The sequence below is a fragment of the Nelusetta ayraudi genome, unplaced genomic scaffold (assembly GCF_046127955.1).
Source record: "Nelusetta ayraudi isolate G7.1 ecotype Tasmania unplaced genomic scaffold, CSIRO-AGI_Nayr_v1 ptg000111l, whole genome shotgun sequence".
In the NCBI taxonomy this organism is placed as follows: Eukaryota; Metazoa; Chordata; class Actinopteri; order Tetraodontiformes; family Monacanthidae; genus Nelusetta; species Nelusetta ayraudi.
In genome coordinates this window covers 276,927-415,161 of record NW_027466161.1, presented here as the reverse complement: position 1 = coordinate 415,161, position 138,235 = coordinate 276,927, and the positions used below count along the sequence as shown (strand labels likewise).

General features: G+C 45.8%; 13 protein-coding genes and 2 long non-coding RNA genes across 23 annotated transcripts in view; 9 read left to right on the top strand and 6 right to left on the bottom strand.

The window, feature by feature from the left end:
• Positions 1-30,111, bottom strand: part of shank3a (SH3 and multiple ankyrin repeat domains 3a) — a 176,202-nt gene extending 146,091 nt beyond the window's left edge. For both annotated transcript variants that reach the window (XM_076049282.1, XM_076049283.1), the window contains exon 1: positions 29,775-30,111. The gene's annotated coding sequence lies outside the window, so the exon portion shown is untranslated. The remainder of the gene's footprint in view (positions 1-29,774) is intronic.
• Positions 30,112-37,871: 7,760 nt separating this feature from the next.
• arsa (arylsulfatase A) lies at positions 37,872-41,569 on the top strand. The gene is made up of 8 exons (XM_076049285.1): positions 37,872-38,164; positions 38,787-39,027; positions 39,165-39,383; positions 39,475-39,644; positions 39,753-39,877; positions 40,331-40,458; positions 40,548-40,650; positions 40,736-41,569. The coding sequence occupies exons 1-8, from the start codon at positions 37,944-37,946 to the stop codon at positions 41,029-41,031; spliced, it is 1,503 nt and encodes a 500-aa protein (XP_075905400.1). The 5' UTR covers positions 37,872-37,943; the 3' UTR covers positions 41,032-41,569.
• A 500-nt stretch (positions 41,570-42,069) lies between these two features.
• Positions 42,070-65,465, bottom strand: mapk8ip2 (mitogen-activated protein kinase 8 interacting protein 2). Its single transcript, XM_076049284.1, has 14 exons — positions 65,290-65,465; positions 57,883-57,988; positions 52,983-53,219; positions 52,595-52,673; positions 52,046-52,249; positions 49,638-51,849; positions 48,657-48,880; positions 47,790-47,865; positions 46,666-46,838; positions 46,473-46,582; positions 45,920-46,042; positions 45,562-45,632; positions 45,379-45,477; positions 42,070-44,440 (listed from the first exon to the last, which is right to left on the bottom strand). Exons 1-14 carry the CDS (start codon positions 65,352-65,354, stop codon positions 44,368-44,370), a joined length of 3,852 nt encoding a protein of 1,283 aa, XP_075905399.1. The 5' UTR covers positions 65,355-65,465; the 3' UTR covers positions 42,070-44,367.
• A 2,962-nt stretch (positions 65,466-68,427) lies between these two features.
• LOC142903552 (uncharacterized) lies at positions 68,428-68,745 on the bottom strand. Its single transcript, XR_012929264.1, has 2 exons — positions 68,713-68,745; positions 68,428-68,548 (listed from the first exon to the last, which is right to left on the bottom strand). It is a non-coding gene; the product is annotated as an uncharacterized LOC142903552 (long non-coding RNA).
• A 132-nt stretch (positions 68,746-68,877) lies between these two features.
• On the bottom strand, positions 68,878-71,352 carry LOC142903539 (zona pellucida sperm-binding protein 3-like). The gene is made up of 8 exons (XM_076049229.1): positions 70,895-71,352; positions 70,694-70,812; positions 70,412-70,515; positions 69,589-69,763; positions 69,395-69,515; positions 69,217-69,302; positions 69,004-69,128; positions 68,878-68,921 (listed from the first exon to the last, which is right to left on the bottom strand). The coding sequence occupies exons 1-8, from the start codon at positions 71,294-71,296 to the stop codon at positions 68,878-68,880; spliced, it is 1,176 nt and encodes a 391-aa protein (XP_075905344.1). The 5' UTR covers positions 71,297-71,352.
• Positions 71,353-73,471: 2,119 nt separating this feature from the next.
• Positions 73,472-76,037, top strand: LOC142903509 (zona pellucida sperm-binding protein 1-like). Its single transcript, XM_076049189.1, has 8 exons — positions 73,472-73,763; positions 73,854-74,035; positions 74,122-74,219; positions 74,327-74,484; positions 74,568-74,760; positions 75,261-75,453; positions 75,558-75,633; positions 75,817-76,037. The coding sequence occupies exons 1-8, from the start codon at positions 73,472-73,474 to the stop codon at positions 75,897-75,899; spliced, it is 1,275 nt and encodes a 424-aa protein (XP_075905304.1). The 3' UTR covers positions 75,900-76,037.
• Positions 76,038-77,826: 1,789 nt separating this feature from the next.
• LOC142903520 (choline/ethanolamine kinase-like) lies at positions 77,827-81,301 on the top strand. Its single transcript, XM_076049203.1, has 8 exons — positions 77,827-78,050; positions 78,435-78,543; positions 78,771-78,884; positions 79,755-79,888; positions 79,976-80,080; positions 80,419-80,477; positions 80,817-80,904; positions 81,005-81,301. Exons 1-8 carry the CDS (start codon positions 77,875-77,877, stop codon positions 81,129-81,131), a joined length of 912 nt encoding a protein of 303 aa, XP_075905318.1. The 5' UTR covers positions 77,827-77,874; the 3' UTR covers positions 81,132-81,301.
• Positions 81,302-81,311: 10 nt separating this feature from the next.
• On the top strand, positions 81,312-83,061 carry LOC142903521 (uncharacterized). Its single transcript, XR_012929260.1, has 3 exons — positions 81,312-81,912; positions 82,003-82,084; positions 82,646-83,061. It is a non-coding gene; the product is annotated as an uncharacterized LOC142903521 (long non-coding RNA).
• Positions 83,062-83,948: 887 nt separating this feature from the next.
• On the top strand, positions 83,949-94,611 carry chkb (choline kinase beta). Of its 4 annotated transcripts, none has more exons than XM_076049201.1 (12): positions 83,949-84,083; positions 85,793-86,172; positions 86,639-86,747; positions 86,917-87,030; positions 88,099-88,232; positions 88,338-88,442; positions 89,591-89,649; positions 90,579-90,666; positions 91,243-91,351; positions 92,307-92,401; positions 92,483-92,564; positions 93,024-94,611. In XM_076049201.1, the coding sequence occupies exons 1-12, from the start codon at positions 83,949-83,951 to the stop codon at positions 93,078-93,080; spliced, it is 1,467 nt and encodes a 488-aa protein (XP_075905316.1). In that variant the 3' UTR covers positions 93,081-94,611. The 4 variants fall into 4 exon arrangements, 3 of the variants coding, with proteins under 3 accessions (XP_075905316.1, XP_075905317.1, XP_075905315.1); XM_076049202.1 differs by lacking the exon at positions 83,949-84,083 and adding an exon at positions 85,452-85,678; XM_076049200.1 differs by lacking the exon at positions 83,949-84,083 and having other exon boundaries at positions 85,454-86,172.
• Positions 94,612-95,713: 1,102 nt separating this feature from the next.
• LOC142903516 (kelch repeat and BTB domain-containing protein 11) lies at positions 95,714-98,839 on the top strand. Its single transcript, XM_076049198.1, has 7 exons — positions 95,714-95,969; positions 96,055-96,239; positions 96,461-96,815; positions 97,439-97,584; positions 97,678-97,832; positions 97,916-98,073; positions 98,189-98,839. The coding sequence occupies exons 1-7, from the start codon at positions 95,793-95,795 to the stop codon at positions 98,372-98,374; spliced, it is 1,362 nt and encodes a 453-aa protein (XP_075905313.1). The 5' UTR covers positions 95,714-95,792; the 3' UTR covers positions 98,375-98,839.
• A 177-nt stretch (positions 98,840-99,016) lies between these two features.
• On the top strand, positions 99,017-106,519 carry cpt1b (carnitine palmitoyltransferase 1B (muscle)). Of its 3 annotated transcripts, XM_076049195.1 has the most exons (19): positions 99,017-99,217; positions 100,083-100,256; positions 100,332-100,471; positions 100,986-101,157; positions 101,274-101,375; positions 101,587-101,724; positions 101,825-101,902; positions 102,049-102,156; positions 102,273-102,357; positions 102,534-102,729; positions 102,824-103,009; positions 103,091-103,196; positions 103,276-103,392; positions 103,754-103,918; positions 104,014-104,148; positions 105,248-105,400; positions 105,496-105,609; positions 105,913-106,005; positions 106,124-106,519. In XM_076049195.1, exons 2-19 carry the CDS (start codon positions 100,116-100,118, stop codon positions 106,262-106,264), a joined length of 2,370 nt encoding a protein of 789 aa, XP_075905310.1. In that variant the 5' UTR covers positions 99,017-99,217; positions 100,083-100,115; the 3' UTR covers positions 106,265-106,519. The 3 variants fall into 3 exon arrangements, with proteins under 3 accessions (XP_075905310.1, XP_075905309.1, XP_075905311.1); XM_076049194.1 differs by lacking the exon at positions 99,017-99,217 and having other exon boundaries at positions 99,986-100,256; XM_076049196.1 differs by lacking the exons at positions 99,017-99,217; positions 100,083-100,256; positions 100,332-100,471 and having other exon boundaries at positions 101,041-101,165.
• Positions 106,520-107,221: 702 nt separating this feature from the next.
• Positions 107,222-112,611, bottom strand: sephs1 (selenophosphate synthetase 1). The gene is made up of 10 exons (XM_076049199.1): positions 112,457-112,611; positions 111,165-111,305; positions 110,969-111,065; positions 110,609-110,712; positions 110,385-110,492; positions 109,876-110,030; positions 109,670-109,760; positions 109,491-109,590; positions 108,380-108,592; positions 107,222-108,016 (listed from the first exon to the last, which is right to left on the bottom strand). Exons 2-10 carry the CDS (start codon positions 111,258-111,260, stop codon positions 107,802-107,804), a joined length of 1,179 nt encoding a protein of 392 aa, XP_075905314.1. The 5' UTR covers positions 111,261-111,305; positions 112,457-112,611; the 3' UTR covers positions 107,222-107,801.
• Positions 112,612-113,600: 989 nt separating this feature from the next.
• bend7 (BEN domain containing 7) lies at positions 113,601-117,512 on the bottom strand. The gene is made up of 10 exons (XM_076049197.1): positions 117,005-117,512; positions 116,482-116,559; positions 116,045-116,401; positions 115,731-115,850; positions 115,319-115,641; positions 114,964-115,071; positions 114,732-114,849; positions 114,547-114,660; positions 114,322-114,360; positions 113,601-113,857 (listed from the first exon to the last, which is right to left on the bottom strand). The coding sequence occupies exons 1-10, from the start codon at positions 117,066-117,068 to the stop codon at positions 113,805-113,807; spliced, it is 1,374 nt and encodes a 457-aa protein (XP_075905312.1). The 5' UTR covers positions 117,069-117,512; the 3' UTR covers positions 113,601-113,804.
• A 671-nt stretch (positions 117,513-118,183) lies between these two features.
• prpf18 (PRP18 pre-mRNA processing factor 18 homolog (yeast)) lies at positions 118,184-124,522 on the top strand. 3 transcript variants are annotated; one of them, XM_076049216.1, is made up of 11 exons: positions 118,184-118,375; positions 118,808-118,885; positions 119,079-119,105; positions 120,489-120,590; positions 120,697-120,810; positions 121,064-121,210; positions 121,300-121,368; positions 121,967-122,107; positions 122,199-122,270; positions 123,036-123,191; positions 123,888-124,522. In XM_076049216.1, exons 1-11 carry the CDS (start codon positions 118,310-118,312, stop codon positions 123,966-123,968), a joined length of 1,053 nt encoding a protein of 350 aa, XP_075905331.1. In that variant the 5' UTR covers positions 118,184-118,309; the 3' UTR covers positions 123,969-124,522. The 3 variants fall into 3 exon arrangements, with proteins under 3 accessions (XP_075905331.1, XP_075905332.1, XP_075905333.1); XM_076049217.1 differs by lacking the exon at positions 119,079-119,105 and having other exon boundaries at positions 118,186-118,375; XM_076049218.1 differs by lacking the exons at positions 118,184-118,375; positions 118,808-118,885; positions 119,079-119,105 and adding an exon at positions 119,375-120,256.
• Positions 124,523-128,295: 3,773 nt separating this feature from the next.
• Positions 128,296-136,738, top strand: LOC142903522 (uncharacterized). The gene is made up of 5 exons (XM_076049205.1): positions 128,296-128,872; positions 130,934-131,110; positions 133,829-134,038; positions 135,217-135,430; positions 135,857-136,738. Exons 1-5 carry the CDS (start codon positions 128,393-128,395, stop codon positions 136,033-136,035), a joined length of 1,260 nt encoding a protein of 419 aa, XP_075905320.1. The 5' UTR covers positions 128,296-128,392; the 3' UTR covers positions 136,036-136,738.
• Positions 136,739-138,235: the final 1,497 nt, after the last annotated feature.

The following is a 138,235-nucleotide window of genomic DNA, read 5'->3' as shown; positions in this document are numbered from 1 at the left end:
TTAATTCTAATTGTTGTCTGCACCACCACATATTTTTCATGCAGCACCAACATCACCGTAGCACTGTTCATTATGTGTAGCTGCACAGAGACGTTCCGCCACTTCAATTCTTCTCCATCTTCAAGGACGCGTTCCACACACGAGCAGAAGTGATCCCAGCGTTGCCGCAAAAATTAAAAAGAGAAGAAACCAAAGCGAGGTGGATGTCTGTGCACCCACGCACTGTTAAATCTGAAGAATTATTGCGAAATAGTCATCCATGAAATACAGGGAATGAATCAAGCGAGTTCAGCTGGTTCACGTCTGAATGGCTGGACACACGTTTGACACAGCGGCAGTGCAATCAGCCAGTGCAGACACACAAAGGCTGTGTCTCAATTCAGGGTCTGCATCCTTCCAAACGAGCATCCTCCGTCTGAAGGACGCGTTCTCCAGGGACCCGGCCGAGGAGGACCAACCAAACCCGCCTCCCCAGTAACCACACGGGACGGTCTAACCTTCGGGGTATTTCCTGGTTGCGTCACTGCCGTTCCCTCCTGTTGGCCAACCCCGGAAGTGACGTTTTCATAGCATCAAGCTAACCATTGGTTCGCCATCTAACGATGTCGTTGGATGTTCAAATAAGTAAAAACCCCAGGGTAAAAACTAAATATTTGATGTGAAACTTCAATACTTAAATTTATACGCCGCTAATTTCAGTTGACTTCCCAGGATCCCATGATACAGAAGGACGCTAAGGATAGTAGCGGTGTAGCCTTGGAATCGGCTAAAAGTAGGGCGCATTCCGAGTACGCATTTGGAGCGTCCTTCGGATTTTCGGGAATTGGGACGAACCTTCGCGCAGTGCTATGACGCAACTTCCTTTCAAATGCAGCCTTCTAAGGATGCAGACCCTGAATTGAGACACAGCCAAAGGTGCTTTCACAGCAGTTGACGGTGCTGCGCAGGTGTGACTTCGGTTTGCTAAATGCTCTTGAACATGCCAATCACCAACGACTGCAACACCTTCTTTTTTTATAGTCTGCAAACACAAACACTGTCCGCTGAAACTCAAGCACAAAAACAAAAAACATGCAGTCGACGGTCAAACAGCCATTGAGCCAAAGTCATTCACAATGAACTGAGACGCTGCTCCCGAAGGGAAAGAAGAGTCATTTCTAGGAGCAATTCAACAGAGTCTCTTCCACACTCTGTGTTGCTGGTATAACTAAACTAAGCCAACTAATGGTTGCATTTCTTATCTGATTTGTGATCACGTTCAATCAAACTCCTTCTTGAAGTCATCGGCCCCAAAAGCTGCTGTGCTGTGTGTGGAAGCATTACATGGACATGAAATACTTCACACATCTTCATTGTGAACCGTCGTCACATGAATATTAGAACCGTCCACGTGCCTAAAAACACGACAAACGAAAAAACGTCCAAACATGTTTGAATGAAAAGGAATGAGAACAAGAACAGAATAATAGAGAGAAATGAATGAAATGAAAGAAAAAGAGGACGAATGAAGTTTTTAACCACAAGCAGTTATCCATGTCTGTGTACCAGGCCAGTCAGTTCAAAGTAGGCAGCAGGCGCATGTAGATGTTTATTCCCGTCATTTCATTGCACAACACTCCGAGTGTTTTTCAGACGCTTGTAATTTCGTAGAATTAGTCTCGACTGTTCTGAGAACTAATGCACCTCGTAAATCGTACGCAGGTGTAATCCTCACGGCCCCTGCGGGACAAACACAGGGCTCCTCCGACACTCATGGACACTGACTAAGTGTTGAGCCATTTGCTGATCTTGTAAACATCCTTTCACTAAATCTCACATTAATTCAGGCCAGGGGACGGCAGGCGTGCAGGCGGGCAGCGAGCTACCGCCAGTCAAGGAAGCCAGTGTGAAGGCCGCTCCTCCGTCTCTCTCTGCGCGCTTTTACTCAAGACATGCAAACAATCTGCAGTGAATCCGTCCGGAACGCCTTTTAGTAATTAAAAACCTGTGGCGCGCTGACATCCGTCTGCACGGTGAAAAGACGTACGGCTTTATCTGCGCCGACGTGAACGCATTCGGTATGTTCACTCAGGGAAGGGGGGGAGGGGCTTCCTGTCGGCGGCGATGCAGAGAAGACAAGGGCTCAGTTCCTCAGTGTGTGACTTTGATTGAGTGATTGATTGATTTTGATTTGGGTTGTCGTAGTTGGCTGTCAGTCACCATGGCAACAAGGTTTCTGGAGTCCAAACGAACCAACGAGGGAAACCACCGCCCTGCAATCAAATCAACTGCACGGCCTGAACACTTCTGACGAGGAAACACAATCAAAGGTCCAGTGTGTCCTATTTGGCCTGATTTATGATTTTTATACTGGTAAAAGCTTAATATATTGCCCAAAAATACATTAATATATAATGACTTTATCCCCGCCGCACAAGGAAAACACCGGGAAGATGAACGTGGGCAGGAAAGAATTATGAATTCACATATCATCCGATCAGATGCATTGAGTGTCTAAACACGAGTTGCCCTTGTGGTAATAGCAGCATTAGCATGAGATGAGGAGCCACTTACAAACATACATATATACCTGACAAAACAAAACTGTAACTATGCATCAAGTCCATTAGGAAAACACTGACACTCTTTCACACCTGCAGTCCATTAAGAGACGTCACTCAAAATAAGTCTTCGTGCGGCGACATAAAGCTGCTCGCACAGGTGCACAGACAGCGTGCACGCTCCCCTCACAGAGCGGTGCAGCAGCAGAGACGAAGCTGCCACCTTACTGCCGAGAGGCAGAACATTTGCAGCCGCCACAGCCGTGAATATGAACTCCATAAAACTAATCTGCCCAATCAAATCAAGCAGCGTTTCTTCTGTTTAACCGACAACACTAAACAGTGAGAATTTTGTGTTTATAGTCATAAAAACGGTAGATTTCAGCAATAATTTCATCGTCAAAACATCAGTAATTGTTCCTTTTTTTGGTTTTTGTATTTCACAAGGGATTAAAATAAACCAGACGGCGCTAAAGAGTCCGGAGTGATGATTTAACACAAAAGGGATACAAGCCAGTGTGCAGGTGTCTGGTGTGTGCGCTGCAGAGCGGTGGCGTCCTCCAAGGAAAGGACACTCAAGACAGCGGCGACACTGAGACAGCTGGAGATTTCACAGCGGCGCTGGATAAGAACCGGCTCCTTAAAATCAAACCTCAGTTGGCTGGCCAGGAACAGGAAGCCATCAGGACTCTGGGGAAGTAGAGTGAAGACCCCAGGCTGGAGCAGAGTGCAGGACAAAAAGAGTGGGAGTGATTTGGGGGGGGGGGCGTGCTTTAAAAAGGCGAGCGGCTGAGGCCCACGTGGTGGAACACAGTGGAGGAGATGTGGACAAAGGACATTTAATCCGCGATTCTAAATTGGCCTTAATCCGTTTTTCTAGTGCTTAAGCAGCATTCATGCCCGTTAATTTGGCTGCACGTCTATTAAGACAACTGCGAGCGCTGCTCTCTTGGTATTCTTCTCCGTCCTTCGTTTTTCCTTTCCTTGTAGCTAATCTAATAGTCGCCCCCCCCCCCCCTTTTCATCCAGCACTTGAAGTGAGAGCGGAATTAAATATAAATGTCAGCAACTGGTTGGAGGCTGAGCAACGGCAGCGCAGTGACAGCGAGCGGGGGTCCGGCTGGAAGCCTTGGGGGCTTGCTGTCAGAGCGCCAGCTGACACCTCTCGCCCTCAGGTGCAGCCTCATCCTCATTCTGGCCTTTTGGAACCAAAATGTTTCCAGACTTGAACACGACGGCAGAGGAGGATAATCTTTCATGAGGCAGAGATAGTGTTCTGATTGAATCTGACTGCTAACACTAGGACTGCGGTTACAGTGTATGCACGTCCATTTATAAATCCTTTATCTCACGGTTTTGTCAAATAGGCAACACCTCACCTCACTAAAATGATGGCAGGTTTGGTTTAGTGGGAACAAAGGGATACAATACTGTCCAAATATAAAAATAACATCAGTTTTGTCACATTACTGGGATTAGTATTGCAATACATTGTATGTATGTGTGGCACTTTTCTAAGAATATTCACATGAAATTGGTGCCCTGAAAGGAAAACTTTGGGTCGTCAAGATTTCAGTTTAAACGCCGACTAAAAGTGCATTGATTTTATTTTCTGCAGAGTTTGCATAGCAGTAGTAATCATGTCATTTAAATATTTATCTATATGTTCATACTTTGTATACTTGAATGGCTACAATACAATCACACAAAGCAAAGGTTGTTTTACTCCTTGTGTGGTGGTTAAATTCAGTTATTGCAACTGGTAGAGTGTCTTAAACACAATTACGCTTTGTGTTTTCATGTCGTCTTTCGTCTCGACAATATGCCACTTCCTTTATGAAAAGCAATAAAATGCAAACCAAAAACGATTGCAGCAGCATGTAAATAAATGTATTTGGCTATTTAAAAAATTATAGGTTTTTTTCATTTGGAAGATTTTACATAGTGAAACTAATTACAAGCAAACTTCCATCACTGAGGAAAACTGCTTAAGATGATTTAAAGTTATCTGTGGGGCTACGTAGCCATTTGTGTTATTTAAAAAGAAAAGTTAACTTTGGGAAACTGACTCTTACTGCTTCCATGAATCATGAAATTAAAAGCAGTGCAAATTAACGCACTGCCATTAAAAAGAGTCACCAGTGCTGAGGTCTGAGTGATGTTCAGCTGTGTTAATGACGCTTCATATACTGTTTTCTCCATTCCAGCCCATGCGAGTGGATGGAAGTGGTGTTGCCTCAGGCAAAGCACTTACAAAGTGCTTTACCTGAGGAGAGAAAGTGTGTCTGATCTCTGTGCAGGCAAAACACAGCTGTCGGTCAACCACTGATGCAACTGTTGCCAAATGCTTTCATAGCAGCTTTCATAATGCACATATTTCTCCAGCTGGCCTAATTTCATTTCCCTTTTTTCATTTCTGATATTTTATCATTCAGTCCAATGGTCTGGCTCTCTCCATTATCTAAAACAGACACTCCATTGATGGAAGGTTTGCTTTTAGCTTCCCGCTAACACTGGGATCGCTCCGACGGCAGAAAAGCAACATGTAACAGACTTGTGGCAGAGCAAAGTGAGGCACTGTGCCTTTTTAATGGGGAAAAAGAGAAAAGGGTGGTGAAATAGTGAATGACGGCAATCACATTTTCATTTCTCTGTGACTTTTCCCTCCTCCAAATTCGCCTGCATTTATCAGCAGCAGCGAAACGGGCTTAACTTTGCTCCAAAATCAATTTTTGCGTTACTCAACGAATCAAGGCCGTGTTTCTGAAGAGAGATTCGATTTCTTGAGTTCAGCGGCCCACTCCACCTCACTAGCCCGGCCCTAATAAAGCAGACAGCCAGAGAACAGCTGCTTGTTTACAAGCAGCAGAGCCACTTCATCAGCGAGCGCGACCCCGAGTCCAAAAAACATGAATGAGCCGCGTGACTCATCCATCCAGAGCCACAGCCAATCAGCGTTCAGCGCTGCCCCCTTGACCGTCTCTTAAGGTAATCCCCTCTCAGCAGCAACCTCACCAGATGTGCACGGTGGACTCCAGACACTCACATGCGTTTTCGCTTCGCCGACGCGCCGACTGGGGCTTTTGTTAGAATGCTACTCGAAAAGCAGCGCTCACATTCAACAGTCATGATTCAAGAACTTTGTTTGTCGCAAGCTCACAGGATGGGCGGTGAAACGTAAACGAGGCAATGCTAGAGATGGTACAAACAGCAACAAACATCAGTCACATTATAGAAAGAGCAGCAGGAACAATCTGAAACCGTCACTGACAAACTGGGGCCTGGTAAGCTTTTGAATCCAGCCCACCGAGCTAGAAGACATAATTGTAGTGATAAGTAAGTAATGAAATAGCTTTCATCCATTTTCTTTTTTTGATACTTTTTATTTAGTTTTTTCCATTTTAACAAGAACACACAGGAAGAACAGATATAAAAAAAAAAGTGGGGGGTTCTTTAGAAATGCAACTGTATTAGATGTCTGATTTCTTCAGTCATTAATGAGCAGCGTCCTCCAGCGCCCCAATAAAAGCAGTCCATTTCTCCCACCTCTTGGAAAAGAGCTCTCATCCATTTGCAATAAAGAGCTCAACACAGCGGGGCTTCAAAGACACTGACTGGGTTGTGACTTTGCTTTTGGTCATTTTGAATGGATATTAAAACAACATGTTTTCTAAATGCAATACATTGTTTCCTCCCTCCTATGAGGTGGCTCACCAACACTCCATCCATCTGCTGCTGCTCCGCTACCCCCCCACTCCCTCTGGCACATTTTACAACCCATTGTGACACCACCAGTTGGGTAGTCTGCCCACTTCTGGTCTAGAATAACACTATACACATTCTTTTTTTTTTTAAATATATATAAATATCAAAGAAGTGCACCATAAACAAATGCACTTATTTATAAAAATATGTGGAGTGTTGAACCATTGCAAAAAATGACTAAAGTGACTAAAAGCATGTACCGTGTGTAAGAAATGTAAGAATACGCCGCGATCAAATCCCCAAAAGTCCCCTTGGAAAGACACGTACCATGAAGTGGTGCTCAGCTCAGCCGTGCTGCCTGAGTGGACGGCTGGGGAACGTCGGCGCTCCGCTCCTCAAGCTAATGGACGTGGACATAACAAGCGCGCCCATGTTCACGGTCTGCTTTGGGAGAGCAGAGTGTGCAGGCAGACACACAAACGGCGAGAGGTGAGCGAGGTAATAGGATCATTGACGTCCATCTGGCCCCGAGGACACGAGCAGCACGTCACACTCTATAAATACCATCCAGGTAATACCACTCTTTCACTCCAGGGTTCTTATGCAACTGAAAAAGATCTGATTTTTTTGGGCTAAATTTGGACTTTTCCATCAAAGAGGCACTTTTATGCTCAGCGTTGCCCCAGATTAGCATTGACACAGACGAAGAGCAAAAGGCAAAGTTCTCTTCATCAATGTTTTCTAACAACAATGTCTCAGTCCCGACTCAAAGCCCCTGGAACTGAGAAACATCCAGCCTTTAGTGTGACAGAAGGTCCTTCTCCACTGACACCACTCCCTGGGTAGCGACAACACGTCTAGCCAGGCGTTTGTCCATTTTAGGCAGAAGGTAAAAGTGAGTGTCTTCCCAGATGGCTGTAAACAGAGGGCTAAATCAGCAGCTTTCTGTTCACAAGAATGACATCTCACTGATGACACATCTCCCTCTCTGCGCTACTGCTTGGGTTTCATTACTTTTCCGAGGGCTTTTTTGCACATTTTTATTGTATCGTCTTTTTTTTTTCCTTTTTCAGTTCCTGCGCCTACATTTTAACAAAAACAATATAAAAATCTGAACGTCTGAATACAAACAGAGGGCTGACGTCTTTTTTACAAGTCTTTCAGAGAGCAGTGAAGGGTGTAGCGTCGTTATAATTGCAGGGGACGTGACAACATCCACACCAGTGTCTGCATGTCAAGCTGAGGCACACACACACAGACACACACACACACACACACACACACACACACACTCACACACACACACACACACACACACACGGGCCTTTGCCTCAGACTAAAAGAGATCTCATTTAAACCCTGTTTAGAGTTAAGCTTTCCGACGGTGAGCTCGACTTCCTGAGGTGTTGAGGCCTATCACCTGTTTGAAGTTTACGACGCAAGACAAGGCAGCTGAGGGAGGAGGAGGAGGAGGAGGTGGAAAAGGAGGAGGAGACGGCAGCTCTGCTCCCAAATGCAGTTGATCTGCAATGCTGCCAGAATCTTTGGCGACTGCATGTCAAATGTCAGCGCACTCCATAGGAATACGATAACGAGGGCTGCGAACACAGACGGAATGCAAAATGAGCTACAACTCTGACGGAGAAGAGCGGCGGGAAAAAAAAGCCCAGAGCTCAGCAGCAGGCCGTTTAATGAGACGTGGAGGGAGAGGCTGCCTGCAAACACTGCGCTTTCTTTCTGGGTTCGTGGCTCGTTAGAGTCGTAACAGCAGGGCGGCACTGGGCATCTACTGGGCATCTTCGTCCCATCCATGGACATCTCAAGGTGTTTGATTGCGCAATAGCCCCACATTGTTGAGCCCTGGGCAAAAAGCAATTGATGCCACTGGCTGTGTTTCCATGACAGTTTTTCCACAAAATAAAAGCCATATTTCCCAAATTTCAACAAAGTGCAATTGTGATTTGCAGGCGTTTCCACTGAGTGGTGTGAAGATCATGAGGCGGAATTCTGCTCAAGTCTCATCCCGCGAGATTTACTAGAATTACACTTGCTTTTGTTTGCTTACATTGGTTTGCTGTCTAGAATGGTTGTTATATTTTTCTCTTTGATTAACTGTAAAAAAAAAAATATTCCGTCTCCTCCTCCGTCCAATCATAACGCGCCATTTTCACTGGTCAGTGAACTGGTCACAAACGCTGACGTGTCAATGCAATAAAAGTGTTTCCATGATACTTTCGCGATATATTCCTCTATATGGATACGCCTGAAAAACCACCTGATGAGAGCGTCAAAACCTTTGAGACATGTATGAGAGGTTTTTCCAAGTGGATCTGTTTCCATCACCAGGTGTTATTATGGCCATATTTAGGTTTGGAGCAGTTCTAGGGCTCATGGAAACACAGCCAGTCAATGGGTTTCCTTCCCATTTACATGTTATCACCCTCTAACACAACCTCCACATCTACCCACCCATTTGTGAATGTTAACATAAGCCGCTGACTGTGTGGTGACGTTGCACAGCTCGGAGTGCAGGTCAGTAGACACTCAGCGATGACACACACGAGGCAAGCGGCCGTGTTCTTTGTGAGCCTGGAGAGAACAGAGCATCGCACTCACTCTTCCTTTTATTAATTAATCAGCCGGGTAGACTCGCAAGTGGAGAGCATCCCGCAGGTTTCACATCCGCAGCTGATTGTCGCATGATTGGCTTCGCATCCTCTTGAGTTGGCGAGAGGGAACGACGGTCCTGCGACAGTCTGGAATCAGCCGAGCGTGTGTGGCAATGTGCCTTCTAGCATCGTATTGCATCAATATTGCAGTTTAACAGACATATGACATATTATATACACAGAAATATTATCAGGATTTTAATTTTTTTTTTAAATATATGGCTTAGCTTTAAATTTACCTTTGAAGCATCAGTTAATTAATGGTGAACATGACAACATTAGTGTGTGTGGGGCCATACAACCAACACCGGATCACCAATCACTCAGAAGAGTGAGTCTGTATAATCTTCCTCTGTGTTCTTATGGCATTAAAAGATGGTATCTTCACCTTAGAGAAGCAGATGCTTTTCTAACTTCTGGAATTTTATTGGATTTTTCTGTCATTATTTCTCGGCAGTTTCCCACAGATGAATTGAGTTCCTTCAACATACTTTCATTATGATGAAGGTCAAAAGGTGAAAGCATAAACTTGTTACATGTAGGTAAAGGGAAAGTATTCTTCCTGGTAGTTTATGGCTGTTTTGGCAGAGGCCCACGGTGCGTTTAGCGCAGACAGATCTAACAAAGGTGCGAGAGGACCTGATTCAGTGTTGCCTCAGCAGCTTGAAGGTAGTTTTGCTCTTATGGTTATGTAACTTAAAGTGTCAGGTAGCAGAACAGCCATCAGCCTACAGCTCCACTTTCTTATCCCTTATCTTTCAACCTTCTGTTGGATGGAAAAGACAGACTTAGGAAAACACAATTGCATGAGGCCCCATAGAACAGAGCACTGCACACTGTGCTGTGACGAGCCGAGTGCTGGGAGGGAAAAATGAAAAAAAACACAGTGTTTACAGCAAGGGAGGTTCTTTGACTGGTTCGACTCCCGAAACCTGGCAGGAAGAATTTATCGGTTTTTGATGTGATCACAGAGTTCGGACCACAGTGTTCCGCGGTGACGGAGGTTACTGCTGGGCTCAAGTCGGATTTATGCATTTTAAGTTCGCCCAAAGTTGACAAGTGGGCATCGTTATCTTCCCAAGAAATAAAAACTCCCCAAAACACTGAAAACCAGCCAAGTTCTGTTGTTTTACAAACTCTCGGCACCAGAGTTGGACAATTTCAGACCTCCATCCATCCACCCACCCACCCACCCATGTGGAAATGTAGTCACCATTCAGTCAGTCATCCCAAGATGCTCCTCATCCATCCATCCATCCATCCATTGTCCAAACCCTCTTCTTCCTGTACGCAAGGTCATGGGGGTCGGATGGAGCCTATTGCAGGGTGAAGGCAGGGTGACTCCCTGGACTAGTGGCCACTGGGCCACATAGAGACAAAGAACCATTCATACTCACATACACACCAACGGACAATTTAGTTTCAAATTCAACTCACATGCATGTTTTTGGACTGTGGCAGGAAGCTGGATAGCCTGGAGAGAACCCAGCAGACACAGAGAGAACATGGAGAACCCAGCAGACCCAAGGAGAACATGGAGAACACAGAGAACCCAGCAGACACAGAGAGAACATGGAGAACCCAGCAGACACAAGGAGAACATGGGAAACAAAGAGAACCAAGCAGACACAGAGAGAACATGGAGAACCCAGCAGACACAGAGAGAACATGGAGAACCCAGCAGACCCAAGGAGAACATGGAGAACACAGCAGACACAGAGAGAACATGGAGAACCCAGCAGACACAAGGAGAACATGGGAAACAAAGAGAACCAAGCAGACACAGAGAGAACATGGAGAACCCAGCAGACCCAAAGAGAACATGGAGAACACAGAGAACCCAGCAGGCACATGGACGTGGTCCAGGGCCGGCGCCCTGCGACCTTCTTGCTGTGAGGTGACAGCAACCCCTGCACCACCGTGTGGCCTTGTGATGCTCCTCATTTCACTCGTTTCTGCTGTTTTGTTCTTCTTGAAATCAACGGCACCTCAGTCACAACGATCCACTGATGCTGCACATCTAGAAGGAAGCGCTGCTGCCGTTTCTTCACTTCCACAACGTAACTGACCTTGACCGAATCGGTTTCAGCAGCGGGTGATGGAAGGGCCACGCTTAAATGATGGCCTGCATTCTGTTTATTATTACCGCTCCCTTTGGCTCGGGGGGGCCGCCTGTAACGAGGAGGGCCGAAGGGAGAATATGCTGCACTTTAATAGCGCTTCACTGCCGCCGAGATGCACTGGGCCCCACGCAGGTCACACATTAGCGTATGTGCCTTCAGCACTTCCGTCAGCTGCTTAAGGCTGCTGGGGGGGGGTAGTTGGCGCTGCGGGGCCGAGCGAGCGAGCCCGGCGAAGCGGTCACAGCAGAGCAGACAGATGGCCGTGTGGGCCGACCGTCCGTGGTTCGCCTTGGCAGGAGGACGGCGACGGCGGATCTCTGATGTGGCAAAAGCAGTCGAGGTGCCTCGTCAGGCTGAGGGCAACACGGGGAGCACAAACACAGACAAACAACACAGCATTCCTCTGTGCTGCCTTGGCAGCAGCAACAAGGCTCCCGCAGCCCGGCCTCTCCCTCCGCTCTCTTCATGTCCATCGCTCTAAATCTCTGCTGGACCGCTGCCCAGCAAGCTGGGGAAAAGCCCTTTCTGCAGCCGAAGTCATAGCAAAAGGCAGGGACGCATCTGTGGAGGCGACTGGGGTTGGGGGTGAGGAGGGTGCAGCAGCAGGAAAACCCAAAGAGGGAAGAAGATCATAGTGGACATTAGCGCTGCAAAGAGGCGCAAACCAAGTGTGAAAAGAAAAGCCTCCATCCAGCGTGTAATGAGTTTCTATGGTGTAAAGAGCAAAATGAATAAATAGGTAAATTAATATTTTCTAAATGCATTGGACCTAAATTAGCTGAAGGTGAGCTTTACTGACCTCCAGCTGTTTTCAAGAAAAATAATTTCCTTTTTTGTCTTGCAACACAAGAAGCATCTGAGGACAGCCAGTAGTACAGACAGACAGACTGATAGACAGACTGATAGATAGATAGATAGATAGATAGATAGATAGATAGATAGATGATAGATAGATACTGTAGTTGATTAGCACTATTCTTATGTGTAAAAAATACATTTCTGTATTGATCCTCACTATGAAATAATCAGTTACTTGCGGTGGGTCACCTTATTTCTCTCAAGTCTCTCAAGTCAACATGCACTGACTTGCTCCACACCTAATCTAAAGTTGCAAGTGATTCCTCTTCATTTCTGAGGAACACCACCACCGACTCTTCCTGATGTCACATCACATGGTCATTGTTATCGAGCCGGGGACGAGCCGACGAGGAAGTGGTTAGAGATGAGAGTCTCCGCCGAGTCTATCGATCAGCTGCGGTAACAAGACACATTGATCTGGTTGAACGAAGGGGGAGGGGCAGACGCAGCATCACACGACGTCCTGCTCCTTGGCAAAGTTTTACATTCCGCGCACAAGCCAGCCGGCGAAGGAGGAGGATTGATGAAACAGAAGGCGACGGCAAGCGCGGGAGTGGAGATGGAGATAATTCACACCTGCCCTGCAGGAGGATGATTAATTGTCTGGGAAGGAGGACAAATCGAGCTGATTATGGAAAGGAAGTGGGAGAATAAATATGTCCAGGCCCGGCTGATAGGGCGGCGGATCCATGTGGAAAGGTGGTCGCGAGCGTCGGGAAGAGCTTCCAGCGATGCATCAAGAGCGAGTGCGAGGCCGTCGTCTGCCGTGAAACCACTACTACTGCTTTCAAACATCATCAATCAGAGATGGACTGTGTGTGTGTTCCTCCGACAAATATACAAATGTGGTCAGTAATCGGACAGAACTGTGTCCGGTCTGCTGACTGGTTCTGAATGGCTGCTCCCAGGCAGTGGAGAGCTTCAGGCAGATGTTCAACCAACCACTTTTAGTCCGATCTCATGATCCTGCAACATGTTTTAAAATAATCTCTGCCCGCAACAAAGAAATGTTGGCAAAAATAAAAACAAACATGACGCTCCCTAAAATGAGCCCGCAATAACCATGCCAGGCCAGTAGGTGGCAATAAGTGAGATGTCAAATGTACCCCTGAGAATGTGAAGTCAGTTGGCCGCACAGAGTCAAAAAAAAACAATCACTCATTGCAACTAATATGGAACTGAACACACACACACACACACACACACACACACACACACACACACACACACACACACACACACACACACACACACAGAGTTAACTGCCATCTTGCAACACCATTTTTTTAAGGAAGCCCAAAATACCAAACATCAGGCGAGGCTTCCTTAAAAATTCACACTCTTTAAAACATGGAGGAAGAATGAACTGGGAGTGTTTCAGGAAGAACATTCTAGCAGAAAAGAGGCTAATAAAGTTGGGAAAGTGTTTACTCATTTCAAGGAGTCGGTAAACAAGTCAATACTATCGACCGAGCCGCCGCTGTTGTTGTGCTTTAGACGTTGTCGTTCCCTCGCTCGCTCCAGCGACGGGGTTTCACTGGATCAGAGATCTGTGGAAATCCTCCTCCCTCTCTTTGCAAAAACACATCCATGTGCACCTCGCTCACCCTGGTTACGGCTGTGAACAGCCGGCGGTGCTAATATAAAACAGAGAGAGTCAGACAGATAACCGGGGCTGCAGTGTGGCTCAGTGTTCAGCCATGCAGGACACAAACAGCAATCAAACCAAAAGGCGACAAACATAAAAAGAAGAAGGAAAAAAAAGAAAATACAAAAACAAAGCAGCGTGACTGCATCCTGGAACACCGACAACAAATCCGACCGGGCAGCGCGGCTCTCGTCCGACATCAACGATTCGCTACGCCAACAACAGCAGCGGCAGCCTGGGAGCGTGGAGGAAGGTGATTGGACGGCTGGTGTACTCCGCCCACCTCACTCTCGACAACAAACGCAATCAAATTCTGGGGCCTTTACTCGTGTTTGTTTATTTGTTTTTCTTGTTGACACCTGGTCAGTCCCCCATTACTGGATCTCAAAGTACAAACATGATTGCAATCGCCAATTAATTATCATGCACGTCTTTCTTTCAAACATACGGCGTCTGCTCAGTGTGGGAAACACCCGTCAATATTCAGGGGTAGTTTTTGGAAAAGAAAAAAGAGACCCCCTTAAAACTGTGCTTTGAAGCTCAGGGGGTGTCACGGGTGAATCGGGGGTCCGACCCTCCCCAGACCTCCCTGTATTCCGCACACTGCGTCTGCTTAATAAGAGTGAAGAGTTGGGCAAATTGATTATTTCCCTCTATCTTGAATTCAGCCGTTGTATCTCAGCTCTGTCTTGTTTTTCTTCTCTTTCTTTGTTTTCTTTCAAGCGCGGCCCTCTCACTTAATGAGGTTATTCTTTATGCATTACTTAGAAGCAAAGCGTTGGCTGCCGCAAAGGGCAGAATGGAAATTCCGTGTTCTCCCCGACTGCAGGAGCACCGACCCCTCTGGGTTCCACCTGCATGGAATGTTGATTCGGACGGACAACAGATTATTATTATGCAATTTTTTCCAACGCGCCACCGCCTATTTGATAGCGGCAGAGGCGCTATTTCACGTCCAGGCCTTTAGCGACATGGTACTTGGTCTCACCGAAATCAATACTCCTCATAATACCATCAATATTGTCAAAACTAAAAGATAAATGGGGATTTTAAGACGCTAGTCAGCAAAGTTTTCACAAGTCCAGCAAAAGTCAAGCTGTGTGAACTTAAACATTAAAGTTAAGTCTGACTGACTCTCAGCAGCGCTTATCCAATCACAGTACAGCTTAAGGCCAGCGAGGTGGCCTCGGCATCACAGACTCCAGATCCGATTGGCTGTTGCTACTGACGGTGGTGCGTTCACTTACAGCAAACAGGAGCCTGCAGTGTTGACTCTGAAGGCATCAGGCAGATTATCAGAAGCTGACCATTCAAGACAGCTGGAATACGATTGGATAAAAACTCTACCGTGAAATACATGAATGGAAGCGGCGCAACCAAGTGCACAGTATGACATGAAGAAAACAGACAATGGAGAAGAAGTTTATTATTATATTTACGGAAAAAAGGAACCTTTCTGTGTTTGTTTAGAGCAGCAGAGAAGAGCCTTGCTGGCTTGACGGCCCCCTACTGGACACTCGGTGCAGGACAAAATGGCCTCGCCGTCGCCCACGAGATGATGAAAATGAACGCGGCGGATGCACTGCTAACACTCCAAAAACAAGCAAAATACCCTTGTTTTTGTCCCCCAAACAACAGATGCTGTCCGCTGGCCGTCTCTCCTCTGACCTCGGCAATAAAGGCTGATGAGTCGCGTCGGTGTCACCCGACTCCGGCGCATCACGATGGGGTAGATTACACGGACAAGCGTGCCGGTGATGATAATGGAAACGGAGCGCGCTCATCAGCAGCCACGGAACGCACTCTGATTACAGTCATTATTAGTTAGGGTGATTAATGGGAAATTCAAAGGATCGCGGCTGCTAATATCTGCCACTGTCTCGCTGCTCCCTGTTGATTTTCCACCACTCGCGTCGTCACCGTTCTGCTGGCGACGGTCCAAATTACCGAATGATTTGGGATTCTCTCCGTTGCGATTATTCCGTGGGCGCTAATGATGTGTGCGTGGCTAACGAGCGCGCGTATTTTCTTCTTTGGCACATGCGCAGCTCGTGCACACGCGTGTGGGCGGGCGCGTTTTGTTTCTCCGCTGACAGACTGTTAAAGCAGCAGAGCCAAATGAGGCGCCTCCTCGTTAGCCTCATTAAGCTCAACCTTTGTTTTTCCTAATTGGCATGAAAAAAAAGGCAAACAATTGGTGGGGAAAGTGAAGCTGCAGCTTGTTTCTGCCTGCACTCCCCCAACACCAACACCAGCAGCCCTAGTTTTTCTTTTTCCCCCCTCTGTGTTCATGGCAATTTAAACGGATGGAAAATATATGTAGCTTCTTCCAGATATAAAAAGAATGTCCTATATCAGCGTATTTTTCAAAGGCGTGCTATTGATGAAAAAACAATGGACCTGATGAGCAGCGGGATGTAAAGGTTATCTTATGGTATTCCCAGCAAAGCAAAAAAGAGGTAGTGAGTAAATAAAAGAGCATTTTTCTATAAAGGTCAAAATATCAGTCAGTGTTTATCACTCGCGCGCACACTTGGGAATCGACTGAACTGTTTGTGAAAATGTCACAGAAATAAAATAATGGCTGAGATTATTTCAAACGGTGTGAAAACAACAAGCAGCTTGCAGTGCGACGGCAATAATGAAGTGCTAATGGAGGTGACGGAGGTGGAGGAGCACCCAGAGGAGGAGGAGGAGGTTGCAGGGGAAGCAAAAGGGATGCAAGACTACAGGGGCACGCGCACACACACACACACACACACACACACACACACACACACACACACACACACACACACACACACACACACACACACACACACACACACACACACACACACACACACACACACTTTATTGGACTTCTCCCAGCCGTGTTTGAGTTGTTGGGATGGTGACAAATGAATATGAAACAAGCAGCAGGGAGAAATGAGATTGTCGTAGAAAACACTTAATCTCTTTCGCACATTGTGCCAGATGACACCGCACAAACACACGCACGCGCACACACACACACCGGCGCTAAACTCAGAGATGGGTGCAAACAGCGAGTGTCTCTGTAAATGGGACGGAGCAGCATGTTGTGATTGAACAGGGGGGAGATTTACGACCCTGCCAGAACCTCCTCAGATAATAAGACGACTGACTCCATGTAAAGTGGTTTGCGTCGAGCCGATTGCCGTGATTGTCACATTGTTGTCGCCGCAGTTTGACTGACGCTTCCTTCCCGCAGCTCGTGGAACAAAGCAGCCCTGCGGTGACGGAGCCAAGGACACGCGGGGGACACACGTGCATGTGCACGGGCACACTGACGCACGGCCGAGTCCTAGGAGTTGGGAAGGCGCAGGAGAGCGGCCAAGGAATGTCTCCGCTTGATATTTGTGGAGGATTGAAATGGAGGGAGCGAGGAGGAGAGGCTGTCTGGACAACCAGGATGGAATAGACTCCACTGTTTGCCCGTTTGTCTCCAGTCGCCAAATAGCAGGAGGTTCTCACTCTGGCATGGTGGAATTAAAGAGAGGAAACTGCATCACTGGGCCCACAAGCATAATTAAAAGCACTTGATTTTTATTACAAAATGGACTTCAGCATTTTTGTGTCGTTCAAACAAACTTCATTCAAATTCCATTCTAGTTTCATTCAACTGGAGTGGATTTTAAAGGCAGCGCAACAACTTCAACCAAGTGCGGCAGGGATTGGACACGGTTAACAAGTTTAGAAGTTGCAAAAAAAAAAATACCGGATAACTAACAAACAATGCTAATGCTACTAATAACTTTGGGAGTACACCAAGAAACTTACAGTGTTGTGTGCCAGAACAGATGGACAAAAATGACAGGCTCAGAACAGGAAGTCTGCCGTGTAGCAGCTGCCACTGGCCGCCGACAGAAGACAAAGACGAGCACGGTTTAGTTGAAACACCACCAGAAGTGACTAGAGGTGAGTGCACAGACTGGATCATGGGAGTAAAACAGAGTTTTCGGGAAGGAATGGTGATTTTTCAGTGATACTAACCCAGAGGTGGGCAAAAAATGTCACTGGTGGGGCCACAATGGGTTGTAGAAAATGTGCCAGAGGGGCCGGAGCAGCAGCAGATGGATGAGCACCGTATCTGGAATGGAAGTCGGCTGTCCAGAGCAGATCCCATGGTACACCACCAACCAAAATATTAATAAATTACACTTATAAAGACTAATAGTGACAGTATAGTCACAATTTATTGATACTGATTCAGTGGGAAATCTGGGGAACCTGTTTAGATGCACACAAACTGATATCCTGGGAGGAACTGAGGAAAATAAGCTCACATTCCTTTTAAAGTCACTCGACAATAGAACGTTATTATTATTTTTTTAGACCAATTAAGCAATATTGAATCATTTTTGAGGACACACCTGGCATTATCTCACGATACTCTCTCACTGAGCCAGAGTATCACAGCCAGCTCCTCACCGTCCACGCTACTGGCTCGTGCAGCTCGTGCAGCTCGTTCTTTACCTCCCTCCGGGCTGAGGATTGTCAGACCGCACGCTTCAATGATTGAATGAGAGGAAACGGTGGCCAAATTGTCTCTGGTTCGTTAGGATAAATGAAAACAAAATGATCTGCCGTCCGAGCAGAGCGTCTCTCTCGCTGCTCCAACGGCTGCTCTGAGTCGGCCGCCGCCAGCTAAACAACCTCGCTGCTCTTTGAAGGGCCGAGTCAACGCCGTCGCTGCCTCCTTCCCTCTCTGCTGCTGCTGCGGAGCTTTCACCGGGTCGCCATGGCAACGCCACTTTCCTGCCAAGATCACTTTCTAATGCAGCAGCTTTGACATTTCTCCGCTCTCCATTTCCTCCTCGCGCTCCTCCGTCCATCCGTCCTCCGCCTGCCATCCAACCATCCATCCGTCCGTCCGTCCAGCCATCCCGTGTCTCGTCTCGGCGGCTTTTTCCAGGAGTGGGAGACGCGGACCAGTGAGCTGCCTCGCGACTCAGCCTCCATCTCCAGGCTCCAGTCTGCTTTCTTCTTACCATGTTTACTCGCTTTAGGTAGAAGAAGGGAGGTGGCGCTCGGGGGTTGTTCTTCATTTTAAAGAAAACACTTTTTTTTTTTACTTTTTTAAAACTATATAGAACTTTTTAAAACGCTAAACTCATACCTTAAAAAAAAAAAAAACAATTGCCGACTTTAATTTCATGATTAAATTAAGTCTGGAGAAATTACTGAAGCAAAAGGGGGATTTTCAAAGTGTTTGTGTGGCTTTAATTAGGCTATTTGTGAGTATCGGATTAATGATGTCAGATGTTTGGGGATATCAGCCTGAGTCAAAAGTGAGACTTTCTCCAGCAAAGATTTTTCCAGAAATCAAACAGTCAGACCTGATGCAACTGACAGTCTGGGGACAAAGTCTGATGATCTCTCTGTGTTTGCTGCAGGAGAGTGAAAGGACACAGTGTTGGAAACTGGGCCTCTTCTTTCTGCATCTGCTTCTCCAGAGTGAAGCTTTATTCTGTATTTGTCCTGGAGTGAATCTGAGAAGAAACGAGGTGGGGTCACTTCCTGTCTCACCTTAAAGGTTTCCAGTTTCAGTCCAGGTCTCTTGTGGTGACTCGTATCTGTTTGAGCGTCTCCTGGCAACCAACCTCTGTCACCCCACTTTGTTGTCCGCAGCCTCTCCAAAAACCTCAGCTTTAGCTGATGCGTCTTCAATGTGACGCTTCACCGAGTCTTCCTCAGGGTCGGAAGGAGATGAATACAAATGGCAGCCAAAGTCTGTGAGAAGGAATTGCCCTTTGTGGCATCACTAAGGAATGACATTTTGGCACATTTTCTGAAAAATTGGACAAGCCCCACTCGTGAGCTGGTGATAATATTTTAGAGGAAACTGGTGATGGAATCTGTGTGAATCTTTATGATATTGTGGCCTGAATGTAAAATTTGGCCTGATTCATGATTTTTATATTGGTAAAAGCTTAACATACTGCCCATAAATACATTAATAAAAGTGTATACTCACAGAACACTAAAAGTAATTTGTTCTCATGCCATACATGAGAATATACATGGATAAAGGGCCCCAGTGCTTCCAGTTAGCTGCCATTTTGCACCACCGTATTTCTAAGGAAGCCTGGTGTGGACAATCCAGTTGCCTGACGGCACGTTTTGTATTTAGGGTGAACGCTGGCACTCTCAAATAAACCAACAAAGAATAAAATGAACGAGGCGTCCGGGTTTCGTGTGCAGGCCACCGTAGTGCACTGGCAAGCTCAGGGTAGTGAATGAGTGCTGCAAACTAAGCCACTTGATGTCGCAGTTTCTTCTCAAAATCTCCAAATATTACACTCTCAACCTTTAACTTTGCAGCATGACTCTTTGAAGAGGCAACAAAGTGCAAAACCACAACAGTTCTCCTTCAGTGATCGGGTGAAGTGTGAAAAAAATTGTGCAGTGAAACAGTCAGCCGACACTCTCCATCCACTCCCTTCACATTAGCAACTATAACCATTTCACCGACGGGGCTATTTCATGCAGCAGTAAATTTAAACTCCTCTGACCTCACTGGCCAGAGCTGTCACACAGAAATAACAGCAGTGCAGGAAGCTGCAGAGGAGAAAACCAACTGAAGGACACACTTGTTGAAAGACGCAGTGAGCAGTGACCTGAACACACGGCCCAAGTTTCTGCACAGCATCTGTTCTGAGAGCTGAGAGCACAAGCTTAGGTCACCTCGGACACTGGCTGACTGAGCATACGCAAGTAGCACAAAGCTAATAAGATGACGTTTATGATCCAGAATAGCTGCAGATTTTGAAGCCATTAAAAGTCCTGCAGGTCTGACCTCTTACCTGCTGACCTTCCAGTCACCTAGTTTAGCCGATGGGGAAGGAGGCCCCTTCAAAATCAATCAATGTTTGGCAGAAACGTCTGGTCTGACTGATTAGATCCATCAACGTCACTTGCGATTTGACTGGCGGATGATGACTCGTCACAGAATGATTACCATAAAACATTCTGAATAGTAAAACAAACAAACCACTTGCCCTGAGAAACCTTTATCTTTCCACAATCCCTGGTTTCATGTCTATTTATACTCTTTCAGCAAGATCTTTTTGTGAGTTATCCAGTGCATCATTCACATGTCAAACCAAAAAAAATATGTGTATGACAGATACATAACATAAAAGAGAGATCCAACAGAGCTGTTCGTGAGCTGCGAGCTGCAGGCTGCTGCTCACCGATGACGGAAATGTGTTTGCTACGCAGGTGATGGAGGGAAAACACCACTTCTGTGTGCTGACGACTGTCTTTGGAAGACCTTCTGTGTCAAGAGACGCACACGGCACTCATTTTGGCATGTCAGCAGCCCCCTAAAGTCGATTCTCAGCCACAGTGAGATCAAAAAGAGCTCCTCCCTCCTCCACTTGACACTTCAGAGAACTGGAGCCATTTCCTCTCGCCTGAACTGGTTTTCATTAGATGTAAGCAAAGTAAACATGAGGGCAATTCAAAGAACCTCTGAAGCAACAAATGTCCATGTACATACAGAACAACCCCTTTCAAAGACTTCCTCATGGTAGCAAGCCAACCAGGCCACGGCAAACACATGGGGGGAAAGAAAAACTCCAACCATCAAAGCGACTATGTAGTTGTCATAAGATTGCCAACTGTTTACTGATTGGCTCTTGGCTGCGCAAGGAACAAGTGTTTATATTTGAAAACTGCTAAATGCATTTCTTTAACTTGCTTGAAAAAGTTTCTTTTTTTTTTGTGGAGTGAGAGCAAAACTGCCCGTAAATGCTACTATTTCTGCTAATAACTGCTAGATGGGAAGTGAAATGACAGGCCGACCCACTAGATGGAGTCGAGATGAATTACTCTTGGATCAGGGAACTGTTTTAATGAAGAGCTTTGTTGTGTTAAGTTATTACAATCTACTCATCCATCAATGCAACTCTGACTGTGGCGTTTTGGAGAGCAGATCCGAGTTTGGAAGGTGTTTCGCCACTAAAGCCAAACCAAACTGGATCGTGTCGATCACACCCAACGCAATGCAGAACGTGGCAGTTGCTCCTCAGACATTGCTTTATCCTGCGCTCGCCAGCACCAGTGTCCTCTCAGTGAGCAGCAGCCACTGTCCCAGCCGTCACTTCCGTCTCGTTCTGAATTCTCTTTCCATTCACCCTCTTCTCGCTGTTCGGCTTAAAGGGAGATTTTCCCATCCATCTGTCCATCTCCGTTGTCTCTCTTTCACATCCCACTTTGGCTCATCTCAGTGCGCACACACACACACACACACACACACACACACACACACACACACACACACACACACACACACACACACACATTGTGCAGAAGTAGCTGTGTTTAAAGACTGTGCTCGTCCTGCTCCCCTGGCACAGGCCTGCAACCTCAGAGCTGCTGGCTGATGAGCTGTTGGTGACGAGCCGCTGAGAATTACACAGTCATCTGCTGTCTCAAAGGCTGGAGATGTGTTGCTACTGCCATGCAGCAGCTAAACTGGGACTCCACCTCAAAAAGACCAGTACAAACAAGAGCCACGAGACAGAAGAAGAACCACAGTGGTTGAAAAACATGCATATAAACAGCTATTCTTCAAAAAGAAAAGTCAGTGCAAAGGCAAAACTTTCTCCTGTAAATTTACTCTTTTTTTACCTGACGAGTCAGTTAGAAGGACATGCAAAAAAAAAAAAACAGGGTCCTTTTTCCCCCCTGAGAATGGTTTGACTCCTGGTGGAAAACAACATCCAGCTGGAGCAGCAGAGGAGCAGTAATGAGCCTCCTCTCTGTTTTCACTGCTTAGGCCAAGAGCCGAGTCGGATCACAGTGAGTTGCTGCACATTTCTCACAAAGTGAATCCTTTAACTTTTAAAGCTCCTCAGCTAATCTGACGAGACCTTTTTGGAGAAAAAAGAAGAAAAAAAAAAACCCAACGTGACAGCCCTTCCAGCCCTGGTGGCAGTGGCTGAGTCCTGCTGGCGAATGACGGAGCAGCAGGCATGTTGCTTTACACACGTTGCTCTGCTGTGGTTGGCTGGATTGCGTGTGTGCAGGGTGTGCATGATTTCTCGGCCTCTCCATCACACCGATCACATGTTGCCCGTTGACTAGTGTGCGCGCCTGCGTCGCGGCTGGGCAGACAAACGCTGCTGCGGCTGGCTGAATAAATAGACAAATGAATAAATAAATGAGCGAATAAATAAACGAGGGCCACAGGGGCAAAAGATTTATATGGACCTCGTTGGGCAGCATGTAAATCTGGGCTCTTCCATCACCGTCCGACTGTGCTTTCTGCCATCTGAGCCCAGTCACACGGAGAACGCCGTGCTCTTCTTCTTCTCCTTCCCCATGCAAACAGAAAAACAGTAGATCTTGAAGCGGGGCACGCTTGACCGGCTCCACGATGGCGCTTCTCCTCTTTCAGAATTGACTTCCCTCACCATGTTAAATGGCTGAGAAGCGACGTGTTGCAGACAGCAAAGGATGGATCAAAACATTGAGCTAAAGTTGAGAAGCTTTGTCCTAAATTTTTCCAAAGCGGGGAAGAAAAAAAAATAATAAACACTGTAAACAACAAATGTGAATCACTGCAGATCAGCGTGTGGAAGTTTCAAAATCAAAGAGAAGCGAGCGGCCTCAGCAGTCACAGGAACCTCTTCAGACTGGTGAGGCTGTGAGTGGTCATCAGACTCTTCACCCAGGAGGGGGCAGCATGTCAAAGTGAGGCTGAGGAGTTTGTCTGCCCCGTTCAACAAGCCGGTCTGAGTGGGCGCTCGCACACTGTGTCTCGGCTCGTTCTGATTGGCTGATGCATCCTGAGCTACGACGGGGGTTACAGAGGCATGATGGGAAGTGCTACATGCTCTATGAGCCCGATAGTGCGGAAATCAAATACTTCCTCGGCGTCTGTGCCAGTTGAGCAACTACACTGAAAAGAATGTGGGCTGCTATATTGGATCCAGGGGCTGTGATGGAACAGGGGAAGGCGTGGTTTCCAAGCACTGACCCTGTACAGACGCTTCCAGTGGAAAGCAGGGCTAAGCAGGGACACTCCCTCGCAGGAACAGGCAACAAAAGGAAAAACAAGAAGTGCTCCCTCCATCCAAAATATCCCAAAGCAGTGAGAGGAGGAGGAGGACCGGTGAGGAGAGAACCGGTTATCCGACGAAGCAGCAAACTGTGGCGAAGCAGCAGTCTGCATATTTACACAGCCGGAGGTGGAATCTAGTGTGCCGCTGGCATGACGGCAGGCAGGGCAGGCATCAGACCGCACGCTCCCCGCAGAACCGCCGAGCCTTTCAGGTGGCACCACGCGAGATAGCGAGGGGCTGTTTGACTTTTTGCTTGAGCGTGAGCAGCACGGAGTCATGGCCATTCCATTTTCAACATCTTCCTCCTTCTTCTTCATCTTCCTCCTCTTCCTTCCCGCCTCGCTGTCGACCTCTAAGACCGTCATGGGTAAACTATGGCCCTGGGGCCACATGCAGCCTGTGAGGCTTTTTTTTCACAGGAGTCAGTCAGTCACTCATAAAATGGCTGTATTGCACCCATGTTTCCAGTGTTTTCAGACTCATTTCAATAAAGAGCTAAACAACCTGGTGGACCTGGTGGTTCTAGATGGCTCTAGATGGTTCTAGTTGGTTCTAGGAGGTTCTAGTTGGTCCTGGGAGGTTCTAAGAGCTAAACACCCTGGTGGTTCTAGATGGTTCTGGATGGTTCTAAACACCCTGGTGGGGCTTTAAAGACACTGACTTGGTTGTAACTTTGCTTTGCTTCAATTCCAATTGACATTGAAGAAACATGTTTTCTACATATGCCATGACATATTTTTACAGCCCTGTTGTAAGAGATTGTGATTGAAAGGTTGGTCGGTTGGGTCCAACATGAATGTTACAACCATTTAAAGGAACCTGTTACACATTCACTATTCATACATCCAAACATAAACACACGAGGTCCAGGTTGGAAGGTAGTTTTCTCATCGTTACTTCAACAGCCCAGAATCAGGAAGGTCCTCTCTTCTGCTTAACATGTGTGTTTAAAGGCTCAACCTTTCCTCTGCATTAAACCCCCCAGGATGATCCACAGAATGCTGCAGCATGTGTATGTATGTATGTATGAATGAGTAGCGCAACAACATGTTTCATATTATGGTTCTCTGATTAAAAACTGTGTATTTCATTAGTTTGCCATGTCCAAAGCCCAGCGTGACCTGACACATCATCTCTATGTGCATTTTTTCCTGGCATCCTGCTGTAAATTACAATTAATCACATGGTGTTGGTATGTCAGCGCATTAAAAATTAATCTCTGGCTTTATTAAACCTCAGGTCTTATTGATCCCCATACACGGCAATTGTGCAGTAAGCAAATTTGTACATAACTTGCACGCTGGGCCCTTTAGGTGTTTATTGTTCTACAGCACAAACTGCAAGAACTATAAAAAAAAAAATAAAATTAAAACAAAGAAATTTTGTGTTGCCTTAGCATTGCCAATGTCGCACTTGCAGAGTTCTACAGGTAGTGAACAGCGGGTTTCATGCAACCAGGATAATGACTTGATGGAGTTTCTGATGTCAGGATTCACACACACAAGCATACACACACAGACACCATACAGACCTTGTATACCCAAAGACTGTTATGACTCACACTTTGCACTTATGACCACAGAGAAGTGGCCTCACATAAAGCTGAAGTATAAAAAGACAAAAGTCACCTCAAGTCAAATTGCAGTGAGATGACAAAACGTGCACGAAGCAGCGAGCGTTTAGCCGGCGCATTACTGAGGTCAGGCGGGTGTTAAGAGCTGAGTGAGTGCGTGAAGAGGGAGGTTAGAGGGCGCCGAGCCAGAGGAAGGCACAGAGAGACTGAAGGGCGCAGCGGAGAAGCCCACGGCAAAGTCGACACTGTCATTAAAGTGATGATTAGATCATCGGGGTGAAGCGGAGAGCAGACACCTCATCGCACCGCTGAGAGGCTCCCACACTCACCTGCAGCAGCTCCAGCACTAATGTGACCCTGCGACCAAGGCACATGGTCCAACAACACAACCATCAGTGCAACTCAATTAAAGGGCAGCTGTGCCCTGTTACCTCACACACACACCCAGACCAGCGAGGAGGAGGATGCAGCACATTTATTTAAAAAAAAATGTGTGTACACATACACACCCATATATATTTATTATTAGTCATTGCTAAGACATTTGCCCTCCCACAGGATGTCAGTCTTGTTTTTTCTTTGTTTTCTTCAGTTGTTGTTGTTGTTAAGACGACGGTTTGTATGAACCACACAGTCGCACAACCTCAGAGGAGAAGATTACAAGTCGGATGAGCGAGTCGACGTCGCTCAATAACGGCTTCAAAACAAGCAGCCGCTCTTCAAGAGGTTCCTGTGGTTCTCACTTTGACACCGTGCGTGCGTGCGCGCGTGCGTGCGTGCGCGCGTGCATGCGCGCGATGTCACCTCATAATTTCCTTAATTATAGAAGGATTCTCAGAGGAAGCGACTGTAATACATCCAATTACCGATGGCAGATAACGGCTTGGGAGATAGCAAAGAATCTAATGACATCCTCCTTCAGCGGTGCAGATTACAAAACACGTTATCTGCATCGTATAATATTGCACAACATCCAACATCAAATCAAACACCCAGCCGCAGACGCTCAAGGAGATTCCTGCTGCTGGAGGAGGAAGCAGGCGGAGCAAGCAGGCGGAGGAGGCCTCCATCCTGACGCATCGCAACTTTTAGCACTTGTTGCGAGCAAATGTGCCTTCAATTTGCGAGCTGCAGAAGTTACTGCACTTTCAAAAAGGAGGGTTAATTGTTTTTTTGATGACGGTGATACACATTGAGGCAGGCTGGCAACAGTTCTGCAGCTGCAAGTGGGATTTGAACCATTGGAAAAACGAAGAAGAAACAAATAGCAACAGGTGTTGGAGAATCCAATGGCGGTAAAGGAAGTCAGCATACGCTGATAGTGAAGCAAAGTTTGTAATAACTTCAAGCTGCAGGTTTGGTATGACAGATGAACACAGGCCCACTGCTATGTGCCATGCAAGGAGAATCAACAAGTGACTGGAGCTGCATTGTCTACAAAAAAAAAAATCAAAAATACTTTAGCTTTTGTGTGCGATTCCAGTGCAGCCAGTTGCAGTACCAGGTTCACCCTCAAGAGGGACTGGACTAGATCAGAGGGCGGTTCCGTGGCCAACCTAAGATACAAATCGCTGCCATTGTGCTGCAGTGAATGTGTGCGAGCCACAGTAAACAGGCTGTAACCATGGAAACAGCATGCACAGTGTGTTGCATTGATTCAGTTTGGTACACAGACGACACAGAATGACTGCTGGACTCAGACCAGGTTCAGTTTGTGCTCAGACTCAGTTGAACTCAGACTGAAATTTGATGAGTCATGAGTGAGACTAGAGTCCAGTCAGTCTCACCCAACTGGTCTGTAGGTCTGACTGGTCACGTGGTTTGTGAGCAGCAATTAAATGCAGTCAGTAGAGATCCTGAAATCACTCTTTGGAAACTCTACATGAAGTGAAGAGACAGTGAGGGTTTGGGCTGTGTGGTCAGTGGCTTTGGTGAAGGCCATACTAGAACAAACCGGGTGTTTCGGGAACTTTAGCTGAAGAAGTCGTTTGGAGAAGCTACAAGGGCAAAACGAACAACGCAAATGGAAAAAAAAAATAAACGTGCAGACAAAGGAGTTAACGGACTCAAATCCTAACAATCCCGCAAAAAACGAGGATGAAAAAAATTGCGGGATTACAATTAAATTTCAAATACGGTTTTAAACTGAAAACACTGCAAACAACATCCTGTTATTCCACTGTGATTTAATGAGGAGTCTTCAGGGCAAGCGAGTGACCAGAGAACGTCATTAGTGCCATTAGTGTTCCTCTCGATGTTCCTCCTGCTCGCTTGAGGCGGAACATCATTAACATCTCTGCTGCGTCGGGGACGGGGAGTCAGCAGCAGCGTCTGCATTCTCCATCACTCAGCCCTGGAGGAGCCCAGCCACCCCTTAACCCCCGCTGCCGTTTGTGAAGAGTCAAAGATTTGTATTTATTTGTCACATGTCACGTTACATGGCAGTGAAATTCTGGAGTGGCAGAACCCAACATGATAAAAAAAAAAGTGTTAAAAAAGTGACAAATGGGAAGTCAAATATAAGTTTTCCAAAAAGGCAAAGTTAAAAAGATTAAAAAGTGGCAAGTAGAGATAAGGGTCTTTGAAGTGTTGTGCAATACTATCCATCCATCCATCTTCAATACCCACTTCCTCTTCCACTTAGGCTGTCATAGGTTGAAGGCAGAGTAACATCCTGGACGAGTGGCCACTTCATCTCAGGGCCACATAGAGACAAACCACCATTGAACAATTCCCCTCACATGCATGTTTCTGGACTGTGGGAGGAAGCTGGAGAACCTGGAGAACCTGGAGAGAACCCAGCAGACACAAAGAGAAGCTGGAGAACCTGGAGAGAACCCAGCAGACACAGGGAGAAGCTGGAGAACCTGGAGAGGCAATAGTGCATTGCTACAACGCTGGGACAGGAAGCAAATCCTCAATCAATTCTCAATCTGACTGGAAACGCTTGACAATGACACAAGTGATGTTTTGTCCATTGTGTCTATATTTCAGAATCCAGCACCACTCTGCTCGTCCTCATCGCTGCGGCTGGAAACACCTTCACCTGGGCTCGAGTCGGTAACAGATGCTGCACGGGCGCCCAGAATGCAGCTTGTTCAAGCTGGGCTTTAACAATTCCACCGGCCCCGTCTCTGCTAATGAACAACACTCTCAATTTGTCCTGTGACAGGAGCAGACCTCCATCCCAGATGTTTCCCTTGATCCTGGAGGAGCCACTGACTCACAGAAATCACACGGCGCTTTGTATTTGTCTTTCATAAATTTCCGTGGAGACAATGAGCTCTCGCACGGCCGCTCTGCTGCCACGCCGTGCACTTCACTTGGCCGAGGCTCTTATCAGCATGCGGCGCGCTCTGCAGCACAGGAGCTGCTGCCGCCGCTGCTGCTGCTGCTGCTGTAACCCCCTCAACCCCAGCTAATCCAAGGTGAACACTAACGCAAACACACTCTTCATGCAACAGCGCACAAACTAACAACAGACACAAGTTTGTATAAGTGGGAGTCGGCGAGGAGAGGTGAGAGTGTGTCCATGGTCTCTCACACACACACACACACACACACACACACACACACACACACACACACACACACACACACACACACACACACACACACACACACACACACACGTGGTGCGTGTGAGGTCCCATAGGTGAGCCGGCAGCTCGCCGCACGTTTGATGGACCCTGGTGCTCCACCCAGCACTCCAGCTAATTGAAACAGACAGATGGAGGAGTTGGAGGGTGTGTGTGTGTATGTGTGTGTGTGGGATGGGGTTGGGGGGGGTGGCTCAGAGCATGTTAGTGCTATCACAACTGGAGTAAAAAAATTTTTTTTTTTAAAACACAACACATCAGCCAGGAAATCTATCAATGCTGGCGCAGGCAGGCAAGGATGGAGTCTTGCCAACAGTGAAGGAAATGAATGACAGCTTTGTTCAGGTCACAGTTACAACTACTACTGACTACTGACATCTACATAGTGACTCTTGGATTAAAACAACAAACAAACATTTGGTTCTCATTATTTGAGCGACTCATTTGTTATTCCACTACCATGACTGTTTCCCGCTGCCCTGATGTCACTGCAAGGGCATTTGTCTTGAAAATGAAGGGTCTTCATTGAGGTTGCAAGATAAGAAACGATAAGATTAAGATTTGCTCCTCTCAAACATCATTTTCAGAAAAAAAACATGCCGATAAAAGTCCCATCACAGTGCAGAATTGACTTTAACAATGTTTTCCAACAGGTTTCTCTAGTCTTCCGTTAACTCCCCAGAAGTATTTTTTCCCTTTCTTCAGAAATTAAACACACAAACACACAATTCTAAAAATGAACCTTTGTGACGTGACAAGGATCAGATGCAGGCATTTCTTTTTCCCCTTCCCTCTCCAATCATGTGGAAGTCAGCCTGACTGCAGGAGGTTAAAACCAGGCACCGAACCAAAGGCTATAAACAAGATTGTTTTTTAAGATCTGCAAAGGTCCCACATTATGAAAGTCTTTAGAACCAGCCCATAAACACCATCCATCCATCCATCCATCCTCAGCTGTGTCCTACCTGGAGAGAAGGACCTCGTCGTGCAGGAGAAACCACTGAGTCCCAGCTTGTTTCCAGCTATTCAAAAACAGAGAAGAAGAAAAGGGCTTCTGTTAAGCAAAAAAAACGATATTAAACTTCCAAGAGACATTCCCGAAGCACTCAGAGAGTCGGGAATAACTCCCTCATCAGATGCCAGCAGAAAAAAAATGTGCCTGCTGCACTCAGAACGTTGGACCCTGCAACTCTGACGGTGTGTGTGTGTGTGTGTGTGTGTGTGTGTGTGTGTGTGTGTGTGTGTGTGTGTGTGTGTGTGTGTGTGTGTGTGTGAGTGAGTGAGTGAGTGAGTGAGTGTGTGTTGGTGGAGGGGAGGGTGACTCGTCTTTGTTGCTGATGGTAAGAGGACACTGGCAGGTGAAACAATACCTGGCCATTCAGACAGAGATGAACAGACTTAACTGAGTCACGCTGCACCGATCTCTGCCAGGCTAGACGGTGCGTGCGCGCGCGTGTGTGTGTGTGTGTGTGTGTGTGTGTGTGTGGGTGTGTGTGTGTGTTGGGGGGTACTGAATACCTCCTCTGTGAGAAAAAGGAGGATAAAGAGAAGTCTGTCAGCAGTCATCCAATCATCAACTGTAAGCTGAGGTGGGAAGTAACAAAGTACACATACTTTGGTTAATGTACTTGAGTAGATTTTTCAGTTATCTGTACTTGCAGTTTCTTTTTCTTTGACTCCCTACATTTGTACACAATTGTACTTGCCACTTCTGGCTGAATTAAGTGTGTGCTTGAGTTTGAGCGATGAGACAGGTGCACAGGTTGTTCAGGAGACTTTGGTTTTCTTTCTATTTTTCACCTGGAGGAGTGAGGATGAGAGGAGTGAGGGGTTGGTGAGGAAATGGGGCAGATAGCGAGCAGCAGATCACACTTGGCCAGTGTTTAAACTCTCCCTCTCGGCCGAGGTAACCCAAACCTGCATTAATAATTGAGGAATGCTGTGTGGGACTATTGTGCGCCAGGGATGCAGCCCTGTGCACTCTGTTTTTCTCTCTTCTGTCCAACCCGCGACTGAAAGGTGGTCGACGACTGACAGGATCAGACCACCTTTGATATCTTCTTCATCCGTACGCACTGAATCACACGTTTCACGTACGCCGGCTCAAGTGTCGTGGCCGTGGTCTCACTCTGCCACCAGAGGAGAGCAGACATTCATGGCAATGAGATTTCTGGGTATTTTACAGTCCACAAGCTAATCCTCCTCCTCCTCCTCCTCCTCCTCGGCCACAAAATTGATCGAATGGCAAATGGAGCCAAGTTGGGGAGTAGGTGTGGGGGAGGGGACGGTGCTGAATTTACATATTCATAGCAAAAACGGAACAATGCTGACTAAATCTGACGCGGGTCACCTTCAGCGGAAGCCGCCGCTGATTTGTGCTGATCAGTGTTCATAAGTTCTGCCGGACAGACAACAGAGGGCAGAGGAGGGACGTCTGGCGAGATTTTTCAAACACAGCCAGCATTAAAGTGGATGTTGTCACACTGTTTGAGCTCTGGGCTGACGACCCCTTTAAAACCTTTCAAGCGTTCATTAAATTTTCAATGTAATGTGCCGGGCAGCTTTCAGTCGTTATTGAGTCACTGGAGTGGACGGGCACTGAAGGTTGGCCATTTGTTAAGTTGTGATGGTCCATTTGTTAAGTTGTGATGGTCAAAGGTCTTCCAGATATTTGGTTCAATGCCGCAGCTTTAACACACTGTGGATGAAAAACATCAGAACGCTCCGAGACTGTCAAACAGAAGAAACACGACACACTGGGACGTTCAGAGCTCTGACCCAAACCCACATACATCAAACCGTTTAGGCAAAGATGCCAACAGGTCAGTGAGTTGGTTAAAACGTCTCTGTGGGCCACAGATCTTTCCTCGGGTATAAATATGAAGTCTAATGACGGGACTTCAAAAGTGGTATGTTTTATTTGAATATAAAACCAGATTGAATGATTGAAACAAGCGTGCCTACTGATGGGAGATGGGGGGCGGGGTTAGAGCAGGGTGCCTGATTAAAAATCTAAACCACAACCAATTGTTTTAACCCTATAAATATCAGTGGGTTAAAACAATTGGATGAAAAAAAAAATAAATGACTAACTTAATATCATTGCACCACTTTTAAAGTCCATTGTTTTTGTCCAATTTATTTTGAAAGCTGGGAGGATGGACGGGAATGGCTGATAAGAACCTCACCGATGACGTCAGTGACATGTCGCTGTTAGCTGATTGGTGGTAATAATGTTGACACTGATCCATTGGCGACAACACTTCGTGATGCCATAGGCCCGGGTTCCGTAGGCGGTTCGCGGTCCAAGAAACCCTGGAAGTCGTTTGTCTGTGTTTCAGGTTCACCAAAATGCAAGTTAACAAATGCGTGCGCGCGTGTCGTGTCGTGTCAAATCGGCCGTGTGCCACTTGAGCACGAGCAGACACAAAAAAAAAAAAAATCGGCGCCACGAATAAATTCAATCTTAGACAGCTGCTGCTGCTATTATCCGTTAACTGTTCGTGTAGTTCAGCCGGGCTGCTGCTCACTCACTTCTTCTTCCGTCTCTTCCTCACTTAGCAGCTGCTTCCCATCACTTTGATTAGCCTCTTTCTTTTCTTTTTTTCCTTTTTTTTTGACATCCTGGTTTGATCCCGTTTCTTGGTCTGAGACGTGACTGGTCATCGCAGTTCTCGTATTTGTCCTTGTCTTCGTCTTTCTCTTCCACTGTCGGTTCCGTCTCAACGTACCGTGACTGACTCGAACCCACCGGGTCCAGGTGCATTGTGGACGAAACCATTTCGCGCCTTTTGGGGGGAGCGGGCAGGGTGATTAATCGGGGAGGACCTTCGTGATGCAAAAATCAGTCTCACAACCACATCCACTCAATGACATATACAACTGTAACTGGAATATCCTGTGGGTTTTATTTATTTATTCATTTATTTATTTATTTATTTTTGTATTGTATTTGTGGCTGCTGATGATTCCCTTTGTCACGTTTGGTTTTGGTTTGGGTTTTTTTTACATTTTGTTCCACGGTTTTACTTTGTTTCACTTGCTGCACAACATCCATCTGTTTCACCAGGGACCACGTTCACACATAGACAGATGCAGCAGCGCCATGGACGAAAACGAGGTACTAGATTCTTTATACACAGCAGAAAGACAAGAAGGTGTGTGTGTGTGTGTGTGTGTTACAGTAGTCCAGGCACAGCTGGCACACACATACAGCAGTTGACAGCTATTGATCAGACTTGAAACATCAGTATATGTAAACAGACAAGAAGTTCTTTGTTCATTTTTAAAAGACACCTTGTTTCAAGTGGGAAAAGGTGGTGAAAGGGCCACTAACGACTGTGAAGACAACTTGAAAGTGGTTGAGTGGATACAGTGACTGGAGCTTGATTATGACAGGAAGTACTAAAGGGTGGCATCAGATATTTCTTTTTGTTTTTTACTACACCAAAAAATATTAAGATACAAACGTACAACATGGAAACAGACACGGTACTCCGACCTCAGCATCTTTAAATTTACATTTAGCCAGACATTCAGAATCAGAAAATGTCAGGATCCATCCAAATAGGGTCTCCTCGAACACAGCTGGATCAGAAATGATATTCAGCAGTAGCTCACATCCCCGTTGGAGGGACTGAGCGGGTTTTAGCTCTTCAGAGCAATGTAAAGTAAAGGCAACATTTTAATTACACACTCTGCATTGCTACACTTCCCCTTTAATCAATATCAATTCATAGGGTGATGACCGTTAGGCCTCATATTGTGAGAGAGACACACAGCCTCGTTCAAAAGGTGAGGGGAAAAACACTAATGACACTGTACTTAATCCACCATGATTATCAGGTTGTAGCCGTGAAATCCACTGATGAATAGTTTTTAAATGGTATAGTATGAATAGTATTTTAAAAGAAAAAAATCCAGTAATGAATCAGGGTTTTTCCCGTCAGCGCACTTAAATATTGTAAGTGTGCAGCAAATTGACTCGATAAATTAACAAACAGTATATTTTTAGTTGTGTGCTACTATGAATATTATTGAATGTGAGGAAAGCTGAGCTGCACTGTATGCATCATTTATAACAATTTACATCCATTAGGCAACTTCGATCACTCTAATCATTGGATTATCTCTTCCATTAGTGGAGGGGGGCCAAGATGAAGTGGTCCTGATGAAAGCTTTACGAACAAACAGTTGCAAATTATAAATAATAAGGCGCCACAATTTACTTCCACAAAGTGGCCTGCACTCAAAGTCATTCATTTATTTGCATCCACTGACCTTTTTGCAGGCCATTGTGATACCGAGGTGCAATAGAAATCACATCTGACCAAGATTCTCTCAGGGAAAAAGAGTTGAAAATAAAATCATTAAGTCAACTCATGCAGTTTGCATCCATTACCGTTTGTGGCTCTGATGCCATTAGGAGTGATCGGGTTGCAAACTGTAACCAAGCAGAGCACTGAAGCTGTTATGAAGGACCTAACAATCGCGTTCATATTATCCACTGTGAAATATATTTTGCTTGAGTGTCTGGAGACAATTTGTTGTCTGTGACGAAGATGCATATCTTGCAAGGACAACAGTTGAAGTATCATTTACAAGAGATTGTATCAGTGGTTTGTGGTGGTGTTGGAGGGAGAGCTGGTTTCTGTAGCGATGCTCAGCTTGCTGCATACTCTCAGTAACGATACTTATAAAAACAAAAGCAGTCCTCTCAGTCTGTGTTTTTAATCAGACAGCAAGAAGACTTACAAAGTGTCCTGAAGGGACGGTCACGTCTCTTCCAATTAAAAACAATGACAATGCAAACTTCATATTGGAGAATGAAAGAAATTTCCATTTACTCCCAAAGAACAGCGCTTGCATGAATATGGAAAAGCTGACATGACGAGCTGCTCTATGGCAGATGCTAATAAAGTCCGACAGCATTGTTTCCAATCAAAGAGAGATGGTTTCCCTGTCCCTGAGGACAAGCTGGGCCAAGGTGCATCTCTAGGTGAGCTAAAGCGTTAAGGACGGATGAGTGGTACATAGGACTATTTTCATGGCATTCATTTCACAACCCAGGAAAGGAAACTCCAGCTGGAGGACAACTCATCTTGCCACGTGCAGGCCCGGCCTCCTTCTCTTCCTTGTTCTTCTTTGGTGTAGCCATGCATCTCGGGCCCGTCGTCTACACGATGAGAGCAGATGTGATGCAGGATTTGGCCTGAGAAGAAGAATAAATCAGCTCTGAGAAGCAGATTTACAGTGTGGCAGCGTAGCAGTCGACCACCAAGGGGGACGGCAGCGGGCACGAAGGGGCAACCCAGGCTGCTTTTCTTTGTAACATCACCAGACAGTTGAGTAGACGGTTGTGGACACGCGGTGATAAGAGGGGGATCAGACGGGGACACGCCGGCTGAATCACTGTTGATGCCTCACGTCTGACAGCCACAGTGAGTGCACGCAGAGCATTGAAGGAGCAGGTGCAAAATCACCGACGGCTCTCATTTTTCCCACCTCTACATCTCCTCGGCGTTTGGTGCTCAGGTGACGTGCTGTTCAGGAGAACACTTGCTCTGGGGTTTTTTTTTGGAACGAGAGACCCACTAGATGAGACGAGAGCGCAGACCAAAAGAAACGCATACTACCCCAGCAGGTCCTCAAACATTTATGAGTTCTTCAGCTCGTGTGGCTCCGCGGAGGCCTGTTAGATTTCATTGCATAATTCTGAGCTCTGTTACAGCCTCTACTGTGCCAATGAAGCTCTGTTTAATTGGCAGGATCTTGTCTATCATCTACCAATCTGTCCATTGGTTTGTCTACTGCTGTAAAAATGCTTACATTTCCCCCAAAAAGACAGTTGCAAGGTCTGCATGACTCGCCTAATTTGGCTGTGTGCTCCAGAGATAACGAGCTCTTTTTTTTTGTTGGGGGGGCGAGGGGGCGACGCAAATCATCTGGCTGTGTGGGACTGGAAGTCCGGCAGGAGATGCAATCCTATGGCTCCCACTAGTGTTCAAATACTTCCATTACACGTTGTGGGACTTATTTCTTTAACACAGCCCTGCAGTGCAGAAGCGTTGCAACCCCATCCTACAGCCTACAGCAGATTAACTCTCACGTTTCAGGCTATTAATGATGCGAGGACTGAGAGCGTGTGAATCTGAGATTAGTGTGTTTCTTTCCTTTCTCTCTAACCGAGACCTATTAACGTTGGTTAAGCAATTGCCTATGTGTCACTTTTTGTTTTGTTTATAATTGTGAACAAACTAGAAAAACTAGTTGATGTGTAACTACAGAGATGAAATAAAAAGCCGTTGGGAAAAGAACAATGAAGGGTAGAACCTCACCGACAAGCCATGCCTTCATCCATGCTTGCGTCGATGTACAAAGAATGAAAATAATGCTGTAAATGAGGGGTGAGGAATTTATTTCCTCAACTCTCTCAGCTGTGTTGGAAAATGCCTACAGCAGATATCTGTCGACCGAGCACAACTAATGTGCTGCTGCTTCAAGCTACTTGAAGCAGCTACACTTTTTGTTTTGTTTATAATTGTGAACAAACTAGAAAAACTAGTTGATGTGTAACTACAGAGATGAAATAAAAAGCCGTTGGGAAAAGAACAATGAAGGGTAGAACCTCACCGACATGCCATGCCTTCATCCATGCTTGCGTCGATGTACAAAGAATGAAAATAATGCTGTAAATGAGGGGTGAGGAATTTATTTCCTCAACTCTCTCAGCTGTGTTGGAAAATGCCTTCAGCAGATATCTGTCAACCGAGCACAACTAATGTGCTGCTGCTTCAAGCTACTTGCTTGTCTCTGAGTTTGTCACCGACTACACTTTTCATTCACTGGCAGTGAAAGGTCACCACAGTCATCTTTAAGTGAATGAACAGTGCAGGCCAGTCATGTAACACACACCTCACTGCCATTTACTCACTGAGGCTCTGAACATTCCTCCCTTCACTCCTGCAAACGTTATCTGCAGTGGTAAAACCTGAACAGGTATTACTGTGAATTATTTGCTCCTAATGACAGCAGATTTTTAGCAATTCTGATGCAAACTCCTGGACTGATGACTAATTTATGAGTATTATAAATGGAGAACTGCTCCTCGTCAGAGTTCTGGCAGCATGTTCTTCCCTAGAGAGTGTTACAGAAGATTATTCAGACACCTCCAACCGTGAGGAGGCTTTCAAAAGTTCCAATTGATCATCTCCTACTGCAGTTGCTACATTCTTGGAAGAAAAAAATGTATGCGCAATCCCAATAAGAAGGCTCAGGTGTTTTGGACTGCATGTGCTTTTCAAATTGGTGCTGAACTATAATATTGTTATAATGTTGTTTCCATGGACGTGAAAATGGAAGAATCTAAAGGAATTATTGCAGTGCCCGTAGCGAATGTATATATACTGTATACATATGTGTGTATGTCAAGTAATAAATCAGTGAGCTTCTATTCGTACTGTGCTAAATGACAACCAAAAGTGTCTTGAAGTGCCTTGCACAAACAGGAGAAAACCTAGAGCCTCCCTCTTTCTCTCCCTCTCTCTGTGAGAGAAGACAGAGAGAGAGAGAGAGAGAGTGTGTGTGTGTGTGTGTGTGTGTGTGTGTGTGTGTGTGTGTGTGTGTGTGTGTGTGTGTGTGTGTGTGTGAGATAGGTCATGAAAGATTAGCACAACAGGTTTCCACTGTCAGACGAGTTCTAGCTATTTGTGGTATTTCATTTTTGCATAAAATCACAGCAGATCCACCTCAACACAGTCTTTAGGTGATTACAACAAAGCTGGCTGTCTGCCGTTTTAAACAGGTTGGTGCAGTGGCGCTCCGAACAGCTTTAGACATTCCGAAAAGAAATACACTGTGTGAAACAGTGTACAACAGTGTGAAAATGGAGAACAAAATCGTAATAAACTAACGTTTAAGAAACATGGATCACGACAGGAAGTGTAAAAAATATTGATTAATGAGTTTTAAAGGGGGGAAACCCCTGTTTACCGCCAATACTCCCAATACACAGCCGAGGACTACATTTCCTCGTCGCACATGACGTCATCTTCAGGCGACGGGTAGGTTCCTGTCGTTTCCACCGTCCACAGTTTCCTCGCCAGAAGAAGGTCGGGCGGGCTGGCGAAGGCAGCATGAAGCGCATCGTTCCGTTGCTCTTGTTCTGCTCTCTTCTCTCTGCCGCCTCGGCAGCACCGCCGAACTTTGTCCTCCTGTTCGCCGACGACTTGGGGTTCGGAGACTTGGGCTGCTATGGACACCCCACCTCACTCACCCCGAACCTGGACCGACTGGCGGCGGAGGGGCTCCGCTTCACAGACTTCTACGTCACCAGCGCCGTCTGCAGCCCGTCCAGGTAACCCACCTGCAGTAAAGATGATGGATGTTCACACCAGGGGTTCGCTGTCAGGGTGCTCCGAGTGCCCTCCGTGCCTGGCTGCCTGGTGACGTCAACCTCTAATGTTCGGTCCAAAGTCCGTGTGAAGTAGACTGATCAGCATTTTGGCAATCTAATGTTCTAAGATTCTAATGTATGTAATGTATTTTCTGTCTTGTCTGTTATTTTAAATACATGCATAGTTTTTTTTTTTTTTTTTTTTTTAAATCATTTTTTTAAAGCGCAAAAGAACCAACAGCAGTTCTTAGTTGTCAGGTTACGGATGCTTGGAGCAATTTTATAACATATTTTGGTATGAAAATATTTGAGGGAAATACAGAGGAACACTGCAGATGTTGCCAAATATTTCCAGAGAATGAAAATTAAATGACTGAAGCCAAAATAAAACAACATAAATGTCTACATTTTGGCTGGCCCTCCTCTCTATACACAGTGAATCAGTTTGAGTAAGAATGAGCATTGAAGACTGACTTTATGTCATCACAAACACATAAATACACTTTCCTATCCTTCAATTTTTAAAATATTAGTATTAAACTTGTAGCCACCCAGTAGCTAATAAATACATTTGTCTTTCCAGAGCGTCGCTGTTAACGGGCCGCTATCAGACGCGCTCAGGGGTCTACCCAGGAGTCTTCTACCCCTCCTCTATAGGTGGTCTTCCTCTGAATGAGACCACCATTGCCGAGGTGCTGAAGCCTCTGGGCTACGCCACTGCTGCGGTTGGGAAATGGCACCTGGGCATTGGGAAGAACGGGATGTTTCTTCCCACCAACCAGGGCTTTGACCACTACCTGGGCATCCCCTACTCCCACGACATGGTCAGACAAAGTAGTCAAACAGCAAAACTAAATTTTTTTAAAAATCATATACATATATATATATTTATTTATTTTTTATTTTTTATTTTTAACCAAATTTTTTTTTCTTGTATATTTCCCGATGTCATTTCTTTCAGGGGCCGTGTCAGAACCTGACTTGCTTCCCTCCGGATGTCAAGTGCTTTGGAACGTGTGACCTTGGCACCGTAACCGTCCCGCTTATCCACGACAAGCACATCAAGCAACAGCCGGCCAACTTCCTGGAGCTGGAGCAGGCCTACAGTGACTTTGCGACCGATTTCATCAGCACGCATGCCAAGAAGGGGCAGCCTTTCTTCCTCTACTACCCTTCACACGTGAGCAGTAGAAAGCCACAGGCTTCTTCAAGCTGCTTTACTGCAACACTGGACACGAATGCCATTTGACTTTTGTCTCTTGCCCGTACAGCACACTCACTACCCCCAGTACGCCGGTCCCACAGCAGCTGGACGCTCTCTCAGGGGGCCGTTTGGAGACGCTCTGTTTGAGCTGGACAGCACGGTGGGCAACATACTGGCAGTGCTGGAGGAGACCGGCGCCATCAACAACACGCTCATCTTCTTCACCTCAGACAATGGGTGAGTGTCTGTCCGTTTGGCGTCAGCCACTTCCTTGTTTCACTTTCAGTTTTACTTCCTGTCCTGGTTTTCTCTGGTGATGGTCACGGTTCCCTTCTCTTTGCGTAGGCCAGAACTGATGCGCAAGTCCCGTTCAGGCAACGCTGGTCCTCTGAGATGTGGGAAAGGCACCACGTATGAAGGAGGCATGAGAGAACCGGCCATCGCATTCTGGCCCGGGAAGATCAAACCTGGTCAGTAGACAAATATTAGAAGAAAAGTTTTCTACCCTTGACGTTACTGATCACAACTAAATACAACCAATATCAACTTTTTCTTTTTTATTCCTGACCTTTTGAGAAAACACCTTCAAAGACTTTGGATTTTGTATTACTGTGTGTTTGAAATGTGAATGGCATAATTAACCAAATTATAGACTTAAACAGCTTTCAGTTCTTGAATGACCTCAGTGCTGATTGAGCCGCGTCATCCTTTGTGAGGTGGATTTCTGTGGCTAGCATTAAGGCACTGAAATCGCCAGTGTGAGATTATATCCGCGCTATATATTTAGTGATATATACATGAAATCCTCTTAGTTACATAAGCAAGAGTACTGCTGTGCCCTCATCACCCTATTATCAGCTGCTACTCTGGGATGATCAGGCTGAACCCTGGACCTTCTCCCTCTGTCCTTTGGATCTCTGGAGGTTTGACTCATGAGATCGCCAGCATCCTGGACGTCCTCCCCACTGTTGCCAGCCTGGCAGGAGCCCAGTTGCCCAAGGTGATCCTGGACGGCGTGGACATGACGGAGCTCCTCATCAACCAGGGACAGGTGGGAGGAGCATCACGCGCTCAGGACGAGCTCTCATCCACTATCTGTGTTTCTGTGTTTCAAGTTTTGTCTTTTTCTCCTTTTTGAAGAGCAAAAGGGAGACGATGATGTTCTACCCCATCGATCCCACTGAGAAGTACAGCCTCTTTGCCATCCGCTTAAGGAAATACAAGGCCCACTTCTACACCAGAGGTGCAGCAGGTTTCCTCGCCAAAGTGTTTAATCTGTCTGCCAGTCAAATTCAAGTCTTTCTGACTCCGATCTCCCGGTGTGTCAGGCGCCTCCCACAGCTCCACTACGCCGGACAAAGAGTGCTCCCTGTTCACACCTCTCCAGGCCCACGACCCCCCCCTGCTCTTCGACCTGGACGCAGACCCTCCAGAGCACTACCCGCTCTCGCTGGAGGGCAGAGCCGACCTGCACGCCGTGCTGGAGGAGATCGAGAAGATCAAGCAGCAGTTTGAAGCCAGCATGGTGTTTGGAGAGAGCCAGATCTCCAGAGGAAAAGATCCCAACCTGCGGCCCTGCTGCAACCGTGACTGCAGCCCCAAGCCCGAGTGCTGCCGCTGCTGAGTAAAGTGGGACAGGTTCTGCTTTAATTCTTTCTCAGGTTTCTGTGCAGTGATTTAAGATGCGATGCACTGCTTCTCCCTTTCTCCATTTGTAATCTGGAAATGGACTCCTGTTGAAACTATTCACTAAACTTGGTGACAAAATGTTTTCTAATGCAATTACTACCAGCGTGTTTTGCCTACTGTATGAAGCTTGCTTCCACTCGGGCCTCCGACTTGCACTAGTTTGTAAACTCAATGTGACTTTTACTCATTGGGAAAGACTTGTTTTGGGAAGAACTGACACAGCCGTAAAAGTTTTGGACATCAAGCATATATTTTATTCATAAGATCAAACCCATGACAAGGCAGTGTGACTTTTTTTTTATTGTAGCATTTTATTATTTTTTTTGTTGTCTTTTCTTTCCCCCTGGAATTTTACAAGTCCTTGTTGTTAAAGATACAAGATAGGATACGTTTGTTCTGTCACATACTGTTCTGCTGTCTAAGTATAGAGTGAAGAACCTTGTTGCTGTAATAAAGCCAAAAGTCTGGTTTAACTGAGCGGCTATATTGGACTGGATCATCCTCGGAGGTTGTGTTTGTGTAGCTGTGCGGGAGGAGGGAACTTTTCAGCGAGGCTGGAATAAGATAGAAAAAGAAAGACGTGATCGGAAGCAAATAGATACGGATCAGAGAAGTGTGGCGCTGTTGGAGCTCAAAGGCAATTACTAGGATTGGTGAGACGCAATAATAGCTTTCCAGTGGCGGGCGTTGGCCCACTCACTCACTCACTCACTCACTGCGCAGCTCTAACGGCAGACCGATGGTTAGTCTGGTGGCTGCGCGTCACATTGTACATGTGGCCTAAATGTGCTGCTGAAGGCGGTTGGTGGAGTCAGCTGACAGGAACCCGAGTGCCTCCTGTGAGACGAAGTGATGGAGACACCTGGTGTCCACACGCTGGAAATAAATTATTGCACATTACAGGTTTTCATGTGTTGCTCTTGTTGCTGTTTTATTTCCTTCAAAGGTTGTTTTTTTTTTTTGTTTTTTTTCCTGTTGAACCTGGTTATGATCGTGTTCTCTCTTTTTGTTTAAATTTCTTTTTAACTAATAGACATTTTTATTTCATAACATACTCAACATAAAGGACACGTCACTGTTTTTTTTTCTCTCGATTTGCTATAATATATACATAATCTAACTGACAGCGATACATATGTAGAGAAGAGCTTGTCTGGATCCTGCAGATCTGAGGTGTGGTTCTGGTGGTTCTGGTGGACCGTGGCTGGAAGCGAGAAAACAAGAAGCCAAACAGTGTGTGAAAGAAGAGCGGGTTGGCTGAGCCGGGAGGTTCTGATCACCCACCGCTGAGCCCGACTCTCTATATAAGGTGCTGGACTGTAAGCTGTGGCAGGCGGCAACAACCAGGCTGTCGTGTGTGAACGATGCTTGAACCTTTGAGCGCGTTATGAAGCCAGAAATGAAGAAATCAAGGTGGGATTGTTCGACCGCCCTTTTAAACATCACACCTGACACACACACACACACAAAACAAAAAACATATCTATGCATGGACGCAACTATAAAATCTCCCTTTTGAAGCCTCGGTTGGTGTTGCCAGGTTTGAGTGTCAGCGAGGAAAACTCGTACAGCATGCACACACAGCATCAGTGGCTGCCAGTCATTCTAGTCCAGGCAGGGGGCAAACTACGGCCAGGGGGCCACATGCGGCCCGTGAGGCTTTAAAATCCGGCCCACCGAAAGAGAAGAAATCATATTAATGGTCAACAAGTCATCAAACAGCTGCATATCGTCAGTGTTTCCAGAGTCATTTCAATAAAGAGCTCAACACCCTGGTGGTTGTGGATGGTTCTGGATGGTTCTAAGAGCTCAACACCCTGGTGGTTGTGGATGGTTCTGGATGATTCTCAGAGCTAAACACCCTGGTGGGGCTTCAAAAACACTGATTTGGTTGCAACTTTGCTTTGCTTCATTTTCCATTGACATTAAAGCAACATGTTTTCTCCATATCAACATGATTGTTTCCTCCTATGAGGTGGCTCACCAGAACACTCCATCCATCTGCTGCTGCTCTGCTACCCCCCTCTGGCACATTTTACAACCCATTGTGGCCCCACCAGTCAAACAGTTCACCACCCCTGGTCTCGTCGAACCGTCTCCCTGACTGAAACTATGCCAGATCATAAAAAAATTAACGGAAAGAAAAAGAGAAAAATCCAACGAGGACGTCACTATAAATCCGAGGTCAACAGTCAGAAGTGGCAGAATATGGCTTTTCAGAGAACCTTTGCTTTCTTTGACCCGAGAGTCACAGTCACAACAGCGCCTACTAGTGATGATACAGTGAGTTTATTGTAAGTTAAATGAACCTGCCGTGATGGCTTCTTAACAGCGAAGCAAGCGGCCGACGGTAAGAATGAGCTGGACCTTGGAGCCAAAGGCGCTGCCGGTGCGGCCATCACGGCACCAAGCTTGATAAAGTATCTGCGGCCACGTTTGACTCTCGTTGGCTGACGTGTCTTATGTGTCAAAACGAAAGCTCCTCCCTCGGACCGCCAGTGAAGGTTCCTAAACCAGTGGGGATGAGGCGCCTGGACGTCTACGCTCTATACATGTATTTACAACACACACTAGGTCTGGTACGCGACACAGGGGTAAGCTTGGACCAAGACACTTCACTGTACTCTCTCTACTGTTGCTCCAATGTCACTATCTGTAGAAATCAAAGTAGCAGTCGCTCCATATTCAACAAATACATATTTACATTAAATTCCATTCATGGTTCCAAACCAACGCCGCCACCCAACTCTCCCCCCCGCACCCCCCCTACAGGAGGGTTGAGCTGCTTTGCCATTCACTTGGATATGTGTGTTGCTGTGTGTGTCTGTGTGCAGTCACCCTACTAGCCATGCATTGAAAAGTGAGACCGCAGTAGTAGTAGTAGGTATATTACTGTTGTTGTTGTTGTTGTTGTTGTTGATGCTGCTTAAAAGAGGAACCCTTAAATAAACCAGTGCTCAGCGTCTTTGCCTCATATCATAGAAAAAGATAAAGGAAACAGGCAATCACTACATCGCAGTGATGGAAATTAAGAGAGAGAGAGTGAGAGAGAGAGAGAGAGAGAGAGAGATGAATGGAATCAGTCAAAATGCCTAGCATGTTGAAGAAACTAAAGACTCCACTGTCAGAAGGGCCTCAGAGGGGATTCGTTTGTTGTTGTTGGTGGTGTTTTTTTTTTACAATGAAGAGAAGATCCCCGACTGGCATCGCCCTCTGGTGGTAGACTGATGAATATCATAAGCTGCTGCGGCTCCAGGAGGTACCCGAGGCCTTACTCCAGGTAGATGTCCTCTGTGGGGCAGGCGTACTCCAGGTGCTCCTGGTAGTACTCCTGGAAGGCTCGCCTGCACACACAGCAAACATCCTGTCAAAACCAAAGACAGCCACTCCAGTAGCACCACAGAGTCCTGACTGTGTAGTCCTGCACAACCGTGCCCAGCCAGTGAGTGACTGACTGGGAGGGAGGGAGGAAGGAAGGCAGGAAGGAAGGGAGGGAGGAAGGTAGGAAGAAAGGATGAAAGGAAGGCAGGAAGAAAGGAAGGAAGGAAGGCAAGAAGGAAGGAAGGAAGGAAGGAAGGAAGGAAGGAAGGGAGGGAGGGAGGAAGGTAGGAAGAAAGGAAGCAAGGCAGGCAGGAAGGATGAAAGGATTGAAGGAAGGAAGGGAGGGAGGGAGGAAGAAAGGAACAATGGAAGGAAGGCAGGAAGGAAGGAAAGAAAGAAGAAAGGCAGGAAGGAAGGGGAGGAAGGAAAGAAGGGAGGGAGGAAGGAAGGATTTTATCCATTTGTGTATACAGTTGGGAGATTTTTCAGACTAGCTGTTCGGTTAAGATAAATATAAATATATAGAACTAATAGTTGTAAGCTGGAATACATTTGCAGAGAATAAGTGACATTTACCAGGATCAGGAAATGAAGTTATTGAATTGTATTGCAGTTGAAACATATATGACACTGGAATAAAACTATTTAATTTGGCTGTATAAAAATACGTTGTATAAATGTTATCTAGTGAAAAATTAAGAATCAAGCAAAAAATTACTTACAATGGCAAATATTTAAGTATGTATACCAAGTATATTTTGAACAAAAATTGGGATGCAATAACATTCATGGCTCGTATGACACGCAGACAAAAACATTATTCCCTCACCAGGTGGCGCCACTGCTCACACCTGCATTTAGTACTGTCTTGCCACACGTCATAATCTGAAGGCTTTAATCCAACATTTGAAAAGGAGCACGAGGAGCTGAAGGTGTTTTTGATCAAGTCTTCTGCACGTACCCAACACTCTCTGCTACAGGCCGCATGGACTCCTGGGATACAAACACGTGACAGGCAAACCTGTTCAGCATGGGATGCTTGGTGATAAAGCCAAAGTAGCTGCAGAGACACAGGAACAAGGTCGGTGAGACGCGGAGAAAAGTGCAGTGGTGAGAGAGGGAACTGTGGCGTGTGCATCTTTACCAGTTGTTTCTGGGATGGCATCCACAAAATGAGATGTTCTTCATCTGGAAGAAGTGACTGCACCTGTCATACTGAAAGTGGGAACAGTTTAGCAAGTGAAGAAATTTACTTTGGAAAATGAATAGAATCAAGAATCAAAATAATCTTTCGAAGAAACATAAAAAAATCAAATCAGTAAAGACAAGAAAGATTCCTATGTACAATTTAAAGTGCTCCGGCTTTGTGTGTGTGTGTGTGTGTGTGTATGTGCTCCGTTAATCTAACTGGGCACTACTGAACAGTGTGATGGCTGTGGGGAGAAAGGAGGCCTGAACCGCACACCTCCTGTCCAATCACTGGAGGAGAATTCTGCTCTTACCTCATCAAAGATGTCGTACTCGTCCTCCAGGCTCATAATCAGCTTGACTCCCTGCAAACTGATCTCCAGCTCACACAGAGAGGGAGGTCGCACGTGTACCGTCCGCTTCCTCGACACTGCGATCTAGCAGGGGGAAGAAAACAGGGGAGGGGCTCAGTCTCTTGAAGTGCGTGGGATTGACTGTGCTCCTTGTTCAGTTTGGGAAGCATCAGGCCATCAGCGACGTCAGGGCTTCTCATCCAATCACAGGACGCCTACGTGTGCAGTTCAGCGTAAAGCAGCAAGCTGGACTCCAGATCTGATTGGCTGTCGCTACTGACGGCGGTGCGTTCACTGACAGCAGACAGCCGCTTGCTATGTCAACCCTGAAGGCCTCAGGCAGATTTCATAGAAGCTGACAACACAAGGTAGCTTAAACATGATTGGATTAAAACTCTACCGTAATATACAACAATGGAAGCAGCGCCACCAAGTGGATGTTATACAATGTGAAAGAGCTGACTATGGAGAATAACTTCTGCTGGAAACCGCAGAGTCTTACTGACTCTCTCACCTTCTGCATGGCGGCGCAGAGGATCCCATTGCCTTGGTGGTAAGGAACCTCCACAGAGCCCAAGAACTGCACACTGAACGTTTCCATCCACGCCGGGTTCCTCTTCAGGCCTGCAGCGTGACACAGGTGGAGGGTGAGAAGCAGCAGGGGGTGGAGGTGTGAGCGTGGTGGTGGGCAGCTTCTCCCAGCTCACCAGTCAGCTCTTTGGACTGGCCCATGACCTCGTGGGCGTAGAAGGCCGGGAAGATGCCCCTCTCGCCCGTTCGCATGTTGTAGCCCCGGTACCAGTAGTCGTCCTCCTCTTCCTCCACAAACAGCGGGTCGTCCACGTCCAGCTCCAGCTCGTCGGCGTGCCTGGGGATGAACCTGCACACCATCACACCAGGGGGAGTCAGCTGGACCTGCTGGGAGCTTCAGTGCCTTCGCATGAACACTAACAATCTACCATCATCACTATTTGGGGTTTTGAAAAGGCAAAGATGATGTTGAGTGTACGAGAGAGGATTACGATTAGGATTAGGGCCACAAGAAGAGAAAGAAAATATGACAGGAAGATTTTTTATTGAAGTTTTCATTTCAAGTTTTTAGTTGAAATTTCGTGAATAAAGCCAAAATTTGGAGGACGTGGGGATAGAAACTCATGGATGGAAGGAGCTGCACTGTGGGCAGTCAGTGGGTAAATGTAGGGGAACTGGCATAGACTGCATCACACTGTGAACATGACCTGAAGATTATCACCGCTGGCTGTTCATGGGTGTAACAGTGAAGTCTGTACAGCCATGGACACAGTTCAATATTCACTTGTTCAGAATAAAACCATAACTCAGAATATTAGTGTGCAGGCCAAGTAGTGATTGTGTTGCCATAGAAGATAATGAATTAATCATGTGTCCAAGCAGGGCAAGTGCAAAGCAAGGACACAAATTACACATGCACAGTGTTCTTGTACACCAGCCAGGTGAAGGTCAGTGCTGCTCAAACAGGTTGTTAGCAAAACTAAGTGGTGGTTGCAATGATCACAGGCCAAGCTGCAGCCCTGCAGCCCAGCTGGGCTCAGGACATTTGACTTTGCTCACACAGACCCCAAAACAAGGAGCAGCGAAAGACACAGTGGTTCTGGTGTCTTCCCAAGCAGGAAGAAGCCATTAGAACCAGAACAGTGGATTCCTTCACAGTCTTCCCACAGGGACAGAACGACGACGGCGACGACGACGGCGACGACGACGACGACGGCGACGACGACGGCGACAACGACAACGACAACGACGACGACGACGACTCCCAGATGTTGCACAGTAAACAAGCGAGGCGTCTGACCTGTACACTGCCCTGTGCGTCTGGTCCCTCTCCTCTCCATCGATGGTGCAGGAGAAAAGGCCGAAGGACTCTGTGCCTGCCAGGGCAAAGACACCACTTCATCAGAAAACACGGGCAAAAATTGAAGAACAAAAGTCTAAAAAAAACTAAAAAAAAAAAAAAAAAAAGAGGGAAAGAAAGAAAGAAAGAAAGAAAAACAACAACAATCTCTACCATTCTCAAAAAGTCTAGAGTAAAAATTAAAGTTTATTTGATGAATCCTTTGTTATGAGCATTTTATTATGCAAATGAGCCCTCACTGGGGACATGAATCCTGAAGCCACACGTCTGATTTATGATACACCCGCCCACCACTCCGCCCCTCCGCCCCACCGAGGATGACATGTTCATGCTTGATGCTGACGGTGATGAATTGAAGCCTAATGGCCCCTCAGCAGACAAATTTAGCAGCCGTGCTGTAGCAGTGCAACCTGTGGAGTCCAATAATTACATTGGCATCATTTTATCTGGGGGTCGGGGGCGCTGTTCTCCGCCTTGCAGTGAGCAGAGTGTGGTGCGCTGCAATAAGCATTAAGGCAGAATGCAGTTTGGAGCTGAGGGGAGGAAATGGGTGACGATGCTAAAGCAAAGATACGTAAGCTCATTATTAGAGTCTCTGTTCTGATTGGCAGTTCCGTAGCTTGAGTTTGACGTCATATTTATCCATTAAGCCATGCTACAGTCTACGCCAGGCATGGGCAAACTATGGCCCGGGGGCCATATGCGGCCCGTTAAGCTTTTTAATCTGGACTTGAAGAAATTATATTCATAGCAAGCAAGTCATAAAATAGCTGAATTTTATCTATAGTGTGAACGATGTGGACTTACTGGAGGAGCGGGACGTGCCGTTGACAAAGACGTTGAGGAACTTCTTGGAGAAGGGGAGGTCGGCCTCGGGGGACGAGTCCTCGGAAGAGCAGAGAAGTTCCGGTCTCGTCTCGACCTCCTCGTCGTCGTCAGGGCCGTAGCCCACCATGCCCCCCGCGCTGCCCAGCAGCTCCTCGTCACACAGAGTGGAGAGCTCGCTGTCGTCACTCAGCACCGAGGTGCACCTTGGGTAGGAAGGAGAGGGGTGGGGCGGGGGGCGGGGGTGGGGGAAATCTTGTCAGCTTAGATGAACAGCAAGTGGAGGACATGTATCAACTTCCTGTTAGAACAGCGTTTCTCAACTGGTGGCTTTTTTTCTTTTCTTTTCATGACTACTGACACTGTAGATTGTCACTCAAGGAATCAACACCATGAATGAACACATATGGGCTGTGTCTCAATTCAGGGTCAGCATCCTTGGAAGGAAGCGTCCTCCGTCTGAAGGAAGCGTTCTCCAAGGAACCGGCCAAGGAGGACGAACCAAAACCTGCCTCCCCAGTAACCACACGGGACGGTCTCGCCGTCGGGGTATTTCCTGGTCGCGTCAACGCCGTTCCCTCCTGCTGGTCAACCCCAGAAGTGACGTTTTCTTAGCATCAAGCTAACCATTGGTTCGCCGTCGTTGGATGTTCAAATAAGTAAAAACCCTACGTTCAAAACACAATATTTGATGTGACATTTCAATACTTAAATTTATACGTTGTGTCTTTGCCAGTAGATGGCGCTAATTTCAGCTGACTTCCCAGGATCCCACGATGCTTTGCAGACCCTCAAATGAGACACAGCCTCGGAATATGTATTAAACAAAAAAATAACTCAAACAAGTTTCATATTTTAGATGATCTAGAATAGCCACCCATCAAATGAAATACACAGAGACTCCCGAGACTCCACCAGATGAGAACCACTGCACGGGAACATCAAGCATGGACGTGAGGATACCGTCTGAGGCTGACGAGCTCCAGCGTGGTGTTCTCGTCCACCACAAGCGTGTACTTCATGGAGTCGTAGGCCAGTCCGTCATCTGCGCTGGCTTGCCTCAGCGCCAGCTCTTTCTCGCACATGGGGGGGTCGTGGTGGTCGACGGGAAGCTCCCGCACGCTGCAGTCGATGGGTGGCGAGCTGTCCAGCTCCAGGTCATTGCCTCTGTACGACCGCTGCTGCAGGAAGGGGTAGCAGCCGCCCTCCTCGTCCTCCTCTTCCTCATCGTTGTCGGTGGAGTAGGTGAGACTGAAACAGCGGTTGGTCTGCACGCTGGGGATGTCCAGCGTCAGGCTGTTCTTCACCACGGCGATGCGCTCCAGAGAGGCGGAGGAGCGGCTGGTGGGCCTAGGCTCGGTCTCCCGTCCCTCGTCCTTGTCGCTCACCACACTCTCGCTCAAGCTGGGCGAGTCCAGATCTTTCCCCGCCTCCAGCATCATCAGGTCGTTGTTGGGCTCTTCTTCATCCCCCTCTTGTCTCCTGGCGTTCTTGGACAGCTGCTCTGTGACGTTCTTCTCCGAGTCTCTAGCGTTGTATGGGCTGAGGAGAGTCGCTGCTTCCCTCCCACTGTTGGCACATGGTTCCACGGTCAGAGGACTGATGGTGTCCCTGGTGGGGTTGCTCACATACAGACAAGGATTCACCGTTGCCTCCCTTGAAGACTCCACATCCCTCCTGCTCTCTGCCGCCACCTTCCTGCCCTCTTTCAAGCCTTCACCTTCCTTATCGAGCTCCTCCGAATCCTCCGCCACACTTTTCTTCTCCTGGTCCTCATCATTAAAACTGTCCCCCTCTCCGATGTCTGAGGACGGTGAGATGGTGTCGGATACGGACACCTTCCTCTTGAAGCACTCCTCGGGGCAGCTGATTGGATAGGAGCCTTCAGAGATCATTCTGTTGACCAGGTTGCTGAGCAGCCACGGCGAGTCTGAGTTTTCACTCAGGTCGTCTTCGCTCTCCGACTCCGAGTCTCCCTCGCTGGTTCCGTCATATTCGTCCGTGCTGGGGATGATCCTGGGTCCCACCGGCAGGTAAAAGGAACGCTTGAAGCTCTCCAAGCTGTGGTCGGGTTCTATCTTCAGCACCATCTGTCGGGAGAAGCTGTCCTCGCACCGCTGGGCCGGCAAGGTCTCGTCTGGGTCGGCCTGGTGCTCACAGGGCAGCTCGTCATCTCCATCACACAGCTCATCTTCATAATCCTCAAGAGGTAAGAAGGGGGAGTCGACGGGGGAGGGCGTAGCAAGAGTGGGTGAGGGCAGAGGGGACGGAGATGGCAGAGGAGAGCCTTCTTTGATGGGGTCAGGCTGGCCCAGGAGCAAAGATGCCTTCAGCCCCACGATGCCGCTGTCCTGCTCCAGCTCTGTGTCCGGGTCCAGCTCCTGGTCTGACGTGGGCGAGCTGGCCTCCTCGATGGAGTTGGTGAGATGAGAGGAGCGTCCGCTGCTGCTGTCGTCGCTGGTCAGGTCCAGCTCCGTCTCTGAAATGGAGGAGATCATGTTGGACACCACTGCGCCGCCACAGGCAAACGCCGCCTCCAACTCCCCTTCCACGTCAGAGTCGGAACCGGGGGAGCTGAGGTCCTTGTCCTGGTCCGACGTCACATAGCCCTGCTGGTTCATGTCGGCGATGCCGGGGTCCGAGGACGGAGACGTGGAGTCGTTGGCTGCCGCCGCCGCATCCGCAGCCGGGGCTCGCGAACGGTTGAGAGCGTCGGAGCGACTGGAGGACACATAGCTGGAGAAGGAGGCCGGCTCGGATCGCTCGATGGACGGGAACTCCACGTAGGCCAAGTGGTTCTCCTTGCACACCATGTCGTAGGTCTCCTTGCACATGAACTCCACCTCAAAGTCTTTCTCCAGCTCCTCCTCAGACAGAGGCGTGTCGGAGCCGTCGGTGGCTCCCAGCGGGGCGGTGGACGACAGGCACCGGCTGGTCCCGTCCGGGTCCAGCTCGTTCTCCGGCTCCATGCCCGACTCACTGGTGATGGTGTAGGTGTCGGTGGCACAGCGGTTCAAGTGTTTGTGGTTGTGGCCGCTGTTTAGGTCGTGGTCCACCTCAGTGTCCGAACACTGGGAGTGCTCGTCCACGGAGGGCACCCTCACTGTCTGGATGGACGGGTCCATCTTTGGCTGGTTGCCAGAGGAAGGTTGAGACTTGTGTTGACCGAAGGAACCTGCAAAGATAAAACAAAGAAACACAGGAAAGGATGAGAAGCAGTTTGAAGACAAAGATCGGCAGAATCAAATGAAGGTCATCTTATTTCAATGACCCAGTAATGCAAACGGTTCAAGCAAATCAGTGTTTCACAACACGCCACGACACCGCCAACAGAGCAAGTGCTACTGTGCCTGGGTCGGCCGCTTGGTTACCGTATTCGGGCCTCTCCCGCCTGTTGCCCTCCATGTCGCAGAGCAGGGGTCTGTGGGGCGACTGGGGGTTCCCGCCCTCTCCCGCCTGCTGGGATGGAGGACCTTTGCACTGGGAAGCAGGAGGCTGCGAGAGCGGAGACGCTGGGCAGTGGCCCGTCACGTGGCTGCCATCCTCCAGACACGAGTGGGTTGGAGACAGACGGCCTGAGGGAGGAATGGCAACGAGGCCCAGTCAGCCTCCACATTGACAAAGCCCCTTTCATGGAGGCCACGTATTTACATTGTGGGGGTTTCAAATGTGTCAAAACGATAGATTTTGCACAGTATGAACTTCTACAGGCCTGACAAGCATTCTCTCTGACTGCAGTGTTCCAGTTCATTTCATTCATTTAATTGAACTTATTGTGTGTTTTTTACTGTGTGTGGTGTTTATCCGTTGTGTTATTGCATTTGTCTTATGTTGTGTTGACAATGATGCTTCTAAAATGTTGTTGTTGTTACTATTAATGTTTAGCCAACAGTATGAATGCAGACTAATAAAGTTCCCACCTTGTGAACCTGGGTTGCGTAGTGAGTCCTGCCAGCTTCCTTTCTTTGGGGACAGACTGCTGTTGTTGTTGAGGGAATCCTGGTGAGCAGCAGCAGAAATCAAGTCAGCAAAGCTGTGCAGCAAAAATACAACCTGTAGGCGGTGTCCGTCCTTCCATCCATCCATCCATCCATCCAGACAGCCATCCTTCCATCCATCCAGACAGCCATCTGTCCATCCACCCATCCATTCATCCATCCATCCATCCATCCATCCATCCATCCATCCATCCAGCCATTCATCCATCTGTCCACCCAGCCAGACAGCCATCCATCCTTCCATCCATCCAGCCAGACAGCCATCCATCCTTCCATCCACCCAGCCAGACAGCCATCCATCCCTCCCTACCTGTGACACAGCAGTTGTGAGGTTCAGTGTGGTGGGTCGACTCTTCAGTGTGCCAGTGGTGGGGGAGGAGAGGGGAGAGGCCGAGGGAGACGGCGGAGCATCCGGGTCAACCTCATCCTCATCCTCATCCTCCTCTTCATCTTCATCTTCGTCGTCAATCATCTCAAACTCCTGGAAGTCGTCCTGGAAGGAGCAGACTGGGTGGTGCATGTCACTCTTCTCAAGTATCAGGGAGTCCTGTGGTGGAAGGAGGATTGAGAGAGATGTTCTTTAACGTCAAAGTGAAAATGAAAATCACGCTCCAGCAGGAAAACAGTCTCGCTGGAAAAATAAAAACAGCTTCCTCCAAGCAAAATGAAAGGGAGGAAAAGACTTGGAGCAAAAACAGACAACTAGGATCGAAGTGTCTACATAAATCTAGGCCACACAAAGCAATAAAGTAACTGCAAAACCTGTCTTGATGAAGAAACTTCACTTCAGTTGAGTCTGGTTCTCAGACGTGGAAGACAAGATGCATGAGACCAGCAGGGAAATGCAGAAACACACACACGTTAACGGGGAACAGCTGGAAACAATCAGGGTGTGGAAACACAATCAGACCAATGAGAAACACACAAGAGGAAGTGGCAGATAATCTGACCTAAGAAAGTCATAAGATGGTCTCTAGACAAAAACCAAACTGGCTTCTGACACAAGGACAAACAAATCTTCAGCACCATATTGGTGCACAACCCAGAGAACCGTGGAACAAAAGGTGCTTCTTTATGACCACTGTACCACTTGCAACTCACTGAAGAGCTGAGCAAGCCTCGCTGCGAGATGAGCCACATGAGGGGCGCACAGATGGACAGTTTGCAACAAAATGTTCTCTGACAACACGGAGGGCTTTCATGAAACGACAGACGCGCTCTTGCACCACAACAACTGTGTTCAGCATGTTCACTTGCATTTGCATTGATTTAGCAGCCTGGTGTGTTTCCCTGCAAGTCATTAGGTGAGCAGGTCTGGAGGATGGAGACCAGAAGATGGAGGTGGGAGAGGGTGGGGGAGACTGAGATTAGAGTGGTTCCATGGACATTTTTGGGGTTACAGCTGGTTTACTGAATGTGTTGCCACCATTGTGGCTCTTGCACAATATACTGGTCAAAGACAACACATTGCCCACTTAACCAGGGTTATGTGAGCATCAGAACAGGGGTCTGACTGGTCGAGTCTGACCAGTTCACAAACTACAGGGATTTTCCCCACACAACCACATGCACAAAAATACCTGACAGCAACAACAAGAAGCAAACACCAGTGCTTGTGTGGAGGAGGAAGCCTTGTTGATGGCCAGACTGGAAACCACAGAGAGGAAACAGGAAATCAAATAAACAGTTGTGACAACCACATCGTGTGTAGCTGACTCACACATGCACACACACACACACACACACACACACACACACACACACACACAATCACTTTTAGGTAGCAAGGTGTACCTAATATAGAGGCCAGGTCAGCAGGTATCCTACATGCAGAGTGAGTGAAGCATCAAATGCAAAATGCATTGAACGAGCACTATTAGTTTCAGCAATACAAAACACTTTTGCAAAACTTCGGAAAAAAGATAGCTGCAGAAAAAAATAAAACACAACTCCTGTCAACACATTTTCTCTGTCTGGTGAGCGGAGCCACTCCACCACAGCTTCCTTGTGCTCGTGACTCCAGAAAAATGCTACATCACAACTGAGCCGAGGAGAGCGCAGAGACACAAAGGCCCTGGTTTTGCTCCGAGCGGCTCCTCTCCTCTATTGTGTCAAAGACAAAAGGCTGATTTATCCAGATTGCCGTTTAAACAGCGCTGCACTTTCTCTGCCTCTCAGAGCTCTTTAACGGGGAAATCAAACCCAGCTCCTCGTCCATCCCGGTCACCAGTTCTGCTGACGCGCAGTGTACTTGTGTAAGCACTCAACAGCACCGGCGACTGGCCCCTTAAGAGTGCGCGTAATGCTGCATGGTTGTTGTTAATCACGGCAGGGAGGGGCGACTGTATTGACGAGCGATAACCAAAAAGGACTTTCTACTTCTGGCAAGAGCGCCGTTATTTCCACTTGCACGCAAGCCAAGTCCACTGCTATCAATCAACAGGCCTATAATGAGCGTAGGAAGAAAACAACAAGGCTGAAATCCACCAGCGAGGTTGTAAAAAATGCCACATGTGCAAAGTCAGGGGACACCTGCCATCAGAATGGACAACAGACTATAAATAAAGCGTTGTGAGTGGGTGAGACTCGACTGTCGTCACCCACTATATTCCGTCTGCGCGGCAGAGGCATATGTATAAGTTCAGACACACACACACACACAGAGTCAGTCAATGTAGATTATATGAGCTGAAACAGAAGAGCCCGAGTTCGCCAAAGACACCAAGCGCACGTTCACCATCATTTTTTTGAATTTCAGTTCAGCACCACAGGTGGAGACAGCGACAGGAACACACTGTGACACCACTGAATCATGCATGTGTTCCTGGTGATGGGCGGAGGCTCTGGGGAGAACTGGGACGCAGATAGAATCTTTGGAGACAGGAAGTCAGGAATCATGGAGGGCCCCTCCTCTGGTGGGCCGACCTCTGGGTATTTTTTGAACACAGTGCCTGAATTCAGCTCCACATGACTGCAATAAGCCCACGGCTCATGTGTGAATTTGTGTTTTCTTCCCATACGTGCATGTGTGTATGTGTGTTTTTGCAAAAAAAGGCTAAGCTAAGGCTGATCAAAATGGGCTGTGCAGATTAGGACCTGAACCCCGTAACCAACTGGAATTAATCGGTGGTGGGGATTTGGGGCTGATGGATAATCTGGCTGTTTTTCCGGCTGGTTCTCCGTCCTGCACATCAAAAGGCTCCGCTGGTGCTGCTGGCTCCATGAATCACAGTGACAATGAGACCCATGCAACCCAGTACTGAGGGTGGGGTCGGGGGAGGGGTCACCCTCCATCTTGGTTATTGGTCGTTGTTGAAATGTGCAGGACAGGATGCCGAGGGCAGCTAGGCGTGTCCTCGCCATCCTGTGTCAGCGGGATGAGCCCCCTCTGGGCACTGATGTAACCTAACATGGGCCGACAGCCGCCACACTCTGGGGGGGGGGGCTTCCACTGATGACGTCTGATGAGCGTTTGTGCGGCACAAGCGTGAGGCGGAGAGGGCGCTGCACGGTTCCTCATCCCTGAGACCTCTCTGGCATGAGCAGGGAGAGGAGAAAAATAATAAAATAATAAAGTCCTTGATTTCTCCCGGGGTCCGAAAACAAAACAAGCCGCTTCACCACAAACGGGTTTGTGGCCAGCAAAGCGCAATGTTTTGTTGGTGGATTAAAGTGGAGGAAGCAGAAATATCGAGCACAGATTTATGCCTGGAGGCTTAAACCCTCGGAGCCAGCCAGCCGTCACCGCGGCTAAATCCCAAGGCAGTGGAGGTGGAGAGGGTGGGGCGGGGAGGGGGTAACGGGGGAGGAAAGGGAAGCGCCAGAGGTGGCAGGGAACAGGGGAGGTGGAGGGGCGGAGCTCCATCTCCAAGCAACAACTCTGCATATCAGGGAGGGAAGGGAGGGCGCATGGGGAGTGGGGGGGGGGGGGAGAGGGAGGTTGTCTCTGCATAGCAGCAAACTGCACTGGGTCAGCCGCCCTCTGCTGCAGCCCAGCCGTGGCTCAGTGCCATCGAAACACACACACACTCGCAGGATGGAGAGAGAGAGAGCGAGAGAGAGAGAGAGAGAGAGAGAGAGAGAGAGAGAGAGAGAGAGAGGATCCCACTCTGGTGTCTCCTTGCAGTTGGAACTGGGGGTCTAAGCTGCTGCTGCTGGGAACGTCGAGCAGGATGATACGGCTAATGACTCCATTATTCTCAGATATTCTTCAGCGCCGTGCAGCTCCAACGGGACGCTGGAGTGAGCGGTCCAGTTTCTCCCCCCCACGCCCACCCCCATCCCCACCACCACTACCACCACTACCACAACTGCTATTACAAACAGATATCCAAGGCTTACGGTCTGTAAAGTGATGACGGCAGTGCCAGTGAGGTAACTAGATAGAAGATTAAAAACTGAACCTAAAGCCACTATTATATAACATAATGGCTGTCCAGCTCGCAAAATACAAAAGGCAGCATTTTCATTCTGACACCTGGATTAGTTCCCACAACCTGCAGGTTGCGCTGCTACACACTTAATGCAAACAAAAGCGCAGCGTCAGCTTTTCCAGTGATGCAATGCTGCAAGCTGAGGAGCCCAGGCAGGATCTGATGCCTGAGGCCCAGTGGGCGTCTCCAACGCGGCACTGAAACTCAAGATATGCAAAGACAGAAAGTCCAGTCCACCTCTCGCTTCTTCTGCTCCATTTTTCAGAAGATACCAGGCACTGGTTTGTGGTGACACGTCCCGCTAGGTGTTGGCCGGCTTGTTTTGTCTTTTTCCAAACCAAGACTTTAGCAGCGTAAAGACAAAAAGACAAATCTAAATATGGCAATAAAAACTGGTGATGGAAACAGCTCCACTGAGAAAAACCTCTCAAATATGGCTCAAAGGTTTTGATGCTCTCGTGAGGAGGATTTTCACACGTATCCGTAGAGAGGAATATCGCAAAAGTCTCATGGAAACACTTTTGTCACATTGACACGTCAGCAGACGTGACGTACAGGGTCACGTGACCAGTTCACTGACCAGCGAAAATGGTGCATTATGATTGGACGGGGGAGGAGACAAGTCATCAAAGAGAAAAACATAACAACCATTCTGGAGAGCAAACAAACGTAAACAAACAAAAACGTAATCCTGCTCAAATCTCATCTGGAAAAACTGTCATGGGACCACAGCTTGCGACTGAAGAGATGAGAGACTCTTCATGAGACCATCCTCACCTTCTCGTATGGATCCGAGTCATAGTTGAGTCCAATCCCACAATCGTCTGTGATTTCAGAGAGGTCCTCGTCGTCAAACTCCTCCAGGCTGATGTCGTGGGCTGGCCTGCAAGCACAGGAGATAGTGGATGGATTCACTGCATGTTTTGGCAGACACGCTGTTACGTTAGTGACAGGCACCACCAGGGGGAGTTTGTCATTGGCCAAAAGCCCACACGCTGCTCCATTCAGGGGGACACAAGTGCAAACATCCCCGACGAAACTCAAACACCCTGAATGACCCACCAGCAGCCTTTGGAGTGTTTTGGAAGAACTCATGTTATGTTATTGTTGTTATGTTAAGAGGACGCAGCTAATGCTAATGCTAAAGTTGCAAACTAGTACACAGTGGATTCACATTTACTATTACATTTAGAGAAACACCACAGTTTCCATGCTGGTTATATCTTCTGCTGTTTAGATCTGCCTCATCCACCTTAATGGCCGGACCATGGAGAATGTTGTCTGACATTACACCAGTTGGCGGTGGAAAGAAGTTTGGGGATTTGTGGGGAGGGGAGGTGGTGCTGGGAGGGCCGCTGGTCTACAAATCGGATGTTATGAGGAGAGTTTTGGCATTGACGACAACAAGCAGCAGGGACGCAGATCTCTGTGTAATGAGCCGGGAAGATTCAAGTTCTACTGATTAGACACCATCTCATCTTCTGGCCCATTAGTTTCAGCAGGCACCCTGCTCTTCAGCAGCCGCCTTGCAGTGTGTTGAGGGAAATGCTGCATTGCAGTCATTCACACTGAGGAAAAGGACACCCCACTGCATGTCACGCACGGATGTGAGCTGACGTGGTGCACTCGTAGTCAGTGGTTTTGACCCGATGGCGTTGATGCCCCAGGCAGCCAATGACAAGATGCTGATGCATGTGAAAAAAAAGGTAGCACACAAAGTGGTTGTTAGAGTGGATTTATGGAACCGTCCTCACTGATGCATGATGTCCCTGGTCGAAGGGAATGCAATGACATGCGTGTGGCCTTTGAGATGGATCGATATCGTCACTTATTTTCAATTCTATCTCTTCCTGGTGTCGTCCCTGAGATACTTGTTGCTGCAACACCTCTCTCAAGAACAATATTGGCTGTAGCCAGAGACTTCTATTCTTTTTCTTTTTAATCCAACCATCACCAGGACATCATCACTTGAGGATGCAGTCAACTCCATTGTTTCTCCTCCAAACTTTATTTGCTTAGCCAGTTTTACACGCATATTTGCGTCGTGCTAACAGAAAAAAATTGCCTCCGAAAAATTAACATTTTCGTGTTGCTTATTCCCGTTGTTTCGCCTATTTTCTCGTGTGTAAGGACCTTCAGGGTGCCTAAAGGATTTTTTTCCCACTGCTGTGTTCTTGCCCTTGCTTCAGTGAGTCAGCAATCCAGGAAAATGACCTTAAGACTTTGGAAATCTTCTTTCTTGACACTGATACTGCACACAGTAATACAGCATCATTCTGAAAGCAGTAACGAGCAGATGGTCCGCTATGTTGTTTCCTATCCATTCGCTTTATTTACGCCAACAGACTGCCAAGATGAGCTGTTATTGAGCCGTCAGCACTTCAACAGTACTTCCAGCTGCTGACACCAGTTGTGCCAACCTGTGGGTGCACTCGGCCTTCTGCAACACTCAGGCCTGCACTCCGCAAGCACAACACAAGCAAAGCACACGCAGTTGGCGGGTCACCGTCATGTTGTGTACAAGATTACACATGGAGAAAATACACGACGTGTACAGTCTCCACCAGATTCCACCTTAGTTAGAATTCAACTCATGATTTTTTAATGAGGTGAGTCATTAGTGTGCCGAGGCTCTGCAGGGGGTGAGGGCACCGTCATGCAAATGGCTCCGGAGTTGGCCGTGATAATAATGATCATCTATTTCTGCTACAGGCTCATAAAATTCAAGAGGCGTTCCTCCCCCTCCAGCACAGTAGCCCGACCTGCACATCTGCCTCGCCAGTCGCCACACTGGAGGCCTCCACGATGGCCTCAGTCAAACATCTACATCTGGGACAGTGGTTCGTCCCCTGGTGGAGTCTCAGGACCAGCACTTATTTCCTTGGTATGGAGTCCATAAAAGTAAAAACGCTAGCCCACTTTCTATCATGTCTAGTCAATGAATTATTGAATTTATTGAATTAAATTCTGTGTCCTGCAAAATAAATACCCAACATTTCCCCTATAAATGTATACATTATAAAATCTCAGTCAAAACCGCTGTGCGTCGCACCCCACCAGTTAGGAAACGCTTATCTAGGGCATTACTTGGGAACAACGAATGCGAAAAAAGGAAAAGTGACTTAATGCCAAATATGATGAAAATGCAGTCAGCGTTAGCGGAAGAAGCAGAGGTAAATAAGAGAGCAGAAACATGGAGAGACTGTTTCAGGAATAACTTTCATTTCAGTTGTAATTATACTACAATAGGTATACTACAAATTACTGGCCGAGACCAAATAATAACTATTGTGTCACAAATACATTGACGGGCATATCATCAAACATTTGCGCATTAGCTCCGATTCGAAAAGGACAAAAATCACCTCAAGCGAGCAAAAAATCTTTATTGCTAATTAGAGGAAATTTGTTTGAATTATTAGTCAATCAATCAATCAATCAATCCCTCATTCAATCAATCAACTAAATTTGTCCAGCGCTAAATCACAACCAAAGGCGTCTCAAAGCTTCTTTGTACAACCAGAAGTTGCCCCGAAATGAAGTCCTGGCTCCTGATCTTTGGTGGCGCAGATGAATATTTTTTTTTTCTAGATTTTATGAATGCATGGAGATGTGTTCATTGATACACATGAAAGCAGACCTGAGAGCAGAAACAAAGTACAAGTCCAACCAAAGTCATGGTTGGATCACCAGCACCATACAGTCACCCATGAACTTCATCACTTTCCTGTACAGAGGTCATGACCTCCTCCGCTTCTCCTGCAGCCTTTGACATTTCCCCCAGAGAGCCAATCATCCGTCTACATCCTCTCCAAAACTTAAGGAATCATAGCCGAAGCTGTCCAAATGTCCCCAGTGGAATTCCCTGCGGCAGACCTGGACATTAATGTTTGCATTCGCTCAAACGCTTCTCCGAGCCTGAGGAACATTTGGTCCATTTCTGCCCATGGTTTCAGGATCATTTTAGACAACCTCTGCATTCGTCTGGGTGTGAAACTGCTCCTTATGTTCGTTGCCATTTTCAATTAGCACAAATGGATCTGACTCGTCAGTGACTCAAGTGTTACAGGAAGCCGTGTCTGTAAATTGGGGCGCGTGAGTTTGTGTCATTCGCAGTGGAAAAACACCACAGTGGCGCAGCTGCGTGGACGACGGATGACAGCAGCGCCGCACGAGTGCAACAAAGTCTCACTTTCTGTTTGAAGGCTCAGAGGGTGAGGACAGAACAGCATCACGCCAGGAGCTGACAGTGACTGGCTAAACAACGCCCCCTAATGCTGCCTGCCATGGTTGTTTTTACCTGCACTGCTGCACCACAAGAGGGAATTCATCCCCACATGCTGCAGCACATTTGCAGAGGCAGCTCTTCTTATTTACAGACATGTCACTCTCACTTATCACGGAACATCTAAGCAAAAACACCTGCTAATGCCTGTGCCCACAGAGACTCATTTCTGTCAAGTCAGAACAAAAACTAAAAGGTCACATTTGTTCTATGAGTGCGGTTTGTGGCGAGCTACTGGAAGATGTGGCATTTATATGATATAAAATAATAAGCCATTACACTGGCAGAGCTTGACGCTAAGTATCTACTAGCTTCTCTCCGCAATGTAATCCAAACTGCCTTTTCTCTTCATCTCACATCCGTCTCTAATTCCGTTTACTCCTTCCCCTCCATCGCTCCCCTCCACAACTCCATATTCTGCCATGTTGCATGACTCCATTTTGTTTGTGTCCTCATCTGCATCGTGTTGAGAGATCCCCTCAACGCATCAAAACACAGCACCGACTCGTTTCTGCCAAAACTGCAGAATCTAAGACGGCGAGTGACATCGAGAGGGAGGCTCTTCACTTCCCCGCTGTCAAACAGGAAGCTCAACGCTGATTGTTTGCAGCCGACCAGCAAACACGCAGGTGGCCATCACAGTGTGCTAGCACACACTTATGGCAATCAATCCTTTGTGATGTCACAAAGGGCTGGAGCTGGAGCTGAAGACGAGTCATTCAGTTTTCAGAGCAGGGCTGCATGATTATTGGTATTAAGATGGGGATCTTGATTCATGCTTTGAAGCGATGCAATTTCTAAATGAGGATCATAGCGCCGCATTTTCATCCGGGACATTCTCTGCATGAAAACAAGCACTCCTACACAACAACAACAACAACACAAAGATAAACCACCTGATGCAGAACAGCGAAAAAGGAGGGAGGAAAACCCAGCCACAGCATTTGAGATGCACCAGTGTTCTGTTGCTTTCTGCTGCCTTGAACAAACCCTCAGCGCAGCCTTTACCTCAACCCCTTCACCTGACTCTGACCTTCAAAAAGTCTAACTCAGAGATGTGGCACTGGGAATAAGCAGAATGGTAGGGCATAATTATTGGCTAGCTAGTAAAAGACAGCGTAAATGAGAAGCTGTGAAAGTAAAAACGAGAAAATGAATGCAGAGGAAAAGATGACTGACTGTGGTGAAAACAAAAAAAAAAACATTCCTACTGTGCTAGAACCGAAAAAGAATTCCTATTCCACGCAAGTTTTTCCATGGAAGTTTATCGGATTCAAAGACGGCGATGAAAGTCAAAATAACAATAGCAGCACTGCGACCAAAGTTAATGCGCCAGTCTTGTATGAATTCATTTCCTTTTGTTTCAGAAAACAAGTGCAATAAATATTTATTAAAAAAAAAATGTGATTGAATTATGATTTCAATTCTAAGTGGAAATCTATATACACACACTGTATATTACAGACACAAAGGGGCATTGCTGTGATGACGCTCCCTAGTTACCATCAGCACCTGCTTCACTGTGACATCATCATCTCTGAAAGCCAAGAACATTTGATGTGGCTGCTACTGACTCATTAACAAGATCAATTTCCAAGGCTTTCCGCCCTTCAGTAGTGCAGGCACACACACACACACACACACACACACACACACACACACACACACTACAGCAGGCCTACACTCCAGCACCCACATGTGAGTCATGCATTTAACCCTAATGAGACAGTCTCTGTTGTCTGTGCTGGATCCAAAACCCAAGATCACCCTGCCAGTCTCAAGTATTGGCCTGGATGTTCGATTAATAAAGTCATCAGACGTAAAGCAAACGTTGCTGACACAAATGGGAAATATCAATGACTCAAATGATCACCACTGAATGGAAGAACACAACGGCTGCTGCACAGACGTGAAAAACATGGCAAAATAAAGGAGAAAGAAAGAGAGACGGCACTAGATCTGAATCTGTACTTGATTTAAAGCTCTTTCCACATAGTCACCATGCATCCACCAGCGCTGAAGCTCCCACCCACTGACTCAAAACGGCTTTCAGAGGGTTGCAGAGTAAAAGTGGAACCATGAAACACTGAACAAATCAGACAAACAGGGTGAAAGACCAGATGGCTTGCTGGAAAATTTCTACTTGTGAAATATTGATGTATGAAACGCTGCTGGGATCAAATCCCAGTATTGAACAAATCCTCTTGATCTGAAAACATTTCAGATCCAACAGCGGTGGACAAATGCCCAAACCACTCAAGCGCACAAAAAAACATGTGCAAAGACAAACAGAGGCACGTCACGTTTATCCAATGCATTCAAAACAGACTGAAGGGCATTTTACAGCCTGAAGTGGAGGATCCACCGTTGACCCGAGAAATAAACACAGCGAACCCTCTTGGTTGCCCACCATCCTCTTCCCCAGCCACTGACGACAGCAGCATGTTTCCTCCCTCCTCTGCAAAAAGACATTTCTTTCTGAAAGGATGAGAGGTGAAGTGAAAAACCTTTCCAGGTGATTCAAAGTGCGACAGATTGTGCCAGCGGGCTCAACAACTGGAGACAAGACACTCTGGTGGCTCAGTGGTTGGACGTTGAGTTCCTCTTTCCCATTTGCAACAGAGGTCATTGGTAACTCGCGCAAAAAGGGAGGTCTATTGATCCGATAGGTTGTGTCCCTGAATGGAGCCAACAGCATGAAACTAGATCCCACTCAGTGATGTCCACTGGGACTTTGTCTCTGCACTCTGCTAGTATGATGGCACCGAGGACGCAGGAAGTGGAGGCAGACATGGGGACAATGAAACGCTGCGGTGGCATCGTGTGCATTATTACTCCTTGTTAATTACTTTTAGCTCTGGAGTTGCTCAGTGCAACCGCACATTCAACACGTTACCGCATGCTCGTGCTGTTTGCAACACTAACTAGCAACACCAACCATACAATGGTGACTTGAAACACTTGAAACCAGATCACCGTAGTGGCTCTGAGACCAGACGCTTGGTGCTATTTGGGGTTCTGAGTGAGATCTCCACTTCGGCAGTCCCAGAGGCCTCCAAGCCACAAGAGCAGAGGCAGGAAGTGAGCACACACAGAGGGAAATAGCAAATGCGATCATTATGCTGCATTGTCTGCAATGCTGCCAGCCAGTTGTGGGGCAGGCTTCACAGAATGGAGCCGTAGACCAAGTGCATATTCCACATCTGAGCAGGACGCACTGCCAACCATGCAGCAAATACACAGAACACATCCCCGACGCCTGCTGCGTTCGTCCCGAATCACCCAGCCAACGTTATTGATGACCGCGAACACTCGCAGAATTACCGCTGATAGCAGGCAGCAGGCAGCAGGCAAAGGCTGGAGGCGCCGCAGACCTGCCAGCGCCTGTCGCAGAGGTCACTCATAAAAAGGCGCAAATTGCCAGCGCCGCTAACGACGAGGAGCGCCAGAACGCATCATTTTTCAGCAACCTGCCCTTGCCTGGGTTTGGACTCAACAGGGCGTGGGCCTCGCGCCGACAATGCGCAAAAAAAGCGGGTTGCGTGTCGGCGGTTTCCAATTATCTGCGCCTCTTCTTCTTCTTCTTCTTTTTTTTTTTGTGTATGTATGTATGTTTGTTTGTTTGTTTGTTTGTTTTGGCTCAACCCTCGAGTCGACTGCTTCATAAATGGTGTGGCGAATAAAAAAAGACGCCTATCTAAAAAAAAAAAAAAAAACCCGGACGGAGCTCCAGCAGCAGCGGCGAGCTGCTCCAGCAAACATCCATCGCTGCCCACCATCCGGAACCATTGCGGTGACGATGAGATCCGCACATAGACGAAATGGGCCTCGCACGTCACAACACACCGTCCAGCAGCAGCAGCAGCAGCACAGACAGAGACACCCACAGAGCTCCTCACCTGCAGCCCGGTGGAGACAGGGAGTGGAAGGTGGAGAGGGAAAACATCTCAGCCCTGTCCGCCATCTTCTTCCGCAAATGACTCAGAGCGACTGCGGAGAATCACGGACGGACGCAAGAGTCCATTCACTTCGCGCCGGCGGACACACACACACACACACACACACACACACACACACACACACACACACACACACAGGCGTCACTCTCTCTCTCTCTCCCCGCAAAGATGCCTCCTCCTCCTCCACCTCTTCTCTTGTCTTCCCTTCTCTTCCGCTTTGGCCGCAGCCCTCTTCGATCAGACGAGCCTGCTGAGCAGCGGCACCATGCAGCCCGCAGTCCACGCAGGGAGGGATGGAGGGATGGAGAGAGGGCGTGGAGGGATCGGAGGCAGTGAATGGAGCAAAAACAAACAAACAAACAAACAAAAAAGCTCCCACCACCCTCCTCCAAATCGACCCCCACACACGCGCACGGAGCGTCCAAAAGCGCGCAGGGAGAAGTCACCGCCGGCGGTGATGCCTTCACGTCCTCCTCTGCCGAATGTCTGGCTTGCTGCGGCAGCTGGATGCGGGCCGACGAGGCAAGACAGGAGGCTGGCGGAGGACGGGGATGGGGAGGAGGGGGTGAGGCAGCAGTCAGTGGAGCGACAGCGACGCGAGCGGCTGCTCGGAGTTACTGCAGCAGCAGCAGCTCGTAAAGCATCAATCTGCAGAGGCCGAGGCGGTTCAAACACACACACACACACACACACACACACACACACACACACACACACACAAACAACAACACAGTCTCGGGTGCCCTCGTAAGAAAGCGCATTGCTACCATCCTAGGAAAAAACTGGGTTCAGTATGACGTCATAAGGTGATACGTTCATGTTTTTACGTGATGATTTTCACATTATAACGTGAAACCATCACATTGTTTTTGTGAAACTTTCATGTTATTTCTAGTGAGTTAGCTAGATAGATGTATTAATAAATGCCAATAGGCAAAATATATTAAAAGAGCCACTTGCTTACCCGTGGACACTGTTGTGCATCAAAAGCCTGACAGTTATCAAAAAATATGTTTCAGGTTATGACGGGATACTGAGCATGATTTGTTTGTAGTGTGGCAGCAATGTGCTTCCGTACCCTCTGAACATATGATTCATTATTTAGAAGCTCCAGAAGAGCTTTGGTTTGCATTTGTAAGTGAAATAACAGTAAATTAAAGAAATAATAATCATGCCAAAACATTATGGTGATTGTCACAGAGCAAATATCAAATATGCTTCTCTCTTTTTAAAAAAAATATAGCTATGGATATATGGATATATATCACTTTACAACATTCCTAATTGTAATCTAAAGGTAAGGTGTGGATCCTTGAAAAAACTGCCGCATCTCAGCTCCACTAGCACCGATCTCACGATAATATTTTTGAACAGTTCCAGGCTGGTTTGCGCCCTCTCCACAGAACTGAAACGGCAACACTCAAAATCACCAACGATCTTCTCCTGGCAGCTGATTCTGGCATCCTATCCATCCTCATCCTGCTCGGCTTGAGTTCGGCCTTCGACACCGTGTTTCACCCCATCCTCCAGGACAGACTCCTCTCCAGTGGCATCACTCGCACACCCCTCAACTGCTTTAAATCCTAGCTCTCCGGCTGATCTCAGTTCATTCAACTAAATTCTTTCAGATCACAACCACAGGCGTGCCCCAGGGCTTCCCTCTGACCATCGACAACTGTTCCATTTCTCCTTCACCCCCAGGTCAAGAGTCTCGGTGTCATCCTCGACAACAGACTTTCCTACTCATCCCATATCAACAACATAACCTGGCCAGCTTACTTGCATCTACGCAACATCATCCGCCTCCGCCCTTCTCTTCCCCCTCACACAGCTGCCATTCTGGTCCACAGTCTTGTCACTTCCCGGCCCGACTACTGCAACTCTCCTCTGTTTGGACTCCCTCAAAAATCCATCCATAAACTTCAACTTGTCAGAACTCCGGAGCTCAAGTCATCACAAGGACTCCGCACATCACAGCCACCCTGCAGCAGCTCCACTGGCTCCCCAGCACCTACTGTATCCAATATAAGGTTCTCCTGCTCATCTTCCAGTCCATACGCATCCTCGCCTCTCCAGACCTCTCTGGCCTCCTCCACACCAGCTCGCACAGTCAGATCCTCTTTCTCCATCCACCTCTCTGTTCCCAGCTCTGGGATTCACTCCCCCCTGACCTGCACAACACCACATCCATCAATCTGTTCAAAACTAAACTTAAAACTCATCTGCTCAGACTTGCACATCGTACTACATCAGTTCCACCTGCTTTTTGCTGTTAATATGTGATGTTTTTTGTTATGTTTTGCTGCTTTATTCAGTGTGTGTGTGCCTTTAAAACCATGAGGGGGGAAATAATATTTTCAGTCAAGTCAAAGTTCAGATAGAGGACTTCCACTTTAAATGCAATATTTGAGCATGTTGCATAGAGGGAGCTGTCCACTGCTGTGGTTCTGAAACATACCAGTCGAGCTGCAGTTTGTCGTATGTTCCACATGGAGGAGGCATTCATTCATTCTTACCCGCTTACTCCCGAGCTCAGGGTCACGGGGGTCTACTGGACGCTCTCCCAGCTGTCTTAGGGTGAAGGCAGGGTGACACCCTGGACAGGTCGCCAGTTCATCGCAAGGCCACATAGAGACAAACAACCAGATGCACACCTACAGAGTGTTCAATTGACCTCGCATGCATGTTTTTGGAGTGTGGAAGGAAGCTGGAGAACCTTGAGAGGACCCACGCAGACACAGGGAGAACATGCAAACTCCACACAGAAAGGTCCCAGGCTCGGGCCCCGGAATCGAACCCAGGACCTTCTTGCTGTGAGGCGGCAGCGCTAAGCACTACGCCACTGTGTCACATGGAGGAGGCAAGTATTCACTAAATGAGTATTCATAATATGACTGTTACCTAATGAGTAAAACATAGGGAGTGTTTCGGAGCCCTTTTTTCTTACACTCTAATAGCGGCTTTCAAATGTCAGATGACATGGCAAAATCATCAATCATCAATGCCATCAGGCAATCAATTCAAGTTTTTAATGAGAGAAAAAAAAATGAAAAAATGAGAGAATAAACATTCAAGAAGTAATGAACTTGACATTTCTTTTATTTTGATAGTCATAGTTGTGTCATGGAAGTGAGTTAATTGTTCTCCCTTCGTGAAACCTGGATGTTTCTCAAGGTGACTTCTGCCCTCCATTCTTCATCTGAGGAGAAAAACATAAAGTATATCTTAGAATATTTCTCAGAAAAATACTGGGAATCATTCTAATTTGCAGACATATTCATTCTAGTACATTTATTGAGTCATATAGACCCAGGTTTTCTTTTCAAAGCATCAAAAAACAAAGTACAACATTTGTTGTCATACCATTTGTTGCTGGTGCATCACGTTGGTGGCGGGTGGTTTGCTTTTTCTTAGTACCTGTGATGCCGGGATTATGGCCATAATTATTATGATTATAACCAGAACTACCAGGATGACTATAAGTAGTTCCAACACTACCAGACTGTTGATAACCACCTCCACTACCAGTTAAGGGATTATAACCTTGTCCACCAGATTGAGAACCACTTCCACTACCAGTTGAGGGATGATAACCATGTCCACCAGATTGAGAACCACTTCCACCACCAGTTGAGGGATGATAACCATGTCCACCAGATTGTTGAGAACCACTTCCACCACCAGGATTATAAGAAGTTCCACCACCACTACCACCACCAGAGGCAGAAGGGGCGGGGCAGGAGTTGCAAGCATTATTGTTTCCATCGACTTCATTCCACCTGCAAGGAAAGATGTACACACATGATGCCACAGTAGACGTATAGTGATAAGTCAATCATCTCTTTTCACACACAGTTCCAGACTCACCTATTATCGTAAAAGGAGCAAGCTCTGTTTGTTTCATCAATGCCACTTCCCTGAGATGTTGCTCTCAGCTCGCATCTAATTTGGATCTGTTGGAAAAATACAAGATTGTTGCGTTCATGGTTGTAATTGTGCTGCTGTAATTCCGTGGTTTACAACAGTGAATGTTGGAGTTGCTCACATTCACATTTTCGTTGACTTCTGGGAACATGAAGGCCTCAAACTGAAACTGGAGCTTGTGTCCATGTGTGCGAGCCAAAAATTTCGACTTAGATTGCGTGACCAAGGAGTCAAGGAAACACCTGAGAAACAACAAAGATTTACAAATATGTCCCATGTATTTGTGACCGTTATAAGAATTGAATTGCACCTCACCCATTGTTATTAATTAAAGTGTATGTGGGACCCTCGTTAGAGTCTTGCACAGAAGCTGTACAGCTGTCCACAAAAACACGGAGGGGGACGTGATGGAACTCGTGGACCGTAGCCTCAATATAAATCAGGTCTCCCAGGAAGTACTGGCCACCAGCTCTTTCAAATAGCCAGTCCACTGCAAAGAGATAAAGATACTGCTCATTAGCCATGGATCTATTATGTTTCCTTCTCTGTCTTTAAAAACAGAGCATGCTTCTTCTTCTCTTTCAGACTGACCGCTGCAGCAGTAACCAAAGCCAATGGTGTGTCTCCATGGACCTCTATACTCTACTGCATTCTCTTCTCTCAAACCAACTGACTTTGTGTCGTTCTTTACCAATAAGTAAATCTTCCCTTTGGTCTTCCTCTTGACCTGATTGCCAGATCGAACCTCAGCATCCTGCTACTGACATTCATCTCTCTGTTTTTTCCTACAAAACAACTGTCACAACGTCTAGACTGCGGAATATGAACTTTAATTAAATATCTAGACTATTCAGAGACCATAGATATTTTCTATCCTGTATGAAACTGGAAAAGATGGATACAACACAGTGAAAAAATGGCCCAATTCATTCAAGTTACTAGTCAGTTCTTTAGTTAACAGTAGCAGAATAGAAAAAATAAACAATAAAATTAAAATGTTGTTTTTCAAATTTCCTTTAAATTGATGATTTAGCTTTGAGCTAACAGTTTATGTAAAATATGGTTTGTTTAGTTTTTTTCTGGGGGTTATTAGGTTACTATGTGACTGTTGCACTTTCCTTGCGCACTCCCGACTTACCAGTCTTGAGTCTCAGGGAGAAGAGCAAGAATTGCTCAGACACCTTAACCGTGGAAAACGGAACCCACTTAGGCTCAAGAGGAAGGCTGGTCACATTGTGATGCCTGAGATCAGAAATGGTTTGTTAGAATTCTAATTACAGTGTCTATAGTTCAAAGAATGTGCCATGTACATGGCATTTTTACTTTTTTGTTGTTTTTTTTTTCAAGCTAAGGCTGATCATTTTTATTTTCTAGTCCTTTTTTCCACTTGTCTACCCATTTAGTCTTCTGTGTCACATACCTTGGGTAGTGGCATTCCACAATTACCGTAGCTTTGTTGGTCCTGACCACATTCGATCCACTCAAAGGTTTGGGATCATATACCAAAGTGAATGCATAGAAGATGTGATCACCTTGCATCTGCCAAAAGTAGTAAAAATGTGAAAACCATATTTCTGTCTCATAATCCAAGAAGTTCAATGTTTTTCTTGACTGTGCTTACCTGTGATATGCTCTCACATTCATGCAGCTGAGGCTCAAAAACCAATGAAGTACTGTCTTCATAGTTGTTGCTGCAGCCTCCCAGCAACAGGTCATTGGGATTGATGATCTGTCCATTGCCAAACAAGTCCTTCTGGACCGTCACCATAGCAGTAGTCTCACCACACGTGGCGGTCACAGTTTCAGCACGTTCTGGCTCGTCCACCGCAACAACTACTTGAGTGGAAGTCGGCTGCTCTTCTGTCTCGGGGTAGCTCCAGCTAAATGTTTCGAAGGTCTGCTTTTTCTGATTTGGTCTTTCTGGCTCTCTTGCTTTCTGCTGATGCGGAAATGGCTTAGCATCACAAAGGAGGCCTAGCAAAGCTAGCGCCGTGAGGCAAACAGTGATGCCCTTGATCATCATGGCTTTACAACAGCAAGTGATTTGCAAAGTTCACCAGCTGCTGTGGGGAAGGCTGAAGCTTGTGCCTACTTATATAATACAGTGAGCTTGTTTACCTAAAGTGCATTCCCGCCCCTTCTGTTGGACATTCCCCACCAAAGCTGATGAGTGCAAATATTAGCCAATGGAAAAATACCTGTATTTGTGTGTGTGTGTGTGTGTGTGCGTGTGTGTGTGTGTCTGTCTGTCTGTCTCTGTGTGCGTAGAAGTAATATTCAGTCACTATTTTTCACTCTGTGTTTTTAATAAAAGGAAATGATAAATAGCTCCTACTTGACACAAAAGGAGACACGATACTGAGGTTTTTTTTTTTTTTTTTACATACTGTATATAAAAGTGAAAGTGGGGTGATTTAAAAAAACCAATTCTCAGAAAGACATTGACCAAAAGTTATGGCAACCTAGGTCCACCTGTCCTCATTGTGACATGATAACCACAGGTCTTGTGAAATGCTTCAGATCAATAGGTTTGGCAGAGAACTTGGCTAAAACCGTCTTTTAAATAAATAAAGCAAAAAAACACAAGCAAGTGGCCGGACAATTTAACCTGTCAATATTATGAGAAAAAAACTTTGACATTCTGGTCTCTTATGCACTTATTCAGAGGCCAGAGTGTTTTTCAGTGACCATTCTAGTAGCAAGTTGAAATATCCTGCCTGTGACATCCCAACACCATTTCCATGTGACAGCATGAGTTGAGCTTTTATGTCGTGTAGCGCTGGCACTTGTCTATAATTGTTTTGACATATTTTCTATTTATTTATATATTTGTAAAAAATGCCTTGTGTTGTGTTGTGTGAGCTGCTGCAATCCAATATCCGCACGGGGACAAATAAAAGACTACTTAAATGAAAAATCAAGTAGGTCTAAATCGCCTTGGGAAATGTAGACCGTTTGTTTTAAGGTTCAGCTGAGCAGCGCAATTAATAAAATTCTTTATTAAATTTCTGTCTGCCAGGTATTACGTGATGAATGATGGCTACACACAACCCACAATCAGCACGTTAAGGAAATTGTCATGTATTTGTTTCTTCCTTGACTTACTCACCTAGACGTAACTTTAAGAAAGAACAGATTATATAGATTATCTGGTGCTACCCTGGGGCATCAAATTTAAACAATTTAAACAATGTAACAATAACATTTCTTCACATATAAATGCAAATCTGATGCTTATTTGTTTGTAATGCATGCACAACAAAAATAGTTGATGAATGAATGAATGAATGAATGATGGCTTTATTGTCATTGCAGCACGTAAACGTGTACGACGAAATTGCACAATCCCCGTCCAAACATATACAGTACAAATACAATACAACATGAAAGACAGGACTGCTGGTTGATGATGATGATGATGATGATGATGATGATGATGATGATGATGATAATAAAACTTTGTGATATATGTATGTAATACATGGATGTGCCACTAAATGATACCTGCTTTAGAGGCAAGACATACAAGACAGACAGTACAAGAAAGATAATAAAGGCATCTGCCTTTAGAAATACATGGACCAAACCCAAATGTCACTGCAAGAAACTGTCTCATTTTCAATCTATACCATGAGGGTGTTTGTGTGTCTTTTCAATCTATTTTTTGTTTTGTTTTGTTTATTGCTATCTCGATAACCTACGAGCAGCTGAATACACTAGAGCTGTTACCATGGACTGAACGGATTTAAGCCTGCTAAAATGTCATGTCTATTCAATGCATGGTCAATATTTAGCAAGGACAAATATGCTGAAAGATAAGAGGAGGTTTTTGTCATGTTAAACCCGGCCCCACCAAATCATTCTGACCTGCGTGTGTTGGTCAGGCAGACCCTGTCAAGGTTTTGATTTTGAAACTGTTTGAACAAGCTGGAATTGCATATTTTCAGGATCAATAATGATCAATCCCCTGATGCAATTGCTTTGAAAGCTTGCTCTTCAATACCATATAAGCACTTCCTTACAGCCGCTCCACTGAAGCAGCTGGTGACAGAAGCATTTGATTGGCTGTTGTGAACAGCAAGCAGTGTGTGAGCTATCACTAAGCCGGCCTTGTCGCTACATTATAAAAGTAAGGAGTAATATCTGACAGAGGGCGGCAAGCTCTCGGGTATCCCTGGAAACTCTGTGCTTTGCAGTCATGGCAATCAAGTTGATTTGTGGCATTCTTTTGGCGGCGGCGCTGCTAGGCTGCTTGGCTGATGCCAAGTCAATTGCATCAACCTATCCAATTCAAACTCAGATACCAAAAAATCATCACTCACACAGCCCACCTGGACAGACCCAAACCACCGGGCACAACGAAGAATATCGCAGCTGTGAAGTTAGTGAAAACGACAGAATCACTTGCGGGCAGGATAGAATCGATCAACACGGCTGTGAGAATATCAACTGCTGCTACCAAGGTGGACGGTGCTATTTTGCAAAAATGGGTGAGTACAACAACACAGCCTCCTGTCTGCACAATTATTTGTGTTTGATGATATCTAACTGGCTCTTGCTTCGTGATTTATCGTCCTCAGTAACCCTTCAATGCACTGCAGCAGCTGAGGTCATTTTGGTTGTGGCCAGAGACGCAACGGTTCCCAGCATTAACCTGGAAACCACGTCTTTGCTGGGCAGTGGTACAAGATGCGACCCGATTACCACCATATCTTTTGCTGTCTATCACTTTCCCGTCACTCATTGTGGTACAGTGATGACAGTAAGGATTGCGGCTTATTTTTGATTATGATTCATTGAATTTTGACAAGTGATGTGAGAGTTTGATGTTCTGCTATCTTGTTTTAGGACGAATCTGGGTGTATAGTCTATGAGAACAAACTGTCCTCCACTTTTGAGGTTCTATCTGGAGAACGTGGAAGCATCACTAGGGACGCCAACTTTGAGTATGTATACTTTTTATTTGGTTTGGTTTAGTTTTTCCTCCCTCATGTTTTGTAAAAACAAAATAAATCAACTGTCCTCACCCTTTTTTTGTTTTGCTTTTTAACAGAGTCACTTTTCAGTGTCGCTACCATGGCTTTGGAGTTGAGGCTGTGATTTTCCAGCCTCTAGAACTTCCTTCACCACACTCATTCGGAGCTCTTGGACTCTTGCGTGCAGAACTCAGATTGGGCAACGGACAGTGCATGAACAAGGGCTGTGTGGAAGGTTAAAGTGAAAAAAAAAATATTTTCAGAAGTTCTTCATGTTGTCTCAGATGATGTCAAAAAGAGATGTTTCTGTTTGAACAGAGGATGTAGCCTTCTTCTCCTACTATGAGGACGGCGACTACCCTGTCACAAAAGTGCTGCAGGATCCTGTTTATGTTGAGGTCCGGATACTTGAGCGAACTGATCCCAACCTTCATCTGAATCTTGGAAATTGCTGGGCAACTTCCGGCCCCGACCCTTACAGTCATCCTCGGTGGGACCTGATAAATCAAGGGTAAGAATAGTCTAGTCTAGTTGTCCTAGTCTGACTTGGAGGTCCCTTTTAAAACTCTTTTCTTTGGGATTGTAACTAATAATTTCTCAAATGATTTCAAAAGCTTAACCTTCACTTCAGAAGCTAAATTCTTGAATACTTGGGTGAAGTATACAGCTTTTGTCCTGTTAACCTTTTAAAAGGATTAAATGAAACAATATGAAACTAGATGGCGAAAGAGATGATTTTTTTTTTGTGTGAAAACTGTTTTTGTAATTTGAAGATGAAACGTAGATCAGCAGTTGGAAAATAAAGAGTCTGGGCTAAAAAGAGCTCTGGTCTGAAAACTTAGTTGAAGGTAATATAAAGTTAAAGCAAGTCTGTCAAATTAGAGAAAACCAGGTTGGTGGTGGTACACTCACTTCAGAATTGTCCTATGATGTTGTTCCCCTCACAATTTGTCTTTGTTCATTACATGCTCACTTCCTTTAACAAATCACAATCTCCACTGTGATCTCCAGCTGCCCCAACTATGATGACAGCTACACGACCAAAATGCTAGACGTGGATATTCCAGGTCTGCCATTCCCAACGCACTACAAGCGATTTGCTTTTAAGATGTTCACATTTGTGAACAGAGCGATGTCCCATCCTGGCAACAGTAAGAAAAAGACAACATTTGATGAAGAAGTTGTACATCCAATCACAGAGAACGTAAGAGACCATGCAAGATATATTCATATTCTACTCGTTTCAAATGTTTCTATTTTAAATGCTTCGTTATTAACTTGCAAACATGAAATTGTGGTCTTCACCAGGTGTTCATCCACTGTGACTGTTCTGTGTGCATTGCAACTTCACAGAATAGTTGTGTGAAAAGCTGCGCCAGAAAGAGTGAGTAGCCCAGCATTGACCTTGGTGATGAATATTCTGCTGCTGTTGAGCTCTTTGTTTTTCAATTGATTGTTTTGCTTCTGTCATACACTGGTGTCATTTTGAAACACAATGATACATTGTGACGCCAAAAAGTTGGGGATGATCATCGAACTGAACTGATTCCTTTTTAATTTTCTGCAGAGAGAGACATTGGCGCAGCAAAGAAGATGTTCAGACCCGACCCAACTGTAGTTACCAGTCCTCAAATTATCATGAGTAACTGAACATCTGGGGAGAAGCTTCAGACTATGAAATCTCGGTTCCCAAAGCATTCCACAAGTTACTGAGTTGCATATAGATCTTCACATTGTTAAATGTGTCTGATGATACCTAAATAAAGACAACTTAATGGCTGCAAAAAATGAGTCGGTTTGATTCATTCAAAAAGAAAGTTTTCCTCATGTCAACCCTCATCAACGCCAGACGTTTCAAAGTGTGACTGTTTTGAAGGCTGATCTGGCTGATCATTAGTACACCTTTGGGGAGGACAACCATGCCTTAAACTACCTACAATCCACCAGCATGACAAACGTGGTATGAACTATTTAGTCAACGGTGTTATTTCAGGAGGCCTGAGGCAACGCAAGCAACATTTGACTTCAAGTCGAACGCTTCCGCTGGATTTTTTTTTTTTAAATACTGCTGTCTTTAAAACAGTAAATACAGTACTACCCAGAAAATTAGAATATCCTGAAAAGGTTGTTGTATTTCTGCAATTCAACTTAAAAGGTGAATTTGACATATTATATAAAGGAATAATATGCAAATCAATATATTTCAAGTTTTTATTTCTTTGGATTTTGCTGATCAGGTCTTGCAGTTTAAAAAAAAACCCTCGAATTTTACAATAATTTTCTGAGTTTGTGGGTTTGTGGTTTTAATAAACTGAAAATCTTTTCCAGGGACTTGACCAGTGTCCTCTCAATGGCCAGCAGAGCCAGGCTGCTTAAACTGCCTTAGCCCATTGTGTTGCAGGTTCAAGACTTGAGCTGCTTTAAACCGGAGAAGCTCCTCTCTGCACCTGCAGATGTAGCTCCAATTGTTACCACTAATGACAAGTTTGTATAGCTGAGGTATTGCACTGTCCAACTCCATGTCTTTCAGAAACAGCAAAGCCATAGCTTTTTAGGACACTCATATTATCTGCCATTATGTGAAGCTTGCTGGTGTGGCAGGTGATTTTGCCCCCACCTTTGCGCGTCATCAATAACACCTGCGCAGGAGTGCAGAGGGGCACCAGCTGTTTTAAAACCGAAGGTACCACCGAACTAGTCCGGCAGCGTTGCTATTGGCCTGGGATGTCTGCCGACATCAAGCAGTAGGTCCAGTCTTGTGAACGGTGCAAGGTTGCTAAAGACTCGGGGTCGGTGCCCCATAGTTTCATGGGTCACGTACTGGCCTCTCGACCGAACGAGATTTTGGCCATTCATTTTACATTGTTGGAGCCTTCACGTAATGTTCTAGTATTGACAGATGTATTTAGTAAATACACTGTGGCGTGGCTCAGGTCTTGTTAGCAGATTGGTTTTTCCGGTTTGGTGTCCCACGTCACATTCATTCTGACCAAGGTTGGAGCCTGATCCAGAGGCTTTGTCAATTTTATGAAGTGGAAAAATTCTGAACTACCCCGTACCATCCAGCAGGTAATGGACAGTGAGAGAGATTTAACAGGACTCTGCATGATCTATTAAGGACGCTGCCAACCTCTCGGAAGCAAAACTAGGTGGCATGTCTCCCTCAGGTGTTGTTTTGTTATAACACTACGCCACACCAAAGTACGGGAGAGTCACCTTTGTTTTTATAATTCACGGGTCAAAAATGACCCATAAGACAACCCCAGTACCCTAGTGGTGTACAGCCCACATGGAAACATAAACAAAAACAAAGTATAAATTTTTCTAATGATGGGGTCCCTTTAGGAAAAGTCACAAAATTTCAAGTTGGAAAAAGATAGTTCAAGGTATTTTTTCTACAGCTAAACATGGTAATGGGTCAATTTTGACCCGCAAGACAACACAAGGGTTAAAGCCTCTCCTCTCTGTATCCAATCAGCCTGTTCACAGACTATCTGGAACAAAGTCTAATCAGAATAACACCCTTGCAGTGGTACCACTGTTGAGAGGAGTGACTCTTTTCTACAACGTGGCCTCTCCTCTGCTCTTTGGCTACAAACTCACCAAGCAGGTGGGTGGAAACATCATGAGCACTCCACTGTTTGGGGCCAATTGTGACAAGGAGGCAGAATCTTTCCAGAATGAGAGGACAGAGGAGGTGGACCGGGACACCAGGACCAGAGCGCTGGCTTGGTGCCGAGACTTTCTGTCGGGATCCTGGAAGACCTTGCAGGAGGAGGATTTCCAAGTTAGCATCGTTAGGTAGGACCAAGCAACACCGCCAGCCAATGTTGTGTTGTAAAACAGGGATGGGCGGGGGCGGAGGTGGGGTGGGATGTCTCCATCGCATGCTCATTCTTTGAATGAACAAAAGGAATGAATGAATTATTTAATGAATTAAGGAAATAATCAATGAAAGTTCATTTCAAACATGTGTGAGCAGAAAAACAAACACATATAAATTAGTAACAAAAACAAAATAACAAATGAAAAAATACAAAAAGTAATATTAACATGTGTGAAAAGGAGAAGGAAGAAGCATTTGCTTTGTCCACTGTTTGTCGGCTCAGTGTTTTTGTAACGCACAAACAAACGGACGTTGGACCTCATAAAAGGTTGTTAATGATCCCTGCAGTTGATGGCCAGGGGTGGTCTGAGTAATCAGCTGTACCTATGCAGTTTGCCTGGTCATGTCAAATCTGTGCGTGAGGAACCTCGTCAAGTCTTCCTCAGAGTTTTTGGCCCCACCACACAGGTTGGTCTGTGTGTCCGAGGTCATTTACAGCTGTCATTAAATGTTCTCAGTGAATAGAATCTGTTTATTCCCTGTTACTATGGGCAAGTTAAAAGAATGAATGAATGTAAATGAAAAGACCAAGAAAACTGCAAGCTGGCTGCTTATAATACATTTTGTGTGTGTGTGTGTGTGTGTGTGTGTGTGTGTGTGTGTGTGTGTGTGTGTGTGTTTTAATGTGTTTGCAGAGAGAAGATTCTGTGGCATTGGAGTCAGTGACATTCACCATCCTAGCGGAACGAAGTCTGGGCCCAAAACTTTATGGAATCTTTCCAGAAGGGCGTCTAGAGCAGTACATGCCAGTAAAACGAGCGCGCGCGCGCGCACACACACACACACACACACACACACACACACACACACACACACACACACACACACGTATGAATTTACAGTTGTGGTGTCAGAGCGCTGGCAAAGATGCGTATCCATAGCAATTCGTAGAATAGAAACATAGTCCGAAAAGGTTGAGTAAACACTGTTTTTATATAGATTTAGATGTATTTCGGCCACTCATGAGGTATTTCTTTAGATTTTTAGAGATCAAGTGGAAAGTTAATTGCCATATGTTGTGCATACTGCAAAAAAACTGCTCGAAAGAATGGAGGTTCGATTGATTTTCCCTGTCACTGTCGTCATCCCAGTGACGTGATTTCAATGCCTTTCCACTCAAACACACAAATGTGAATTATTGGGTTGAAGTGGTGATGGATGGATGGAGGCATGGACAGATGGATGGATGGAGGGATGGATGGATGGAGGCATGGACAGATGAATGGAGGCATGGACAGATGGATGGATGGATGGATGGATGGAGGGATGGACAGATGGATGGAGGGATGGACAGATGGATGGAGGCATGGACAGATGGATGGACGGATGGATGGATGGATGGATGGAGGGATGCTGAATAGATGGATGGATGGATAGCAGGACGCATGAATGGATGGATGACTCAGTTTCCTTCATCAGACTTTGCTCAGGATTCAGAATGCAGTCGAGATAATATTCCATGTTTAACTGAAACAACGTGTCAGTGATTTTGCATTGTGTCACTGGTTTTATTTAAATAAAGTATCTTTTTTTTGAATTCGTGAGAGGTCTATTTGGTTGCCTATTTCATGCTTCAGTGTGATGTGATGTGAAAGTCTTCACTGTTTCCTTCACCCCAGAGCACCCCCCTGCGCACGGAGCAGCTCTCCGATCCCATCATCTCAGCGGAGATCGCCACCAGTTTGGCCCATTTTCACAATATGGATATGCCTTTTAACAAAGACCCAGAATGGCTGTTTGGGACCATTGACAAGTGAGCACAACCTGAGACCACTGTGTTCATGGAACCTTTGTCTTTGTGGAAGTCAATCTGTGAAGTGCCTCTTTGTCCGCCTTTTAGATTCATGAATCAAGTGATGAAAGTTAATTTTGTACATGAAGCGAGTCAGAAGAAATACGAGAGACTCATCAAGTTGGACCTGCCAGCTGAGCTGGAGAGCCTTCGGTAAGCTGGGAGATTGAGGCAGGCTGAGAAAACGGAGCTCATAATGTTCTGAAATTAAATAGAGAATCTGCATTTTTTTCCTGAAACATTTAATAAAAGTATTTACGGAATTCAGAATTATATAAATCTTATGGCAATGGTAGTCAAAATATTGATGAAATTTAAATATCATCAATATTTGATTATTTGACATATTTAACATGAATATATACCTCTAGATGCCCCAAACCTAACCTAACCCCAATGCCTATCCCAACCCACATATCACACCAAACATATTTTTTTTCTTTCCCCTTTGTTCGTGTCTCATCGGCTGGGCTTTTCTTCCTTGACAACAGTGAGCTGCTGGCAGCAACTCCATCGCCAGTGGTGTTTTGCCACAATGATCTCACAGCAGGTAGGAAGTTCATGCTTCTAGCACTTTGATCAGTGAGCATTCAGTTTGCACTACCAGTTCATCTTTGTTTTTATTGCCAGCCATTGTACCTGGTTTGTCCTGTCGTTTCACTGTCTTTGTCCTGTTTTGCACAGTTATTTGTGAAGAGATACACACTAAATAATGCCTAAGCAAGTGATGTTATGTTATGTAACATAATGGTATACCCTAAAAGCATACCTGAATACCTGAACTGTATGTATGTAAGCACTGTACTACTACTAATACTGTAAGTATGAGTAAATATGCAAATATGAACAGCAACCCCCAGTGAGTGAGCAGATGTTTTTTCTATTGTAGGAAACATTTTGGAGCTGGCAGCCCAGGAGCACAACTCCAGTGGCAGACTCATGCTGATTGATTTTGAATTCAGCAGTTATAATTACAGGTAGTTTCTATTGCAAAATTTCAATTAATTTAGATGCATGAATTGCTTTTGAAGGAGGTGGCATGATAACTTTTTTTAATGTATCTATAAATATCTATAGGGGCTTTGAATTTGGAAATTATTTCTGTGAGTGGATGTATGACTACACCTATGACCAGTGGCCCTTCTTCAAAGCTGCGCCAGAGAATTATCCCTCCAAGGAGCAACAGGCAAGTCTTCCCTCTTAAACTAAATCTAGATCATCATTACTTTGATCACACCTTAACTGTAACCTGTAGCTTATCCTATTCACTAACAATGATTGTTAAAGGGGTGACATACTGTAGTTATTTATTGATTTGTTTGATTGCTATGACGATGTTTCCTCTTACTCTTATCTGTAATACTGTACCAGTCTGTGCTTATTGCTATTTTCAGTGTCTACTTGATCTAATGTAAACATTACGCACAGTTTTGAAATGACTTGCTTTATTATTTGGATATTAGAAATGTGAAGATATCCATTCAAGTTCAAACTTCACCTTAGACTCACTTTTAAAACATCTGTCCACATGCCAAAGTCCCTCCAATCATTTCTCAATGTTGCTTTATTTTGTCAATATATTGCAGTTGGCAGGATTCTAGCAAGTAAGTCACAGGCAGTGTCGTGCAACTGAAAGAGCTTTAGCTGCAGATGTTGGCATTGACTTTAGCATTGCTGAAACCAGAAGCCATCCTACTGCACTGACTTGTGCTAGAAGAAGTAGTTCTTTGTTTGAAATGCCAATGAGCTGACAATGACAAAAACAGCTGATACTGAGAGAAAAAAAATATTTTATTTATTTCTAATTGACAATAAATTGTTCACACTTCACACACAACATGTGCATTGATGTAGCATGTGTTCTATCATTTGTCGTCATTTCAGCTGACTTTTATGAGAGCTTATCTGGCAGAGCTGGGGAAGATGGCTGATAGCACCATGGATCAGACATTCACTGAAGAGGAAATTATGACTGAATCTAACAGGTAAAAGCAAACAGTTCATCCAATGTTGTTTTTTTTTATAATGATTAACAAGAATAAACAAAATCTGGAATTATTTTTCTCTATTTAAAGGTATGCACTTGCATCACATTTCCTTTGGGGGCTTTGGTTCATCATTCAAGCCAAAACGTCCAAGACTGAGTTTGGATGTTTGGTGAGGATAACATATACTTACAATTAATTATTGTTTTTTAAAAGATTATTTCTTATCAATGCATAATGCTGCATTTTTGCATTAGTCTTTGGTATTATTAGCTCAGCTAAGGCTCTGCAGCACTTGTTTCTGTTTAATAACTCTGCGTAATGATCTAATGAGGGAGGTGCGAATGTCATGAAACAAGTTTAACTTGATGACTAGATGAGTAATGACACACTGAAACAGGGAGTTTAATGAAGCAAAATCATTCCAACCACTGCATACAGCAGCCATAGACATAGACAGACAACAGCAGAAAAACCAACATGTCTCCAAGCAGCCGTCCAGAATGTGAGAAAGTTCAATTTGGCACAGCAACACTACTAGCAAATAAATTATCTATTATAGTCGCTACTAACAACCTGTGTATAGAACTTGTAGTATATATATGCTATAATAATACAATTGTGTATTTTTCAATTTGTTGTATATTTTAATTGATTTTAATGTACTTCATTCAGATATTTAGCAAAGTGCTTCACCAAACTCCCACTTAAAATGAAAAATCATATTTTGCAGGAATTAGCCCAGTCACGATTTGACATCTACTTCAAGCAAAAAAAGGCGTTCTCCTGATTCCCATCCTGTAACACAGTTCAATAGACAGTTGCAGATTGCAGGAGCCGTTAACAGGTCTGACTACTAGAACTACACTAGAGCCACGTCTCTTCAAACATGTTTTCCTGTATTTTTACAATAAAACAATTTATTATGTTACACACACACACACACACACACACACACATGGACTGGATGACTGAGAATCTACACAAATTCTAGACAGATACATGAAAATAAGGGTTTTCAGAACAGTGGTCAGGATTCTTTCAAAATAATGAATGGCTCATATTGCAAAATAAGTTATTACGTTCTTTTGGTTTGCTCTGAAATATTTTCTGTGCAATCACTATGAATGAATAAACATTCTGAAAGAATTATGTGAACATGTGAATAGATTCATATTCATAACGTGTGTAGCAGGATGTCTTTTGAAAATGAATAATAATGATAATAAAATATAACTAGAATTAAAAATAAAATAATACATAAATAAAGGGCAAGCATTAAAATGGCTGAATTTTGAGCCAACAAGTGAGAATTCTGAGATTAGAGACCGAATTTTCAAATTTTTACAGGCCCATTGCTCAAGTCACTGACTTGTGCCATCTTTCTTCTCTGTATACCCTCCTGCCGCACAGGAGCAGTTAATCAGAGTGAGAGAGGCACTTCATTTCCCAGAGATCCTTAGGTCAACGTGTTGACTTGCCTATAGTTGCTCCGTGTGTAGCTGAGGAATAACCCCTCCCCCTTTTTCTCACACTATTGACACTAAAAAAGAACAGCCATGCTCTTTGAACATTTTTAACTATTTCATTGTGTTTTTTAGAGAGTTGGCTCACTTTATTACTTTAAACATTTTAAGAATGGAAAAACTTTTCCCCTCTTGGGTTGAGCTAACTCATGCCAGCTTGCTGCAATTACACATGTGTTAGTTGGAAATGGAGACAACCGTTGACATAGAAACTACAGTAGCAAACAGGACATGTGGAAAAACCTACTTGTTTGCCTGCAGCGTTAACATAGAAGAAGGTGATTGATTCTTGCCTGCATGTGCCATGCAAAGGGCAACCAACAAAAACAACTTTGCCCCTACAAACAAGCAAATCGTTCAGGGACTGAACCTGCTCTCGTCGAGGCGTAAGAGAAAATCATGCAAATCGTTTCTGAGAGAATCAACATGGGATCAGGCCAAGTTAAGAAAATGGCGAAATTCAATTCAAGCAAAACTGAAAGTCTCAACAAAGCACCTCACTTGATAAAAATGGACATAGTCAAGGCACATGTTGGATGTATCGCTGAAGATCTTGAGCTGTGGCCAGCAGAGGAGAGAGCGAAGCAGCAGGGGAACCAGCAGGACTTGAGTGGAGCAAGAGCCTTCAACTGTGAGGGAGTCAAGGTGAGTCATTGAGAAGAAGAGGCAGTTATAAAGTTGGATGAAGGTTTCTATATTTGACCAGATCCCACATGGGTTGTCAATCATCTACCGTATTTTCCGCACTATAAGGCGCACTTAAAAGTCTTGAATTGAAACTGAACATAAATGAAACATTTGCAATTTGTTGCTTGCCATCTTTAATAGCAACGTTTAGTTGATTTCAATATTTTTTGTATGATTACACTTTTTTTTTTTTTTTAGTTTTATGAAATGTCGTCATGGCTTGATGTCTTTTGACTTCAGGGCCCTTAAACAGGGGCATTCACACTTTGCAATTTTTCTAAACAAAAAATGTTTGGCAGCCTATGTTCCAGACACCAGCAATCAAAAGTAATGATGCAGAAAAAGGTGTGCGAGTTCACTATATTTAATGAAAATAGTGAATTTTCTGATAATGTCTTAATGCCTTAAAGGCTTCAACTATTTTTTTCTATTACAATATTGTGAATGAATTGAATTTGAATTAAATGAATTTGATTATCTTCCCAGCAGAACGCTAATCCATCCATCCATCCATCCATCCATCCATCCATCCATTAATTTTAATCCCCACTTCCTCCTGCACTCAAGGTCATGGGGCTCCTCTGGAGCCTCTCTCTGCTGTAGCAGGGTGAAGGCATTGCGACACCCTGGATAAGTGGCCAGTTGATCACAGGGCCACATAGAAAGACACACAAAGACAAACAACCATTTACTCTCTCACACACGCACCTACGGCAATTTAGAATTCCCCATTTGTCCTCACATGCATGTTTTTGAACTGTGGGAGGAAGCCAGAGAACCCGGAGATAACCCACACAGGCCAGACAAATAGAGAACATGCAAACAAAACACCAGTTACTCAAAAAAAAATATTTAAGAAAACACAAAATGTATTTGAAAATTATTTTTTAAGAGATAAAATGACAAACAAAATCTGACATTTTCTTTTGTTACATTAGTTTTCTACAGTTTTAGTGTTATTTATCGTCCTCAGCATTTGACAGTGATGCTAAATGTATTGAATGTAGTTTAAAGATGTTTGTACAATTTTGAGATTTTTCTTTATTAAAGTTAGGAAAAAAATAGTCTGCGAGATGAAAATAGCTCTCGCGAGATATCACGTGACTGAATCCGTCAACCCCACCCCATCCGACCACCGATTTTGCAGGCGAGCACATTTGCTATCTACCGACCAACGCCGCCGACAATGACAGGCTGTCTGAAACCCCGGCGCAAGATGGCGGCCACACCGACACGCCCTTTAAACCCACAAAGGAAACAACATCGACTACAACTCGGAATCTGTTGTTGTGCGTAAACGTGACGTGTGTGTGTGTGTATGTGTGTGTGTGTGTGTGTGTGTGTGCGCGCGCGCGCGTGTGCCAATGGCGCATGAATACTTCCAGGCCACCGTACGTGAACGCGGAAGTGAATGGTGATTGACTGTTGAATACGTCATCTCAGCCCAACCCACCGGAAGGCTTTCGGTCAGTGCGCCGGTGGCGGTCATAAATTTCTGATCCTCCCGACGCCTACGTCCGCCGCCTCCCATGCGCTCCAGACCGGCGGCTTGTGTGAGGCTTTTCCGGCTAAGCTGCTTTATCGACCGACGGCACTCGACGGTCGCGTCCGCCCCCCGCCGCCCCGCACCGGCCTCTCACCGCGCCTCTCCTCTGCTGTTCGCCCAGAAACTCACCATGCAGGCGGATGGAAACATGATGAGCAGCGGTCACGTCCAAGAGGACCTGAATTCGGTGGTGGACCAAGCCAAGCTCCAGGGAACCATTCCTCTCACCACCAGCACGGCAGAAGACATTGCGGAGCCTCCCGCGGCGGAGAAGAGGAGAGCCGAGAACACGCTGGTCGTCCTGCAGAGGAGGCTCAGGACGCCCAGTCCGCTGTTCGCGGCCAATTGTGACGAGGACTCGGAGGCAGAGTCTTTCCGGAGTGGGAGGACGGAGGAGGTGGACCGGGACACCAGGACCAGAGCGCTGAATTGGTGCCGAGACTTTCTGTCCGGGTCCTGGAAGACCTTGCAGGAGGAGGATTTCCAAGTTTGCATCGTTAGGTAGGACCAACCAACAACTTCAGCCACTGTTGTGTTGTTCAAAAATAAAAATAAAAACTGGGACGAAAACCCCTCCTTATAATCACACGGATGTTTAGGACGTCACTCCTGAACATCAAGCATCCCTGGCCACGGTGTCTCAGCTGGGTGTATTTGGTGCGGATTGACCAGTGACCAACCCGCACTGTGTGTGTGTGTGTGTGTGTGTGTGTGTGTGTGTGTGTGTGTGTGTGTGTGTGTGTATACATATTATTATTATTATTATTATTATTAGTTTTTTTTGTATGTGTGTGTGTTTGTATTTTGTTTGTTTGTGTAATAAATTTGTGTCGCGACTTGATGATGTAGAGAGCCCCTGGTGTAGGAGGTCTAGGGAAGCCAGCAGCACGCTGCAATCATGATGACAGTTGTGAGCCCACATGGACTTCAGGTGTCATGACCGTCCACCTGTGTTTGTCTTTTGCAGCGGCGGCCTGAGCAATCTGCTGTACCTGTGTAGCTTGCCTTGTCATGTGCCGTCAGTGGGCGAGGAACCTCGCCAAGTCCTCCTCAGAGTCTATGGCGCCATCCTCCAGGTTGGTCCATATCCAAGTTATCAGTGGGATTATTGGATGTATTGGAGTATCAAGTGTAGATCACCGGAGCATCTTCAGCCAAGATGTGGTTTCATCACGTGTCTTCAAACAGTGATCCTCAAATGTATTTTTGATTCTTTAACTATGTTTGTGTTTGTGTGTCTTGCAGGGTGTGGACTCTCTGGTGTCGGAGAGTGTGATGTTTGCCATCCTCGCCGAGCGAACCCTTGGGCCAAAACTGTATGGAATCTTTCCAGAGGGCCGCCTGGAACAGTACCTGCCGGTATAGTGCAGTGCACGCACAAGCGTCTTGTTATTTTTGACTATATGAGTCTTGATAGTTGGCGGAAGAGTTTGGGACTTGAAGGCATTGAACATAATTTTTTTTTTAATGTAATTATGTATAGAGACATGATACATTTTTGTGCTTTCCAGAAAGTTCAAGGTCACTGTGTAGCAGCAGTAAACATCAATTTAAAAAAAAAAAGTTTGCAGACACCACCAGTGGCTGTTTCTGAATGTACACACCCTGCTACGGCTGTGATGTATTTATATAAAGACTTGGAAGCAAGCATTCAAACACTGATCTAACACCTGCAAGCTTTACATGGTAACCATGTCTCTGCCTCGTTCAATGTGGGTATATCGACACTTAATTACCTTGTGCAAATCTGCTGTCAGACTTGCGCAGTATGTTGTTGGCCATTGGGAATGTAGCAGCACACAGGGAAATTAACCATGAATTTAAAAGGATGTTTTTGTCTGAGGAGCTCTAAATCTGTTAACGTTGCTGCGGCTGCCTTCATCACGTCGTCAGCTAAACAGGAATGTCAAGGCTGCTGTTTGCGGTCTCAACCTTGTCTATTTTATTTTTTATTTGAAAGGGGACGATACAATTTTATAAAACACATGAATAGACATGGTTTAAAAAAAAAGCCCGAATTAGCCAAAAGGCTTAGTTTTCACCTGCAGTGCCCTGGCCAAGATGTAAAAGGGCAATAAAAATCATATAAAAGAGAAATACATGATTGAACGGTGGATGGGGCACTAACATATAACATATACATGACAAGCTGTTCCGAGAGCCAAGAGCACACGATAAAAAAAAACTTCATATTCAAACACCTACGATAAAGTTAAAAAGAAGAAAGAAGAAAAGAAAAAAAGATAAGACTTTACGTTATATTGCATCACAACATTTGATTGAAACCTCAAACATCCCAACAGGCTCATCTATTGGTGTTGACAAGCCACATTTTCAATTTGGTTGACAAAGCCTTGTATGTTGTATGTTGTAGCTTCTCTCTTCTGTGGAGCTTGACGTCGCCTCTGCTTGTCCCTTCTTCTCCAGAATACCCGCATGCGCACAGAGCAGCTGTCTGATCCCCACACCTCTGCTGAGATCGCCAGCAGGTTGGCGCAGTTCCATCAGATGGTGATGCCTTTTAACAAAGAGCCCAAATGGCTGTTTGGGACCATTGACAGGTGAGCGCACCGTAGCCACTCTGTTTCAGAGTCCAACAAACAACATTGTAAATTGAAGTCATTGAAGTCATGGTGTCTTGTTTTGTTTCCTCCTCTACTTTATAGATACATGAGCAATGTATTGAAGATTAACTTTGTACGTGAAGCACATGTGAAGAAATACAAGAAGCTGATGAAGTTGGACCTGCCAGCTGAGTTGGAGAGACTCCGGTGTGTGTGTGTGTGTGTGTGTGTGTGTGTGTGTGTGTGTGTGTGTGTGTGTGTGTGTGTGTGTGTGTGTGTGTGTGTGTGTGTGTGTGTGTGTTCATTATATTTTATGCATTATAAAAAAAACTCCAGAGCTATGAATAAGTGCTCAGAGTAGGGCTGTGCGTTTAATCGATTTTAAATCGAAATCAGATTTTCTTTTTTAGTCGTAGCGATGTTAAATAGAGGAAAAAATCGGAAAAATCGATTTTCCTCTTTCATGCTTCCAGGTTGGCGCCTCTTGAGTACCGTAGTCCTCCTCCCCCCTGGAGAAGCTGTTGACTGGTTACCTATGTTTACTGTTATCTACACTAGCAGGTGTTAAAACCAGGAAGTGGTTCTGTTTGCTGCCCTCTCCGCTACCTGCTAAATTATTTTTCCGAAGTCGCATACAAGACGCACTTGCCCCAATATTTGTAGCATATTTAACGAGATTTCCGCCCCCCCTCAAAAAAAAAAATTTGAATTCGAAAATTGAGTTTTTCAGAGAAAGAAAAAAAAAATCTGGATTTTATTTTTGACCAGAATGGCCCAGCCTACCTCAGAGGCTCACCTAGCTCATGTTCTAAGCTAGAACTCACCCCCAGGGCAGCTCAATGTTTGTCTTCAGGCCCGTGGCTGACCTTTGACCCAGTGTATGTTTCCTCAAAGGCAGACTCGTCGCTTCAGCCTGACGTTAGCATTTCATCCATAATAAGTCCCCCCCCGCCCCCCTCTCTGTCATGACAGGTGATGCAATACAGCTGGAACCAGTTGTAACATTCCAACGTGTTTGCTTTGACTAAACAGAGGACTGACCTCTCACCCAGTGCCGCCTCCTTCACACAGCTGAGTTGTCAGACTTGAGGGTCAGCAGCTCTTTGAGGACACTTGTCCTCTTGCACATAGGTTCTAGCAGCCTTTGGAAGATCATCTGAAATTGTTGGCTTATCTCCTTTGATAGGATATCTTGCTTACTCCCTGCAAAAAGTGCTTTGCTGCTATTATGTTATCGGGTCACACCAGATAGTGCGGCCCGATAGGCTTTTTTTTGTAGGCTGACTACACTTAGTTGTCCTTCGCATGACTTCTAACTCCTAACAGCGTCTTGTTTATTTTGCTCTTTGCTACAGTGAGCTGCTGGCAGCAACTCCATCGCCCGTCGTGTTTTGCCACAATGACGTCCAGGAAGGTAAGACAGCATCTATGTTGCATGGCCTGACTGATCACCACTGGAGAGCTGAGCTCAGCATTGGAGAAGGACAGGCACACTTGTAACGCAGCAAACAGGCGTTTAGTCTGTCTGGTGCTGTGTCTCAATTCAGGGTCTGCATCCTCGAAGTACGCATTTTGAAAGGAAGTTGCGTCATAGCACTGCGCGAAGGCTCGTCCCAATTCCCAAGGGTGCTTAGGACGCTCCAAATGCGTACTGGGAATGCGCACTCGTTTTGGCCGATTTTCAAGGCTGCACCGCTACTATCCTTTGCGTACTTGTGTGTCCCATGATGCTTTGCGTGCTGCTGCAAAGCATCGTGGGATCCTGGGAAGTCAGCTGAAATTAGCGCCATCTACTGGCAAAGACACAACATATAAATTTAAGTTGTGAAGTTTCACATAAAGTATCCAGTTTTTAACGTAGGATTTTATTTATTTGATTGTCCAACGCTGTCGTTAGATGGCGAACCAATGGTTAGCTTGATGCTATGAAAACGTCACTTCCGGGGTTGGCCAGCAGGAGGGAACGGCGGTGACGAAACGAGGAAATACACCGAAAGCAAGACCGTCCCGGGTGGTGACCGGGGAGGTGGGGTTTGGTCTGTCCTTCCAGGCCGGGTCCTTGGGAGGACGCTTCCTTCAGACGGAGGACACTCGGTTTGAAGGGTGCAGACCCTGAATTGAGACACAGCATATGTCTGTCTGCCTGTCTGCGCTCCAGTTGGGATGCATCAATGCACCATTGACCATAACTAAAGTTGTTACATCAGTCTAAATATCATTCACCATAGAAGGCCTCTGCTGGTTCTCTGAAGGTAGCAGAGTTAGCGTTAGCAGCCTCAGGTCTGAAGCTGCTCCACTCCTGTGTTCCGAATGTCTTCTTACTTCCTGGTTCTGCTGTTCCAGGGAACATTCTGGCGCTCTCGGACCGGGACCACGCCTCCAATGACAGACTCATGCTGATAGACTTTGAATACAGCAGCTATAATTACAGGTAATACTGATATTGCTGCAGATTTATGCTTTTATTGGCTCACTTTAATGCAGTATTGAAGGATATTTCCGGCATTGAATGGATGTAGATGTCTGTAGAAATTGTGTTTTGTAAACTTATAGTTCACCCAAGGTGAAACTGTAATTTTCTTTCTCCTTCAGTGCCTTTCACTCATTTGATCCTCAGTTGCTATGTGTGTGGAAGGTTAGTTCACACCACCAATAGGAAACACGAGAGCTTTCAGCACTGGAATTCATCCTGCTGGGAATCACGCACTAGACTCCTGTTCCCTTCCCTGTCTCTGCTTGGCGTGATGGATCATTTGGATGATGGTCATTATTATATTAAAAATCATCAATGATTCAACGCGTTCAATATTGCTCCACTGTGTACATGGAGTAGTTTAGTGTGGTGGTTCAGAAACAGTTTGTTTTAATGACCCAGTACTTTTGTTCCCTCATTTCTCACCGCTGATTTTTGTTCTCCAAGCAATTTAGAAGAGTTAAAAAATATATATTATTTTTTTTAAGACTTCTACGCTGATTGTGTGTTTATGTACTTATTTATTCTTTGTAGGGGCTTTGACTTTGGCAATCATTTCTGTGAGTGGATGTATGACTACACCTATGACCAGTGGCCTTTCTACAAGGCCAGACCAGAGGATTATCCCACTAGAGAACAGCAGGTCAGTCTTTCAGACTAAAATATTGCATACTAATCAATGTTGAATAATGATGAAATGGTGAATTTTAACTTCAAGCTAAATTGCTCTAAATGAGAATTGACTGGTTTTACAAGTTGGTTCATCTTTCTCATCATTTCCACTGGACAGCAATTCAGACATCAGCTATAAAGAAGGTTTAATGACCAATTTTTATGTTATTGAGATTTACTCCAGTCTACAGGCACTACCCGAAAAATTAGAATATCGAGTAAAAGTTGTTTTATTTTGGCAATTTAACATAAAAGATGAAAGCAACAAATGTTATTGAGCCATTACACACAAACTGACATCTCAAGCAGTTCCTTGTTGTAACTTTGCTGATTAAGATTTTCAGCTTATTAAAACCACAAACCCACAAACTCAGAAAATTATTACAAAATTTGAGGGGTTTTTTTTTAAGCTGCAAGACCTGATCAGCAAAATCCAAAGAAATAAAAACTTGAAATATATTGATTTGTATATTATTTGTTTATATAATATGTCAAATTCACCTTTTAAGTTGAATTGCAGAAATACAACGACCTTTTCAGGATATTCTCATTTTTTGGGTAGTACCTGTATATTGTTGATGGTCATAATCCAAGGTTTTCATTTTACATACTTACAAATATTTTATTTTTGTCTATATCTTCAGTTAATATAATTCTTGACCTTTTGCACTGTAGCCAATTTCTTTTTTCTTTTTTGTTGTTGCTGTAATTATGCAAATTGCCCCACCGTGGGATCAAAAAAAAATTGTTCTTCTTCTTAAACTCAACCAATTTGGTGTGTACAGTGACATCTAGTGGTCATATTTGTACATGCATGTTGGCTTTTAAACCAAGTCTCAATTTTTATTTTTCAAATATTCCAATAAAATGGTCATGCTGCATCGCCTCATGTCAAAAAAAAAAAAAACTCCTCCTTTCTGTTTCAGCTGTGGTTTATCAGAGCTTATCTGGCAGAGCAGCACATCAGCGATAGTGCCGAGCAGAGCCGCATGGAAGAGGAACTGATTCTTGAGGCCAACAGGTGAGAGTGTTCTTCATGGAACTTACAAATAGATTGAGCTGACGAGTCACAGTCATTGAATTGTGTGGTCTCTACTTGAAGGTTTGCGCTGGCATCGCACTTCTTCTGGGGCCTGTGGTCCATCATCCAAGCAAAGATATCCAAAATTGAGTTTGGATATATGGTAAGAAGATTGTATGTTTTGGCTCATTTATCAGCTTGATTTGCACTGAGGCAGGGCACTTGCTTATTGCATTCATTCACTCAATTTTAGAAGATTTAGTCATGATTTCATGCTCGGTGGAAAATCACTCATTTTGTTGTGTAGCAAGACCTCCATCTGGACAAAGCTCCTCAGCTCCTCTGGTCGCCAGGATTTGTCCTATCTCATGCTTGATGTCGTCTACTGAATTTCAGAGTGTACACACTGTGTGTTTAAAGTCAGTTTGCTGCCAAAATGCCAGCACTATTTAACAATGTATTAATATTGGAACATAACTGAAATCCAGAGTGAGCAAGCACAATTAGTTTTTAATTGTTTTACCATTTAATAATGATGATGATGATGATGATGATGTGTATTTTATTGAGTGTGTTTTGCCATCTTTTATACACAAAACAAAAGAAAAATGTTGTTTTGCAGGACTACGCCCAGTGTCGATTTGACGCCTACTTCAAGCAGAAGAAGCTCTTCTCCTGATTGGATGGCGTGAATTCCTTTAATTGACGGTTTCACATCACAGGAACCATTTGCAGGTTCTAGAAGGGGCCAATCCTATTTTTCCCAACCTTGGTACCTTCCCAGAAACGAGGAGATGAATGTGAACATTGCATATTTCAGCATATTTCACCTCAGCGGCACATTCACACGTATTATTTTTACACTAACCGGTTGTGGTTCTAAACGGTTCTGTCTCATTGTTTAAATGCCTCCCGTCCAGGTTGGGTTCAGGTTGACCCATGTGAAAAATCTTCATTATAAACACATCTCAGAAAAAACACAACTATTATATTAAACTTGTAATATAATTAAAGCAAAACATTCTATCTATTCAAATACTGGAATGCCATTTAATACCAAGCTAACAATTCTTTGCGTCAGTACTTGCAGTAGCATTGCTTCAGACTCTTATGCAAGCATCTTCACAGTGTTCACAAGTACAAAGAAACTAACCTTTACAGGTACTACCTGAAAAATTAGAATATGAAGTAAGAGTTGTTTTATTTTGGCCATTTAACATAAAAGATGAAAGCAACAAATTTTATTGAGCCATTACACGCAAATTGACATCTCAAGCAGTTCCTTGTTATAACTTTGGTGATTAAGATTTTCATAAAGATTTGACTTTATTTAACATTCTAATTTCCTGAATTTTTGAATTTGAGTTTTTTTTTTAAGCTGCAAGACCTGATCAGCAAAATCCAAAGAAATGAAAACCTGAAATGTATTGATTTGCATATTATTCCTTTATATAATATGTCAAATTCACCTTTTAAGTTGAATTGCAGAAATACAACAACCTTTTCAGGATATTCTAATTTTCTGGGTTGTACTGTAAAACTTTACAGTAAAACGATGATGGAGTAGATGTAACACTGAGGGTTTTTTAATTTATTTCTGACTCTATTGAAGGTTCTCTGACAGCCTTCAAGCGTTTTTTTTGTTGTAGTGTTTTGTGTCGGTCTACCTCACTTCTTTCCTCTGGTTCAGTTTCATTAATTCCCATAGGACAGTTCTCATGTCGGACCGTTCCCTTTGTTTTACTGTCTCTACTGTAGTTATCCAGAGTTTACCTTCTAAACGGATACATTTTAAGGATGGTTAGCCGTTTTGCTGCACATGTAATCACCTGGCCGTATGCAACAAACTTTGTATCTTGCAGTTTTTAATATCGCAATATTTTTATTCAATAATCTTTGGTTACTTATTGTAATGGGTTCCTAACCTGTTGTCTAGATTTCATGTTAATCGTCCTTAAATCAAGGTTTGGTTTTATCCACTTCCCTCCTGCAGTCTTTCTGTTTGCTGAGTCACTTCTGCAGATTCCAATTTAGTTGGAAGAATGTTTTTACCATGGTGTGAAAGATTTCTGTCTCTCTAATTTAAACCGCTCCACATTTTCTTCATCAAATCTTTCACAGTTGACCTGTTGACAATGTCATGAACAATCTGCCTGTGTTGCTCCCAGACTGTAATAATTTAAAACACAATTAAACGGCTTGAAATCCCAGTCAATAGTTGATGTTTTGTTTTTGGGTTTTTTTGGTTTGGGTTTTTCTGTGTGAACTCGGGACTCTCAAGCACGGCGCCTCGTGGCGGTGACGTCCCAGGCAGGGGGCTCGTGTTGTTTGTTGCCCCTCCTCCATGTGCTAATAATAGACCTGGCGTCTGTGGACACTGTTGACCGGCTCTGCTCAAGATTGAGGACCGCGGTGGACTCGACGGGATCTGGTGAACAAACACCTGAAGCTGTCGTGCGGGTCCTTTTGGAAACGTCACCACCTGACGCGGCGTCTTGTTGTGCTTGAGCGGGTTTGCAGGCCGAGGGCACATGATGGACATCTCGGGCAGGAAACTGGAGCCGAGGCTGCAGTAGATGAAGCACGCTGACTGCTCTGTATTTTCCATTGCAGTGGCTGGTTGGAATTCTTCAGGGCCGCTGCCCTTATTTGGTGGATTCTCCGTTCTGAGACCGTTGTTCTGTAAGAGTTGCGTGACTGTAGGTCAGATCAGGTTTGACAGCAATCGGCTGTGGACACTTTCACAAAACTCAAAAGCGTCTCAGTCTCGAGCCAGTCGATGAATTCTCTCAGGCGATGCTTGAAGAGATGTTTGAACTGGGTAGGTGCACGGCTGCAGCGCTGCCTGGTGACACTGTGGGCGGCTCTTCCGGGAGTCGGCAAGGGGAGGGCATCCCTGAGTGATGCAAAAAAGGGCTCCTGCAAAGCAGACTCGCGAGAGTGGAGGAGCAATGAGGCGCTGCGTAAATACCTCCATGGAGGCGTGGACGAAATCTGCGTCACAGTTCAGTCCAGCACACATGAATTCCATGTGAGTAAACATTAAAATACCTCTGCAGGCAACACTATTTATTTCACCTCTTGCATTGTCTAACCAGTGTAGGAAACGTCTAACCATTGTTTACCTATGAGAACTGAAACCCAAACCTTTCACCATCAACATAGCGTTAATTGTCCTAATAACCAAAGTGGTGTTTTGTCGGCCATGGAGAAAAAGTCTTCAGGCCTAATTGTGATTTCTGGACTGCAGAGATTTTGAAAAGTCTTTCTCTTGAACCATACGGTGTACGATGAGCTGCTTTTCATTTGCAAAGGCCCAAATGCACACCAAAATAAACCATTTGTGTATTTCATTTTACACATTATACATATCTTCAAGGTGAACCTAAGAATGCTCTCAGAGAGCAGCGGTTACTTCCGCGCTCTGTCACAGTCTGGCATGAGAGAGGCCTCGGAGAACTTCATCCAGCTGGACCATGTGTCCTCCAGTGTCTTCTACAACCTTCTGGAATTCACCTTCTACAACAGATTTGAAGTCCCCAGGGAGGAGTTGGCCACACACATCCAGGTTGAAAAAACCACAAGTCTATGAGTGTCTCTGTTTGCAGCCCTTCTGTAAAATTGACCTTGAGCATCTCGCTGTGACTCTGCAGGTGGGTAGCTACCTCCTGGCTGAGGCCTTTCTCTCCAGGTGCCTGTCAGCCCTGGCAGGTGAGCTCAGCCCCAGCAACTGTCGCAGCTACCTGAGTGTGGCTCAGGACATCTGCTGTCCGGAGATGAAGGCGACCGTGCTCGCCTACATCAGTAGGAACCTCATGGAGATGTCCGGTCTTGTCAGGTAGGTCACACCAACACCACTGCATGTTCAGGAAATTTAGATTGGTATTGAGTAACAGTCAGGAGGGTGAGGACTCCCTCCTCCCCCCAGCAGCCCTGCCCCACCCAGTATTGACAGGTATTTTGCACACTGGTTCAGAGCATGGAGCAAAATCCTTTGGATCTCACTTGTTTTATAATAATGCTCTCTCAAAAACCAAGCAAGCTGATCCTTAACTGCAGAAGTCTGGACCAGGAAGAGAAGGAGCAGGTTGTCCAGCTGAGGACGCGAGGAGACGCCTCCCTCTGCAGTCTCAGGAAGGAGAACCTCACTTCTTGGAACGACCCAGAAACACAACGTGCTCGTCACCTCTTCGTTCTCCAGGGCGGATCAGAGGTCGGCGAGGGATGGCGCCCAGCGACGGAGCTCCCCTTTGCCGCCGACAAGTGGTGTTTGACAGCAGTGGTGCTCTATAACTACCTGTACGTCATCGGCGGCTACAGGCAGCGCGTGAAGAGAGGCTGGGAGTTTAAGATGGCCTCCTTCAGGTTCAATCCTCTGACCGTCACCTGGGCTGCCACTGCTCCTCTGATTAAGGTGAGGCAGTCCGCCAGCCTCATCAGGGGGCCACCTTGAACTCACCCAGAGGCAGTGGTGGGCCGTGTTGCAGATGTTGCAGATGATTCAGCCACTAAATCTTCATTTTCTCCTTCAGCCGTGGTGGCTTCATCGTAGTGGATCTGCAGGTTGAGTTCAGTCTTAGAGCTACTCAGGGCTACGTGTGGCGTTCGGCGTAAAGCAGCTAGCTGGACTCTGCATCGCAGGCTCCAGATGTGATTGGATGTCGCAACTGACGGTGGTGCGTTCACTGACAGCAGGCAGCCGCCTGCAATGTTGATTCAGGTGGCCAATGGAAGATTTCATAGGAGCTGAGAACACAAGCTAGCTGAAATACGATCGCGTAAAAACTCTACCATAGTATACGACAATAGAAGCAGCGCCACCAAGTGGATGTTATATGACATGAAAAGAGGCGACTATGGAGAATAACTTTATTATCATATTTACAGGAAAATGTGCTTTTCTCAGTATGGTGAGGCAGAACAGAGAAGATGTAGCTGCTCCAATACCTTTCCCCTGAAGTTCTAGAAAACAACAACGACAACAAAAACCACAACAACTGCTGACTGATACTGTCTTCACCTGCTGGGTTTCCACAGCACAGGAGGCACTTCAGCGCGGTGGCCTGTGACAGCTGTATTTACGCAGTGGGAGGCTGGTACCTGGACTCACTGGTGGCTCCAGACTGCAACACCGCCCTCTACACCGCCGTGGAGCGCTACGACCCCTGGGAGGACACGTGGAGGTTTGTCACTGAGCCACTGCTGCTGTTCTATGCCAAATGAAACAACCGCAACAGCCTTGAAGCCTTGAAGGTTGGATGTCATCCACGCTGCAGGTTTGTGTCCTCACTGCCGCTCTGGGACTTTCGATTCACCGTGTCCTTGTCTCACGACGTGCCCCTGGCCACCAGCCTCGGCCACTGTCTCTACGTGCTGGGCAGCGTTGAGAGGACTGGGGAGAAACTGCTGCTGCAGTACGACACAAGGCAAGGTACGCTGAGGCAGCAGCAACTCACTGAAATCAGCCCCAGAGACACAAGACCAAAAGAAGATTCTGTTGTCTTTGCCCCAAAGACTCCTGGTCGGAGCTGCTCCCCACTCTGACCAGAGCAGATGTAGACCTTCCCGCCCTTCACTTCCTGGGTGCCACTGATAGGCTGCTTGTCATTGGCGGCAATAACACAGAGACGGTGGTCACGTCTTTCTGCCCGCAGGCCAAAAGATGGGGACAGGTGCGTATGGACCAAAGCAGCTCCAGCCGTTGAAATGTTTGATTTGTGCTGAATAGCAAAATAAATAAGTGGCCAAAATAAAAATTTTCTTTTTATTTACTTGTCGTTTTCACAGGTTTACAGAACAGAGAAAGTGACTTTTGCAGGTCAGGGAACAATCACAGGCGGCCGTGTTCTTCTGATGCCGAGTGTAGAGCAGGACAGCGTCGCCAGGATGGACCTTGAGACTCTTCACACCAGTGCTCTTCCTCCTCTACCCATCTCCACCCGATACGAAGCCATTTTTCATCTGCGCTTTTAACATTGTAGCAGCACTAGACAATTGTTGTTGTATTTCTTTTTCCTCTATGTTCCTGGCTGAATTTGACGGTGTTCGCGTGTTTGAAAAGGAACATATGGGGAAAACGTCACCGGTGACTTAGTGCAGGTGGATTATCTACACCTCTGGTGTTCAAAAATCCTCAGAGCTTTAGTTTGATGTCTGTTTGATGTATGTGTGTTAACACAAACTCAAACCTCCTGCCTTGAATCATCCTCAACTGCTTTCAGTGTCATTCTGACATTTGTCTATGAACAGCATTGGAAATCCTGATGTGCATACATTTGCTGCCGTTGACCTTGTGGAAAATAAGGTATTTATAAATAAAGGTCATACAATGAGATTTTTTTTGATGTTCTCTTTTTATCTCCACGCTTCTATTTGAGGAAAGGCCGCCACTGTTTAATCTCATTAATAGATGCTTTCTCCTCCTCCTCCTCCACCTTCTTCTTCTTCTTCTTCTTCTTCTTCTTCTTCTTCAATGCAGCACTGCTCTGCTCCCATGCTTTCAGTCACTCATTAGACAGCGTCAGCCACGCAATGGGGGCCTTGACGGAGGCGAGGTTGGACTCACGTCTGTGTCTGGTGTCTTGTTACAAAAAGGACGCGTGTCACGGGTGAGAGGGTGGGTGGGCAGGGGCGGATAGAAACCAGCGGAGGCTGCAGCTCTGATCCTGCTACCTGCAGAAAGCTACGTCAAGGGCACTGGAGTCACACCGGAGTCACACTGCGCACACCAGCCTGAAGCCCAGAGGAATTCTGCCGAGACAAACACACTGTTGGGTTCTGCCTGCGTGGATTACACCGCCTCTCTTTTGAACAGAGGTACAGTATGAGTCTGCTTGTTGTCGTGACCCGTATTCATTTCAGTTCGTTTAGCTGGCGTTCAGAAACACGGGCTTGTTTTCATGAGAAAGTTAAGGGTGAAGCAGCCCCATTGTCAGCTCTGCCACTCTGCTGTTTGATGGGAAAACACAGAAGTTCAATGCCAGTTAAATGTTAAAACCGCCCTTGTTAATGGTTCAGTGAGGACCAATGTGACCTTTCACCTGTCCACTCATCTTCACGTTGCAGTGCACAGCACCACACAGCAGCGAAAGCGTTCCCCATTCAGCTGCCGGTTGTAGTCTGTGTTTATATTTTCATGTCCATCTGAGGCCTGTGCACATGCTCAGCTGGTGCACTGCTATATCGGGCTGGTGAACTTTGTCCCACTCTGGGACTGTGCAGTCGTATGACATGGAAAAAGAAATCTTAGACCCAGTCACCCTGGCTGGCACATGTGGTGGTGTGTACGCTAGTTTTTCCAGATCAAAATAAGAGTTTTAAAAATAACAACATAACATAACATTACATAACAATAAGATTAAAAAAAAAAAAAAAAAGTAAATAAATATCAGAGAAAGTGTGCAACCTGCCACATTCAATGAAATGAAGACTTTTATTGGTCTTGGAAAAAGATTGTTTTTTATGAGACATAAATTCCAGTAGCAGGTCGGACTTTTAACTCCCACATCAAAGCCTCAGATTCCTCTTTGCTTTAAATGCATGGCCTGACATGAGACAGCCTACAGACAGAGCCGATACTACTCCTTGAGTCAGCGTCATGTTCTGCTTCAGGGCTCAGCAGCACTGTTGAGGGCGTCACTCTCAGCTGCAGTTCCTTCAGAAATCACTTGCACCCTTTCAGAATCTTGCGAACGGCAAAGAAGCTCCAGGTCCGATGGCCGAAGCGCATCAGGCGGTGGGCTTCCAGTTCACCGTGCGTCCTGATGGCGTGGACCTTAAACTGAGCGAGGAGGTCATCAAGAACATCTACCTGTCAGGAGTGACGGCGTGGAAGAAGAAGGCCATTCGGTTCAAGGTAGGGTAGCCGAGGTCTTGATGGTGCTGAGTGACCACAGCAGCTCCTGGTCAACCTTCTCCCTCCCCTGGGCAGAATGGTGTTCTGGCTGGAGTCTACCCTGCCAGTCCGTCCAGCTGGCTCATCGTGGTGATCATGATGATGAGCTCCCTGTACACCCGCGTCGACCCATCGCTGGGCATGATTGACACCATGAAGGAGAACCTACCGCACAGGTCAGACACCAGCAGCATCTGCTCCTCTTATCTTTTCTTCACGGGGCCTTTCCGCTCGCGCCTGACTCGGCTCGACTCGACTGGGTTTTTAAGCTTTTCCATTAGGTGGACGTTAGTTTGGTCAATAACTGCTCCAATGTGTTGCACTCAAACCTCACACACAATAGGCCACGTTGTACAGAACTGCAGCAGTAGCTCCTTGTAACTTATTTTCTCAAGATACCAGCGACTGGCTACGTGCTTTAATGTATCACGGTAAAGTCTTTCTTTTCTGATATTTCAACACATTTTAACACTCACTTTCCCAACTCGATGCGACTTTACTACTGCACTCGTTTACATTTGCGCGTGCCATCAACACGAAAATGTCATGGTGACAGAGTGCAGGCCACTGATTGGACAGGGAGTGATAACCCTGGGGGCAACTCCTTCACGGAAACCAAACCTTCATCTCTATGGAAGTAGAAGACTATGTGTTGTGACTAAGATATTGTGTTGTGTGTCTCCTGAGCAGAGGCTATATGTCAGCGCAGACCCGGGCGGTCCTCAGTGCCATCCTGTTTGCAACAGGCCTGTGGCTCTTCCTCATCTACGTCTTGAGGTACACCCTCAAAGCTCTGCTCTCCTACCATGGCTGGATCTTCGAATCTCACGGGAAAATGACCACATCGACAAAAGTTTGGCTGGTGAATGTGTAATTTTTGTCTTCACTAATGATTGCCTACCCAGCCCCCTCTCCCTCCTCCACACGCTTTATGCTCCACTGCTCTGTTTGAATGCTCTCCTTGTCGTTGCTCTCCAGAGTCTTGTGAAGATGTTTTCTGGTCGCAGACCTCTGCTCTACAGCTTCCAGGCCTCCCTGCCGCGGCTTCCTGTGCCAAGTGTGGATGACACAATCAACAGGGTGTGTAGTCATTCTGCACTTCAACACTTCAACACAGCACCTGGCAGGTTGCAGACCAGCAAAGTGGGCCATACCGCCCTCTGCTGTCCTAGCAGTCCTCCTGCACCCTGTGAAAGCCGCCGTAATACGGCGCAGTGCTGGATGTTTTTTTTCTGATGTTTTGTTCGCGCATCCTAGTCAGCACAGTTGACGGTGTGTTCTTTCCCCGTAGTACCTTGAGTCAGTGCGCCCTCTGCTGGACAGTGAAGAATACAGCCAGATGGAAAGACTGGCAAACGAATTTAAAGATTCAAAAGCAGCAAAGCTACAAAGATATCTCATCCTAAAGTCTTGGTGGGCACCAAATTATGTGAGTTTATTTTAATATACACATATTTTTATTCTTTTAGTTCCAATATTGTTTTTGTTTGGTCACATGCCTGAAGTAAAAACAGAGTGATGTCCTCTAGGTAAGTGACTGGTGGGAGGAATATATCTACCTCAGAGGCAGGACTCCCATCATGGTCAACAGTAACTTCTATGTCATGGTAAGACTTGCATTGTGCTCAGCTGCAGCAGGCTTAGAGATGGAGTGAGAGTGGAAGAAAAATGATTTTGACAAGCAAGTGTTAATCTCATCTTTAGGGGAAAAAAAAACAATGTTAATTTATTGTGTGTGTTGATTTGTGTACAGGACCTCCTGTATGTGACTCCAACACACCGGCAGGCTGCACGAGCGGGAAATATTGTCCATGCCATGCTGCAGTACAGACGCAAACTGGAGCGCGGTGAACTGGCGCCTGTAATACCAGCTGCTTCTTTTCTTTTTCTCAGAAAAACCCCGCAAAATGCTTTTCTGCTCCTTTACAAGCGTGGCTTCCTCTGTTTTGAGTTCATTTCTCCTCTCATCCTCCTCAGCTGAGGGCACTGGGCACAGTTCCTATGTGCTCCACTCAGATGGAGAGGATGTTCAACACCACGCGCATCCCCGGCATTGAGACAGGTGAGAGAGCCGGCAGAGTTAAAGGCGACCCAGCGACCAATGAGTGACCTTTGACCTTCACTTTCCTGTGTTGATACTTTACACAGAAAGCCCACCTCCTGATGAGCCGTTTCATAAAATGCTTTTACAGCTGGGAGTGTTTCCTGCTTTAATATGATTGCCCACCCCTCCTTCAGATATTGTGCAGCACCTCGCAGACCGAAAGCACCTGCTTGTGTACCACAAGGGCCGTTTCTTCCAAGTGTGGCTGTACACTGGGGGGCGCCACCTCTTGCCCAGCGAGCTTGAGACACAGTTTCAAAGAATCCTCAGCGACACGTCGGAGCCCCAGCCGGGGGAACTCAAACTGGCTGCCCTGACTGCAGGAAACAGGTAGAGTGCAGAGGTCACAGCGTGACCCCGCAGGGCTGCTACGCACTGGGAAGCCGAGGTGAAGTGGCTCATTCTTCAACCCTCGCTCTCGCAGAGTTCCATGGGCTCGGGCTCGCTTGAAGTTTTTCAGCCAAGGTGTGAACAAAGTCTCCCTGGACGCCGTTGAGTCGGCCGCCTTCTTCCTGACACTTGATGATGAGCCGCAGGGTTATGATTCCGCAAAGGCCGGCTCCCTGGACAGTTATGCCAAATCCCTGCTCCATGGGAAATGTTACGACAGGTAGGCAGGAGATCCTGTGAGGCTCGCAGCACCTGGCTGTGGTGCATCCCAAAAAAATCCCTGCTTTTTCTCCCCTCGCAGGTGGTTTGACAAATCCTTCACTCTGATCTCGTATCCGAATGGAAAAATGGGCATTAATGCTGAACACTCTTGGGCTGACGCACCAATTGTTGGACACATGTGGGAGGTAAAGATACGTGAAGACATTTTATTTACATTCTGCTTTTCATCGTGTGCCGACGTCTTGCGTGTTTCTCCCTGAGCAGTACGTCCTCGCAACAGACTGTTTCCACCTGGGCTACACAGAGGAGGGCCACTGTAAGGGAGACGTGAACAGAGGCCTGCCTTCTCCAACACGACTCCAGTGGCTGATCCCAGCAGAGGTAACGCACACAGCATCCCTCGTGTGATAGATACATTTATCATAGCAAAACATACAGGTACTACCCAGAAAATTTGAATATCCTGAAAAGGTTGTTGTATTTCTGTAATTCAACTTAAAAGGTGAATTTGATATATTATATAAAGGAATACTATGCAAATCAATATATTTCAAGTTTTTATTTCTTTGGATTTTGCACAAGGAACTGCTTGAGATGTCAATTTGCGTGGAATGGCTCAATAAAATTTGTTGGCTTCATCTTTTATGTTAAATTGCCCAAATAAAACAACTTTTACTTGATGTTCTATTTTTTTGCGGTAGTACCTGTATTTGAAGTGTATTGGCTTCTTGCTCTTTCTTAGTGCCAGAGTGCCATCGAGACTTCCTACCTCTCGGCCAAGCAGATAGCCAATGACGTGGACTTCTTCGGCTGCCTGTTTCCTGAGTTTGGCAAAGGAATGATCAAGAAGTGCAGGACCAGCCCCGACGCCTTCATTCAGCTGGCCCTACAGCTGGCCCAGTTCAGGGTCGGCCCACTGCGTTCTCTCATGCTGCTTGATGCTAAAGGGTCTGCACGCACCTTCCCTCTCACTCATCGTTTGGATCCCTCTCTGCTCTGTAGGATCAGAGAGTCTTCTGTCTGACGTACGAGTCGTCAATGACCCGCATGTTCAGAGACGGTCGGACGGAGACGGTTCGCTCGTGCACCTCGGAGGCCGTAGCGTTTGTCAGAGCCATGGAGGACGCAGATGCGACGGTAAGCAGACGCACAAGAGAAGCCTCAGAAGAACATCAGGGAAATACAGCGCAGTGGCCAGCAGGGGGCTAAAAACAGTCCCAAGTCAAGGAGCGATACGGTCAAAGACCCAGTGTGGAGGAGTAGTGGCATCTAGTGGAAAGAAAGGATATTGCAAGCAGGTTATTAGTGTGGCGCAATGGGGCAACAGAAGAGCTGTTCATTTTTTAATACAACTTTATGCATAACGTGTTTTTTCTATTCTTTTGAATGATGTTTCATCCAGTGGACCTTTTTAACACTACGGGCCTCTGAAGTTGGTTGCACGTCCCCTGAGTGAGTGAGTGAGTGAGTGAGTGAGTGAGTGAGTGAGTGAGTGAGTGCGTGCCAAGTTCATGTTTGACATTCACCGGCTGATGAAGGTGAATCAATTTTGTCAGCTGATGTGTAAATTCTGAGTAAAGTCCCATGAAATCTAAACTTCATGGACAGTCTGGGCTTTAAATGTCAGGGTTACAACGCTATTAACTATTAACACATCATATTACACACCTGCCACTAAACAGCTCTTTAGGGAAGCACAGCAGGACACACACACACACTGCATGAAAAGGCTCGCAAAGCAAGAATGAGATTGTTTGGCGTGTTATTCAGATTTTCATGTGTACGTCATAATAACGCTAAGCTGGACTGGGATGTCTCAAGACTGGGACATTATTGCAGAGTGTTTCAACCACTGTGCCGCAGCACACTGGTGTACTGTGAGATAATGTCAGGTGTGCTGTGGAAAATTCTACAATTTGACTTAATCGTTCTAAAAAAAAAAAAAAAAGAAAAAGAATAACATTTCATTGTGGAGTGACTGCATTAAAAGCAACATCAGTCTATTTACCTCCGTGGCGTCCTGACCTCACACGGGTCAGTTTGCACTAGAGGTGGTGGCAGGTGAAGCCGTGCTGCCGAGGAACTGGATCACCAAGACCCCGGCGCTGCTGTTTGCACTTGCCACTGCCGCTGCCTTGGACTCTGAAATGTCTCCTGCTGTTTGAGTGTTGAGCTGACATCCATTGTCCACACAAACCAAGGTCCACTCTCTCTGTTCTCATGTGTGTCTGGTCAGAACGACCAGAGGCTGGCCCTGTTTCGGAGAGCAGCCAACACGCATCAGAACATGTACCGCCTGGCCATGACGGGCTCCGGGATCGACCGCCACCTCTTCTGTCTCTACATTGTGTCCAAATACTTTGGCGTCGACTCGCCGTTTCTTAAAAAGGTTGATCCTTGTATGATTTTGTTGATTCTTTAAAATCCATGGAAAACCGTTGAAGTGCCTCACATCCCGTCTTCCGTGCAATGTTTCCCCCCCAGGTGCTGTCTGAGCCGTGGAAGCTCTCCACCAGCCAGACTCCACAGCAGCAGCTCAATTTAGTCGACATCAACAAGTTCCCTAAATATGTGGGTGCCGGAGGTGGATTTGGCCCAGTGAGTGCAACTGTTTCATTTTGTCCTTTCTTTTACATTTGTTTTTGTTTAGACAATTACGTTGGGATGTAAAGATGTTACCTGCTTGACAGTTTCAACCGACTTCCTCATGAGGAATACTGGAGTCACAGTTAAAACTGTCAAGCAGGTAACATCATTACATCCCAACTTATTGGTCTGAACAAAAGAAAATAAGAAATCTATCGATGAAGACAAAATGAACATTTTTAGTCTTAATTTGTTTTTTCTTCACCACATCATTGGGATCGTTGCTTATTTTGACCGCTCTCTTCTTCTTCCCAGGTGGCTGATGATGGTTATGGTGTGTCTTATATTATTGTTGGGGAAAACCTTATCACATTCCACATCTCCAGCAAATACTCCTGTCCCAGCACTGTAAGAAAGATCAATGACCAAAACCAAAAAACACCAACAAGAAAAATGCCCCATTTATAATATTTGAATCTGTCCTCTGCTCTGTGTCCCCATCGCCGTCTGTCTGTGTGACGTGCAGGACTCGCGTCGCTTCGGTCAGCACATTTCCAAGGCCATGCTTGACATCAGAGCGCTTTTCGAGGTGGAGCACCAGAAGAAAACGGAGGGGAATGAAAAGCAGCAGCAGCAGCAGCTGGAAAACGGGAAGAAGCACATGTGACAGAGAAGCTAAGAGTCACCCAAGCTGCTCGTCACTGCTCAAGACTGAACACTTTGCACTTTCACATTTTAGAAGCTGGCCTTTCCACACTGTCAGACGCAAAGGGAGGTTTTTTTTATTTATTTATCTTTATATGTCGGAGCTGCATTGTTTTTGGTGCTGAGGTAAAGCTGTGCTGTTGCATAGGGATTTTTTTTTTTTGTCTGTGTCTATTACGATGTAATAAATCTGCTAAACTTTACAGTTCATCATCAACCACGAGTTGTTTCTGTGAAAGCTATAAACACCTGCTTCGATAATTTTCCAGCTCATCAATATAAATTGAGAATTATTATTTTTTTTAGGATGATTGAGTGCCAAGCTGGAAGTCTGAAAGCTGCCACGATCTTATCCATCATAACAATTTATGCATAACTTTGGCAGCAAACTTGAAGTGAGCACAGCTCTTTAAAGACACTTTCTGGATAAAAGAGGTTCGTGCAGTTATTGCAAAATGTCAATATTTAAGGATACAACTGATACTTGATGAAATGAATGCACAGTTGTTGTTTTTATTTAACGCGTTGAAATGTTGCACAGCAGCTTTTACTACTTTAGGTAGAGAAAAACGAGAAAAAATATTTATAAAGGTTTATTTCAAAGGAGAGTTGTGGTGCTGTGCTCAGAAAATGCCTGGAAAATAATAATCGCAGAAGCAAAATACACTCTAAATTTTAACCTAAGGCAATAATTAACAAGCTCGCAAAGAAGAGTTAACTGTAAGTTCTAAATATTACTCAAGCCTAAATAAAAGACGACTCCAGACTGTTATCTGTGTTCAGGTCAAGGCAACAGGGGCGTTCATCTGCTTTATTTATTGAATATTTTTCCTTCACAAGAGGGCAGCAGCCAGATTCCGGGAAAAGACCAACCTGCTTCTTTCCATGATTTATTTGTTTTCGTGGGACGATACAAAAAGTCAAAAGTAATAAAAAAAACAAAAACAAAACAAACAAAAAAAAACTTTTCCAGCCACTCAGTTTCTTCCAAGGCATCAACGACAACAACGAACTAAATCTAGAGTTTAGAACTGTACAAAGTGTAAGAACCAACAACCACACACACTGGCTGGCTGCTGACGACGGCAGAGGCCACAGCAGAGGCCACCAACACCAGCCTTCCTCCAGCCAATCAGCAGCCACAGTCACAAGCTGCTCCCCAATCACACGTTAAAACAGAATACAAGGGATACAGAAGGCAAAGTTGCAGTATGGTGGATTTCTTAGCATTTTTTTTCCTTTTCTTTTTTCTTTAAATGGTGGCATTCTGCTTGGTGAGTCCACTTGGAGATGAGGCGCCGCCTCGCCGGCCGCCGCCACTTGACGCTGTTTTCCTGTATATGTACGCCAATCCAGTCTCTTCTGTACATACTATTTTGTTGTGTATACATGTCAACACGCTAGGATGGTTCTGTAGTTTGTGTCTAAAATCACTCGTCGGAGGAGGAGGAGGCTTTAGTTTTTCCCGGTCTTTGCCGTGACCGAGCGGGCGGGGAGCATTAGGAGGTCACGCCGGGGGTCGGGTTGACATTCTGCGTCGCTGCTTGCGGCGCCACCTCGATGATCCGCGGCTTGTCGATGATGCGGGCCGTGCGGTTGCCTTTCTCCACGATGCCGATGATCCACGCTTGGTGGCCTTCGCCATATTTTGGGGACTTGATCTCAGCGCAGAAGCGGGCGGCCTGCTCCCGAGGGAGACAGATGAGCAGGCCTCCTGCAGGCAGAACAGCTTCGGTTACTGAGGTCACTTGGCAGCAGCCTTGCGTTAGTCCCCTCCCACACGGGTGGAAGGTTCAACCAGATCGGTTGTAGCAAAAGACACAGAGCATTTTTGAAGTGAACTTGCAAACAGAGGGCTAAATGTGCAGTTTCCTGGACTTGTATTGGTTCTTTAGATTATAGAACCATGCAAGGCTGCTCTGCTTGGCTTCCACTCAAATTCAAATTACAAGCTGCTGATTAGAGACGTTGCAAAAAGTCTTCTGTAAGAACCTAAATGTCCTCTGCTCCAGGAACCTCATAGGCAGAAAATCACATGGACGACACGCAGACGGGTTAATGACAGAGACATACACACCTGATGTTTCCGGGCACGTGCCGTGCATGAGTCCAAACATGTTTCCGCAGGCTTTGGACACGGCGGCCATCTTGGCGAGCACTGGGAGGTTGTGGATAACGAAGGAGACCTCGCTACGCTGCTGCTTGGCCAGCGTCTGAGCGTGGCCCAGGATGCCGAAGCCTGTGATGTCTGTCGCTGCGTGAGCGTTGAAGGTGTGCATGAGGCCGGCCGCTGCGTGAGAGGAGAGTGGAGGGTGGAGGGTGGAGGGTGGAGGGTGAGGGCTCTGAGTGACCTGCTGGCTTACACACACACAGACGCTGCAATACAGCACTGCTGCTGCAGAGGATGCTGTTCACCCATTATATCCGTCCAACAGCTCATCCGCTCTGGTTGTGTATTGCATTGCTTAAGTTGGAGGCATTCAATTGTTCACGTTAAAAGACAGCATTTCACATTCACTTTCAATTAGACATCTGTGTTGACAGTTTTTGTTCTTACTAGTGTTATTGTAACGTACAGTCGTTTGTTTGGCCTGTGTTTTGGATATATTGTGCTATTCTACGTGGACAGCAGCCTTGAATTATTTCCTATTTTTTGTGTCTATCTATTTTGTGAAAGCTTGTTTGGTGCATCTGTAATTCACTATGTCCTGTCTGCCACCCTGGCTCACTCTGCTCCTTTCTCTCTTTCGCTGTGTCTCCTCTATTTTTGTATTTCACTCCAACTAGTCACAGGCCGATGGTGGCCCTCTGCAGTCTGGTTCTGCCCTAGGTTTCTTCCCACAGGGCAGTTTTTCCCGGCCACTGTCGCATCTTGCTTGCTCCGGGGGCCCGGTTGGTTCTCTCTGATTGTATAAAGCGCTTTGAGACGCCTATGGCTGTGATTTAGCGTTGTACAAATGAAGCTTAAAGTTTATGATAAAGTTTATTAGTTGAGTTGAGTGACCAACTGCAGTGGATGTGGACGTGGCCAGATACGACTTGAGTCCAGCTCAGCCATTTGGCCTGGAAGTCCAGCCTGCCAGCTGTGTCACCGCCTCAGATGTGGTGTGAATGCAGTCTTACTCCATTGACAGCTGTTAGAAACAGATCTAAAAGAAGGCGGACCGATAGACCCACGGCAGTATTACCTGTCCTGTTGAGCCGAGCCATGTTCATCATTGCTTCGTGGTAAGCCAGCTCCACATCTTCCTGTGTTACTACCAGCTTGATTTTATTCCATTTCTCTGGCTGAAGAATAAGAAAACACTATTAGGTGGCAGGTTGACAGACAGAAACAAATCACACGTGGCTTAGTAGGCAAACTTACAATATCTAACCACTGATGTACTGCTACAGCCACTTGTGTTCCAAGTGGTTTGGTTAACACCAACACGTCTCCCGGTACTGCATTGTCTGGCCTGGAGGTGGGTGGGGGGGCATTAATATTATGAGGCAAAATCTCAAACTCACTTAGTTGAGCCTTAGCAACAAAAAATATGTAATTACACACAGCGAGGAATCAATCATTCTCACATGATAAACTCATTGGGTTGGCAGACGGCTGTTGCAACTCCTCCCATCACCACCCAGGGGTTCAGCACAGTCTGTCCCCCTGTAACAGAGGTCCCCGCCTCCTCTGATGCGTCCTTAAAACCTTGGATGATTAGTGGCATCACTTTGTCTCGCTCCTGTAGAAAGCAGAGTGCAGAGAAAAGCCAGAAATTACAAACAATAACAATAACTAATGGCTGCAGAAATGGAGTTTTAGTTACTTAGTTAGTTAAAAGTGAGTGTGTGGGTAGTTTAACACAAAGGCAGCTCAACAAATCAACAAATGCTTATCAGTAGATGATTATTTTTTATATATACATTATACAAATTACACATGTATATATATATATATATATATATATATATACATACATACATATATTTATATATTACATATGTGTTTCTGTTCTATTGCAAGTCTGCCAATGTTACACACTGGGCGTTTGTGTCATTAACACACACATAGACACACAACATTTATGGCCTCCCACCTTCTCTGTCATTTTGTTACTGACTCCCAGGAGCATCAACATGTTGTCACACTCAGTCACTCCCATGGCGTACAGGTCACTTAGTACGTTGGCACAAGCGATTCTACCCTACAAAATACAAGTACTGAAATTTAAGCACATAGAACGTTGGCATGTAAATCAGGCCAAGTCAGATACTACAATAAGACAATAAGCACAAGAAAATCAGGGGAGTTCCTTATTACCATCATGTAGGGGTCGTCCACGATAGGGTAGATGTAATCTGTTGTCTGGACTAGTGAAAGGCCTCCGTGTCTGAGGGGAATCACACAGGTGTCCATGCCTATGCCTTCAGAACAGACACCAATGTGTGTTATATGCCAGGGTGGTAAAAAGTTCATATAAAATAGGCCAGGTAAAAGACACAAACTGAACTTCTGGCTCTCAGTAAATAAACAACCGAAATTCCTCTCCAACTCGCGTCCACAATTTAGAACTGAGATGCTCAATTGCAAAACCAACACTTTACAGACACAGACATGCAATTTTGGGATTTGGATTTTTGCAGTCAGATTATACAGTATAAAGAAAGAGGTCCTACGTACCTAATCGAGGCATTACTGCACCAAGGAACTGTTCATCCTCCTGATAGTGGTTCTCCTGGAAGCTTTCTAAAAGCTTCTGTAATACATCTTGAGGCACCTGCAAGCCAAGATGACAAACAAACATCATTTACAAACTTTGCCTGTCACCATCTAGAAATGATCCAGCGAAATGTCTGTGATATGTGTGCAACATTACCTTGCATCCTGTGCCCTTGAGCTCAGCGAAGCGTGTGAGCCTGAAGCTTTTGTCCAGCTCGTAGCTTTCTGGATTGAAGGACTCCCTCATGGACATGTCTGAAGAATGCCTGGGCCTTCACCACCAGAACCACATCAATGGCTGGGACAAATCATTCAAAAGACGAGTCATTATGCATATTGTGTACGTCAAGGCAAGACAACTAGTTTTGAGAAGTCAGTGACAATGATAAGCTCGGAAACTCTGCTGCTGATGTGCTGTAGGGAGGAAATTATTACACCTGGTGTGTGATCATGTACGAGACTCAATCAATACCGTCGTCATTTATTCTGGTCCGATCCCAAGGGGTACTGTGGGCCGAAATTCATATCGAATTTGAAACTACAACATTCAAGAAAACAGCATCTTCCTGTGGCAGTTGCACTTGCAAATAGGCGGGTAAATTTTCAATAAAAGTTGCTGCGTATTGACTAACATGGCTAAACTGCTCTCTTGTCTAAGTGCTACATTAAAAGCCATTTTGTGGAAATAAAGTACTGATAATTCGGTGTTAAAATGTATACGTGTAAAAATGTAGTAGTAGTATTATTTCTTCCTATCTCCAAGGGGCGCTGGAGGGTGTTCAAGAGACACAACGCTGCCGAGCGCTGTTCATTCAACACTGAGCCGCGGCTAACAACATTAGCACAGCGCTAAAGTAGTTCAACATACACCCCAAACGTCACTCTAGGGGGGGCACAAATCTGCCAACCAGCTTGTTGCTTGAAAATTCTGACAGCAGCAACACCATTCGTCAACACCATCGTTATTGTGTGCAAACACTGTTGAGTTCATTTCCGTGCAGCCTCCTGTTCGTAAACGCAGCTCTGTCTGACTCTGTGCAGTAGATCAGAAGCAGGAGCACCGCTGAACACAACAAAGAGCCGAGACTCAGCATCAGCCAGTTGCAATAAGTTAAACAATAACACACATCGCATGCTACACTCGAACACGGAGCTGTGACCCGTAGCACCAAGCTCGTTGCACATGCAAGTTAAAAGTTGATGTACAGCGCCGAACAAAAATGTCGGCGGCGGAAAAAATTAACCCTTTCCTGTCCCTCGCCATGCGATGTATGCAACATCAGAGTTCATATCAATCAAACTGTGCCCAAGATACTACTTGAAAAAACTTTGTACTGCCGTGGTGCAATAAAAGTGTTAACAATGCTCCTACATGTGATTTTAGTACCAAAGCGGAGTTATATTCATGCAACATTTCCCCTTTAATTGTTATGTCCAGTTTATCCTTACCAGCTTCACGTTAGCGGTGGAGCCCAACAGAAGAGCGGGGACGGCACCAGAATGCATTGGGGCCAAAATTAGGCGTCCTGTGAGAGTGCCTGACTAAAAATTAAAGGCGGCGGTGCCGTAAGTAAAACGCTGCCGACTGTAATATCAATTTATCGCGTATGCTTAGCAGTATTTAAGTTAACGTGACCACAGGTCAACGTACAGCATTTAGGAAACAATATATAGCATAGACTACAAGAAGGAAAGTCGCCAGATAGCAAGAGGTCCTCTTGCTGTACCGTGGCGGGTTGAACATCCCCTTTAATATGTTTTGTAGTGTGGCGACAAAATCTCAACCATGGAGTGTGCCTTTAATTCACCGTTTTCCCTCCAATTGCACTTACAACAACACATCACGGCCCGTCTCAAGGTTAACCATATATTATTCCTGCGATTTATATTGCATTTCACTCGAGACGAATCTTTTCTTAACCCCATTTTGATATGGCTGTCTGTATTTTTCGCTGTTCGACCCGTACAATAATGATCAAACTGAAACCTTTAATTTACTCCTTACTTCTAGGGAAACGTGTTCTAAAGAGACAAAAGAAACTTGTGTCAAGAGAGGCGCTTTAATGGTGAGAACAACCATGGTTTTTCATGAGGACAGAAATTATTATTTTCTTAAAGCCTAATTTCCATAGCAATGTTATTAATAACATTTGTGCATATGAAGCCTATATACGTATTCCATTCAACAAAGGTTGCCAAAGTACTTACAAATAGTGATTTACTTATGGAAGATGTTTGTAAACGAGGCAGCACTTCACATTACAACCATATAGGTACTGATCACTTAAAAGGCACAGTTTACGATGGACAGCTCCCCATTCAAAAGGAGCCTGATTTGTGCAAAATATATTAAAGTTATGTCCTTGCAGACCTTGAAGAATCCTGACACTTCCTTTTCAGTACATGTGACACAAATATGCATTTGTAGATCCTTTGTGTGTGTGTGTGTGTGTGTGTGTGTGTGTGTGTGTGCGTCCAGTGAAAAATGTTGAGAACCACTAAAGCAGAGGATTTCTGTACAAATTAATGTCTACATACACAATGCTTCACAAATTTATTAGACCAGTTTTAGTATTTAGTCCAAGTAGTTCCCTTTTTTTTTTATGTGACTCATTTTTTAATAACTTTGCTCAGCACTGCATGTGAACAGAGAATGTGTATAAGTTTCTTGTTGACTTTTGATTTTTTTCATGTGGTCCTGCTTGCAAAACACGCAAAAAGGCAAAATGCATCAAGTAATGAAAGCAATCAGTGAATCTGCAGGAGGCCACTGCAGGCCATCGCGGCAGCCCTTGACTCAACCAGTTAAGTTTGTCACGGCACCAGTCACAAGTTTGGAACAGTCATTGCCTGTATAAATAAAACACAAAATAATGTTTCAATTCAAAATATCGTTATTGTAAAAAAATGAAAAATAAAAAAATATTATTAATAATAATAATAATAATGTTATTATTATTATTAATATTATTATTATTATTATTATTATTATTAATAATAATAATAATAATAATAATAATAATAATAATAATAATAAAAAAGATTTAAGAATATAAAAATATGCTACAAATAAGATTATTATATTCAATAATAAAAAATGGATGTTGCTGATGTGTTTATTTTGGAACACCGCATTACTGAGTCACTTGTCCCTGTGTGACTATGAAATAAGCCAATTAGCAGCACAAACTTTAGTGTACACCATGGAAATGAAGTGGTGAGAGGTGAAAAACACGGCTCAGCCTGGGCCTACAAATAAAGTCATGAAGTTTAAAACTAACATTAAGTTTACTTAATACAAGTTTGAGACTCACCTGTTGGAGGTACATTTAAGATTTCTGCCTCTGTTGCATCTGAGGAGAAAAAGGAATTTCAGTGATTCATTATTAAATGTTAATCTTTGGCATTAGATATTCCACAAAACCAATTAAACGTTGTTGTTTTTTTTGTTTTTTTTTTTAGACATAAGCCTGTTTAGATATGGGAGAAAAACTAAAGACAAGCAAAATGGGGCATTCATTATTTTCCAACTGCAGCACCTCTTTTCAGTCGTCTCCTTGCAAGTTTGATCTGATCTTGAAGGATCTGAACCCAGTCTCGTGGTCCAGGCAGCTTCTCTATTTTGTGCTCAGTACAGTACTTTTCTGTAAACACTGAAAACAAGAGTTCAAAATCTTTCTTTCCATTTATTTCTTCACTTATTTCCCTAAGCTTCTCGCGTTACCTTTAATGGCACCCACAATGTTCTGGTCCAAACCCTTGCGATTGTCATTCAGTCCTCTTTTCCTCTTACCATTCGGCAAGGAGTTAGCCAGAGTAGCATCATCAAAGAATGCACACACCTAAACACACAGAAGTAATGATAAAGCGAGGTAATTTTTTGTCATCAAATCCAAGAAGTAATTTGCAATCACTGAAATATGGACACGGTTGTTATAAAGGATCAGGATGCACACCAGTTTCCTGAACAGCAGGCTGCCAGAACGTGTGTAGTTGACCAAGATAGAGTCTAGCTGAGCCTTTGAGATGAACACGTCGTAATTCTCTGCGAGGCGCACCTCCGACTGAAATTTTAATGTACATCCATATTAAACATGGCAAATGGCGAGGCTAGAGTAAGAAAACATTGCAACGACAATAGATGGGGTTATCTTAATCCTCTTTCATTTTTTTCACAACAGAAAAAGTAGGGAGGATTAATCAAAATGACCACAATTTGTTTGGATAGCTTCATCATTTTCCCCCAAATGCACGGTACAATTATTTAAAATAGAACACGCTTTGAGTAGAAATGTATGCCACGCTATGCACCTCTTGCACCTGAGGTTCTATCTGCAGGTTGGAGGTGTTTTTGTCAGGTGCTGGATTGCTGTGAGGTGGCGGCACAGACATCCAGCAGGAGACCTGATCATTGCTGGGTGCAGCCGCCTCTTGCTCTTTCTCACATTCCCCCCTCTGCCCAGAGTCTCCTGAGGCAGCTGTAAGCGACGACGCCTCAGGAATGGCGAGGGCAAGTCTTCTGGTGCTCGACACAGTAAGTGGTGCCACTTTATAGATTAACCTCCTTCTGCGATGCCTACAGCGAGGATCAGGGCCCGGGGGACGAAGCTGGCGCAGCGACGCCGTCTGTTCCTCTTTAAAGCCAGAAAATGACAGTGACATTAGATTTCCTGCCCTCTCTCCATCCATTATGAAGTGAGTATATGTGGAATCAGTGTCTGACCTTTTGTGATCTGCATCAGCCTCCTCATAGCGCGCATTTCCCGCAAAATAGCCTGCAAGGTACCTTTACAGTTACACATGCAGCAGGTTGGTTCTGGCACAGCTTTGGGTCCTGCGGCTGCTGGAAAGATGACGAGCAAAGTGAACGTCAACTCCAAATGGCTTCCATCAAACAGCTATTTTGTATTTTTTTTCCCCGTCATTCTTAAAGCATTTGAAGCATTTAACTCTCATATGACATCAACTTGACCTAAACAGCAGATTAGAGCAATTCAATGTTTCTCAAAATATACACTTTCAAACAAAGTGTCCTACTGTTAGCTTCGTTCTCTTTGACCGGATCAGTGGTGTTCTTGCTGAGGACTCTGGAGGCTTTGGAGGAGGTTCTGTACTGGTTGCTGCCTGGACCGTTGTGTACAGGTGTCGACACTGTCGAAGAAGAACACCCCAGATCGCCAGTGGGGTTCCAGCTGTTGCTCTGCTGCTCCTCTGCTCCCAACGGTTGAGACGCGGGCTGCTGTGTCCAGGTCACATGTCTGTCCTGGGGCTCCTTTGCTAAGCTGTCTGGCTCTGTTCCTACACGCTGGTAGACCCTGCTGCTCTTATCGCTCAGCAGCCTCATCATCCCCGTGATTTGCCGCTTGATCTCCATTCCCTCGTCCCTGACCCAAACTACGTTGGGATGAAGAAAATGGGCGTTGGTTGCATTTACGAGTTAGATCAGGCTTATCACTCCGTATGCTGGTACATACCATCTGGTAAGGCAGTGCTCTTTGACTCTCTGTTGGCATCTTTGCAACTGGAATTCACCACAAAAGAGGATGGAGAACCTGCAGGTAGACAATTGCAAGTGTAGTTGTCATGCGATTCCGCACACGCACCTATAGGCATCATGATGAAACCGCCACCTGTAGGTGTTATGGGGTGCAGCCAAGTGGTGTAATCTAGACAAGTGCAACTAGTACATTCAGCAAAAAAAAAAAAAAAAGAAAAGAGAAAAAAAAAAGTACAATTTATTGTCATTGCAGGTGTTTTACGTCGGTGTATTCTACATTTGTGCTCCAAGATTTTTGACAACCCCTTGATATTCTGCAGGCACATCCTGAAGCATCACCTGAGGGGCTGAAACCGAGACACAGACTGGGGGCATTGTCTTTTCCCGCGATGGCTTTTGTTTACAGAGTCGTCCCCGCTGGCACACGGCGCCAGACAAACAGCCAGACACAGACGCGCACCCCGTGCCAGTTCTTTCTCTCTTTTAATGCATCATCCTACCTTCATCTGTGACCAGCTTGAAGCTCTGTGACTTCCTTCTCCTCTTCCTTTCCCCGAACTCCATCTTCAGGGGGGGGGGAGAGCTCTGCACAGCCGCCAGCAAGTCGTGCAGTCGAGAGTCGCTCCTCAGAAAAGGGCGAAATCAGCGAGTCGGAGAGACACTCAGCGGCATCTCCGTCCGCCTCATTTCTATTAATCACTCACATTTGTCCTCAGCCGCGCCACGCACATCCTCCGGTCGGCTTATTTCCACTGCGGTCGTGCTGATTAATGATGTGGATGGTCGGTCGGTCTGTGATGCTCCGCTCTTAGCTCCCCGTCATGTAAATAAATTAATGACTTTCATATTTAAAAAATTCGTCACATATCCCTTTGCGCCACCTGATGGTATGTTCTCACCGGAGAGGTCGAGTCATTTCGCGACCAGACAATGAGCTGTGATTTTAATGCGATTTTAAGCAGACTGCAACTTCCAGGAGGGTTTTTTTTTTGTGTGTCTTTAAAATTACTGCTGTTTTTTTGTTTGTTTTGTTTTTAGGGAGAGAGGGAGAGAGAGAGAGAGAGAGAGAGAGAGAGAGAGAGAGAGAGAGACCATGTGATTTCGCGCGTTCACTTTGGTTAAACACATTATTCTAATGATTTATGGGAGACCATCCCCTGCGACATACCGTCCATATAATCAATATGGATGATACAAATTCCCTCCCTCCAGTCATGATTTCGCCCCCGGCAACCCTTGTGAGTCATGCTGGGAGAAAATAGATAATGCTGAGAAACTTGTAGTAGGCTACAAGTTGCTGTTGCTTTCCCCCAGACCGTCCTTCTGTTTCAAGTTGTTTTGCTTTTTGCGTTTTCGCAGTTAATAAACCACCTTCCTTGTATATTCCATAGCAAATATTGACATGAATAATTTACAACTCGTGTGTTTTGTTAAATTCATTCAAACCTGTTGAATGTCATGTCATGTTATTTATATTGTCACAGTAATTCAAACTAGAGGACAGTGGGCGAATACTGCCAGGCTGTGGGCACTGCAAGACACCCCATTAAACATCTTTAAACCAACGGGAAGCGACAGAACCTGGAGAAATTTCATCAACACTGGTGGTCTTTCGGCAGTGTGTAATGTGTATTCCACTGCGAGAGGTGGCGGTAACGAGCGCATTGAACCGGTTCACAACTGACTTTCAGGTCCTAAGAAGACGAGGAAGCAGAGGAAGACAGGAAACATTAGCATTGTAGCAAATCTTGTCTGCGAATTTCATTTCTGAAACAAACGACTTCAGTTACACATATTTTACTAAAATGGATATATTGAAAGCTGAGATTATGAGGAAAAGGAAATTGATTGAGGATAAACAGCTCATTGACGTGAGTACACAAAGGCGATGTCGGTTTTGCTAACGTCTGTTTTCGATAAAGCGCTCTGTCTCCGATACGTCGTCTTTTAAAAATACTAATTGAAAGGATCAATTGCAATTGTTGCACCTCTGTTCTGTTCCCCAAAATAGCAATGTTGTCCCTATAACAATACAAAGCTCGCCTTGTGCTTCAATTCGTTCTGATACCACAGCCATTAGCATCTTGCTAAAGCTAGCGAGGACCAAAGCGAGTTGATGTTGTCCAGTAGGGCGTGCTAGTCTTTGCATTTGAAAACAATCTCTTGCTTAACACCCAGATGAATTTCTTGAACAGTAGCCATTGCTAACAACTTGAAGAAGGAAAATATCCTAACCAGGCTATGAAAGCATGTAGCCTATCTTTGAAAGTACAAAGTAAACAAATCACCATCTGTTTTTACAGGAATCCAAAAAGTTCTTCAAAAGGGCCGATCTTGTACAGAAGGAACGAGACGAATACTTCATCAGATGTGGATATAAGGTATATGCCCAGCTCACTGACTCGGTCTTATCCAAACGCATCTAAGTCACTGCCTCTCCTTTATATGTACACATACAGTCTTGATGTTGAGCCTGTGTTTCACCAACGGATATGAGTAGGATTTGATAGCCAGTATTTGTATCTGTGTTTACTGTTTTTCCCCCCGACCTGCCTCTGCTGCCTGCATCTGTAGGTTCAGCGAGAGACTCCTGACAGCCAGGTATGGCATTATGTTACGACTGTAGCCAACAGGATGCATGAGAAAAAGGGCAAAACACAGTGTCCCCGAGGCTTACGCTTCCTTGACACCCCTATGAAAAAAAAGAACGTCTATACCAGTAGGGGTAGGTTGAAATTACCCCTACCAGCGACCCCTTTTCACTTTTTGCGCACCAATGCAGTAAATTCAACATCATAGAATTCATTCTGTATATTAGAATTGCAGTATTCTACACTATCTTATAGTTAAAATGAATAGATATGCAGCAGAAATTTGCCAAGAAAGTCCACCACATTATATGAAAGTGCTGGAGTCTGAAATTCCATGACTCAACCACCTGTTGGCTGTTGACAAGAGGAATACATGCTTGAACAAAAGGGAAAGAACCAAAGAAAGCTCTGCATAGAGCCAGGAAGCCAGGAAGCGAAAAGCTCACAAACATGCTTGGTTTTTAGCATGGGTTGTCGATCAACATACCAACTTATACGTGACTCCTTGATTAAGCTTCACCGTTTACTTTGCACACAATGTGTGACAGCAGCTTGAAATGTTTGCCAACCATGTTATCCCCCTCCCCGCCTTTACTAGCTTGTACAACTTCTAACAATTGCTCTGTGGAAAATCACATTTATCTCCTACTTAAAGCAAGTACAAGTAATGCTCTTTGCATAAATTCATTATACCATGTGTTTTATGTACGCACTGATTGTTCTTTGAAGGTTTTTTTCCTCCATTTTTTTTTTTTTAAATGTTCTTTTAGATTGTGCTTCATTCATCACAATCTAAAAGTGCAGGGATGCATGCGCCGTTGAAAGCATGATGGCATACTTTGAGTTTTTGCTTGCAAGGAACATATTTGGTTATAATTGGTCAACATTGAGAGACAAAGAACTGCAGGTGAGATGGGAAGGTTTAAAGTGCTGACTCAAGGTGATCCCAGTAAAACATGTGCTTTATAATTTTAGACATTCAAATGCTTTTCCACACATCTCAGCTGTAATTCTGTACTTTTACATGAAAAGTATTACTGTATTTTCAAGGGATAATTCAACATTCACCTATTGCCACAATCCCTGTAGTCTTATGAGTAGATCAGCGCCTGCTGTTTTGAGATCTGGAGGATCAAGAGCTACTCGGTGAACAGAGCAGAGGTCAGACAGCTCGACCTCACTCTTATCTCAAATCTACACTCTGACAACTCTAAAACGAAGATTCGCCTTGCCATGGAACAAGAATGGACTATTATGTAACATTACGACACATGAAGCAAATACTCAAAACAACAGGCACTGAACATTAATGGGAATTAAAGGGGCAATAGCAAAGTCGGCCTACTTGTTGGACTGTCCCCCTTTAATGCCTTCATTTTATCTTTCGTTTTAGGTGAATCAGAATGAGGAAGACGAGCCTTCCACCTCGACAAATCCTGTGTTAGAGCTGGAACTGACAGAAGAAAAGCTGCCAATGACACTGTCCCGACAAGAGGTGAGTCCAGCTATTGTCCCAAAGCTTCCCTCATTACAGTTTCACTATGAATAATACAAATGTGGGCCAAAATAAACAAAAATATCTTTTTTTCCTTGACTGTTAGGTTATTAGACGGCTCCGAGAACGAGGGGAACCAATCCGACTGTTCGGAGAGTCTGACTACGATGCCTTCCAGAGACTCAGGAAGATTGAGATTCTGACTCCAGAAGTGAACAAGGTTGGGCAGAGTGTGTTTAACACACCATCTTGTACAGATGCATATAATAACAACACTGCTGTTATAGAAACAAAATGATGATGATATTTTTATTCTTCTATTTTCACCTTTTGTATCGCTTTTTGACTGCTGCAACAGTCTAGTTTCCCAATTTGGGATCAATAAAGTTCAATCTAATCTAATCTAATATAACTGATGTAGTTTGGCAATCCTACAGAACAGCTGATTTGTTTCTCTTTGCTTTGGGTCCCAGGGGTTGAGGAATGACCTGAAAGCAGCCATGGACAAGATCGACCAGCAGTATCTGAACGAGATCGTTGGAGGAACAGAGTCTGGAGAAATGGACACACAGCACGACCTGAAAGTGCATGAAGAAAACACAACTATTGAAGAACTTGAGGTACACTGCACAGTCTGCACTTTACACAGTGTCATATTTATGAAGCGTGTCGGGTTTTGAGAGGTTCTAATTCTTTCACCGCGTCCCAGGCTCTTGGTAAAACTCTGGGCAGGGGGGATGATGGTGGCGACCAGGAAGTTATTCACAAGTTTTTAAGGGTAAGTCACGCAGTTAATACTCATTTGTTGTCTTTGATGAAGGAAGATATTGGAGAAGTTATTTTCACAATCACTTTGGCTGCTAATTAATGTTGCTGTCTTGAAAAAAAGACTCGGAGAAAACTAATGTTCTAGACCAGAGGTGGACAAACCTTTTACTGGTGGGACACAGTCGGTTGTAAAATGTGACAGAGGGGCCGGAGCAGCAGCAGATGGATGGAAGGTTTTGGTGAGCCACCTCATAGGAGGAAAAAAATCTATGATGGGATATTTAGAAAACATGTTGCTTTAATGTCAATTGACAATGAACAAAAGCAAAGTTGCAACAAGCCCCACGGTTGTTTAGCTCTTTATTGAAATGACTCTGAAAACACTGAGGAAAAAAATAAATACAGCTGGTTGACAATATCATTTCTTCAATTTCGGCGGGCCGGATAATAAAACTCTCAACAGGCCACATATGGCCCCCGGGCCATAGTTTGGCCATGCCTGTTCTAGGTGATGGTAGCACTAAAGCAATTATTTGTATCAATTTGAAAAAGTGTTTTTTGCTAGTTTGTTATGTTGCTGAGCAGTATTTTCTATGTTCTGTCTTTAGTTTCTGTTGGGCGTTTGGGCCAAAGTTCTAAACAGCCGAGAGGACCACGTCAAGCGAGGCGTTCAGGGCAAACTGGCCAGCGCAACACACTCGCAGACCGAGTCCTACCTCAGACCTCTCTTCCGCAAACTCAAGAAGAAGGTACCGCTCATGAGGACAGTGGTGAAGCTGCAAGGATGTTTTCTATTAGATCTTCTGGCATTGTGTTTCTAACCTCCTTGTCATCATCTAGAGTTTACCAGCGGACATCAAAGAGTCCATCACCGATATTGTTAAGTTCATGCTGGAGAGGGAGTATGTCAAGGTACCTTTTCATCCTCGTACTGTTTCAGCTGCATTTATTCTACTTGCTCTAAGTGAACTTCATTTTTTTTTTCTTCGTGTGCCACTTGAGGAAAAAAAGTAGTTGTGAAATTGGACCTTGTAAGATCAGGATTTCCTTATGTGGAAATGAATCAAATATGGATTTCAGATTTGGATTTCTGTCAGTGAGCATGTATCCAAGTCAGCAGCCATCAGCAATTAGAACCCCCGGGCTTCATGAAGGACTTGCACTTTAACATTTCATTTCATTGTCCTTTTCAAGAAGTGCATATCAACACATTTCTCATTCACACGACCCGACTTTTTAACACGCAACATTAAACTCAGCTCTGCATAAGTTGCTCGCGCTGAATTCAGATGGTTTTCCAATCAAAGTTGTCACCAGAACAGTGAGAACAATTCCAAATGAGTGCTACTACTGCTTAGTCCTTGAATTGTGTTGTATTGTACGGTTTTGCTCTCACTTGCTGCAATCAGTGCAGTCCAGCTGCAGGCCCAGAGGAGCGGCTCTGCTGTGATGGCTGCAGCTGCATGCTACTCGCACAATATTGTTGAAACGCAGATATTAGATACATGTCAGCTAAAAGTAGAAGCAGGCAAACAGGCAAAAGTGTTCTTGGCTACAGGACCTGTTTTTGTTCATTTGATGACCTTGAGTAGAAGCTTCCAGATGTGCCTCCTGTCTTCCTAAATCCTGGAGTGTTTATTCAGAGATGAACTAACTTCAGAAAACAACATTTTCTAGGCAAACGACGCCTACCTGCAGATGGCCATTGGTAACGCCCCCTGGCCCATCGGCGTGACCATGGTGGGAATCCACGCTCGTACTGGACGAGAGAAGATCTTCTCCAAGCACGTGGCTCACGTTCTCAACGACGAGACGCAGAGAAAATACATCCAGGTGAGTCAGTGAGTTCCAACAGTGGTCTGTCACTTTAAGAAAAATCTCTTCCTGACTGCAAAGTCATGGTTGGCTGTGAATGTAGGTTCTGTCCTCTGTGATCTGTGGCCTCTTGTGTGCTCATCTCAAAATCTGCCTTAGAATTTCCTTTCCTTTCCTTTCTTTTTTTTATTTTAGTTTGCTTTCCAGGCTGTTGCAAAGTTTAAATCATATTTGCTGCTGTTGCTATGAAAATGTTATGTCTCCTCCCTCTGGCCCAGAAAGTAACTACACTGCAGTGCAATGCTTCTGGCCCATCGATAGCCCTCGGCAAAGGCTTTCGTTCTGATGGACGTTGCAGCACAGCTCAAACCTTTCTGCACATTTGCACTTCCACTGTTTAATATTCATTCGTGCATCACTAATGCATATGAATGTTGTACTTCAGCCACATGCATTTACATAATGACAGCATGTCGCTCGCATTCATGCGGAACCATCCGCTGGTTCATGGTTATCAGTGTGCAGCCAACGCACTGTTCAAACTACTGCTGGATTTGGTGTGATTCATTATTTTCACTACAGATGTGCGTCAGTACCAGTACTGTAATCTTTCATAAATCATTGTTTACCCGGCGGAGATGTTTAGAAGGCACGGGGTTATAGCCTATAGTTGTGCAGCCAGTTTTATAATTATTTTTTTGCCTTGTTTTCCAGGGGCTGAAGAGGTTAATGACCATCTGTCAGAAACAATTCACAACGGATCCGTCAAAGTGTGTGGAGTACAACGCTCTTTAACGCCGAGGCTGTCGGCTCCGGTGGAGCAGGTTGCAATGGGCTCTGGCTGACTGGAGTCTTCCAGTCTCCGCGTCTTGGTGTCTCAAGGTCATGCAGGAACAGCTTGATCTGTACCTAATGATGCACACAGAGCTATTGTGTGCAGACTCAACCATCCTTGAGTTTGTTTTTCTTTTTTGTGTGTGTGGACCTCTTCTTGTAAACCAGCAGAGAAATAGACGCTGAATTGACGGCTTTGAAGTCCATCTCAAGTCTTCTTGTGAAGATGGTACCTTTTAAGGAGAGAACAGCCGTCATTACAGGAGATATTTAAGAGTAAAAAGTGTTTTTTTTGTTTGGTCTCCCTCCCCCATGCATTTTCATTTTTTATTAAAGATGTTATTTGCTGGGAAATCTCCAGGACTGTAAGTTTTATTACGCCTTAGAGATGACAGATTTCATGCCTTTTTTGAAATGTCCAAAACACTTGCATGTGTTTTTTTTTTATGATGTCATCATGTAAATAAGCTACTCTCACGATACAATCCTGGTAAATAAAGTATTTTTTAACAATCGCTTAGCTGTATTTTCATACTGAGTTAATCATTTTTCTTTGTGTGTTGTTCAATTTAAATAGAAGCACTGAGCGTCTGAGTTTCTCTAGCTGGCCTGCTGAGGGACTCATTTTATCCATCTTTGTCCAGCCATGTTTAAAAATGAACGTGCAAGGAGAATCTCCTCAGTGAATTCACTCAAGTCTTGCACAAACATCAAGACAGAACCAACCAGATGACAGCAGGAAACCGGAGCGGAAGCCACATGTCGTGATCTCCCGCAACGAGTGGTTGCACATGGAAACCTTCCAGTAGTTGGCTAAGACGCTCCCGTCCAGCGTCACTCGCTGACCTTATTACACTGGGTTACCATGGTGATCTCATCTGTCGCGTGTCGTCACCGTGTGGTCTCGGCTGCACGAAACCCACGTCAGCACGCTTCCAATCTGTCTCTGCTGGATACGTCACCGCTCTGATTACAGTTGGCAGCCAGTACAAGTGGAGTAAACGCTCACTCCTGCAGCTCCCAGACCTGCATTTCTCACTCCTGCGGTTCTCACTCCTGCAGCTCTCTCACTCCTGCAGTTGCCAGACTTGCATTTCTCACTCCTGCAGTTCCCAGACCTGCATTTCTCACTCCCGCAGCTCTCACTCCTGCTGCTCTCACACCTGCAGCTCTCACTCCCGCAGTTCTCACTCCTGCAGTTCCCAGACCCGCATTTCTCACTCCTGCAGCTCTCACACCTGCAGTTCTCACTCCTGCAGCTTTCTCACTCCTGCAGCTCTCACTCCTGCAGCTCTCACTCCTGCAGTTCACACTCCTGCAGCTTTCTCACTCCTGCAACTCTCACTCCTGCCTCACCTCCAGCGGAGACACTCTTTTAAATGTCCCCTTATTACACCCACTTACAGGTATCTGATCTTTGTTTTACATCTATGTCTATAAGTGGTTGTGACATTTTTGACTGGGGTCTGTTGTGTTGTCAGAACCCTGGGAAAGGTGTCATTGAGGTGTTATCCCCTTGTGACATCACAATGGGCTGATGAACGGATGTTTTTCCCACTCGGACACAAACAGAATTGTGGAGCGCCTGAGAAACAGAGGATGGAGCTCATCGGGAGGCTGGAGGCAGTGAAATGAGTTTTGCACAATATGGAACCTTGCAAAGCATCGATTCTGAAACATTTGAAATGAGAGTCTGGATGAATCCGTTGGTGCCTGGAATTATTTATCCGCTTGTCCTTGAGACAAAAGTCTGGCAGATGTTTTTGGCTTGGGTCCAGTCTAATCAGTTGTGTCACTGCTACTCAGACGAAGCCTTGAATGGATGTTCTGATGGAAAATATTTAAAGTTCACTGTTCATCATGTTTGCCCTCCTCTGTTATCAAACCTGTTCTAATGTCATCTGTCCAACCAGACAGGCAATAAGTAACCTCAGGTGTAAATGTTCCTTATTACGCTCATTTCAACTCTCAATTCATCATCCCAGATTACAGCAGAGCAGCCTGACGTGACTGATGTGATTACCTCCTAATTAAACTTCTGTTTACAGCCTCCGGTAAAAAGGCAGGATGTTAATTTCCGGCTATACCACCCAAGTTTGGAAGGGAACCAAATGAAGTGAGCACAGCTCAACCTGAGGGAGGAGCCGACGCCTGGCTGAGGACGATGCTGCTACTAATTCCTCAAAGGTTCGAATTTCATTTTTGATGTTTTGTTGACCCATGTGTTTTAAAGGCTCCATTATTATTTGAAGTCATTTAAACTCCTGCTGCCATAGACTGAAGGACACACGTGGTTGGAAAACATCATTCAAATTAAACATAAACTGAAGATGATAAACACAAGGTTGTCATGGTGCTGCCAAGGATAATGAAGGATGGCTTCCTGTAAATAAAAAAGTCAAGACATTTGAAATAGTTAAGGTGAGACGTTTTGCTTTATACACACACACTACATTAGTGATGCTCACTTCCCTCACCTTGTCACATCGTTGTCTGCCTCTAACTTCTAATCTAATTTCTAATTTCATCTAAATTCATTTTGAGCCCCCCCCCCCCCTTACTCCCCGCTCCCCCCGCCCCTGCATTGACCCCTACATGTGCATGATGATGCAAATTTAATGGCGCCCCCGATGGCCTCGACAACAATGACACTTTGTGCTCATTTCATGGGCCTCTTTGTTTTCCCTCTAATGACCTGAGATCTGTGCATACATTCATTCACAGCCCCATTACTGACTGTAAGATGTGGGCAAACTCATAAAATCCTTTTTGTCTGCGCTCCTTTTGTCAGGGCCTATATTTGCGTCAGGTTACGAAGTGTTGCAGAGCCACTCAGCGCCGTGAAAGCGTTCAAGTCTCCGGGGAGCTGCTCTCCATCGCTCTGCAGCTGAATATATTACCATGCCAATGTCAAAATCAAAGCAAAGGTGTTGTCTACTTGTTTTATGGCATAGCCATGATGTGACAAAGCACTTTGGGTGGATGGAGCACTGGCATATTAACTTTTTATTGAACTTGACAAAGAGACATATTTCAGATATATTTCATCACATTTCTCACAGCATGAAATCATAAATCTGACACACTTCACCTTGGAAGCAAAACGTTTTGTCACAGAATGTCTTTAAGCACAGACACTGACACGCTCCATCATGCCACACTGAAGCTTGTGATGTTTCTAGGTGACCGCTGGATCCAAACTGAATGCCTTGTCTGTGTGGTGACCCACCAGCTTGCAGGACTTGGCTGTAATTGGAGCCTCATTCCTCTGTTAACGTGGAGCAGCTGAGCAGTGGGACTGTTGCCAGGCACCTGCTAAGGTTGGACTAGATTACAGGTTGAGGCGATTGTGTATCCCGACTGCCAGTGCTCATCCTCTCTCTGCAATATCTGCAGAAATGGTGTTTCGGAGCAAACGTTTCCACATTGGGTTGGTCTAAATGTCAGTGTCAACTTTGAAGAAACATTGCCGCCACCTGTAGCTTATTTATTTCTTTTGGAAGGAAATATGCACAACTTTCTGTTGATGTTTGGAGTCTTTAAGAGACTTTAAGAGGGTGATTTCTCTTGACAGTCTGGGGCTGAATCTTAGAGCTGTGCCATGGTGTCCAGATTTTTAAACAGATATTCAAATTGACCTTATTTTTACACTTGATGCTAGAAAGGCTAAGAAATGGATTTGTAATGGGGAGGGGAGGATTGCAGAGAGCAATGTCATCACGTCATCCTCTGCAATGCTACATCTTGGTTAAAAAGTGGTGCAGATTTCAGTTTGATGTGAACAGACAATGAAAGCAAACAGATCAGCCAGTGAATCTCTGATCCTTGATCATCTCCACTCCTCCTCCGCTCCCCTGTGGAACACCGTCGACACAAACACTTTCCCGGGGAGTGCTTCTGGTGAAGGCTGGGGACCGGGGAGTATCGACCTGTCTTGTTTTAACAGCAGCAACAATCGATAGGCAACCCCCCCGCCCCCTGCGTAAAAACTCAGTGCGTGGCGTCCAGTTGCTGCGATCGGGTTCTTCTTTCCCTCCACAAACCCGCGCGCGGCGTCACTGGGATCCCTTCTGCTTCTGACACTGCGTAACCGCTGGTACCACTATCTTACTGCGCGAGTGCGTGCGTGCGTGCGTGTGTGTGTGTGTGTGTGTGTGTGTGTGTGTGTGTGTGTGTGTGAGAGAGAGAGAGAGAGAGAGAGAGAGAGAGAGAGAGAGAGAGAGAGAGTCCGGTGTGTGCAACTTGCAGCGGTGGACGCGCAGAGGACGCGCGGTGCATGCTTCGTCGATGTCCACGGAGACGAACGTTGATACCACGTGCGTGTAAGCGGACCGGAAGCTCCCGACACCAGTCTCCGGACCTCGGCTCCGGGCTCCGGGCTCGGCATGGACGGGCTGCCGGCGGGAGTCGCGCCCTCCCCCGGGGAGAAGGCGGAGGAGCGCTACCGCGCCCTCGCCTACGACACCGCGCTCAGCACCCTGGCCGCCGTGCTCGTGTACGCGCTGCTCAAAGTGAGCCTGGACGGCTTCCGGCAGTGGCGGGCCCGGATCCCGGTGCTGGTGGTGGGCTCGGGACCCGTCGGGCTGACGGCCGCCCTGGTCGCTGTCCGCTCCGGCAAGGTGCTGAAGCTGACTGTGCTGGACGAGCGCTGCCGCTCGGCGCTGCTCTGCCGGCCGCAGCAGATCGCGCTGGACCCCCGCAGCGTCAACTTCCTGCTGGGACTCGGCGTGGACTTTGACAACATGGAGGGCTGCTGGCACAACGAGCACTTCTTCACCAGGATCGGCGTGTTTCAGGAGTACCTGCTGAGCATCCTGGAGCAGAAGAAGCAGAGGGTGGACGTCAAGGTGCAGCTGGGGACCAAGGTGAGCGGCTGGTGGTGGGCGCAAAAAAAATGAGTCATGGCAGGGCGTCCAAGTTCTCATGGAGGTGTCTAGAGTCCACTCAGAGTGTCAGTGGCCTCCTGAGCAGCTGTGAACCATCTCGGTACACAATCAACAATGTATGTACCAAACGGTTCTGCTCTGCAACTTTTAAAGTTGTAAATATCCTGCTGTCAGTCAGTGTGCTATGTTGCACCTGTTGTGACCCACTTTCTGTGTCACTGCTCCCTACATTTTATACACCGTGTAGCACCAGACTAAATGCAGCCCATCAGAGGAAACAAACAGCAATACAAGTCCAACTGAAACCTGGGGAGAATCCTCAGTATGTGTTTTAATAAAAGACTGAGAACTGTAGTAAACAAGCAGTTTACACACAAACCCCATCATCACATTAAAAGCCAAACACTTTAATTGCACATTGCAAAATGATCATATACAGGTCAACTGTGTAATATGTCATTGTGTCTTCTTCTGACATCAGTCGCCCTCCTGGTGGCTTTTGGCAGCGCCCCCGTGACACAAACAGCAGTAAACAGCCTCCAAGCCAAACTCAGAGGACTTTCAGAGGACTTTCCCAGAGACACACACTCGACACCGGCCACGCACCCATTAAATGCTCACTGAATATTTGTGTCATGGCTGGAAGCCAGACACAAGCTGCTGTTGCCGCTACTGCGTGCCCGTGTGTGTGTGTGTGTGTGTGTGTGTGTGTGTGTGTGTGTGTGTGTGTGTGTTTGTGTGTGTGTGTGTGTGTGTCACTGTGGGTTTTCTGATTCTGCGAAATGCACTTGTGTGTCGTCAAGCAGTCGGAGCACAACTACTTCATTTGCTGTGTGTGTGTGTGTGTGTGTGTGTGTGTGTGTGTGTGTGTGTGTGTGTGTGTGTGTGTGTGTGATTCAGCCTCCTCCTCAGTTTCTGACTCCAGATTCCTCCTGACTGCTTCCCTCCAGCGTCTCTCCGACCTTCGCAGGGCGTAGAAACAAGGCAGCGGTGGCGGTGGTGGTGGTTGTCTTTAATCAGGACAAACTTCAGATTGGCTCGGAGTCACTGCCAAGTCTGCCATTTCCTCCTGATTAGACGGAACATTACATATAATTAATTAATTTTCGCTGTCCTCGGTGCATGTCAGGCCCTCACAGGTCTGAGTGTGGCGCTGTGAGTGACTGCCTGACTGGATTGAAGACGGATCTCTCAGGTGCTGGGCCACTGTGGCTCCTGCATGGCTCTGTTATTCTCCAACTCTCTCTGTCCTGCTCCGTCCTGCTCTCCTCCTCAGCGAGGGTGGAGGGAGGGAGTTGATGACACACACAGCTGCAAAAAACAGCTTTGAGATTTGATTTGACTGTCGCTGAGAAAGGCTTGAACTTCTCAAGCTTCTGTCTGATTTCAACTCGAAAATACATCAGTGCAGTTTTCTATAGATTGACAGCGGCAAGAACAAAATTAAACGAGTGTTGCTGTTGTTGTAAGACAGAAACAGCAGTGCAATCAATGAGTAGCAGCCTGTGGTTGCAAGTTGGCTGCCACATTGCTGTTATCGCTCCTAACTAACCCACGAAAAACATGTAAATATCAGGGTTATGAGAGTTTAAGGCAGGGGTCACCACCAGGTCAACCCACCTCCCCCGGGGACCACATGGGTAGCCTGCAGGCCTGTTCTAAAAATAGCTGCGTCTAAAATTCAGTTTTACCCAACCTTGTTGAGTCGTTGTTTATAACTATTGAGACCTCATTAACGTGATCAGTGTCTTCACATAGGTCAGCATCATTAATAATCTCAGCTATCTAAAGGCGAACTGAGAAAAAAGTTACTTCAGGAGAGAGAGTGTAGCAACCTGGTTGCCCTTCATATGACTCAGGACCCGTGAAGCATCTCTTAAAAAGGTTGGTGACGCCTGGTTTAAGGTGTTTGCTGCTGCTGTGACGAGGTGTTCTGAAGCTGTCACCACTCACACAGACGCTCCCTGTCGTTTCTCTGTGTCCAGCCTCTAAAAAGCTCCCCTGTAACTCTTCTCCACTCGCTGCCCTCTGCCCCTCCAGTTCACCGAGGAGTACCTGCGACGCATCCCGCACGGCCAACGTCCGCGTGTGATCGTGGTGGCCGACGGCTCGTGCGGCGACACCTGCTCGGCGCTGGGCATCAGCTCCGACTACACGGCCGAGTCCTGCCATGCCTACGGAGCCAACGCAACCATAGAGAGACTGGACCAGAGGCAGGTGAGGGTTTCCAATCTAGTGGCTGTTTGCGTAAAGGCTGAAGACGGTGGAAACAGGATATTGCAGAGCCTGCGATGCGACCTTTAGACCTCAGAGGTGCCGGCGTCAACAAGAACCTCTCATTCTTTCTCCTGGCCGAGTCTTTGAGCCTTAAAAGCCTCCAGCTGCTGCAACATGAGCCAGTTTGACATTTCGTGAATCACGGCAGAGGAAAAATATTTAGCATTTACCTGGTTAAAAATAGCTGTAAAAATCCTGCTGCAGCATCAAACACATCTCACATTCAGCCTTTTTGTCCTGACACCTGCACACTGGTGGACATCAGCTCTGATTACACAGCAGAGGCAAAGTGTGTGCTCCTGCACACACACACACATAAAGTGGCAGCGTCCTATAGGCTTCTGTTTGTGTAAATAAGTGGAAGCAGGATATTGCAGAAACACACAGACACAAACACGACTGACCCGCACAGGGACAGAGAGACCTCACCGGCCTCACAGCGTCTCTCATTAGCACATTGTGCCGGCTGCGTCTCGTTTTATTTTCCATTATCGGTTGAGACAAAAGAGCCGCTGCCGGCAGGTAACGGCCCAGATGATTCATCACCCGCCCACTCACAATCCAGACCAAAACTGGTCGGCTGCCAGATGCACGTGATCCAACATATGAAAACATCAACAGCAGGTCTGTGTGCGCGCTGCACCAGAGTTTTTTTTTTTTTTTTTTTTTTTTTTTTATAAATATAATGATAATAATAATGATAATAATAATACATTTTATTTATAGAGCGCTTTTCAAGGTCCTCAAGGACACTTTACAAAAGTTAAAAGATCATCATCAACATCAGAATAAAGTTTGCAATCAAGAAACACTTAAAACAGATAAATCAAACGCAGTTTAGAGTAAAAGAAGCAAAAACAAGAAGTTTGATATCCATTGTAGTTCAAAAGAAATAAGTAAGTGAGTGACAGTAAAACAGTAACTTAGCAATAAAGCAGTATGGAGAAGATGTGTTTGAAGCAGTGATTAGAGTGATGGCATCAGGGGCTGTTCTTGGCACTGGTGAGAAACTCAGCTAACGAGATCCAATCTCACCGGCATTTCCACGAGGCCCTGAAGCTTCACTGACCAACTGGCCCTCTGTCAGGGAGAAGCCAGCTGTTGAAAGTGTCTCAGCGTGCCCTGCGTCCTCACTCCCTCCCAAATCTGGGCTAAAAAAAGAATAAAAAAAAGCAGCACCAGCAGCGGCGAGAGATAAGCGGGTTAGAGTTTACCGCTGCTGAGCATCAAACAATAAGCAGGTGGAGCCCCGCCCACTGCCCCCCCCCACCCCACTACAGGCCGCCGCAATAAAAATTCATGTCACGTTGTCGCTGGCTGTGCGACCACGTTTTATAGGCCGCCGTCTGTTTCCTGTACTCGACTCTGCCTCCCCCACCACTCACCCCACCCACCCCACCCACCCAACCACCCCCCCCGCCCCCCACCGCGCTGAGTGCCGCTTTGCTTCCACTCAGCTGCTGTGTGTGTCGCGCGAAAGAAAATTGATCACTTTGGGCTGGTGTGGGAAGAGGGGGAGTCGCAGAGTGAATGCCGAGCGCCACTGAGCCAGATTGAACTATTATCCGTCCGCGCCGAAGTGACAACGGAGCCCGACGTGACGCAGATGTTCTGCCTTCTTGTCCGTCGTGAGGGTGAACTCGATTATACGTTGTCTCTCACCGCCTCTCCAGCACTGGAGGCGGTGGTTGTGGCTGGAGCCCAGCTGGAGCCCAGCTGGAGGACGGCCAACCAGTTTGCTACACCCTCCTGAAATAACACATTCTATCCATCCATCCATTTTCAATACCTGCTTCCTCCTGCACTCAGGGTCGGGGGTCTGCTGGAGCCTCTCCCAGCTGTCAGAGGGTGAAGGCAGGGTGACACCCTGGACCAGTCGCCCATTCATTGCATGGACACACAGAGACACACAACCATTCGCTCTCACTTACACCTTAATTTAGGGATTCCAATTCTCCTCACAAGCATGTTTCTGAACTGTGGGAGGAATTTGGAGAACATGGAGAGAACCCAGCAGACACATGGAGAACCTGGAGAGAACCCAGCAGACACAGGGAGAACATGGAGAGAACCCAGCAGACACAGGGAGATCCTGGAGAGAACCCAGCAGACACATGGAGAACATGGAGAGAACCCAGCAGACACAGGGAGAACCTGGAGATCCTGGAGAGAACCCAGCAGACACAGGGAGAACCCAGAGAACACAGCAGACACAGGGAGAACCTGGAGAACCTGGAGAGAACCCAGCAGACACAGGGAGAACATGGAGAGAACCCAGCAGACACAGGGAGAACCTGGAGAACCTGGAGAGAACCCAGCAGACACAGGGAGAACATGCAAACTCCACACTGAAAGGTCTCAGGAGACCTCGGGAATCGAACCCACAACCTTCTTGCTGTGCGGTGCTAACTAACCACTGCCCCACTGTGTCCCCCAATAACAAGTTTCCTCAGATGTATATTATTATTATTGATGATGCTGATCTATGTGAAGACCCTGATCATGTTAATGAGTTCTTCATAATGACCAACAATGACTTAACAAGGTTGGATAAAAACTATTTTCAGAACAGGCCTGCGGGGGGCGACTCATGTGTTGGTGACTCCTGATCTACACCCACACACGTCTTGACTTTCCTCTTTCTACCCCCAACTTCAGGTGCCCACACCTGAGATCCGTGCCCACAACCTCTACTTTGACCTGTCCGCCTACGGAGTGGAGGCCCTGCGAGAGCTCCGCAACCCCGGCAGCAAGCCCGGCTTCCACCTCAAGATCTACGGCACTTTCAGGAACCGCTACATGGCCCTCACCTGCCCCGCCTCTGACACCAAGATGGTCCGCTTCCTCAGGCACACCGCCAACTCCTCTGTGAGCCACGCTTTATCTGCATGAGATGTTTAGCTGAGCGCTGCTTCACAGCCTTTCAACGAGCGTGTTGCTTTGTGAACGACACACGGCTGCTCGTCCACGTGGTGGTGGTGGTGGGGGTGGGGGTGGTGGAGGGACAAGTGTCAGATAAACAACCAAAACAAAGAAAGCCAGCAGGCAGCGCCGCCTCGCCTGCCCACTTAATCCGCTCCTTTGACTCAACAAACAGCCTGAGAGCGCAGCAGTGTGGGAGTCCATTAGTGTCTGGACGTGCTGGAGAGTCTGAGAGTGAGACTGAGCCCAAGAGAGCATGAAATGAAGACCTGGGGAGAGAGGAGAGGCCTCACCTGTGTGTGTGTGTGTGTGTGTGTGTGTGTGTGTGTGTGTGTGTGTGTGTGTGTGTGTGTGTGTGTGTGTGTGTGTGTGTGAGGGCCATCTGTGCCCTGCTGTTACACATCAGCAAACAAACAGAGACTTTCTTTTCCTATTATCATTGTTATGATATTATGATTATTATTTGCAGTCGTGCTCAGCAACAGGCTCTGGGTGTGTGTGTGTGCGTGTGCGTGTGTGCGTGTATGTGTGTGTGTGTGTTTTGGATTTCTTCAAGCCCAGCTGTGATCATACACACACGCAGGTATGTATGGAGACCATGTCGGAGCCTTGTTGCTATGTGGCATTCAGACGCAGCGTTACTTGGTAACAGATGACTGAGCGAGGACGAAGTAGAGCAGAGTTGAGCAGAGCCAAGCTGGCGGCGGTGGCGGCACAGAGAGAGACACTCAACACAGACAATCACTGTGACGCGGATGTGGAGGTGCAGCGGAAGTCCACAACTCTTTTTCTTTTTTCCTCCTTCCTTTGTTGATGTAAAAAAAAAAAAAAAATCACCTGTTGTCTTGTGACGGCAGACAATGAAGGGGAAGTGAAAAAAGAAACAACGCCAAGCTCTTGGGAAATAAAATGCAGTTTCTGAAAAGATTACTGATTCATTTTACAGAGTTCAATCTGAAGTCATTTCTAGATAAATTTATTCTTACTGGTTCAATTAGATGAAAAAGAAAACTTGAAAACTAAACTCAACAATAAGCCTTAATCTTAGTGCTTTTACATCTTTGCTTGACTTTTAGGTATGAAAGATATTTCACATTCATTTTTTTTTTGCTTTGGCTGTCCAGGTCATGAAGAACATTTTCCATCAGTCCTTCAACGCCTACAAGACGGACATTGAGCCTCGTCTGAACGACGTGACTCTGCACAGCCTGCAGTGCAGCCGCCGTCTCTTTGAGATTCAGCTGTCGCACAGACGCGTCAGCGCCGCCTACATAGAGGGCGATAATGTGGCCGTCACCGTGGAGGGGGAGGCGGCGCGCGTCCTCAACTTCGATACAGGTGAAAACACATTAATATTGCAACCCCTGAGAACAGAAGTGCAGTTGAAATATTGCCTCTGTGAATTAAAAAATTGAAAAAAAGAAAAGAAAAACCCTCAGGAAACGTATATAGCTCTCTTCTCTGGAGAGAAGTTTGAAATTCCATAACACAGTCTTGAAAAGATCCTTAAGTGATTCCTGATCCCAAGCGAAGAAACAGTTTTTTGGTGTCAGGCAAAATGCCATTGCATCAGCAGTCTGGCTGTGACTCGTGACTCACTCACTCACCTCTGAGTCGACACTCACACATTATAATGATGGAGTTTGTGCAGTCGGAGGAACGCTGCTTCTAATCTGTTGTGTATAGATGTGTAATAAATGTGTAATGAATGTGTAATAAATGTGCCTTGTGTGTTGACCGCTCACGTGTGGTGCCGTCCTCCAGGCTGCGGGGTGAATCTGGGGATGCGCGGGCTGGAGTCAGTGGGGACGCTCATCTACCGAACAGCCACGGCCGTGGACCAGAACGACATCCTGGAGGCTCTGGCGGAGAAGATGCAGCACTCCAGGCAGGTGGCCGAGACCTGCAAGCACACGGGCCTGGTGGAGGCCATGTACGGCTGAAGCACCAGGAGCACGCCATGAATGTAGAACGCCATCTAGTGGACAGTGACGCTGGATCATTTGTGTGCGCAATGAATCACGGCTGTGGGTCTGGAATGGGCCGCTAACGACGCCGCACCGAGCGAAGCTGAAGGAGCGAGAGCTGCTAACACATGGATAATGGATGTAAACAAGGTGCAATCATTCTCTCCGACACGCAGCCGCTGAATCTGCTCATCGCGGATGGAGAGAAAAAAACAACAAGGCCACATTTGGTGCGATGCATCTCCAAGGTGGTTTTGATATTCAGGTTGATTATCTTCATCCAACAGCCTATGGGAGAAACACAGCAACGTATTTCCCAACGCAGTGCAGCAACATTCTGAAGCTTTGGAAATAGATGCTACTGGGTACTGCTAGCTGTCGTACTTGGATTGAATGTACAGTAAGAGAGATGCTTTTATTTTATTCCAAAGATTTAGACATTTATGCTCGGTGGACGTCTCACCCACATTGCAGGATTAAATGAGCCCCTGCCCTAAAATCACCTGCAAGAAATGAATATTAAATAACCCGATTAGATAACCTGAGTGATCCGAGCAGAGCAGCAGATACTGAGAGCGTTGTGTCTGTGGTGCTGTAGTGGCTTTTACTTTGTGCTGCCTTGTAAACAATACTTTTGGATTTAGGAAGTTGCTTTAGGAAACTATAAGGAAAATGTCCCCTAAGAAAACCTTGGAAAGATGGAATAAAGTGGACCTCTGTGTCTGACTCCTCGTGCCAATAAAAAAAGAAGACGTTACTCATAAATGTCAGATGGTCTTTCATTTTTAGAGAATTTATGTAACTTGGTAACGGTGGACTGTACATTAATCATTTTTATTTTACTCAAATGTCTGTGGAAATACATATATAATATTTGCACTGAGGGAAATGGGAATTATCTGAGTGAAGCATCAGAAGGTGTTTAAAGGGAAAAGCAGACCAGACTTTTCCACTGAGCTGATATTCACTAATCTGATGTGAGCAGTGCAGGCTGCTGGGCAAAATACTATTTCAACGTTTCAGACTTCTGTAACTCTGACAGCTCGCCATTACAACACTACCGCTCTCTAGTGGCGAAGCGAATCCATTACATATTCCTGTTCTCAGACCTTAAACGAGAGTCGAGGCTGTTCTTTGAGTAAAGTGGTCAACATTTCTAATCTTGAAGCAGAGCTTCATCGCCTTCTTGAGAACATATACAGTAAGTTATAGTGCTTATGTAGTTTGTGTCTCATGCAGGCACACGATGCATGAAAAAAAATGAAATGTGCACTAATGAGGAGATTTTTCAATAAGCATTCATCCCTCCATCACCCTGACCTATTTGATGAAATCACATTTTTGCTTGAAATTTTGCTTTCGGGATGATTTGAAGTTTTAAAAGAGTGACTCACACTATCAGCCTCCTCATCCACAGTCACTCTTCATCACCATCCTCTGTTTGTGCTGATGAAGTCACATTTCCATTTCTAAATCTTCTTCCTTTCCTTTATGTTGAAATCTTTACTTGAATTTTAAAAGAGGGATTTGAACCAATAGAACATCCCACACAGTCACAGTCAGCTGCTAATCACGCTGAGCTTTTGGTCCCGGCAGTGTCTCATTTTCATATTTGAGGACATTATGAAAAAAAAAAAAAAAAAAAAAGGATTGCTGTCAATATATGTTTTTGTCCCAATGATAAATTAAAGAAAAAAAAATAATAATGGTGAAGGATTCAGCTTAGAGGAGCATCAAGTCTGTCTTGGCTTGCGGCTGTCTGACACCCAGCAGCCAGGCAGCTCCAGCCTCTGCTACTGATGCCATCCTGCTCTGCCTAATTAAAAACACGCATCCTGGAGATTGTGGCCTTCAAGGTCAACAGTCTGGACCTCTGAACTGACCCCCGCTGTAACACAAGGCCTTTCATTAGATTAAACACAATAATGAGAAAATCTTTTATCTTTGCATATAATTAAAGCGGCAATGAAGGACAACTTAATCGATAACCTGGAATGACAAGTTCGTAAATGAATTAGAGCTGCCAATGGGGGCTTTGTTGCAATCAATGACAAATGTTAAGCAGCGAGCGGATGGCTGGTGTTCACAGGCGGCAGCAGACAGCAGGAGCAAGCAGACCAGAGCTTCTGATGCTGGCGGCAACATCTACATTCCTGGACTAATCTTGTGTTTGGGT

Coding starts and splice junctions, on each gene's coding strand:
- arsa (XM_076049285.1), top strand. CDS start 37,944: ATGAAGCGCATCGTTCCGTTGCTCTTGTTCTGCTCTCTTCTCTCTGCC. Junction 39,028..39,164: donor TCCCCTACTCCCACGACATG/GTCAGACAAAGT, acceptor CATTTCTTTCAG/GGGCCGTGTCAGAACCTGAC. Junction 40,651..40,735: donor GGCCCACTTCTACACCAGAG/GTGCAGCAGGTT, acceptor CCGGTGTGTCAG/GCGCCTCCCACAGCTCCACT.
- mapk8ip2 (XM_076049284.1), bottom strand. CDS start 65,354: ATGGCGGACAGGGCTGAGATGTTTTCCCTCTCCACCTTCCACTCCCTG. Junction 57,989..65,289: donor CTGTCTCCACCGGGCTGCAG/GTGAGGAGCTCT, acceptor CTGTGCTTGCAG/GCCAGCCCACGACATCAGCC. Junction 47,866..48,656: donor CGGCACGTCCCGCTCCTCCA/GTAAGTCCACAT, acceptor TTGCCCTGGCAG/GCACAGAGTCCTTCGGCCTT.
- LOC142903539 (XM_076049229.1), bottom strand. CDS start 71,296: ATGATGATCAAGGGCATCACTGTTTGCCTCACGGCGCTAGCTTTGCTA. Junction 69,516..69,588: donor ACTTTAATTAATAACAATGG/GTGAGGTGCAAT, acceptor GTTGTTTCTCAG/GTGTTTCCTTGACTCCTTGG. Junction 69,303..69,394: donor AAGTCAACGAAAATGTGAAT/GTGAGCAACTCC, acceptor TTTTTCCAACAG/ATCCAAATTAGATGCGAGCT.
- LOC142903509 (XM_076049189.1), top strand. CDS start 73,472: ATGGCAATCAAGTTGATTTGTGGCATTCTTTTGGCGGCGGCGCTGCTA. Junction 74,036..74,121: donor ATTGTGGTACAGTGATGACA/GTAAGGATTGCG, acceptor ATCTTGTTTTAG/GACGAATCTGGGTGTATAGT. Junction 75,634..75,816: donor GAAAAGCTGCGCCAGAAAGA/GTGAGTAGCCCA, acceptor AATTTTCTGCAG/AGAGAGACATTGGCGCAGCA.
- LOC142903520 (XM_076049203.1), top strand. CDS start 77,875: ATGAGCACTCCACTGTTTGGGGCCAATTGTGACAAGGAGGCAGAATCT. Junction 78,544..78,770: donor TTTTTGGCCCCACCACACAG/GTTGGTCTGTGT, acceptor ATGTGTTTGCAG/AGAGAAGATTCTGTGGCATT. Junction 80,905..81,004: donor TTCAGCAGTTATAATTACAG/GTAGTTTCTATT, acceptor AAATATCTATAG/GGGCTTTGAATTTGGAAATT.
- chkb (XM_076049200.1), top strand. CDS start 85,655: ATGCGCTCCAGACCGGCGGCTTGTGTGAGGCTTTTCCGGCTAAGCTGC. Junction 87,031..88,098: donor GCCTGGAACAGTACCTGCCG/GTATAGTGCAGT, acceptor CTTCTTCTCCAG/AATACCCGCATGCGCACAGA. Junction 92,402..92,482: donor CTGATTCTTGAGGCCAACAG/GTGAGAGTGTTC, acceptor CTCTACTTGAAG/GTTTGCGCTGGCATCGCACT.
- LOC142903516 (XM_076049198.1), top strand. CDS start 95,793: ATGCTCTCAGAGAGCAGCGGTTACTTCCGCGCTCTGTCACAGTCTGGC. Junction 95,970..96,054: donor AGTTGGCCACACACATCCAG/GTTGAAAAAACC, acceptor GTGACTCTGCAG/GTGGGTAGCTACCTCCTGGC. Junction 96,240..96,460: donor GAGATGTCCGGTCTTGTCAG/GTAGGTCACACC, acceptor CCTTAACTGCAG/AAGTCTGGACCAGGAAGAGA.
- cpt1b (XM_076049195.1), top strand. CDS start 100,116: ATGGCCGAAGCGCATCAGGCGGTGGGCTTCCAGTTCACCGTGCGTCCT. Junction 102,157..102,272: donor AGCGCGGTGAACTGGCGCCT/GTAATACCAGCT, acceptor CATCCTCCTCAG/CTGAGGGCACTGGGCACAGT. Junction 106,006..106,123: donor AATACTCCTGTCCCAGCACT/GTAAGAAAGATC, acceptor TGTGACGTGCAG/GACTCGCGTCGCTTCGGTCA.
- sephs1 (XM_076049199.1), bottom strand. CDS start 111,260: ATGTCCATGAGGGAGTCCTTCAATCCAGAAAGCTACGAGCTGGACAAA. Junction 110,031..110,384: donor GTAACAAAATGACAGAGAAG/GTGGGAGGCCAT, acceptor TGCTTTCTACAG/GAGCGAGACAAAGTGATGCC. Junction 109,591..109,669: donor TACATCAGTGGTTAGATATT/GTAAGTTTGCCT, acceptor CTTATTCTTCAG/CCAGAGAAATGGAATAAAAT.
- bend7 (XM_076049197.1), bottom strand. CDS start 117,068: ATGGAGTTCGGGGAAAGGAAGAGGAGAAGGAAGTCACAGAGCTTCAAG. Junction 115,642..115,730: donor GCTGATGCAGATCACAAAAG/GTCAGACACTGA, acceptor CTGGCTTTAAAG/AGGAACAGACGGCGTCGCTG. Junction 114,661..114,731: donor CATTGTGGGTGCCATTAAAG/GTAACGCGAGAA, acceptor TCTTGTTTTCAG/TGTTTACAGAAAAGTACTGT.
- prpf18 (XM_076049216.1), top strand. CDS start 118,310: ATGGATATATTGAAAGCTGAGATTATGAGGAAAAGGAAATTGATTGAG. Junction 118,376..118,807: donor AGGATAAACAGCTCATTGAC/GTGAGTACACAA, acceptor CTGTTTTTACAG/GAATCCAAAAAGTTCTTCAA. Junction 119,106..120,488: donor GAGAGACTCCTGACAGCCAG/GTATGGCATTAT, acceptor CTTTCGTTTTAG/GTGAATCAGAATGAGGAAGA.
- LOC142903522 (XM_076049205.1), top strand. CDS start 128,393: ATGGACGGGCTGCCGGCGGGAGTCGCGCCCTCCCCCGGGGAGAAGGCG. Junction 128,873..130,933: donor AGGTGCAGCTGGGGACCAAG/GTGAGCGGCTGG, acceptor CTGCCCCTCCAG/TTCACCGAGGAGTACCTGCG. Junction 131,111..133,828: donor AGAGACTGGACCAGAGGCAG/GTGAGGGTTTCC, acceptor CCCCAACTTCAG/GTGCCCACACCTGAGATCCG.